This window comes from Hemicordylus capensis, chromosome 1, assembly GCF_027244095.1.
Source record: "Hemicordylus capensis ecotype Gifberg chromosome 1, rHemCap1.1.pri, whole genome shotgun sequence".
Taxonomy (NCBI): domain Eukaryota; kingdom Metazoa; phylum Chordata; class Lepidosauria; order Squamata; family Cordylidae; genus Hemicordylus; species Hemicordylus capensis.
In genome coordinates this window covers 267,344,687-267,478,380 of record NC_069657.1, presented here as the reverse complement: position 1 = coordinate 267,478,380, position 133,694 = coordinate 267,344,687, and the positions used below count along the sequence as shown (strand labels likewise).

General features: G+C 43.9%; 1 protein-coding gene and 1 long non-coding RNA gene across 2 annotated transcripts; both read left to right on the top strand.

The window, feature by feature from the left end:
- The first annotated feature begins 30,150 nt into the window (after positions 1–30,150).
- Positions 30,151–82,007, top strand: FOXO1 (forkhead box O1). The gene is made up of 3 exons (XM_053285018.1): positions 30,151–31,412; positions 76,429–77,784; positions 79,296–82,007. The coding sequence occupies exons 1-2, from the start codon at positions 30,813–30,815 to the stop codon at positions 77,773–77,775; spliced, it is 1,947 nt and encodes a 648-aa protein (XP_053140993.1). The 5' UTR covers positions 30,151–30,812; the 3' UTR covers positions 77,776–77,784; positions 79,296–82,007.
- Positions 82,008–127,080: 45,073 nt separating this feature from the next.
- On the top strand, positions 127,081–131,468 carry LOC128330172 (uncharacterized). Its single transcript, XR_008309992.1, has 2 exons — positions 127,081–128,976; positions 129,045–131,468. It is a non-coding gene; the product is annotated as an uncharacterized LOC128330172 (long non-coding RNA).
- The last annotated feature ends 2,226 nt before the right edge of the window (positions 131,469–133,694 follow it).

The window sequence follows — 133,694 nt, the reverse complement described above, 5'->3', positions numbered from 1 at the left end:
GATTGTCCCCCGCACCCGGCGAGGTCATAAAGGGGACCGCCGTCCTCCACCGGCGGTGCAGACCAGGGGGTTACAGGGGGCAGAGGGACCACAACACCCCACCGATGCAAGAGGGAAACAGCGTTCCCTCTCAAGGCGCCTCGACCACAATAGGCAGCTGGGTTTCAATCAATCAACCTTTGGCTGCAAACAATGAGCATGCAAGAACCAGCAGCCCTTCAAGTGGCAGCCCTTCAGGTGGCATACCTTCCACACCGCATACAGTTTGAAGCTGTAAAGATAGGGAATAAAATAGCTGTAGGAAGATCACAGCAGCACGTGGAGGCAAGGGACAAGAAGGTGATACTCTTCCTCTTCCGTACCATGTGCAAAATTGAGGAAGTGAGTGACTTGATTGCAGTTGTTGGGGGGGGGTTGACTCCCAGTCAGGGACCGGCGCTCAACCCTTCGGGGACCGGCAGCGGTCCCCGGACCGGTGGTTGAGAAACTCTGCTCTAAAACATTCCATAGAGAGCTGCTGAAGCCTGCTGCGTGGATTTGCTGGTTGCCGGTTGCAGCCGTGTCAGGCGAACACAGACAGAATTTTGAGAATTATTGATTGTTTGTTACTCTTCCTAGGAATGAAGGCTTTCAGTTAGGCACCCCTGGAATGTTCTAACCAGGCCTCTCTTGAGTGTCACGGTCCTCCTTCATGCTGTGAATAAACAGAGATACATTCTGCAAGCTCTGTTGGTACAACAGTGTTTTCAGCCATCTGTTCAGGGGTGGCATAGCAAGGCTGGAGTGGGCCATGGGATGAAAAGTGAAGATAGACTCCTCCCCTCCCCTCCCCACCACACCACCCTCTTCAGAAAGGCATGAGGGGGAGTGCAAAGAGCAAGCTGCCACCTAGCCAGTGGGCCCCCTTGCCTCAGAGATGTTGGTTCCCCATGTTCCCATTATAGCTATGTCCCTGCCTCTATTGCAGTCCTGTAAGTCACATCCATGGATCTGGGGAGGGGTGAAAGCTAAAGTGCAGAGGAGAGGAGATGCTCATTTGGGAATCCACAGTGAAGGGTTGGATTTTAGGTAGGGGTGTGCAATTCAGATTTTTGGTGTTTCAATTCGGATTCGAATCGAAACACCCCCGATTCATTTTGTATCCGAATCTGGCCCTTCCGAATCACCCCCGATTCAATTCGGATCTGAATTAATCCGAATCCGAATCGATTTGGATTTTAAAAAATGGGTCCTGGGGCCAAAAGAGTGGGGTGTGGTGGTAGTGGGTGGAAGCTACCACCCCAATTGCAGAGTGATTGGCCAAAGGGCTGATTTTTGGTGGATTTTTGAAGTTTACACGTCTTTAAGGTTTTCTCCCATTAGGTATAATGGAGGGTGTATCGCTTAACGTCAGGGGGAAAGGGGTGGCCTAGAGAAGTGTGGGGTTGGTGGTAGTGCCAGGTAGGGGCAAGGAAGCTACCTGAATGTTTTCAAAGGATTTGGGCAGCGGGCAAATTTTTGGTGAATTGTTGAAGTTTATGCGTCTTTAAGGTTTTTCCTCATAAGGTATAATGGAGCTTTCAGCAGCGCCATAAGTGCACTTGTGGGGTGCTGGGGTGGCCCAGAGTGAGTGGTGGTGTAGTGCACATAGGGTGCCAACCACCCCCCATGGGTTTCTAACCCATGGGGTACAGGGTTCTGTTGTTTCTGAGGTGTTCTGAGTGGCCAGTGGCCTTTTGGCTGGGAAAGCATTCTCTACTAAAGTCATCTATGATAGCAAATGAGAGTGGATTCATGGTTTGTCATTGAAAATCTCATTTGCTATCATAGAATCCACACTCAGAACACCTCAGAAACAACAGAACCCTGTACGCCATGGGTTAGCAACCCATGGGGGTGGTTGGCACCCTATGTGCTCTACACCACCACTCTCTCTGGGCCACGCCAGCACCCACCAAGTGCAGTTATGGGGCTGCTGAAACCTCCATTACACCTTATGATCAAAAACCTTGAAGACCCCAAAACTTTAATTCACCAAAAATCAGCCCTTTGCCCAATCCCTCTGCAATTGGGATGGTAAACTCCACCCATTAGGTGCTACCACCGCACCCCACTCTTCTGCCCCTGGTCCCACGTTATGCCCCAAATATGCCACAAAGACACTAAAATTTCAAATATTCACCAAGAATCAGCCCTCTGCCCAATCCCTCTGCAATTGGGGTGGTAGCCTCCACCCATTAGGCCCTACCACCCCACCCCACTATTTTGCCCCTGGGACCCGAAATTCAAGTAGATGTCACATCAGACCTTTTTTCATTGAAGTCAATGGGAGGCAAAAAGTCGGGAAATTCAAATAGACGTCATTGCTCAAAATGGAGGGGGAAGAAGAAGGCATTTATTGGCCACGAAATGGAGGTCCGAAACAACAGATATTTCGGAGCCAAAACGGGGGTGATTTGTTTCGGCTCCGAAAAATTTTGGCGGGCTAGAAGGGTGATTCGGTTTGGATCCGAATCACCCGAAATTGCCTGTTTCGGGTACAGATCGTCCTGTACCCAAAACGTTTCGCACATCCCTAACTTTAGGTTCTCAGTGGCTGTGCCCAGGCTTTGGGACTTTCTACAGGGTGGCTTGGCTTGGCTTCATCTTTGCCCAGAAACATGGCAAGGCCACCCTTTTCTGACAAGGCCTTTGATATGGTGTAACCAACCTTGCAGGGGATCCTTCTTTACAGTCTGATCTGCTGTGATTCTCTGGACTCATGTTACATTTCTGTGGTTTTATTTCTTCTTCTCTGCTTTTAGAGTGTTTTGTTTTTAATTATGATGATTCATCCTATTTTTATATTTTGTTCTTCTTGTGAGCCACCTTGCATGCCTTTGTGAGGGGTAGGCAGGACTTTTAAAAAACAGTTTTAAAAGATAAGTTGAAACTAGTTTAGTCACAACGATTGGCTCTGGAATTAATTGTCTAAATCAGGCCTGCTCAACTTAGGCCCCCCAGCTGGTCTTGGACTACAACTCCCATAATCCCCAGCCACAGTGGCCAATAGCCAGCGATTATGGGAGTTGTAGGCCAATATCCACAGGAGGGCCAAAGCTTAGCAGCCTTGGTCAAAATCCACTGTGTATTTCTATTAACACCAGTTGTTAAAAACAGTTGAGAGCCAAGCAGATGGCTGTGCCTCACTGACCCCCTTTGGCCCTGCCCAGCTGCATGTAAGCAGGACTGGGTTGGAAGTGACACAGGGTCTGTGATGGCAAGATTCTGGCCTACCAGTGTAGTTCCAGGGCATCCTTAAGGCAGGCGTGGTGGCTGTTGGGGAGAGAAGGGACAAAGGAGCCACCAGTGACTATTTAGGGAGGCAGCAGGAGGAAAGTCTGAGGCTCTCTGGAGTGGCATAGGCTACAGCAGCTACAATAAAGCCAAAAGAGTGGAGTCTCCTTTCTTATGGCTCCCCCTTTTAGGAGGCAGGCTAAGGATCCTTTCCCAGCAAGAGACAACTCATGATAGGATCACTTTAGGGCTAAGGTTGTTGTTCAAAACCTATTGGAAACTGTGGGCCAGGAAGGTGCTATTCTACCCCTGCATGGGAGGATTGGGCTGGGGATAATGCCCTTTGAGCCCCTTCTTAAATGCAGTGACAGAACAAAACATTCTCCATTTGACTCTACTTAATCCCAGCCTTTTTAGCCTGCTTTCCAGTAGGGTTGTGAGATCACCCAGCATTCTGTGTGTGTGTGTCCGTGTGTTCCCCTCCCCCTATCAACTTAACACGCCTGGACCAATATAAACCAAATCGGATACAGTTGTAGGGACACCTCAGAGATGTAGTTTGTGATGGTGTCATGCACCCCAATCCAAGATGGCAGATGTGCAAATGTTTGAGGCGTAAGTGGGCTAACTTGTGAACCGCTTAACCAATTTGAATCAAATTTGCTACAGCTGTAGGGACACATAGGGATACCCAATGGTGTAGTTTGATGATGTCACCATCACCACCACTTTCCTCCCTCTGGTGCTCCATTTGTGAGTAAAAATTTCGAGGCGGCAGCGTTCCTCCCTTGTTGTCTGCCCAAATTACCGCCATGTGCAGCAACCATGCAGTCACTATGAGGTGCGTGGCGTGTGCGCGCACATCAGCACGTGCGCACATGTCGGCGCACGCATGCACGGCAGTTACTTCCGTAATTTGGGCAGACAACAAGGGGGCAGGGGCAGCAGGGAGAAATGCGGCCGCCTCAAAATTTGTGTTCACAAATGGAGTGCTGGAGGGGGGAAAGTAGCAGGAGAAGTACAACCCCCTGCCCTTAAAGTGACACTCCTCCCGGCATTGAACCTCCAGACCTGGCCACGCGCGAACCAGTTCTCAGGCCTCTAACATGGCCTGCGGACTGGTTCATGCACATTACTATGACACACAGGGACACCTCAATGGTGTAGTTTGATGATGTCATCCACCCTAATCTAAGATGGTGGACGCATGAGCATTTGAGGTGCAAGAGATCTAACTTGTGGACCTCGAAATGAATCAAATTTAGTCCAGTTGTAGAGACAGTGAAAGGAAAGTAGGCTGATAAGTTCTTTCTAGAACAACGTGGGGTGTGTGTGTGTGTGTGTTTTGGAAACAGTCCATCTGTGTCTGTATTGCATCAGGCTGCAAGTGCAGCTTCACATGTTTGAATGTTTCTTTACACCAAAAGATTATATTTAGAAATTGAGAGGTTGGGGAGAAGGGTTCTAGTAAAACCCACCTCCAACTTTACCCCCTCAGTGAGAACTTGACCTATATCATTGTGAGATAAAGTGCATCCTCTGGGCAAAGGTAGTTAATTAAGGTCTTGACTCAGAGCTATGGTTGCAGAGGCTTTAAGGGGAAGAAAATGTGGAAGAAAATGCCCATACAGAGTACAGCCTTCTGAAAAACTGACTGCCAGTGCTGAGATTGCAAAACCTGACTTCAGAAATTATGAACTCTGGGAATGAGTGTTGTGGCCACGGGAACCAGGAAACACTGATCGTTTGGCCTTCAAGTCAACAGATCAATAGGGAACTTATATTAAGAGAAGACGACCAAGGACCAGCATCTGAGTTAGGGAAGGCTGGCATCTCTGGAAATCGGTCAGCCCCTGTGAACTGACTACATCCGAGGGAAGTCCTTTTCATCAAGTCTGATGGCAGACTGGCTTGACTCCTCTAGGATGGGTGTTGATGTTAAATTACCTGTTGCATTGAGAGAAGGGGAATTTTGTGTGTGTGTGTGTGTGTGTGTGTGTGTGTGTGTGTGTGTGTGAGAGAGAGAGAGAGAGAGAGAGAGAGAGAGAGAGAGAGAAATATCACTGTTCTTTTTTTTTAAAGTACCCCTTAAGATTTGTTTCAACTATGTACTAGTTGTAATGGTGATTGTAACCAAATGTGGCCCTTTAAGTTAGGTGGAGATTTGTGGTTGTAAAGGTGATGTAGCATGCTTTGTAAGTGGGAAAAATGGTGTAACTCAAATTATAGAACCATTACTTGGTCCCCTCCTTGGCATGTATGGTTTGGATCCTGACTTGCACATGTAGAAGGGAGTTTAGTAAACTGAGTTTACACAAGGGGACTTTCTTGTCCCCTTCCCATTGTAGTCCTCTAGGTAGGGGTGTGCATAGACCGTGGTTCATGCAACAGTCTGAATTTGGACTGGTCTGTGGTCTGGAGGACTGGTTTGGCCAAACCTTTAACTGGACTGGCGGTTCGAGGTGGCCCCGGGAGTGGCAGTGAGGGGCACCTTTAACAGAACCTTTGGATAGAGTGGTATAGAAATGTAATAAATGAAGGAAAAAATAAATTGAATAAATGAATACATAAATTACAGAAGACAAGCCCTTCTGGATCAGGCCCAAGCCAATCTAGTCCAGCATCCTGTTTCACACACTGGCCCACCAGATGCCTCTGAGAAACCCACAGGCAAGAGGTATGTATATGCCCTCTCTCCTGCTGTTGCTCCTTTGCAACTGGTATTTAGAAGTATCTTGCCCCTGAGGCTAGAGGTGGCCTATAGCCACCAGACTAGTAGCCATTGATAGACCTGTCCTCCATGAATATATCTAAACCTCTCTCAAATCCATCCAGGCTGTTGCCTGTCACCAAATCTTGTGGTAGAGAATTCCATAGGCTGATTATACGTTGTGTGGAAAAAGTATTTTCTTTTGTTGGTCCTAAACTTCTTGGCAATCAGTTTAATGGGATGACCTCTGGTTCTAGAGTTATGCAAGAGGGATAAAACGTTCTCTATCCACTTTCTCCATGCCATGCATGATTTTATAGATCTCTATCATGTCTCCCCTCAATCATCTTTTTAGCCTACTTCTAGCTTATGAGATCACCTGGCATTCTGTGTGTGTGTCCGTGTATCCCCCACCATAAATTTCACAATGCCTGGACCAATATGAACCAAATCGGGCACAGTTGTAGGGACACCTCAGCGGCATAGTTTGTGATGATGTCATCCACCCTGATCCAAGATGGCAGATGCATAAACTTTTGAGGTGCAAGTGGGCTAGCTTGTGAACCGCCTAACCAATTTGAACCAAATTTGCTACAGCTGTAGGGACACATAGGGATGCCCTAAAGGTGTGGTGTGTGGTGATGTCATCCACTCCAAGATGGTGGCCGTGTGAACACCTGAGGTGCATGAAAACTAATTTGTGGACTGTCTAACCAATTTAAACCAAATTGGGTACAGTTGCAGTGAGTGATACATACTGACACCTCAATGGCATAGCTTGTGATGTCAGTCACGCCAATTAAAGATGGCAGATGCATGAACTTTTGAGGAGCAAGTGGGCTAACCTGTGAACCACTTAACTGATTTGAACCAAACTTGCTGCAGCTAAGGACACATAGGGACACCCCAAGGGCATAGTTTGTGATGATGTAATCTACCCCAATCCAAGATGTCGGATGCATGAACGTTTGAGGCGCAAGTGGACTAAGTTGTGGACTATTTAACTGATTTGAACCAAATTAAGTACAGTTGTAGTGAGTGATACACAGGGACACATCAGTGGTGTAGTTTGTGATGATGCCATCCACCCTGATTCAAGATGGCAGAAGCATAAACTTTTGAAGTGCAAGTGAGCTAACTTGTGAACCGCTTAACCGATTTGAACCAAATTTGCTACAGCTGTAGGGACACATAGGGACACCTCAACAGTGAAGATTGTCATGATGTCATCCACCCCAATTCAAGATTGTGGACATGTCAACTTTTGAGGCACAAGTGTACTAACTTCTGGACAATCTAGCCAGTTCGAACCAAATTTGGAACAGCTGTAGTAAGTGACACACAGGGACACCTCAGTGGTGCAGTTTGTAATGATGACATCCACCCCTATCTAAGATGGCGTACACATGAATATTTGAGGTGCAAGAGATCTAACTTGTGGACCTCGATTTGCACCAAATTTAGTCCAGATGTAGAAACAGTTAAAGGAAAGTAGACTGATTAGTTCTTACTATAACAACTTGTTTCTAAATTAAATAGCCCCAAGTGCTGTAGCCTTGACTCATAAGAAAGGTGCTCTAGGCCCCAGATTTCTTGGTTGCTCTCTTCTGCACCTTTTCCAGTTCTACGAAGTCCTCCTTCAGTTATGGTGATCAGAACTGCACACAGTACTCCAAATGTGGCCACACCATAGTTTTGTATAAGGGCATTATAATATTAACAGTCTTATTTTCAATCCCCTTCCTAATGATTCCAAGCATAGAACTGGCCTTTTTCACAGCTCCTGCACATTGAGTCTACGCGTTCAACAAGCTGTCGTCCATGACCCCAAGATCCTTCTTCTGGTCAGTCACTGACAGCTCAGACCCCATCAGCACATATGTGAAGTAGGGTGTTTTTGTTTTTTGTTTTGCCCCATATGCATTGACCCTTGTTAACACTGAACCGCATTTGCCATCTTGTTGCCCACTCCCCCAGTTTGGAGAGATCCTTTTGGAGCTCCTTGAAATCTCTTTTGGATTTCACTACCCTAAATAGCTCAGTGTCATCTGCAAATTTGGCCACCTTGCTGCTTACCCCCACTTCTAGGTCATTTATGAACACTGGTCCCAGTACGGATCCTTGGGGGACCCTACTTCTTACTTCCCTCCATTTAGATAACTGTTTATTCCTACCCTTCCTGTCCAATTACCAATCCACACATGAGCCTGTCCCCTTTCCCCATGACTGCTATGTTTTCTCAAGAGTCTTTGATGAGAAACTTTGTCAAAAGCTTTTTGAAAGCTCAGGTATACTATGTCAACTGGATCACCTTGATCCACACGCTTACTGACACTCTTAAATAACTCCAATAGGTTAGTGTGGCGAGATTTACTTTGCACAAGCCATGCTGGTTGTCCCTCAGCAGCACTTGTTTTTCTATATGCTTAACAATTTTATCTTTGATAGGGCTCTCCATCAATTTGCCTGCAACAGACATTAAAAGGACTGCCTGTAATTTCCCGAATCCACCCTATATCCCTTTTTGAAAATTGGTGTCACACTGGCTACTTTCCAGTCTTCCAGTACAGAGCCTGATTGTAGGGATAAATTATATATAGATATTTATTGCAAGGAGCTTGGCAAGCCCACATTTAAGTTCTTTAAGGGCAAATCAATCCAGAATTTCCACTTAAGGCATGAATGACTAGGCTCAAATATCATACTTGGGACATATTATGCGAAAACCCAGCTCCCTTGAAAAGTCCATAATGCTAGAAAAAGTTGAAGGAAAGAGAACGACAACCAGCAGCAAGGTGGATGGACTTGATTACGACAGCAATGAATGTGCCACTGAGAGACCTTAAAGGCCAAGTTGAAGACAGGTCATCCTGGAGAGAATCTATCTACGTAGTCTAAGAGCCGACACCAGCTTGACAGCACTTAATCAGTCAAGGACTGTTGGGTGGATGCCATCTGGTTCTGGCAATTTGTTTGTCTTTAATTTTTCCAGACAGTTTAGAATGTCATCTCTTGTCATCTCTGACTCAGTTCTTTAGCTTCTGTCCCCGAGAAGCTTGGTTCAGGCACAGGTATATGCTCAGTATCCTCTGTTGTGAAGACAGATGCAGAGAACTCATTTAGCTTCTCTGCAATCTAAATATTTTCCTTAATCCCTTTCACTCCCTCATCAAATGGTCCAACTGCCTCCCTGGCAGGTTTCCTGCTTCTGATGTATATAAAGTAGTTTTTGTTGTTCCTCTTGTTGCTTTTAGCTAAATGTTCTTCAAACTCTCTTTTTTCCTCTCTTATTGTCACCTTGCATTTCTTTTGCCAGAGTTTGTGTTCCCTTCTGTTCTCTTCATTTGGGCAGGCCTTCCAAATTCTGAAGGAAGTCTTCTTCCCCTTTAACTTCCTTTACTTTACTTGTTAGCCATGCTGGCATCCTCCTGTTCTGGACATGGTGGTACCTTTCTTCCTTTTTTGGTATACATTTTAACTGGGCTTCTATTATTTTGGTCAGAGGTGCTCTTTCCCCTGGACTTGGGGGCTTTGATCCATGGCCTCACAGCCCCCTCTGTCTGGGGGCCCCCTTCCAAATCCTGTCTGGGGGGGCTCCAAATCACCCACCCAGCCCGCCCAGCATGCCTGCTGTCATCTCCTCTCAGCTCTCTGTGTTGCATCCGGGGCCAGATGGGACTGAGCATTAGTCAGCCAAGTTTCATGCTCTTGCTTCCCCACCCCGAAGCAGCGCACCTGCTCTGCACTAGAGAGAGCCTGGCAGCTGCTGTCAAGAGAAGCAGCACTGTGAGGCATGGCTGTAACATGGAAGGTCCAGTTTGGGCTGCTGCCTCTCCCAGGCAAGGGGCACCTGGAGAGGATGACTCTGCAGCAAAGGAGAGTACTAACATTCCCTCCAAAGGGCCCTGCTGAGATTCCCCTTCCCTGCTGTCCCGCATGGCAGGAAAGTGCAATGCCCACCCACTCCCCCCGCCCTCCTGTGCAGGCTGAGGATGGTGCAACAGCAGGAGGACCGCAAGCAGTGTCACCCCCGTGTTTGGGTTTCCGCCATTCCTTGCTTACTGAGGCACATCAAGGCAAGGGCGGGGGCTGGAAGCCGATGAGTATGGCACCCGCCAAAAGCCAGTCTTTCCAACTCAGACCAGGTAGGAGGCTTACGTTACATCTTAGCCTCCATAGTTATCCACAAACACAGGGCAGCAAAAGGCTGACAAGACAGGGCGGGGGTGGGGGGAGAAGGCAACCAACCGTAGCTACTACTAGATCTATTTCAAGTTGGGGAAGGAGCTGACTGACGCCTTGGATAAACAATATAAACGCTGTTCTTCAGTCTCTGGCCAGCCTCCAACTGGGGTGTGTGTGTGTGTGTGTGTGTGTGTGTTTGTTTGTTTGTTTGTTTGGGGGTGGTGGTGGTGTAACAAATAGCTTCAAGGAACCAAGAATCAAACTCCACTCCCACAGGCAGAGGCAGCCAAAAAGAAAGAGCACTGCACACACCCTCTGCCTGCCCTGACCCTGCTGCCTCCTCAGACCTAATGGAAAGTATGTGATTTCCTTTTTGAGATTTCCCCCTTTGAATATTTATGAATGGCTTGCTATAGGTCTTTGATATTGGGCACAAATGTAGGGCAGGATGCAAGGGCTCTGAATATGTAATTAACAGTGGATTGGATAATCTGTTGCTTTTTAATATATATATATATATATTTAATTTAAAAAAGAACATAGGAACCTGCCATATATTGAGTGAGACAATTGCTTCATATCTCACTCATCATTGTCTACACAGACTGGCAGCGGCTTCTCCAAGGCTGCAGGCAGGAATCTCTCTCAGCCCTATCTTGGAGATGCCAGAGAGGGAACTTGGAACCTAGATGCTCTTCCCAGAGTGGCTCCATCCCGAGGGGAATATCTTTCAGTGTGCTCACACTTCTAGTCTCCCATTCAAATGCAACCAGGGCAGACCCTGCTTAGCTAAGGGGACACATCATGCTTGCTACCACAAGACCAGCTCTCTTCCTCAAGGAAGTCTTATAACTGGCTTGTTTCATGGCAGCAAAATTACGTAGGTGCACCACTGATTGTGGTTTAAAATAAACTCCATGCATTCTGGAGTGAAGTGATGCTCCTGATTTCCCCCTCTATTTTCTTTACACTAAACTCCTCATTTTAGAAAAGTTTCCTCTTCTGTAATTCAAAGTGTCTGTGTTAGACTTCATTGGAGATTCTCTCCTTGCATGTATGCTGAATCTGATGATCACACTATGGTCACTATTCTCTAAAGGTTCCACAACACTGACATCATGCACCTGGTCCTGTACACCACTCAGGATTACATCGAAGGTTGCCTTCTCTCTGGTTGGTTCCATGACCAGTTGTTCTAAGGCACAGTCATTCAGCGTGTCTAGAAATGTGGCCTCTTAGTCATTACCTGATTATGAATTTACCCAGTCTATGTGTGGGTAATTGAGGTCATCATTATAACAGCTCTGTTTCTCTTTGATGCCTCTCTGATTTATTTCTGAAACTCCCAGTCAATGTCAGCGTTTTGATCAGGAGGGCAATAGTGCGTCCCTAGTTGCACATTTCCTTTCAGGCCTCATATTTTCACCCACAGAGTTTATGTGGAGGACTCCGGACTTCACAAATCTAACTTGTGAGATTCTTGCCCTTCTTTAACATAAAGTGCTTCTCCGCCCCCAATTTGCCCCTCCCTGTCCTTTCTATAGAGCAGGGCTGCTCAGCTTCGGCCCTGCTGCAGATGTTGGCCTACAGTCCCCATAATCCCAGGCTATTGGTAACTGTGGTTGGGGATTATGGGAATTGTAGGCCAAAAATAGCTGGGGGGCAGGGCTAAGTTGAGCAGGCCTGCTATAGAGATAAGACCCAGGAATAACCACGTCCCGCTGGTTCAAACTGTTGCACCATGTTTCCATTATGCCCACTATATCTGTGTTCATTAGCAACCAAGCACTGCAGTAGGGATGTGCTTGAATAATTTGTGCACTCCCTAGGGCGGCGTGGGCAGGGGTGCCATTAAGCAAGCAGGGAAGGTGCTCATTACCTGCTTGACCCCTCCCTGCTGCTTCCCTCCCACCAGAGCTCTGTTTTGAAAAAGAAATAGAACACTGGCGAACACCGACGTTCGAACAGAGGAAAACTAAGAGGAAAGGAAGAGAACTGATTCACTACAGGAAGTACCTGAGGAGTCAAGGCAGGGGTCATAGAGGCAAGCAGAGCCAGGTAAGGAGACCCTCACTAACTACTTCTACTCCCAATGCCCCTAGGGGTCATTAGGATAGTTGGTGCAAAAGGTCGAAGCACTGGAACTCCATATCCAACAGTTGGTGCTGACATGCACCATGACTTCTGACTTCTCCTCAGCACTGCCTAACAGCCTATCTAGATGCTGTGTGACGTCTGCAACCTTTGCACCAGCAGGCAAGTCACAGTGTGGTCTACTTGCGGGTCACATACCCATATCTCTCTATCCCTAATGATCAAATCGCCAACTAACTAGGAGGTCCCCACCACCCGGAGGAATATCCCCTGAGTGAGAGGATATGGGCTCATCATCCATGGAAGGGGTCCTTTTAAAGGAGGCATTTCCCTCTTCCTCAGACTGATGTCCTCCTTCCCCGAGATCTTCATTCTCCCTGACAGCAGAGGAGCCCTCAGCCTGGTGGTGGGATGGCTCTATCACGCTCCTGAAGATCTCATCCACATACCTCTCTGACTCTCTGAGCTTCTCCAGATCCGCCACCTTGGTTTCGAGGGAACTAACCTGTTCCCCAAGAGCTAGGAGCTACTTGCACCGAGCACACACCCACAATTTCTGGCATCAAGCAAATAGTAATACATACAACACACTGTGCAATACACTGGGCAGCGCCCCCTCCCCTGCTGGTTTTCTGTCTTCATAACTGGTTTTGTCGGCTATTTAGAGTATTTGGAGATTATTTGTTTTAAAGTTAGTCCTCAGTTGTAGTTGTCAGCTATTCAACAGTTTAAACTTTCTTTCCTGAGAATATGAAAGAGGGAGTAGTACTTACCTTCTCTTCCCACTGGGCTCCTTGTGATCAAGGGGCCTCCTTTTGAGCTCCCACGCACACTTCTTCACAAAACTCCAATGATCCTGTTTGCTAATCCCTGTTCACTAAGTTCCCTGGTTGTTGCCTCTTATAGAGAGTAGGCTTCAAACTGAACAGGAATGTGGCTGAGTAGGTATGTGACCCCTCCCACCAGGTATGACTCACATTATATCCCTATCTGGCTCCTCCCACCGTCTCTCACCAGGCAAGAAAAAGAAACAAAAATGAAAGCCACACAGCCCCCAAACAAGCCCCAGACATACACACACACACACACACACACACACACACACACACACACGGAATTCTCCCCCTAAAGAGAAACCAGCCCCTCAAAATCTTCCCCTCCTGTTTGGTTTCAAGAAAAATGTGTGTGTGTTTTGGTAGAAAAGCTTGCTTACCTTCTCAGGTCTGCTGCTCCCCCTCCAGAGTAGCTTCAAACTGCACTGAACTCACAGCTAAAAATAAAACAATTGTATCCTGGCTCTAATTTGCTCCATGGGTGTAATTAAGTGGTCTGATGCAGATTTTAATTAGCTTGGTTGGTAGGTTAACCTCCATAGTCATGACAAAGTTTAGACTGCATCATCCAAATGCTTCAGAGGAAAGACTATTTGGCTCAAGCTCTAAAGGAAAGAAAGGGTTGGTGGCACATGTATTCTGAAAAAACGAAGTATCAGAACTGTGACATTATGTCACGATGACAGTTTACCCATCTTCACAAGGTCAAGAATGGTGCTGGGGCTAGTTTCCCATGTGCTGAACTGTTGTCCTTATATAAGAGAGATACTGCATCATCTCTATATAGAATTCTCTTAGACATACCCATCACTAATCCCATGTGTGGCAGCTCTCATGAGAGTTCACGAGTGAGGGAAGGGGAGAGGAAAGCGATGGCAGTGGAGAACATAAGGCCAACAGACAGGTCAGTGAACGGGTGAGAAAAAGCATTGGAGGGTGAAAGAGGGAAGAGGAGGGGGGAGGGCTGAGAATGAAGGAGGGGGACCAAGAACGAGGGAGAACTAGAGGCACAGATGCTCTGTGCCCAGGCCAGCTAGTTCTTCAGTATTCTTTCAGCTTCCTACTGTATTGGATTAGCAGCTTCCAAAGATGTTCCTTAAGAAGCAACAATCCATTGTGGTTCCTCTGGTGCAAACAATAGGCACATGTGAACACGCCCTGCATTCATAACTGTCTTTTGAAAATAAGTTGGTTCTATTGCTTGTCTGTTAACATTTAGACTGCCAGATATAAAGCCACTAACTTTTGATATTAGTCAGGTTTGCTTTGGAGCGTGGGGTGGGGGTGGGGGACCCAAGGTGTTAGTTTCTCTTTGCATTTGTGTGTCAAAGTGCTAATTGCTTATGTAACCATTTTATCATATCAGACCTTTAAATAGTGGCTCAGAATTTCTGTGAAGAATGGCTGCCTGTACCATTAAAAAACTGATGCGTTGGTTAGAAAAGCTGCTAATGCAGCAAGTGTCTGTGAAATCTACTTGTGTAACAACCCACAAGAAAGAGATCTTGCTGCATACGATAGTACATAAGCTTAAGCTAAGGAGCCATACATAAGAATATTTCTATCTTTGGATGCATTTAGTTGACAAATGAAATAGGTTCTTTACAATATATAAGAATTGTCATGATACCCTAATATAAAGGATGTGTTGGAAAGATGTTCAATTTCTCAGTGCAACAGACACAAAAACAATGAACGTTGTTGGAAATAAATGAATGTTAGTAGTATTTTTGTATGATTGTTTTACCTCAATTAGGAACAATTATTTTCCGAATTGTTTATCCTCAATTCGGAAGAATTATTTTCAAGTAACAGTTGTCAAAGCCCCCCCCCCCCGATTTCACCTGCATTGCTCTGGCATCTATAAAGATAACATAGGGTTTGGGCTGGCCTTAGTACTAATAATCTTTTGCAAGTGGAGTGGAATGTTAATTCTGATCAGTGACTTTGGATCCTATGGTATGCTATTGTTAAATGAATGGTCTTATGGGGATGGAAAATACATCACACACAAAGGAATAGGCAGAAGAACTGTTAAATCTTGCTGTTAAAGAAAAGAGTATACAACAGACAGATGGGAAGTAAGAAAAACAGTCGTCATCTCTTGCCAACAGCGGTTTTCCCAACTGCAGTTTTGAGTATCCATGACTGAGAAATCGTGACAGGTCTCACCAGCCGCAACCCGAGTATCTGCGGTTTGCTGAGATTTTATTTTTTTATTTTTTGCAATTTGGGGGTTCGGTTGATTTATGGGGGTTTGGGGTGATTTGGAGGGGTTTGGGTGACATTGGGTGGTTTGGGGTTATTTCTGGAGGTCCCCCTTCACACCTCTTGCTGACTATTGGTGATTTAAAGGTATTCTGGGTGATTTATTTTGGCCATTTCCCCCCTGTATTTTTCAGTCTTTCCCCAACCACATTTCCCCTAACCCCGCTTCCAATGCATTTCCATTTCTCACCAACCACGAGTTCGCCAACTGCAAAGTTTTTCCAGAACAGAACCCTCGTGGTTGGCAAGGGATGACTGTATTTGAATAAAATCAATTTGTTTTTGGACGTTTTGAAAATTAGTTGTTAAACTCTTTCCCTGCTTTCCTTTCATTTTGATTTGTCTTGGCCTTGTGTCTGTCTTCTCATGTCTGCACTTAGTAGGTGTCATAAGGGTTTGTGGGTTCTTGTTTTTTTAAGATAATGAGGAGGATGGGAGAGATTATTTTATAAATGCAGGGAAGGGTAGGATTGGTTGCTTAAGGTACATCTCTTAACTTATCATTGTAAAAAGGTACATGGGGGTTACACAAGACTCCTGGGTATACTGGCTGGTTCTGTAGCATGATGTGGATAACACAGGCATTCTAGGGATGAGGGGAAAGGAAGGAGAGAGCAGGAAAGGAGCAGGCAAGAGCCAAGACTGTTGAGCTTTTTCAAAAGAATAAATGCAAATCCAATGAAACTTAGTTGTTATATGTAACTATTTTTTTTCTGAAGCAAAGTAAAACATCAAATATTACGTTGCATCGGTTTAGATGTTGAGTTTGGGGTGATTTAAAAAAACACACACCGGAGTTAAAATGTCTGTCTGTCTGTCTGTCTGTCTGTCTCTCTCTTTTTTAATAAGACAAGGAAATTTATGGTATCTCACAGACACTTGCCCCATGAGCTCTCTACATGGATACCTTAAGACAAACAGCTTCTTAACTTCAATTTGCAATTAATTCAGATTTACTTACTGTATGAGGTATCTCTAAACTACAATGTTCTGAACCTAACCTAACACGGCTGCTTTCTCCTTGCCTGCAAATATGCTCCTGGCTGGGGGATCTTCTGGAAAGCAAGGGATGTGGTGCAGGACTGCAGCAAGTTGGAGGAATGAAACTGGGAGACTTTCCCCTCCTGTTTTGCAAACAGAAATGCTATCCACTCAGACAATGGCACCTTTGAGACCAAGTCACAGTTAATAAGAAAATAATATGAAAAAAAATAAACTCCCCTTGGTGTGGTTCAGTAGATGGGACTTTCCTCTGCAAGGCCTTTTTTCAGTTCTAGTTTGAAAGTTCAGTTGAACTCATCAGGTAGTCTTGGACACGTCATTGTCTCTGGTCTAATTTCTCTATCTGTTAAGTCAATTCCAATGAACTTAGGCATATCTAACTCTGAGTAAGACCAGGCTGGGTGAGAGATAAGAAAACCTTATCTGAGCAATGTATGCAGGATAGTCTGTAATTTAAAAAAGAAAAAATTCCTGGTGATTCTTAAGCACAATCAAGGGTACCTTCCTACCAATAAAAGCTATGCACCAAGTTAAAAAAAAGAAAAGAAAAGGGTTGGTAAAGATGATGCTTTGTCTCTTACAGGTGAAACTCGGAAAATTAGAATATCGTGCAAAAGTCCATTAATTTCAGTAATGCAAGTTAAAAGGTGAAACTGATATATGAGACAGACGCATTACATGCAAAGCGAGATAAGTCAAGCCTTAATTTGTTATAATTGTGATGATCATGGCGTACAGCTCATGAAAACCCCAAATCCACAATCTCAGAAAATTAGAATATTACCTGGAACCAAGAAGACAAGGATTGAAGAATAGAACAATATCGGACCTCTGAAAAGTATAAGCATGCATATGTATTCAGTACTTGGTTTGGGCCCCTTTTGCAGCAATTACTGCCTCAATGTGGCGTGGCATGGATGCTATCAGCCTGTGGCACTGATGAGGTATTATGGAAGACCAGGATGCTTCATTAGCGGCCTTCAGCAATTCTGCATTGTTTGGTCTCATGTCTCTCATCCTTCTCTTGGCAATGCCCCATAGATTTTCTATGGGGTCAGGTCAGGCGAGTTTGCTGGCCAATCAAGCACAGTACACTGTATACTTTTCAGAGGTCCGATATTGTTCTATTCTTCAATCCTTGTCTTATTGGTTCCATGTAATATTCTAATTTTCTTGAGATTGTGGATTTGGGGTTTTCACGAGCTGTACGCCATGATCATCACAATTATAACAAATTAAGGCTTGACTTATCTCGCTTTGCATGTAATGCGTCTGTCTCATATATCAGTTTCACCTTTTAATTTGCATTACTGAAATTAATGGACTTTTGCACGATATTCTAATTTTCTGAGTTTCACCTGTATACAGTACATTTGTGTGTCTAGGGCAGGGACACCAAATAGATTCTGGGGGAACTACTCTTTGAAGCTGGGAGAACCGTTCCCTTCTGCAGATAAGTCTGATCAGCTGGAGAAGCAGGCAGCTATCTGTCTGGTAAAGTGGGTCCAGAATAGATGACTTTAGTAGAGAATGCTTTCTTAGAACTACACTAGCACCAGACCAATAAGTGTGTGTAAGTTCAGATCAAGTCTAGATAATGAAGTGTAATTATAAATACCGCAGGGGGCAAACAGCATTTGGAAGCCAGGGCTTCTCAAAAGAGATTTTTTCCTCTTAAAAAACAACAACCACTTATCGGTCAGGTATTGAATACCAGTCACTACAGCAGGTGTGAAAGAGTGAGTCTGAATGGAAGGGTAGGGGGAAGGGTAGATGACCCAAGCTAAGTTGCTGTGAGGGAAATAAAGGTGAAGACCGAGGGGAGAGAAGGAGAAAGGAGTAGCGATGATAACTCTCCTGCTCTGTCAAGAGCGATGACAGCTCAAAAGGGGAGGGGTGGGTGCTTCTGGGTGGCACCTTCATCCAAGGGGGTTTAATAGCCTCTGGATGTCTGATGGGCACTAGCTGCAAAGCAGGGAATGGCTTGTGCCAACAAACCAAGATGGAAAATTGAGAGGGAACAAGCAACAGCAGGTGCTGAGCAGGGAGTCCAGGACAGTTGTGGTCTGAGTGCCGGTCGGCAAGCCCATGTCTGGAGGCACACGGAGCTCAGGGGGTCCAGGTAAATTACAGGGGTCAAAACAAAAGCAACAAAGGGTAATGGGACTAACTAAAGGAACGGAGAACTTCCAGGATAAGAAAAGGTAGGAGAGACTTCTGAATATGGGCTTCCTCTAAGTGGCGCAGCGGGGAAATGCTTGACTAACAAGCAGAAGGTTGCCGGTTCGAATCCCTCGTCTCATCACACTGTAACAAAAGGCAGGGAATTCTTTTGAAGAGGGGTTTCCTGAGTAACACATCCTGGAGATATGTGTGTCAATCCTCTATAGTGACCCCTGCTAACTGGGCAAAGAGGCACCTTTTAACGTGGTGATTCTCTTCATTTAGCAGGGGGAGAGTAACTGGCCCTGTCCACCCCCAGCACAGGACCTCCAGTGACTGTTGCTGGTGTCTATCTTACGTTTTGTTTTCTAATGTGAACTCTTTGGGGACAGGGATCCATCTTATTTATTTATTTATCTGTGTAAACCGCCCTGAGCCATTTTTGGAAGGGTGGTATAGAAATTGAAATAATAATAATAATAATTAATAAATATAGTGAAGATCATGGGCACTGTGGGGGCAAACAGAACGACTTAAAGAGGAACACAAAATATTATTATTTCTTGTTTACACAGTCAGACAGGTGTTATTGACTGGTTTGTTTTATCCAGACATCGAGTCCTTCCCAAGGACCTGGGATGGCTGAATTTTATTGTCAATGTTGTTGTTGTTATAGATATCGTCGCAGAATATAGGCTGTTCCCAGTAAAGTTGCTTTTTGTAATTGGCTGATGGTGATTTCTGTGGCCTCTATGGTGTTGAGGTGCTCTTCAAGGTCTTTGGGAACTGCACCCAGGGCACCAATTACCACTGGGATTATTTTGGTCTTTTTCTGCCACAGCCTTTCCATTTCAATTTGTAGATCTTTGTATTTGGTGATTTTTTTCTATTTCTTTTTCTTCTATTCTGCTATCCCCTGGTATCGCTATGTTGATTATTTTAACTTGTTTTTCTTTCTTCTCGACTACAGTTATATCTGGTGTATTGTGTGGCAGATGTTTGTCTGTTTGTAGTCAGAAGTCCCATAATATTTTCACATCTTCATTTTCGACAACTTTTTCAATTTTATGGTCCCACCAATTTTTGGCTACAGGTAGCTTGTATTTTTTTGCAGATGTTCCAGTGTATCATCCCTGCTACCTTGTCATGCCTTTGTTTGTAGTCAGTCTGTGCGATCTTTTTACAACAGAACCCCTGCTAACTGGGCAAAGAGGCACCTTTTACCATGGTGATTCTCTTTATTTAGCAGGGGGAGAGTAACTGGCCCTATCCAACCCCAGCACAGTACTTCCAGTGACTGTTGCTGGTGCGTGTCTTATGTTTCTTTTTAGAATGTGAGCCCTTTGGGGACAGGGAGCCATCTTATTTGTTTTATTTCTCTTTGTAAACTGCCCTGAGCCATTTTTGGAAGGGCGGTATAGAAATCGAATTAATAATAACAACAACCGCTGATTAGGTGGTCCACTGTTTTATCTGCTTCTTTACAAAGGCGGCACTTGCTGTTTGTGGTTGATTTTTCGAATTTTGCTCTTATTGCATTTGTTCTTAGTGCCTGTTCTTGTGCAGCCAGTATTAAACCCTCTGTTTCTTTCTTCAGGTTGCCATTCTTAAGCCATTGCCAGGTCTTGCTGATGTCTGATTTTCTACTTATATTGTGCAAATATTGACCATGCAGTGGCTTATTTCTCCATTTTTCTGCTCGGTTCTTGACTTGTTCTTTCTTGTAGGCCTGCTTTCTTTCATTGGTGTTGAATAGTTTTGCGTTATTGACCATTTTAAGTTCATCTTCTTCATTGTCCCTTATATATTCTTCAAGGCCTTTTTTCTCCTCCTCTACTGTTTGATAGACTTGCAGCATTCCTCTTCCACCTGAGCTGCGAGGGAGGTATAGCCTATCGACATCACTGCGGGGGTGCAGAGCATGATTGATGGTCATGATTTTTCTGGTCTTACGATCTAGCGTCTCTAGCTCTGCCTGGGTCCAGTCTATTATTCCTGCAGTGTATCTGATAACAGGTATAGCCCAGGTGTTTATGGCTTGTATGGTGTTCCTGCCATTGAGTTTGGACTTGAGGATTTTTCTAACTCTCCTGATGTATTCACTTCCAATTTTTCTTTTAACTTCAGTGTGTGCGATGTTATCAGCCTGGAGAATGCCCAAGTATTTGTAATGTTCTTTTTCTTCCAGGTTCTTGATCTTGCTTCCATAGGGTAGTTCTGTTTTTGTTATTTTCACTCTGTTCATTATTAATGCAGCACACTTGTCTAGTCCAAACTCCATTGCTATATCGCTACTGAATATACGGACAGTGTTTAGCAGTGATTCAATTTCTGACTGGGTCTTTCCATACAACTTCAGATCATCCATGTACAGCAGATGGTTGATTTGACTTGATGTTTTAGATGTTTGGTATCCGAGGCCTGTTTTGTTTAGTATTTGTGAAAGTGGGGTCATGGCGATTACAAACAACAGAGGGGAGAGTGAGTCCCCTTGGAAAATGCCTCTTCTAATGCTAACCTGTCCAAGTGTCTTGCCATTGATTGTTAACTATGTACTCCACATGGTCATTGCTTTTTAAAATAAATATCTGAATGTTTTTGCTGACACCAGTTGTTTCTAAACATTTTAGTATCCATGTGTGAGGCAATGAATCGAAGGCTTTCTTGTAGTCAATCCATGCAACGCTTAGATTTGCTTTTCTTCTCTTGCAATTTTCTAAAATCATTTTGTCAATCAGCAGCTGGTCTTTTGTGCCTCTGGTGTTCGGGCAATTTCCTTTCTGTTCAAATGGATGCTGTTTGCTAGTTAATAAGTGTTGCATCACTTCATCTGCTATTATTCCAGTTAATAATTTGAACATGGTTGGCAGGCAGGTTATTGGTCTATAATTACTTGGAACTGCACCTTTTAGCAATAGCAATAGCAATAGCACTTACATTTATATACCGCTCTATAGCCGGAGCTCTCTAAGCGGTTTACAATGATTTAGCATATTGCCCCCAACATTCTGGGTACTCATTTTACCGACCTCGGAAGGATGGAAGGCTGAGTCAACCTTGAGCCCCTGGTCAGGATCGAACTTATAACCTTCTGGTTACAGGGCAGCAGTTTTACCACTGCGCCACTAGGGGCTCATTTGCAAAAGACCCTTTTGCTGGGTCTTTCATTATTAGATGAGTTTTCCCAGTTGTTAGCCATTGTTCAATATCACCTCCTTGCAGCATGTGATTGAACTGTTTTGATAGTTGTTTATGAAGGCTTGTTAGGTTTTTAAGCCAAAAGCCATGCAGTTCATCATCGCCTAGCGCAGTCCAATTTTTAATTTTCTTTGCTCTTTCACTTATTAATTCTGGTGTTGTTATTAGATCTTGCATTTGTTGGTTACATTTTCTGACCTCTTTCATCCAGCCTGCTTTTTTATTATAATCTATTGGGTTGTCCCATAATTTCTCCCAGAATTGCACTGTTTCTTCTTTATTTGGTGTTTCTACGTTTCTTGCAGTTTCTCCTTCTATGCTTTGGTAGAAACGTCTCTGATTTGACTGGAATTGGAGATTCTGCCTGTGTTGTGTGATTCTGGCTTCGTATCTGCTAATCTTCTTTGACACTGCTGTTATTTGCTGCTTTATTATTTCCAGGACTTCTCTAATTTTTCTTGAATCTAGGTGGTATTTTTGGATCAGATACTGTTTGATGTTTTCATTCTTCAGCTTCTTGTCTTTCATATCTTTCAGTTTACTAGCATCTGATCTGAGCCTGGAGATTTTATTTTCTAATCTAATCTTCCATTTAGGTGATGTACTACTTTCTTTTTTTACAGGTCCATTGATCTTATAGCCGAACTCTTGTGTTGTTATTGTTGCTGCACTGTACATTAGTTGGTTTGTTTCTTGCAAATTATTGGTTGTTATTTCTGCAAGTGCAGCATTGACATCTTTTAATGTCTGAGTAAGTTGTTTTTTGGCAACTGTTTTTAGAGCTGGAAGTCGAACCCTGGTGGTTGTTTGGTTCATGTGCTCAGTTATTTTTTGCTTTAGTTCTTGTTGCCTTTCTGTTAAATTGCATTCGGGTTTTTGAGGTGAAGGCAAAGGGGAGGTTGCCTGGTTTTGATTTTGAAACAGTTCAGCAAAAGTGGCATCCTCTATTTCCAACACCTTCTCCATCTGCACCTGAGCAACTTCTTCAGTTGGTGGTAATTCTTCTTCCATATCTTGAGCCTGTATTGCTCTTTGCCGTTCTTCCAGCTCAACTCCTGTGAATATTTTATTTCTTATTATGTATCTTCTCTGGTCTGCTAGCCTTTGTTCTGTTATTTCTGTATCTGGAGGCTTCTCTTTCCAAATTTGGTACATTCTTTTAAAATAACCTCTTCTAGTTGGACTAGACTTGTAATAGCAGATCATTATTTCCTTGTTGGCATTTTTTGTATATTTTTTTCGGTTAAGCGACGTTTCTTCCAGTAACCTTGCAGTCTCCAGTCCTGGTTGCTCAACTGAAGATCCTGAGTCCTGTAGCCCACTTGCCACCAGATGTCCAGGGACTCCAGCACCTGGCGTGGTCCTTGTTGACCCGGGCGACGACCGATCCGGTATAGATTTATTAAAGTTAAGTCTCACCATATTGTTGATGGGAGAGGCACTCTTTGTCTGGCTCCTCTGGTGAGACCTGTCCAGTATGGTTGGACCTCTGGCATAGCCAGAGCCTTCATCAGAGCACACAAGCCCCACAACCACGCCAAGGTAGTGCCTCACTGGGGGATGATGATGATGATGATGATTTTGATTTCTATACCACCCTTCCAAAAATGGCTCAGGGCGGTTTACACAGAGAAATAACAAACAAATAAGATGGAACCCTGTTCCCAAAGGGCTCACATTCTAAAAAGAAGCATAAGATAGACACCAGCAATAGTCACTGGAAGTACTGTGCTGGGGCTGGATAGGGCCAGTTACTCTCCCCCTGCTAAATAAAGAGAATCACCATGGTAAAAGGTGCCTCTTTGCCCAGTTAGCAGGGCTTTTGCCCAGTTAGCTCCAAAATAGATGGAGCTTGGTGTATGCCAATACAAAAGGTGGCAAGGATTGCATTAGGGTGAGGTCAGGTGGTCTGTTCAGACCCTCCTTTGTCCCAGGGCCTTTACTTGCTTGGCTGGCATTGTTCCTTCCTTCATTAGAGATGTAAGATCACTGGGGGGGTTTCCCCACTTTTCTGGGCTGTAGCTTCAAGGTACAAGGTTCCATCTACGTAACAGTCTGACTTACTCAGAATGGAGGCTCAGATGATCCATGACAGGGTGTGTGTGATGTGGTAAAACATTTCTAATCGTTAGTCACCAGGAAGTTATTGTTTATCACATTTATATTCCACTCTTCCTCCAAGAAGCCCAGAGCAGTGTACCTGGTTACATTTATCCTCGCCAACAATCTTGTGACAAACCTTGTGAGGTGGTAGGTTAGGCTGAGAGATATGTGAATGACCCAGGGTCACCCAGTGAGTTTCATGGTTGAACATGGATTTGAACTCGGTTTCCCCCAGTCTTAGTCCAACACTCGAACCACTCCACCATGCTTACTCTTTTATATATAAAAATATGTAAATGTGAGTGTGTGAGAGTGTGTGTGAAAATACATTTACCATAAATTTTTACATCTTTATTGTATAACTGTTTTAAATTATGTTGTTACCAGTTGTGATCCATTAAGACATACATGCATATGATATAATTAAAACATGATCTTATGAATGCATTTGTTTCTATGCTGTAGAAAACAGGAAGAAAACATCAGTTAAGAAAATCAAGAAAGCGTGGTAAAATATATTAAATGACCACAGCAAATTACTTCTTATGAAATTGGAAAAAAAGTTCTTCAGACAAAAAAAGGGCATAGTCTAGGGTAACTTTCAATGTACTGTTTTTAGTTTGAATAAAGATTAAAATTATTTAATATGCAAATACTATCATGCACAGCTAGTTCTTTTTTCTTTTAGTATGTCCCAACAGAAAAAATAATAAATGTCATTTGAAATGGGGTATGTGGGGGTAATACTATAATGGTTAACCTTAAAATCAAAACAGCAACATGACACTCTGGAAAATACATACGCTATTCATGCTGTGTTTATTCTCAGGTACATTGGCCTTTGCATATGGGTGGACCACATGATGTAACCAAATCTGAAACCTGATAAACTCTTACCTCTTGTGATTACTCATGTCATTTTTAAAACAGATGAATTAGGTTTTCTAAATATGCTTTATTTTTATTTATTTTTGAAAAGCCATATTGCTTTTTGATCAGAAGATACCCAAAGTGGTAGTGATAAGTGGAAAACAATGTGCTCAAATTATTATTTAAACAGGATTTCCAGAAAGGTGTTTTGATGCTGTGTGTGTCCAGATGGCAATGGCTTACAGCATAGCTGACTTGATTGGTGGGGTGAGGAACCTGTGACAAATAAAAAAGTATAATGAACCTTTGCAGCAAGATTGTTAAGCTCTCCAATGTTTTTTAATCCAAAGCTATGAATAAAGTATGCATTTGCTAGTGAAATGTATTATTTAATGAGTTCAATGTTGTATGCTAAGAATGATCATGGACAGTGGACACTGAAGAGATAAAAATTATGTGCAACTGGTCAGATAAGTCATGTGACTGATGTTAAGTCATGTTACTGAAGTCATGTTGCTCAAACAATTCTGCCCTTAAATGTTTATTTTACCAGCGCAAAATCTATCTAAGGTGCCAATGAAGGCCAGCTAGGGATTAAGATGGCAAATGCTGCCACCAATGTATACACCAGATTCCTTAGACCTCAGCATCCTGAAGACTGTAATTACTACTATTGCTACAAATATATAAATACTACAACATTTCAACAAATGTTCTCAAAGCAGTTTACATAGAAAAATAATAATTTGGCATGTAGTTTTCTGCATATTATTGCACGTAGACTTAAATCAGTTCAGGAAATGACTTTATTAGAAAACTGACCACATAAAATATCACAGTGTAGCGAGAACAAAGGTAACATGACAAAGAACTATATACAAACAAAATTCCTGCTATAGTGTAGCACAGAGAATGACTTGCGTGACTCAATATCCATTCCATATAAGAGCTCATATACTGCAAAAAGGTTTCCAGTTCTGATAATAAATTACACATTGTCCTTTACCTATGCATAGATGGATGTAGTCCATTAATGCTGCTATTCACGTATGGTACAACAATTTCCGCAACTAACTGTCAAAGGGTGGAGGATTAGTGTTTTGCTATTTAGAAGCGATAAGATTTTAGCTGTTGTCGAATATTCTGTACAAGGTTTCAAACTAGGGGTATCCGTGGACTGTTTTTGGAGTGACCTGCTGCTCTACAAACCAGTTCGGTCAAACTGGCTCAAGCAGCTATAATGTTGCTTGTAAAGGAGATAAAGCTAAATGCTTAGGGTGTCCGGTGAGGGTTAGTGCTAAACTGGCTTGTACAGGAGATATCTCACTTTCTCCCTGGGATCACTGCCTTTCTCCTCTCTCCTTTGGTGTTTTGGGGGGCAAATTATTATTCAGGCATATCAACAGTGATTTGGCTGTTGCAAGAAGTGGGAGGCCATTTGGGTGAACTGGTTCAGTTCAGGCAGTTTCAAGCATAGCAAGCTTGTTTTTCAGCTCACTGCCTTCCTGCTATGTGCTTGTGGAGGAGAGGAGGAAATGTGGCCCCCTACCCCACAATGGCACTCCTAGTACACTGTGCTGCTTCCTGAGAATGGACCTTGGCTCTGAACTCTTGACAAATCTAATTACAAACTGCACAGTGATTTTAATATAGCTGGATTGCACTCTCCTTTGGCTTCATGACCTGACAACATATCAGTTTCTCTGCAGTGCTGAGTTCACCCCTATTACATTTTGACTCAGCTCTGATTATGCAGCATTGCAATACAAACCATAGCCTTGTAGGCCAAATCAAAAGCTGGGCTTGGGATAGCTTGAGGCCACAGCATTAGTCATATGAGTCAAGCTTCCTGTCTGTTACTAGCTACAAGGGTGGGAACAATTGTCTCTAGAGAGGAGAGTGCATACTCCACAGGTGGGGTGGAAGGACGTTGCAGTACATTTCTGCACACTTGTCTCTTCTGATATTGCTCAAAACAGAATGACATTGGAGTGGACATCGTTCTCCAGTTTGAAGAAACCTTTTGCAGGCCGGTCTGAACTTGAGTGATGAAATTTCTACCAGCATTCTAATATCTGGTAATGCCTCTAGAACTCAAGGCTGCACAGAGAATGCCATTTCAAATTTCTGGTGACCATTTCAGAATTATTTTTAGAATCTGAACCAAAAAAAAGAAGTATATTTTACATGTATCTGTTGTGAATTTTGTCTACATAGGAAGCTGCTGGCTATTGGTCCATTCAGCTCAGTACTGTCTACTCTGACTGGCAGTGGTTCTCCAAAGTTTCAGGCAGGAGTCTCTCCCAGTCTCACCTAGAGATACCAGGGGCTGAACCTGGGACCTTCTGCATGCAAAGCAGATTCTCTGCTGCTGAGCTATGACCCTGTCCCTGCCAAAGGAGAGCCTCTGCACTATTTGGCTTAGAGGAAGCAGCAGTCATAGGATGCTGCCTTCTACTGAGTCAGACCATTGGTCTACCTAGGTCAGTATTATTTGCACTGGCTGGTAGCAGCTCTCCAAACAGGGGTCTTTCTCAACCAGACCTAGAGATGCCAAAGATTGAACTACCAGTCAAATCAGCACAGGGGGAAGAGCAATCATCATGCATAACCATCAACAGCTGCTGCAGATCCCAGGAATAAAAAGGACTACTGGTGTGGCATACATCCTATTTGTCTTCAGGGTTTGCAGTTCTTATATCTGGGAAATGATATCTGGAAGTGCCCTTAGATAGCAGCACCAGATGGGCAACATCTGAAGCCAAACTGCTGGCAAATTTGGCTTGTGGACACAGTACAAAATGAACTCAGATTTACAGTTAGATTCATACAGTTCTGAAGCAAATTCAAAGGGATTTGCCCATTGGGAATGGGGCCATAGTTTAGTGGTAGAGCTTGTGTGTTTTTATTTAAAGTATTTCTATACTGCCCAAAACTTGTGTGTCTTTTGCATGCAGAAGTTTCAATCTCTGGTATCTCCAGGTAGGGCTGGGAATGACTCCTGCCTGCAGCCTTGGAGAAGCTGCTGCCAGTCAGCGTAGACAATACTGAGCTAGATGGATCAATGGTCTGACTTGGTACAGGGCAGCTTCCTATGTTCCTTCAAAAAGCAGCTCACTTCTCCTGACTTCTTACTGACTCATGTAAAAGAAGAGAAGATACCAGAGCTGGAAGAGGGAAAGTCCATTTTGCAATATTTTCATCAAGATGAGAGAATTCCCATCTCCCCATCCATCCCTGCCCCATGAGAATAGGCAGATATTGGAGAGTAGAAATCCCATTCCTGCCACACCCCCAGGAGGACTGGTGGTCAGCCCTCTTGCCCACATTCTTTTCCATGCACAGAACATAAGAACAGCCCTGCTGGATCAGGCTCAAGGTCTCTCTAGTCCAGCATTGTGTGCCTATGAGAGGCCCACAGGCAAGAGGTGATGGCATATCCTCTCTCCTGCTGTTGCTCCCCTGCAACTGGTATTGAGAGGCTTCTTGCCTCTGAGGCTGGAGGTGGCCTATAGCCATCAAAAGACAGGCTGGGCAGGGGTGAAGCTGGATAATGCCAAAGTTCACAAAATAATCTTATAAACTGGCTCTCATGTGCATTCCATGCCTGATTAGATGATTCACACTTTGAAACCTGAGAGCTGTGATAGAGCTCACTTATATTTCTTATGCAGAACATCTGTTTATTTTGGTACCTGACTACCTGCTGTACTCTGGCTTGAATAATAACCTTCTGAATCCACAGAAGAGTAGTACTTCTCCACAAGGCAAACGGTTCATTGTTCAAACCAGTAGGGTAACATCCTGTACTGAGTTCATATTGGAATACTTATCAGCTAATGGTAAATAGGTTCAGGCAAAGAATGCCCTTCCTCCATTTTATCCTTTCCTTACAAAAATGGGAGACAAATAGGTACTTGGAAATGCAGAGAAGTAGAAAGAGAGTATAAAGCTAGCATTGTATGCGTGTGTTTCATTAATTGCTTACAGACAACATTCATTATTTTGTTAAACTGCACACTGTCCATCAGCATGCCTGCATTTGCTACAGCTAGGGGTCTTCATGATTGGTGAGGCTCTCTGTGATAGTAATCACTTATCTTTGCTGAGAAAAAAATGGGGGCTGAAGTGACCCTTTCCTGCTCCCCCCAAACAGCTCCCTTCACAAGAGTTATACATGCATGCTGCTGTCCTTTGTTGATGGGAAATCTCTCTGGCAGAGGACAGCATGCAGAGGACAGCATGCAGGTACAAGTGGCACATGGTGGGCAGGTGAGATGGTGCTGGCTGAACAACAGGAACTTAGAAGCCATTGGGTAGTAGCCTTGTGACTCAGGAACAACCTGCCTTTAGATAAGAAAAAGGAAAGGAACCCATCCATCTCTGTATCTTTTCTGTATGAACTAAAAACACTGTTAATATTATTATTTGGGTTGTCTTTTATGTGATTTGGTAGTCTTGGGGGGTCATTTTATAGAGATCCAAGCTCATTCAAGAGAGCCAGTGTGGTGTAGTGGTTAGAGTGCCGGACTAGGACTGGGGAGACATGAGTTCAAATCCCCATTCAGCCATGAGACTTGCTGGGTGACTCTGGGCCAGTCACTTCTCTCTCAGCCTAACCTACTTCACAGGGTTGTTGTGAAAAAGAAACTCAAGTATGTAGTACACCGCTCTGGGCTCCTTGGAGGAAGAGCGGGATATAAATGTAATAATAATTAATAATAATAATATAGTTAATTTATTTTATTTTACTGGGTTAAATATTGTACGTCACTATGAATGCTGGATAGCATCCAGTATAAAAATTGTGTGAGAGGAATGCTTCGACTTGCACAGCACTAGGAGAAAGGGTTTTCAGCAATCTTTCTTTCCTTCTGCAAGTGAAAAAGCCAAAGAATCTTGTGGCACTTAACAATCACATTTATTATAGTAGAAACACTCATATATAGTCAACTTCATCAAATGCATGAAGCATAATCTTCATTTAGCAAGTGTGTGTGTACCTACACACACAGTTATGTGGGGGGAGAAAATAGGGTAGTCAAACATCTAGGATTCATGGAGCCTTGTTGTCTTGAGAGAAGCTTAAAAGTATACATGGTGATAATTAGCAATCATGTTACTGTTAATTATCACCATGCTTACCTTGTATGCTTTTAAGCCACACACAGACACACCCCTCTGAATACTGAAGTCTCTACACTTCATACACCTGACGAAGTGGACAGTCCACAAATGCTCTTGAGCGCGAATTCGTTTACATCTTCCAGGTGCCAGAACTTGGAGCCTGCAAGCAGAGCCTAGATTTGCAGTGTGACATCCTCTCCCAGTACTCGCAGAGAGGCTTTCCGCTACACCCTCGTCCTCCACCCGCACATCCTGCCTGCCGAAGAGTCGCTCGCCTCTCCTCCACCGCAACCACACCCTAACCCCCACCACGGCCTCTCTCACACACGTACATTAACGCACGCACGCACGTACAGTACACCTTTCCCCCATAAAATGCGCGGCAAAGTCTTCCTGGCGGCAGGCGCTCTTCGGAGAAGGCCTTAGTAAGAGAAGGCAGACCCCACCGCTGCAAGGAATGGGAGGCGCACTTGTTGGCACTGGGCCGCCCCTCAGGGGCCCAGAGAAGTTTTGGGGTGGCGGCGATGTGGCTACGGCGGCCTCTCCGCCCCCGTGGAAGCGAACAGAAAGAAGAGGAGGGTCGCGGCAGAACGCCTCTTTCGACGGGGGAAGCGAGACCAGACAGAGCCGCTCGCTCCTCGCCTGTCTTGAGCCAAGCTCCGCCTCGGAGGAGCACCCCAGGGGGCGTTTCGGGACGTCCATTGGGCAGCCTGCCCAAGCTCGGCCCTCAGCCCCTGGCAAAGGGGCGGCCCCAGAGCGGGGAGCTGAGCCAACCACCGCGAGCGAAGGAAGCTGCTCTGCGCTCGCCCGCCTGCCCGTCAGTGAGGGAAGCAGCCAGCCAGCGAGAGACCGAGCCAGAGAAGGCGCGAGGCGACTAGCGCACAGCTTCGCCGGCTGGCGCTCCCCAGGAGGCCGCTCCTCCCCCGCCAGAGAAGAGGCAGCCTCCTGCTCGCCCGCCCGCTCTTTCTCCCCGGCCGGACTCCCCCTTCGCCGCCGCAGCCACCATGGCCGAAGCGCCTCACCCCGTGGAGACCGACCCCGATTTCCAGCCTCTCCCCCGTCCTCGCTCCTGCACTTGGCCCCTGCCCCGGCCGGAGCTCGCCGCGTCCAGCCCGGGACAGACGCCCACCCCGACCCCGGCGAGGGCCGCCTCCCCGTCCCGCTGTGGGCCAGTCGCGAGCCTCTGCGCTTCCTCGCCCGGCGGGGACCTGTTGAGCTTGCTGGAGGTTGGCGGCGGCGGCGGCGGCGGCGGCAGCGAGGGTTTCGAGACGGCGGGCGGCTCTGCGGCTGCAGCGGGGGACCTCGGGGCAGCAGGCGGCTGCCTGTGCGGAGACTTCCCGTGCCTCCAGCACTCCTCGCCGCCGCCGCCGCAGCAGGCAGCGGCGGCGGCGGGGCCCTCCCTGGCCTCTGTGGGGGGCCCCCGCAAGAGCAGCTCGTCCCGCCGCAACGCTTGGGGCAACTTGTCATACGCCGACCTCATCACGAAGGCCATCGAGAGCGCCCCGGAGAAGCGGCTCACCCTCTCCCAGATCTACGAGTGGATGGTCAAAAGTGTGCCCTACTTCAAGGACAAGGGGGATAGCAACAGCTCCGCCGGGTGGAAGGTCAGTGGGTAGGGTGGGGTGGGGTGGGGTGGGGTTGGGGCCAGTTGCACTCCCAACACTTGCAAAGTTGGTTTGGGCATGCAGCGAAAGTGGAGGGACTGGGCCGCCAGCGGTGCCTCTCTCTTAAGGATCTGCGTTGATAGAGTAAGGCCAGCAAAGGGAAGAGGATGGAGGGAGAAAGCACAGAACTGTTACAGCTTATTTCCCTCGTGTCTCTCCCCCCCCCTCACCTGGTGGTGGTAGTTGCCGGCTGGTCGGTTTGCATTACCTTTTCCCTCACTCTGTGCCACTTGCATTACTGACGCTAGGGCATGCCAGCGGGGAGGGAGTTAGGTGGAGTTTGGAAATACAGGAAATCTGGATGATAACAACAACCGCTTCGTGGGGATCATGACTGAACGTTTAAAAACATGGGAGACTGCTAGGCAATTCTAGCTTTAAGCAGAGGGTAGGTCCCCAGATACTTCTGTCCCTTCCTGCCTTTGTCAAAGTTTGCTGGGGCTGGATGTGTAGCTCGTCACACAGCTGGCTGCAAATACCAGCTGTGTCATTTCCTCTGGCAGATTTGAGAGGCCCTGAAAGTGAGGGTGAATCAGCCCGACCTAGGCTAGTTGTGGGGTAGCTCAGGGGAGGGAGTTGCTTACATCGTTAGGCTGAGATGTAGATGCTAAACTGAATGTGTTACAGGTCCAAATCAAAGCGTACACTTGATACTGATCTGATGCTTTGTTATATTGCCCTCTCACAATCTAGTTCCAAGATAAGCACGTGCTTCACTTCACTGTAAGAAAAGAGCACACAACCTCGGTTGTTTGCCCGCAGAAATTTGTTACAGAGCATATTGCTGCCTGCCAGTGGATGCTGAGGAGTTTTTACACAAGCTAGGTTTAAAAGACAACCCACTAGAAACATGCATACTGTATTTCTCAAAAATGAAAGCTTTCTCTCAGAAAGGAAATAGTTGCCACACACCCATTTTCCCATGCTGTAACTGTGTACAAACTATGTAGGTCATGTGGGGTCCAGTAAGTGTGCAGGACTGGCAGTTTCTCAGGAAAAACTAGCCTTGGACAGGGTGCAGATAGTTGCTAGTCTTTCGTTTATTGGCAAAATGGGGAGTAGAGAACAAAATTATGATTGGCAATAGATGCCCAAAGATATGGTTTGGTTATTGCAAATTAATGTAAACAAGACAAAAAGAGCTGAACCAGTATGCCAAGGGTAAGCAACGGGTGGTTCCTGGATCATATCTAGCCAGTGTTGTGTTGCGACCTTTTTATTTGCCAGCCGCAGAGGAGAAAGAGTATGGATGAGCTGCTTCTATGGCAATGAGATCTGCAGCAGACCATTTTGGGAGGAAGAAAGGGAGCTTTGGCCCTTCTGCACCCTTCTCTTTCTAATGACCAAGTGCTTATTACTTGAATATGCCCAATCAGAAAATAGTGCAAATTAGTGTAATATTTTAGCAATTTGTCAGCTAAGCAAACCAAGAAGAGGGGACCCTTCCAATCTCAGAAATCTAGTTAGTGTTGGTTAAACTTCATTTCATACAATTCCTTATTTCTTGGGTGGGCTGGCTAGATTGTAGCTCAGTAACAGAATTTAGCAAGTACAATGAATAGTGCCAAATGTCATTTTCAGTGAGAGAAGCTCACTTGACCTAGTTCATGGGCATTTTAAGAGTTGATGTAAATGTTCAAACAAATTTATACAGATTGGCAGATGTTGTGTTGAGTACGTAAACTGCAAATATCACTTCTGCCAGTCTTTTCTCTGTGGCCCTATATCTTAATATATTAATCTGTGTTTACAGTTGTGTCTTGAATATGTGACTAAAATTGGGCTAACTCTGCACGTGTGTGTGTGTGCGCGCGCGTGTGTGCGCTCTCTCTAGATAGAAAAATATTAAAATAGAAAGTGTTAATGCTTTTTACTGGAACTAATTGGTTATTCCCAGGATAGTTTAAAAAACAGGTTTTTGCTTTGGTAAATACTATGCCAACCTTGATCACTGGATGGCATGTTATTTGCAGTGCTTCATGCTGCTGGTAGACTGCATCTAATTAGGCATAGGTAATTGTCATGCACCTGGCTGATGCCAAGCTGGACTTGGACGTATTCTACAAAATTCTTTTTCTGTAATTTTCACTCTTGAATGGCAAATCAAGATGACAAATCCAAATATTATACTCATTTAGAAATAAAGATATACTGTAATACTGAACTCTAAATTGTGGCTTTCTTGCACAAATATTTCTCAGCTTTTGAAACTTTATTTTAATAAAAGTTGAGAATCTTAAAGAGACACTGAAGCTTTGAAGGCTAAAATACCTTGGGGAGTCACTCTCACTGTAAGTAGGCCACTGGAATGAAGTAATAGGTTTACATGAACTCTGTCTACTCTAATATCTAATTCTTATGGTGTACAGGGTGATGATAACCAGTAGCAAAAGTTCTGCTCTGAGACCTGTAAAGATTTTCAGCTGAGTGCAGATTTCCTTAGCGTAGTTTATTATAGTTCTTAAAAATTGAATTTTTAATACTATGCAGTGGTATACAGTATCAGATCTGAAGTTGTCATTAGGCCTGTTTAAGTATGTTGTACTCACATTCAGGTGTCTGTACACATGTACGTGTTTGAATGTCTGTACCTGTGTTCATTTTAAACATGAATCTTGGTACAGGTCCCTCAAATGCATGGTACCTAAAGGAAATGTATTGTACCTGTGTTCAACATAACGTGAATAATTGTACCTGTGTGCACTATATAACATATAGATTGTATGAGTGTTGAACATGAAGTGTGAATAAGGCTATTAAGATGCTTCCATATGTTAAGTTGTATTGAGGCAGATCATTTTTGCTTTATTAGTTGATTTTGTCATGCTTTTTGGATAAAAACATTAGACAGAAGTGCTACAGTTTATGTGGAGCTGACTTAGGCTGCAGTCCTAACCATATTTACCTGAGAGTAAATCCTATTTAATTCAGTAATGCAACTTGATTCCAAATGGACAGAGATAGGATTTTGTTGTTGGAAACTGTTCTGTTGCATCACCTGTTGCAGGCAGTTTTATTATAGTATAGATCTTGTTATCAGTTTAGTTTGTCTGATTCTACTTAGTTTTTTTTAAAAAAACAACTGGACATTTAATGGCAGGTGCCTTCACAGCCATCTGTGCAGTAACACTGCCAGCATATGACCTACATATTTGTTATATAAGGATACTCAAGAAATCAACATTTTCAGATCAAACTATTATTTTAGACCTGCTATTCTAAAGAAGGGTGGAGGAGGGAGCAGGAAGAAAGGCTTGGTTATATACATCATTGGGAGATGCCCAATGAAGGCAACAGTGTCTCGTGTTAATTCAAAGACCAACACGTTGTATTATTGTGGCATAAGCTTTTGTGGGCCAGAGACCATTTCATGCATCTTATGAACTGATGCACGAACCATGTACGATACTTGATGCAAGAATTTGTTCCAAGAGAACTGTCTGCTTTTCTTGTCAGTCTGCTCATAAAATATCTACACAGCAATTGAATCTTGCAGTAGTGTGGAAAGTAATGTGTTTGAAGTCGGCATGTGTCTTTAAATTTCCATGCTAATCTGTAACTATGGTAACATGACTTACTGTATCTAGTCTAGAGGCAAACTAACACTTACTGTAAATTCTGGGAAGAACCTAAAGAACTTTGCACTTTGGCTTTGGACTGCCGTACAACCTGTGTGCACAACTTTCACTGATACTCTAATCTTAATTTCTTTAGCCTGAACTCAGGTTAAGGTCTGAGAGCAACTACCTTCATCCATCATAGTCAACCTGTGTTGGAAGTGTTTGCTTGCTATAGCAGTGTCCCATGAGGAAGAAGGGATTTTGGTCAGAATTAGTGTTTTGACTGCACAGTGGTCATTTAGTGCACATGTGCCAATACAGGTTTCAGTGTAACCTGGGTACATATTTTAGCATTTGTGGAAAACTACTCACTCTTTCTTGCAGCAGTTATGTGAGTTGTGTTTAAGGAAATCCTAACAATCTAGTTTTACTTGTTCTCTGGACTGAAAGAATGAAGCCGGCTTCAGTTTCCTACAATAGGGGTACCAGTATATGAATGTGAATTTTAGGTGTTCTCAGACTGGATGTAGATGAGGAGGTTGCACAAGAAAAGTGCAGTTACTCTTTGGTTTTGAGGGCTCCCAATACTGTTACTTAAACAAGTGCTTCTGTTGCCTGGTTATATCCATTTTCCTAGCACTCCAAGCACGATCTTTCATTGCTAGAAAAATGTGATTCTTCTCCAAGAGAAGGTGCACATAGATGTGAGGATTGTGATTGGATAGTGCTTGTGACGTTGCTGATAACTAGTTCTAATCTTCTCCCTGCCCTGTGCCAACGCTGTGTGTTTGTGTGCATATGTTTGTGTTTTTAACAGAGGCAAATGTGAATTGAGAAACTCATCCTTCCCCTCTTTGTAGATCTCCCTGTATGCCAGTGGCATGGCCATAAAAATGAACTAGACTGACTATTCCTTTGTCTGCAGCCTGGATTTCCTGGTTATTTTTGATGCCCTGGTTTTCTCTGAGTGGAAAAAATGATTGTTCCTCATAGACAATGTAGAAATCCAGGACTTGGCAGTGATTTGGCAGCATTGTTGTGTCCCCTTCCTCCTGTTCTTCCTAAACTAGAATCAAACCAAGGCGTTCATACTCTTTCACACTCAGGCCATCTTATGTGGGGGAGATGTGATTTCTTTGTGGAGGAGGTGCTAGGTTTTTTGTTTTTTTGTTTTTAAATTGTTCTGCAAACACTTGTGTGCTAATGAAAGAAGAAATAAATTGCCCAATATTACTATCCCCATATTGTATGTGAGAGTGGCTTACAACAGTCGAGCAATGTAGTCGGTGATCTGTATTTCCATATTGCCCTGGGGGGAGGGGAGCGAGATAGTAGTTGACAATAGTCCTGTAATGTAGTCCAGTCCTCTTAGCTCTGTTGGCAGGGGCTCAGTTTACAATCATCTTAAATTATGACTCCCACATTTTAGATGGGGCTGAATAACGGCTTTAACAACTGTTACCTGCCAACTTATTTATTATTTCTCTATGTAAACCGCTTTGGGAACTTCTGTCGAAAAGTGGTATATAAATATTTGTTGTTGTTCTATAACAGTGAAATAGATAATCACAGATGCAGGTCTCCACTGCAGGACTACACAGTCTGCACATGTTATCGATGCGTGTATGATAGAATATACAGATATTTCAAGTGAATTCATTTTGCTAGTTGTGTAGGGGACTAAATCACCAAAAATCAATATTTAGTCATGTTGAAAATAGAACAGCAAGAGTTGTCAAGCAAAACATAGCTCTGCCTGCAGTAAAGGTAAATTTTGTGAAATTGTCACCACCATTGCCCCATCAAGCCTCGCACAAACCCAAAGCTGAACTGAGTCCAGATACGTTGTACTCCATATTTCTATGTCCAGAGAATGAGGGTATACTCAGTGGTGAGCAAAAATTATAGTTGGCTACCAAGGCCAGGCCAAATTTGGTGACCCTGTCTTCCCTTATCCATTTCAAAGTGGTGGTGGGATATTGTGATGTCGCAGCTAGCAAAAACTCTCTTTGTGTATGCACATGTGTGCATCCGCATCTTAAGAGCAGCAGCTCAGTTTGAGGTAGTGTGTCTCAAGAATTCTGATAGTGAATTGCTTTAGTCCTGAACAAATATCTGCGCAGAGCAAGTTTTTAGGATGTGTACACTAATTTGCAATGTCTAACATATAGAGGTTCTAGAAAAATAAAACAGAGTACTTGGGAAGTTCAGAGTGTCTTATTCATATTTATAAACAAAATGGAATCATGTAGCCTTTAAACAGGTGGAAAATCGGAAAGATTAGAAGAATGAATGCTTTATTAAATAGCCAGCTTTTTTCCAAATATGAAAGTTAATCCAGAAATTGGCTTGCAGAATGTGCAGCACCAGATTGTATCACTTTTTCTTTGTGATACTTAGAAATATTTATTTCTGATTTCATAAATATTAATAGCATATATTAGTTTCTTCCTTTTAACTTTTTCTGTTTTTATAATTTCTCTATGATGATCTGATATATTACATCCTTTTGCCAAAATGCATTAAAACCAAAGGGCGTTGAAAAATGGGAACATACCTCGCAGAAGATCACCCGAACCATTTTAAACCATATTCTTTGCTCTCTAGTTGAGAGGAAAATCTTTTTAAGAAAATTGCTAAGTCTCCTTTGAAAGTCATGTCTGAGGGTGCTGAATGACATGAATGTGACTTTGATACTGGTCCACTGCTGTACAGCTTGAATAGCTGCAGTGTTAGTGGTAGCTTATGTAATGGGCAAAACTGAAGTTGACACGAATGAAGGACCCTAAATGGGGACATCTTAGTCTAGAGAAATAATCAGGTGGCCAGACATGAAATTCTTCCCTGCTACTTTCTTGCCAAGATTATCCTCCAACTTGCTGGTTTTTGTTTTGTTTTTGTTGAACCATTTTATCAAGCCAAACATTAGAAAAAGTCTTGATTCAAGGCATGGTACTTTCTGCTTCCCTTTGTGGTTCTAGATATTATTACTGTGACTCTAGCCATTGGCCACTCCATGTTCTTGTGTGCTGTCCTTTTAGGCAGTGGACCTTTTGGGGCCCAAGGTCACTCGTTAATCTGACTCTCAGGGATGGGGGTGGGGTGGTTGCAATGAGAGGATCTTGTATGTAGGCACACCTTCCTGAACTTCTGGTAGGAACATTTGAACTCCCCTGGGACAGAGGTAAATAGTAGTGGTTGCTGTGGTGATGAACTGCATTATCCTCCAGGCAGTGATCTAATCAATTCCAGTTGTTGATGGTCTTGTTCTGTATGACATCTTTCTGTGTTGGCCCCAGGTATTCTTGCTGAGCGATTCAGCTGGTGAACATTTGTTTTTTTAGTTAGACATGTGTTTAATATTGAAGAAGTTGTGAGTGACACCTGGTAAGTAATAGCACCAAATAATGGTTTTAGGAGGCAGATTTATTTGTTGCTCATTTTAAAGCACAGCTAACAAGTATACAATACAGCCTGCAAAAAACAAACTACATCAGCTTGCAAGTGACTTCCCTTGCAACAGATTTATCTTTGCTGAAGGATCAGGATAACTTGAGGTAGTTGTTAGGAAGGTTGTTTAAAAAGTGAGTTAAAGTATGTTTGAGGAAGGCCTGATGGATTTTCCTGGTGGCTCGGTTATTGTCTTGATTTAAGAAAATGACTAGCTATTCATTGACACAACCAATATCAAGGTGTGTGTGGCCTTGTATATCTTTAGTGTGATCTTATAGCTAGGCATTTCTGGGTTCAGTTTAAAGTGCTAGCTTTGGCCTTTAAAGCCCTAGATCTTGTGGGCCCAGTTGACCTCAAGGACCACCGGCTGCCATATGAAACTGCCAAGGCCTTGAGATTAACCTTACCCATGGGCCCACCTCTGTGGGTGTTCTGGTTAACAGGGAACTGGGGGAGGGCCTTCTCAGTGGTGGTTTTGTGACCCTAGAACTCCCTCCCTAGGGAAACTCTCACACCTCCTTTCTCCACTTTAAATGGAAGCTGAAAACTTCTTTAAAACTGTATTTTATTCAGCTGCATTTGCTTGGCATTTATATATCTGTTTAAATGTTTGAAGCTGATTTTCTTTTGAGTTGGAATTTTGGGCACATGTCTTCTGCCTGAAAGCTAAGGGGAGAGAGGGCAGGAAAATCCTAAACAATTCTTCTGTCTTATTAGGGAACAGGAAAACTCTATTGCTCTGTCTTATTTCTGGCAGGCTAAATTTGTTAATGGCCTTTGTGTTTCTAAGTATTTATGTTGTGATAATAGTATAATGCAGATGAAGAACAGTGTTAAATTTGTTCCTTGTTGGCTGTTTCAGGTTAGTGAAGCTGGATATAAATGAAGCTAAATGAGATTTCTGTTCTGGATTGGTCTTGGTGGATGTCATAAGCCATGCCCCACTTGTTTTGCCATGTTCTTGAGGCTTCTTGCTAGGTTTGTGTGGGTGCCTGTGTAAGTATGTGGTCTTCCTCTTGCAGTGTTGCATAGGGTAACTGAGAGAAGCTATGTGCTTTGCATACTAGTCTGCTGGAAGCTTTTTTGTGCATGCAGATTGAGTCAAGGACCATCCACATCTTTGTCATATTTAATTTGCTTGCTTGCTCCAGATTTGTCTGTCATAGTGTGTGAGTCAGAGCAGTGCTTTCTTGTCTGCACTGACTTCACATTTAGCCTGTTATGCCACCTTTGCCAGTATCTAAAGTCTATGTAATGTACATTACAGTAAAAACCTCTTGGGGCATGTACTTGCCCACACCCATTCCACTGATCCAGATTCTTCCTCCTCCTGCCTCCCACAGCTGCTGTAGGGATGCTGTCTTGTGTGTTCTAGTTATTAAACTAGCTGGAGGACCAGTACTGTAGTCATTGCTGTGTGTATGCGTGCTCTCTCCTGGCTTTAGAAATTGGTTGAGTGAAAGTGTCCGTGTGCTTGCTGAGCACTCCAAAACTGTGTCTGAACAGAGTCTGTTTCCTTGCCTGTTGGTTCCTCGTCTTCCCCCACTGCTTCAGCAAATGGTTTCACGGGTATATGTGCCATTTGTGCAGTTAAGAGATTCACTGGATGAACTGAAATAGTCTGTGTGATGAAAAGTGGCTAGTATAAAAGTTGCTGGCTGACATCCTGACTAACAAAGTGTGCATGTAAGGAAGCTCTACGAAGATGTGCTGGAAGCCTGCTTGCAGCTTCCCCAGTTCTTCCTTCATGGCTCCAGCCTCCTCAGAAATATGTCCTGATGTGTTTCTCATCCTGTAGGATGCTTTTAGAAGTTGCAGTGCAACAGCACACACACACGGGATGACTGGGGCAGTTGTGTGTGGGCCACCAGACGTCCCTGCAGAGCTTACATGTGTGCAGTGGGACTTACTTACTCACTCTTAGGATGTCGGCTACTAATCTGCAAGTAGGTGGCATTGCTGCTTGTAAATGTGCAATTCTGAATAAATACTAATATTCTCTATTTTTAAGATGAGCTATCTGGGAGGATGAAATGGACCAAATGATGCAAAGTCCCCCACAAACCAACCATTTACCTTGTAAGAGTTCAGAATGGGGTACACTTTTGATAGGTATATCTAAAGGAGTAGATGACCAAATGCAAGCTATAAGCAATATAAACAAAACTGAACCTTGTTAATTTTGTAGTGAAGATGTGATCTAATGTAGCTTCTGTCAAATGGTGTACTGGTAATGTGGGTATTAACACGTTTGTCTTTGTTGATGAGCTTATCACCTGGCACGTAATGGGTGGCAAGGAGTATAACAAAAGAGCTGAATATTCCTTAATGGCTCCAGCCAGGGAGTCCCTGACTTCCATCGACTTAGTAGAGGCGTATCTTCATGTGCCCATACATCCGAATACATGGAAGTTCTTCAGATTCAGTTACAACCAGTACCACTACCAGTACAGAGCATTACCCTTTGGTCTCTCATCAGCACCAAGAGTATTCACAAAGTTGATGGTGGCCCTAATCGCTAACATTCAGCTCCAGAGCATTTATGACTGTCCTTATTTAGACGATCTCCTTCTCTGTTCGTCCTTACGAGAGCAGTCTGTCAGAGATGTCCACAAGGCGCTGAGAATTATTCAGGAACATAGCTTCGTAATCAACCAAGAGAAAAATCACCAGTGCCCTTCACAAGAGCTCCAGTACTTGGGTGCCCTTTTCAATACTCGGGAGGCATCTGTATCTCTCCCCCTGGAGCGCAACCAGTAGATACACCTGCGATTGATGCCCCTTCTTTGTAGATGCATGGCAGACCTGATGCTGCTTTCCCGAGTTCTGGGCTCAATGATAGCCTGCATGCTGGCCGTTCCTTGGGCTTGCTGGCTCTCAAGAGTTCTTGTGTGGCATATTCTCCCCTTCCAGGAGGAAATCATGGAAAAGAGACATGTAAAGGTGCCCCTACCACTCAAGGTTTGCCTCTCATTCCGTTGGTGGCTGTCCCCAGCCCTGACAGAGGGCGTTCCACTTGAGATTCTAGACAAGGTGGTAGTGACCACAGATGAGAGCCTGACATGTTGGGGAGCCCACTGTCAAGGACAATATGCACAGGGCAGATGGGAGGAGGAAGACCTCTAACACAACATCAGTTGGCTTGAGCTGAAGGCAGTCAGGCTCACCTTTCTGCAGTTTCAGGATCTCACGCCCTGATCCGCACCGACAGTGTCATCACCAAGGTGCATATCAACAACCGGGGGGCACGAAGTTGCATGCGCTAATGAAGGAATCAGACCTTCTATTTACTTGGGCGGAGAATAGTCTTCAGTCGATTCAGGAAGAGCATCTCAGCGGATTGGCGAATTTGCAAGCAGACTGGCTGACCATCGATCTGTTGGAGTGGGCAATACGTCCAGATGTGTTTGAAGAAATTTCTTGGGTCTGGGGGACTCCTATTCTGGATCTGTTCGCGGCTGTCAACAAGCAGCTTCCATGCCATTACGTCAGGTTCCTGTGTCCCAGGAACAGAAGCAGAGGAGATAGACGCTCATGTCTCTGTGGCTGTGTGGTCTTCTATATGCCTTCCCTCCAGTCCCGATCATCCACAAGGTGATAAGGAAGTTCATCGTAGAAAGAGTGGAACTTGTTCTGGTTGCGACATTCCAGCCACGTCGGCCTTGGCTCTCTGACCTGATGTTCTCTGTTCAACCTCCTTGGCAGCTTCCTCTTTGCAAAGACCTCTTGTCTCAGGGCCCACTCTTACATCTGGACCCAGCGTGGCTCCAGTTACACACCTGGCGATTGAGCACAAACATCTAGCGAGGAGCAGCTATTCGTGCACAGTCCAAAACATTATCTTGGCATCCAGAAGACTGTCAACTATAAGGATCTACCAGATGAAATGGGCTGCCTTTTCATGTTGGGATTGCAGAAAACACATCAGGCCTTCGTTGGCAGGAGTTCCAGAGGTCTTGGCATTCCTTCAGTTGGTTCTGGAGTTAGGCCTGCGGCCTAGCACACTGAGGCATCAGACTTCAGCCTTTGCTTTGGTGCTAGACATTTCAGTTCGGCGATTTCTGAGAGGAGCATCTAATCTGGCTCCACCTTCAGCTCATAGATTTCCTTCTTGGGACCTTAATAAAGTTTTGAATACCCTTACATGTTCCACCTTTGAACCACTCAAAGAGGTTCCCCTAAATTACTTTCCTTTAAAGTTCTGTTTTTGGTGGCCATAACTTCGGCTAGACAGGTGTCAGAGCTGGCTGCTCTCTTGGTCCATTAAGAATTAAGCTTGGTTCAGCTGGACTCAGTTATTTTAAAGTTAGACCCTGCCTTTGTCCCTAAAGTGAATTCTGTTTTTTCACAGAGTTCAAGAAGTTGTTCTTCCCTCTTTTTGTCCATCCCCTGTTCACCCAAGGGAAAAGCTTTGGCATACCTTGGATGTTCACAGGACCATACACATTTACCTTAAATGTACCAAGCCATTTAGAAAGTCTGATTCCTTTTTCATTTCCTTTTAGTCCTCATCTTTAGGAACCAAGGCTAATAAGACAACCCTGGCTAGGTGGATCCAAGTGTCCATTGCCTTGGCGTATGACTGTTTGCACTTTATTACTCCTGGGGGAATTAGTGCTTCTACAGCAGCAGCCTTTTCAGCTCATGCTCCTCTCACTGAAATCTGTAAGACGGCTACCTAGAGTTCTGTATCTCCCTTCATAAGGCATTACAAGATTCCTTCTTTCCATTCAGACCAGGCGGCCATGGCCCACACTATGCTGTGGCAGTTGGTCTAGATCAGAGATTCTCAATGTTGGGTACCCAGATGTTATTGGACTTCAACTCCCATAATATCCAACCGAAGGCCACTGGGGTTGGGCATTATGGGAGTTGAAGTCCAATAACATCTGGGGACCCAACGTTGAGAATCCCTGGTCTAGATCATCCATCCCGGAGGTCATCCGGCTCACCCGCGGATGGTAAAAGATTTCTGCCAGTTTGGCTGGAAGTTTTTGGTCAGGCTCCCAGGGTACCTAGTTGAGTTTTGACCATTGCCTGTTACCTATTATCTTTGTTTCTTCTCGTTCTTGACTGTTTACTTCTCTAGTCTTATCTTCTCGATCGTCCCAGAACTGGGGCTTAAGGGATAGCTGTATGACATGTGACTAGCCTGACAAAGTTTTATTGGCCCTGTCTCAGAGCATGTGATGGATATTAACCCATTGTGAGGATGACCTTCCTATAGCTGAAAAAGAATCGTTCACGGTAAGGCCAGCCTTTCTTTCTCCCTATTTAGGGAAGTGGAAGCGCCTAATACTGTTCAATTAAAATAAATTGAGTTTGCTTAATTGATTTAGATACTGTGTTAACTCAATAATGTCATCCCAGAATACTTCATCAGTGTAATTAATTTGTACCACAGGTGTAATTAACAAATGTAGAGCACTCCATCATTCATTTTGCTTCTTTACAAAGGAGTTAAATAGTTTCAAAAGGCTGTCACTGATGTGCTTCAAAACTGAGATTTAATTACTGTCAACACGATCCTGTAGGTAGCTGAGAGTACAGAATGCTGGAAAAGCAAGTCCCAGTAGGATTGGAATGAAGCACAAGCAGATGTCGCAAGGAGGCTGAAACAGAAAATGGGAAGCAGGGCCACCTAAGCACCACAATCATTGTAAAGAAGTCTGATTTAAGAGAGCAACAAGGAGAAAGGTGGACAAGAAAATGGGGAGGAAAACAGGCAGGGAGGCCTGAGGATAGATGTGCAGGCTGACAGATCTCCCAAAAAGGAGACTGAGGAGCCACACAAAGGTGGAATCTTCTGTTGTCCAGACTCGGGCCTAAGCTGGAAATACTGAGCTAGAATCAAACTCGGGCCTGAGCTGGACATTCACTTATAGCCAAGCCAGATCAGGAAAGATCCCTTTCCCCTCCACTTGGTGGCTTACCACATGGGGCACCAATTTGCAAACCAAAGTGCTTGGTTTGAGTGGTGGCTGATCCTGACAACTGCCCAGAAAATTAGTAGATGTGATTTCCAAGTCACAGAGAGTGTGTTCCATGCAGTTGCTGTTTCCTGCTCAGTACAGAGGAGAGAAGTACTCATTGTTCTGTGCTTGTTCGTTCCATATATTCACTGGTAAAAGGATACTCATGCTTTTCCTGTTGAGGAAATAAGAAGGAAAAATGGGAGTACAGATTAGGGAGATGAATATGCCTGCCTGTCTGACACCTGCTTTTGTCGTAAAAGGGATCTGTCTCAGTAATCTAGCAAAAGTACACTTAGAGCTATTCATATTTCTAAAAAGAAATCTTCTGGGTTGGGGAGGAGATCCTAGACTACAGGAGCATACTACATTTAGGAAGTGTGTGCTTATATTTCCTGAATTTGGTGAACAATTAATATTAATTTCAAGAACAATTAATATTACTTGTATTGAAAGAGATGGTCTCCAAATGGGTCATCATCTGTATAGGACACTTTTAATGAAGCAGATGTATTGTTTCAGTGTATTCAGTATCTGAAAATCATAGAGCATCTGTCTTCTGCTTGTACTGGACCCCTACAAGTGTCAGTGTAGGAGATTTGTAAAACTCTGGAGTGTGTGTATGCAGTGTCAAGATGATGCCTTCCATGCCATATAACTTCTGCTTTTCTGGGGCTCATATGTTTATGCAGTGAAAGCTCACATTTCCCCCTAAATATACATCCCTTTTAAAAAATGGTTTGATTGCAGTATTTCAAAACATAGAGCATTTTGTCAAAGTCTGGGGTAATAGAAGACAAGAGGAGTTACCAAGAAAAGGAGTGGAAAGCTATGCTTGAGGGAGATGCCTTGCTTCCACTGAAGGCTTCCTTACCATTTTTTCCTTCAGTAGATGCTGCTTACACATCTTCCGATATTTATCTGCAGCCATAAAAACTACTTGGTGGGGGGAGGGGGAGTCCCTAGAGTGACAATCTAGACAACTAGATTTTATTTATTTATTTATTTAGCACATTTTTATACCGCCCTAACCCAAGGTCTCAGGGCGGTTCACAACAAACAAATACTAAAAACAATTTAAGATCCCCAAGAAGCTCAGCTTTCCCTACCCATATGAGAAGTCAGCGGAGAGAAGATTGCTTAAAGCTATGGTACTCCTTTTTGTTTAACTAATAATCTTCTTATTCTGTTTAAACCGCTTTGCAAACTTCTTGTGAAAAGCAGTGTGTGTATATATGCTATAAAGTAGTAGTGAAGAGTAGACCTTCACGTTACATGTGAATGGGAGCACATGTTTAACATCTGGCTTGGCCTCTTAGAGGTTATAATGAAAGGCTGCATACAATTTTATTTATTTATTTAACATATTTTTATGCCGCCCAAAACTTGCGTCTCCGCAGTTCTGGCTGAAGAGGTTCAGCAAGCCCAGGAGAGGAGGCTGGGGCACAACCAGGAGGAGTGTGCTGGAGTGCCTACTGTTAGTACACAGTCTACCCCCAGCAGCAGCACTGATTCCCAGTCTTCTAGTAGCATGGTGTCCCTGACAGGGCCAAGGGAGCCGGTAGTTCTGCTTTAGCATTCCACCCAGTGACTCTCAGAGGGCTTCCTTGGTGCCTTGCCAGGGGTACATGAGGAACCCATGAAGTCCTGCAGCAGTGCTAAGCAGTGTGTTCTGCAGTACCTGCAGGAAATGGTGGCAGGCTGGGAGATGGAGCCAGTCCAGTTTGTGGCAATATGTCACCGAGTCTGGCTGGAGTTGGGCGACTGTTGCCCAACGGTTCATCTCATGCCCGAGAGGGTGTCCTCCATGGCTGGGGACGTGGTGACACCCCATTGCTCATGCTTGGATGCTGATTTGGTGGAGCAGCTGGTCTTCCTGAGTGTTAACCTTCCCCTGCTGGGCTATCCCACTCTGGCCATGGAGCGACACCCCCACCCACTGCAACACAACTGGCAGTTCGCCCCACCCCGACCAGCCCCCAAACCAGATGTGTCATAGTCAGCCCATTAGTGCTGCTGACACACACACGCACACCACCGCCATGGCCCATGATGAGATGGAATGGTGCCCTGACCCACGTGTCAGACTGTCAGCTATAGCCCAGTACTGAAAATGGGCCAAACCAGCCCTTTTTAGAAAGGGAGAAGGCCAGCGGAGGTAGGGGATGTGGCAGAGAGCTCCCTCCCCAAGGGCACGGCCACTGACTTGCCCCTGGCGGTGGGTGTTAAATGTAAAGAGTTGGGCCAGCCCTGTTTTGGTGGAGGTGGTACTGGGGCTGCTGGTTTTTTGCGGGGACCACCACCGCCTCCATCCTCAGTCTGGGGCTCAGAAGGTCCAGGAAGCGGAATGACTTCCTCTTGCTCCTCCTCAGTCTCCCACTGCCAAGGGGGCCTGGGGAGGATGGTGAGACTGATCGGGCTGGGCTTGCAGTTGTCGCAGGAAGAGCTTTTTCCTTGACAAGGGAGGACCTCCTCTCTAATTCTAGTTCAGCTGCCACCTGCGGCAGCTGCACTGCATGACCATCCTCCTCCAGAAAGCTGAGCCTGTGCACAGCCACAGCAGTGGGGACAACTCGGGGTGTAGGCCCCTTTTGCCATTGCCCACCACAATAAACACCACCCCTTCCTCTGACTGCCACTCTGTTCCTGGCTCTGTCTTGCACACTCCTGGACATCTTGTGGGTTTTAAAATTCAAGCCCTAACTCTGATTGGGGGTGGAGGAGAAGCACAACCTTTAAGGTGGGTATTTAAAAAAGGGCTGTGGGGTCAGGGATGATCTGTTTGCAGTGGGTGCCACATACAGTGCTATCTATAGCACTGTAGTGCTCACAGGGAAATTAAATTCCCTCCCAAATAAAGAAGCGGGCTTTATTTGGTGGCGGGGCTTACCTTCCTGCGCTTTCTGCTGGAGTATGGCCAGGTGCTGCTCTCAGAGGCACTCAGATTGAGCAGACACTGGGATTCAACAACTAGGCGTAGGAGAGAGGGGCGCCAGGCAGGCACTCCCCCAGCCCCAGAAAACAAAAAACGGGGAAAGAGAGAACCTGGCAGACTGGGCACCAGACAGGTCACAGAACACACCAGTCTATAAAAACAAAAAATGAAGTCCAATCCAGGCATGCATGCAGCAGCAAAGATACAGCTTGGGGCTACAAAAGAAAAAAAAAAGTCAGCACAGCACCACAGGTATTAAAGCCACTGGGGGTGGTTACAACAACAAGAAAAAAATAATCCACACTAACACCCAGTTAAAGCCAGTGGGGCTGCTGGTACAATTAAAAAAAAATTAGGAGGGGGGGAATCCATTGGTTGACACTGGTAAAAGTGGGGGAAAGAGTGGCACAGATAAGCCAGCAGGCACTCTGTGTCTCTCTCTCTCCACTGGGCCAAGCAGGCCTGCCCAGTCCACTACCACCAGTCTGCTCTCTGCTGCTGCTGTCTCTGATCCTTCCTCCTCTCCTGGTGTATCTTCTTCAAGAGAGGCACAATTTAAGGGCTTTTTCTGCCTTCCAGTCACTTTAAATAAATTTTGAAACTCTCTCCTTTTGGGTTCCCTCCCCCCCCCAGCCAATGGGAGCTCTGTTGCCCATGACAACGCTTGATTTGTATGATGATAAGCCAATCGAGAAGCAAGGAGATCACAAGCCAATCAGAAGCCAGTGTCAGAAAACCAATTAGCATGGGGAAAAACAGGCCTCCAAATTGGCTCTCAAAACATCAAAACGTTTCGAATAGAAATGGGATTGTTTTGTTTTGAGCTCGAAACAGGCCCTTTTATTTAGAGGGTGTTTTGTTTTGAGTTTGAGACACTAGAAATGGCTCTTTTCAATTTGAAACATTTTGCGCATCCCTAGCAAGTTCTAGATTCTATCAGATTCAAAGCCAGAAAGTACACCACCAATATGCAGCATATGGTTTTGGTCTGTGCTGTAAGATAACTTTGAAACACCATGCTGTGTCAATAAGTGCCAATAAGTTTGCACTCCATGAGCTGAAATAGTTTTTCAAACAAAAACATGTTCAGAACAGTAATTTTATGTATGTAATCTCTCCACCAAGCAGAAAGTTAATTGGTGGTTCACCAGTGGTGCGATGCAGTCTTTCTTTTGGTTCTGTTGTATAGCAGTATTGAATGTAACAGACTTGGGTTTTCTTTAAACAGTCTTTTGAAACTATTTATACTTAAAGTTATTCCTGTGAGGCTTGTCAGTTACCTGGGATAACTTTTGAGAAGTACATAACAAATTCCTCCATGGTTTCTTCTGGTTGTTAAAGGTTGTTAACTGTCATGCAAACAGAGTAACAGTACACCCTCTGACACACCACATGCGAATGATTACTGCCAAAGTAGGCATAATACTTTTACCAGGGTGAAAACTGGTATTTGTTATCCTAAATAATAAATAAATAAAATCCTAGTTTTGAAGACTACAAAAAGACTACAGAGGATTAAAACATAATTAAATGTAAACTAGTTTCTCTATGAGAGAAAATCCAGAGTTGGACCTCATCAGAACATCTCAAATACTGTTGGGGCTTGTGTGGGAGGAGCCATTCCCCAAGATAGTCGAGACCCAAGCCATTTAAGGCTTTAAAGGTAAGAATTGGCACTGTGCAAAGAGCCTGGAAAAAAACTGGTGGTTAGTGCAGATACTTCAAAGTAGATGATATATGAGAATCTGTCTGCACCTATTAACAGGTGAGCACATTCTATGCTTACCAGTGTTTCCAATTTGTCTTTAAAGGGAGGCCCACATAAATTAGCATACTGCACTCTATAAATTTAATCTCACTAATGGGAAAATGCCAAAATCAGGGCAGTATTCTTATTTTGAAGCATTAAGCAAGAATGGACATGCAGATGACCTGTCCAGATCGAAACAGCTATGTAACAGGGCTGCACAACTTCAGCCTTCCAGCTATTGACTACAACTTCCATCATCCCCTGTGTATTGGCCACTGTGGCTGAGGATGATTCCTCAGCCACAGTGTATTCCCACAGTGGCCGGAGGGCTGAAGTTGTGCAGCCCTGCTGTAACAGAACATCAGTTTTAAGGTAGTAGAGAGATCCAGGGCCTTCTCGGACAACTTTCTTTTCTTTTCTTTCTTTTTCCTAACGTATTCTTGTGTCATATGTATTTTGGTTTACAGTGTTTGTTTAGGGTATTTCTGTAACACTTTTCAAATAAAATTTCCCAAGATGAAAGGTGGCAGACAGGTTACAGCCCCAAGGAACTTACTGTTTCCACCCTTGGGAGATGGTAGAGGAAGGAGAGGCAAATGAAAGTGTGGTGAACAAGGTGGTGGGGGGATATGTCCGTTTTAGTTTCCCCTTGCAGGCATGCAGTGCTAGCACTGCTCCTTAGGTCCTCTAGTTCCCATGCTGTTGAGGAAGAGGGCTTGGAGTTTGGAAGACAGGGAGCTGAAGCACTGTGTTGCCAGTCCTACAGAGCAGTTCTGGAGCATGGGTAGCCGTACTCTGAACCTTAAGCCTCTTCCTCAATACCATGCATGCTATTGACCAGTACCCAAGGAGGTGCATGTGTGGCTAGTGCTGTGTGCTGCAGGGGCTTGAAGCCTGCATGTTCTGTTAGGCTGTCGGCCAAAGAATTTAAACACCTTACAATAGAACATAGAGACTCTGGTTACAGATGCTGGTTTGTGAACAAACCATCATTAAAAATGTAGGACACGTGTCCCCCCCCCCCCCCGAGTTCAGGGAACTGTTGCATTATCTGAGTTCAGGCAGCATGCAAAACTGTGGTCTATCTGTCTAGGCTAGAGAGAGCCAGCACGGTGTAGCGGTTAGAGTGCTGGACTAGGACCAGGGAGACCTGAGTTCAAATTCCCATGCATGCAGCCATAAAACTAGCTGGGTGACTCTGGGCCAGTCACTTCACTCTCAGCCTAACCTACTTACAGGGTTGTTGTGAAAGAGAAACTCAAGTATGTAGTACACCGCTCTGGGCTCCTTGGAGGAAGAGCGGGATATAAATGTAATAAATAAATAAATAAATAAATAAATAAATAATAAAAATAATATTTAAAACAGAGTGGAAGCTTATGGTCTCCTCTTCCATGGCAAGAAGGAAGAGAAGAGTGTGAGCCTGCATCTCTTCAGGGTTTGTTCCTGTGGTGGGAAATCATGTTTTCCCACTACGCCTTATGTGGGCCTTTGTGAAAATGCTGTATCCCCAAATTCCCCATCTCAAGGCCATCCAGCTGCTAAAGTACAACATCCACAATCCCTGGTTTTTGGCCATTGTGGCTGGGGATCGCTATAGTACAGCAGTGCAGCAATTATAGAGCCTCATGCTAGGAATGACACCCCCCCCCCACGTCGAACGTCAGACCAGAGGGAGTTGTTTTGGTCCCCAGTGGGGCCGCGCCTTTTAGGCAGGGAGAGCCGCCCCTGGTCTTGCTGCCAATGCATCGGGGTCAATCGATCTCCCTCCCCAAAAGGGCTGTGCGGCCCTGTTTATGAGGGAGATTGGCCCATGCTGCATTGGCAGTATGGCCGGAACAGCTCTCCCTGCCTTTAAGGCAAGGACAGTTGCTCCGGCCCATGCTGCCCAATGTACCGTGGGCCGATCTCCCTTCCAAACGGGGCTGCACGGCCCCATTTGGGAGGGAGACCATGCCCCCATGTCTGACATCAGATGTGGGGTGTGGCCAGCTGGGCCCCTGCGTCTGATGTCAGATGCAGGGGCGTGGCTGTGGCCGCACACAGGCCACTACCAGCCTCCCTACACTCCTGGGTATGATGCTGACCGGGGCTGCAAAGAGGTGTGCTGCAGCCCTGCACCAGCAATTTTGGGGAGAGCGCCGGTGGGGGGAAAGCAGTGGAGGAGGTAAGGGCACCCTCCCTGCCCTTTAAGGGGACCCCCCCCCCTCCCATTTTCCGGGAGTGCACAAACACGTTCGTGCACATCCCTACCTCAGGCTGGCCATCCCTGAACGAAAGCACCCAGTTCTTTTCCATTCACCATTCTCTGTTCTGGTAGAAGAGAATGTGGCTGAGCACAATTTAACCTCTCCTAGGATTTTCAATCCCTAGGAGAGCCTAGCTGCTTTAGTTTTCGCTGAAAAGCAGAACAGAAATAAGAGGTGCTTTTTCGAGAACTGTTGTTCCCGGCAGCAATAGCAGCAGTCCTCCTTCTGATCAGAGTGCTTCTTTCTACTGTAGTCGACTACAATTATAACCCTGCATCCCTCCTCTCTAGTGCTCTGAAGAGCCTGGGGTTGAAAGAATTGAGTTGCCCTTGAGGGGGAGCTGTAGGTGCCCAAAGCAAGAACCTTTTTAGCAACAGAAGCCCCCAAAGGGCCAAGCATTTCTGAAGATGGGTGGGGGAGAAGTTGCCCAGAAGTTTCCAAGTGGCACCGTACTGATATACTGGAACTGTGGTTCTTAAATCTCTCCCCCCCCCACCCCGGACCACTTGAAAATTGCTTGAGGTCTTCATGGGCTGCTTAATAAATCAAAGCACAAATATATTCCCCGAAGCGCACAACTCCTATTTACACAGCACAAGAGGGAAGCCTTAAATGCATTGAAGGGTGAAGCAGTGCCCCTTCAAGCTCCCTTGGCAACTTTCTGAGCATTCAGTATTTACACAGTTATGATGAGCCGCCCACCAGCCATGAAACTGAGGCTCTAAGAAAACCCTAAAATCTTTTACCTTATGAACTTGTTAGATATTAATGCCTTGCAGCTGCATCACAAGTTTATCATGGTATATTATGGAGTTAACCCAGTTAGAAAAAATATAGCTCATATGAGTTCTTTAATCATTGGTATGAAATGTTTTTCCTGGAAGGTGGTGGTAAGCATCTTCCCTCTGAAGACTTAACGTGTGTGTGTGTGTGTGTGTGTGTGTGTGTGTGCACGCGTGCAGGGGGAGAGACTGGTATTCATTTGGTGCTTAAATATGTGAATTTGGAGGACGCATATTATATTGTTTCTTACATATGCCTATCATAAGTTATTTCACAAGTGGCTCACCTTGTCTAGCCCTGGCAAACTATGTGTTGCCAAAATTGCTTCCGCTTTTTGTCAAGATTAGCTGGTCTATTTTTTCCTTTCTTTAATGTTTCCCTCTAAGTTCATTGAGCATGTTGGAAAACATACTCTTTCTTTCCCAGTGTTAATTGTAGTAAGGGGCTTTGTTTGAATCGGAGTAGCAAGGCACACTGATTTGGTTATTTTTACACTTTCCTGTAAAAACAGCATCTGTGAGTGCACCACAATGGGTTGTGATGTATTTCCTCTACCAGGATGGAAAATAAGCCATTTATTATTTCAGCTCTGACTTGCTGTGAACTTTCTGACCCTCAGGCCTTTTTAATCAAAATAATAAGGGACACTACAGCAGCTTGGGTGCCAAGCCAGGGGTTACCTGGTTTATTATAGCAAGCTACAAACAGGATGCTTCTGATTTTTGAAGGCTTGTTTGAACATCATACAAAATGTCTTAAACATTATATGAAATCTCTCATTGCAGATTTACTAAAAGTAATAGCAAACTGATATCATCTTTGATCTATATCAGTTGTAGAAAAAGTTCTTGGTGTAATATACTGAGATCGGTAAGGAGAATGGCATCAGACTGAGGGTGAGGATGTGTGTACATGGTAGGGGAGGAGCTTCTGAGCAAGATGTAAGGGTATAGCAATGGTCATCCTGCTGTTTTTAAGTAGGTAATGGGTTAAGTTAGACCACCTTGTCTTACTGTGTATTTCTATATATTTAATTCTCTTAGCTGGCATGAGCGCCCAGGATTTGGCAGCGGAACTCTCGTGACACGCTGCGAGAGTTCTGGCAGTAATAATGGAGGCGGCCTGGCTCGGCCGAGGGAGGAGGAGAAGGAAAAGAAAGCGGCGGCAGCGGCTGGCGGGCAGACGGATGGGGGTGGGGAGAAAAAAAGCAGTGGCGGTGAGCTGATGGGGGGGAGAAGAGTGGCAGGGGCGGGGGGCAGGGGGGAGAAGAGTGGCGGCAGGCGGGGGGTGGGGGGAGAAGAGTGGCAGCGGGCGGGAGCGGGGGGGAGAAGAGTGGCGGGGGCGGGGGGGAGACAAGAGTGGCGGGAGGTGGGGGGAGAGAAAGCTGGGGTGGACTAGAGGCGCAGATGGTCTGCGCCTGGTTCAACTAGTTAAGTATTACAGCTCTTATGAATTGTTTTGTAGTACAAAGTTGCATTTTTTAAAAACTTCATTTACATTTTTTATTGTTAAAAGATTTTGGGCAGGATCCAGATTAAATTAGCCATGATGACTAAATCCCATTGAAATGAATAGGATTTCAGTTAATCTTGACTAACTTGTCTCTTTTCCTTCTGCTCATCAAGTATATAGGATGAGCTTGGGAGCAAAGCCTGCAATCAGATCTCAGTCTTTTCAAGCTGTGTCTGAGGAAACAGAGCAGGATTTCTTATTAATTCAAACAGAAGGTAACTCCGGTGATCATCCCAGTATCCCTTGGGAAAATCTGCCAGAATCCCAGATTGGTTCTCATGTTCTGTCCACATTTTAGTGGAGTAATTACTGACTGCCTTCTAAAATTAACCTTAAGTTCTAGCCAAAGAAAGCTCAGGTTTGTCTGTTTCTCGTGAAGTGTTCACTTAATCTCCTTCAGAGTGGCTGCCACCTCCCACCATGGAGGTTGTGGACAAGCAACAAGCAAAAGACTGGTTCTCAGGAAGGAGCATCTCTACTCAACTTGTATTCTGTAGACATAGATTTGTGTTAAACAATTGTGTCCCTTTGCTGCACTAGTAAGTGAACAATATTAGGTTTGACATATCACTACCTCATGATCTAACCTCCCACATGCATCTGTTATGAAGACAGTACAGTAATTCACTCTGAGCCTCTAGGATGGAATGAGACAAAAGAGAATTTAAGCCTACATTTCCTCTTGTATTCCTGTAAGCAGGACACTAAAGGAAATGTGTTTCCTTGGAACGCTAAGATCAGCTCCTGTAATAGAGGATTGGAAGCTGGCAGAAGAGATGCTGCATAGATTTGAGGGGGGGGGGGAAGTACAAGCAACTTGCACTTTCCTCCACTTTATAAAATGACGGGAATCCTGCCATTAGTGAGTTCCATAAGCTTCAGAGGTCCTCTGGAGCTCCCAGATTTCATTGAGTATGAAATCCCAGTCCCCTCTTATGCAGCAGAGTTTTGCCACTTTTCCTGTGTAATGTACAAATTGTTTTAACATTTTCCTGCTTAGCTTTGGCAGTGCTGCAGGCTTAGATGCTCGCAGACCATTCACTCAGACTGGCATTCCCTCAGTTGAAACCTAACTTTGTTGTGTTCTGTGCCTCCATCACTCTTAACTGTGAGTTACAGAATGGTTAAGATGGTTATAATATGGGCTAGTTATAACATGGACAAGTCACAGGGGAAAGCCTTTCTGTGGGATTGCATCTGTTTACAACAGGGGAGAGATCCTTGTAATTTGACTCCTATCCAGAAAAGCTTTTTCAAAAAGCTCTTCTCATCCAGCACAAGGAAGGATAATAATTGATTTTAATGTTTCATTTAAGCAGGGATTTTGCAGCCCTGTAATTACAAGAAGAATTCCTAATTCTAGTAAGTTTTCGTTGAATGTCCAATAACATATGAGTCTTCGTAGGGAAAGTATTTCCTGTGAGCAAGGAAGAAGTGTGTTTCTCTAAGCTTTTAATTACAGAGTACCATGTAGACCTTGACCAATCTGATATAAACTTTATTTTTAAACATTTATTTACTTGTTTAAAATATTTCTATCCTGCCCCTCCATCATTTTGCTGCTCAGGGCAGCTTACAATAAAAACACAAGACTTAAAACAAACCAATAGGATAAAATGGCAGATAGGACTAAAACTGATAGATTAAAACTGGAAACTCAGTTAAACCCAATTTAAAAATGCTTCTGTAAAAGGGAAGGTTTTCAGGTTCTTCTTAAAACTAATCAAGGAGGGAGGATGATGAGCCACCTTTGGGAGAGCATTCCACAGTCGGGAGACCACTACTGAGAAGACTCTCTCCCTGGTCTCAACCAACTGAATCTTCACCAGTTGCAAGGCTGGTGATGAGGAATCTGATGACCCTGGCAGATTTGTCTGGGCAACTGCCATCTGATGGGTAGGCTGTAAAAATCTGCACTTTGAACCTTGCCTGGAAGCAAACTGGCAGCCAGTAAAACTGGTGCAGGATTCATATACGCAGGAGTGTAGCTAATGACCCCCTCAGTGTGCAGCCCTTGCATGGTGGTGCATGCACAGAGGTGTGTGCACAAACCCCACTCACCCTTCACATGTGCTGCCAGGATGCCTCATGCTTGCCATTCTGCACCTCTCAGGCGTTCCACTGGTCTGCCTCCACCACTGCTTGTCAGCTCTTCCTCCTTCCAGCTTCTGGGCCCAAAGCAGGAAGAGGTGGCTGGGAGGACTGGCAGCGAACAGAGGAGGTGCAAGATGGCAAGGGCATGTGTGCATGGAGGCAGGCGGATGTGCACGAAGTGAACTGGGAGTGAGCCAGCATGGCTTCCGCAAAGGTAAAGTTGGAGTTCTTTGAGAGTGTCAACAAGTGTGTGGATCAAGGTGATCCAGTTGACATCATATACCTGGACTTCCAAAAGGCTTTTGACAAAGTTCCTCATCAAAGACTCCTGAGGAAACTTAGCAACCATGGGGAAAGGGGACAAGTACATGTGTGGATTGCTAACTGGCTGAAAGACAGGAAACAGAGGGTAGGGATAAATGGAGAGTTTTCCCAATGGAGGGAAGTTAGAAGTGGGGTCCCCCAGGGATCTGTACTGGGACCGGTGCTTTTTAATTTATTCATGAATGATCTAGAAGCAGGGGTAAGCAGCGAGGTGGCCAAATTTGCAGATGACACCAAACTCTTTTGGGTAGTGAAATCCAGAAAGGATTGTGAGGAGCTCCAAAAGGATCTCTCTAGACTGGGGGAGTGGGCGACAAAATGGCAAATGCGGTTCAACGTTAGCAAGTGTAAGGTGATGCACATTGGGACGAAAAACCCCAACTTCAAGTATATGCTGATGGGATCTGAGCTGTCGGTAACTGACCAGGAGAGGGATCTTGGGGTTGTGGTGGACAGCTCATTGAAAGTGTTGACTCAATGTGCAGCAGCAGTGAAAAAGGCCAATTCCGTGCTAGGGATCATTAGGAAGGGGATTGAAAATAAAACTGCTAATGTTATAATGCCCTTATACAAAACTATGGTGCGACCACACTTGGAGTACTGCATACAATTCTGGTCACCACATCTTAAAAAGGACACTGTAGAACTGGAAAAGGTGCAGAAGAGGGCAACCAAGATGATCAGGGGCCTAGAGCACCTTTCTTATGAGGCAAGACTACAATACCTGTGGCTTTTTAGTTTAGAAAAAAGACGACTGTGAGGAGACATGATAGAGGTCTATAAAATCATGCATGGTGTGGAGAAAGTGGAGAGAGAGAACTCTTAACTTAGGTTTCCTCACTGGCAGGAAACCTCCCACTTTCTCCCTTTACTTGCCACTTTAAGAGCTGCCTGAGAGTTCCTGGCAGGCTCTTAGAGCGGTGAGTGAAGGGATTGGAGTCTTGACTTGGCCCCAGAGAGGAAACCTTATGTGCTCTGCAACAGCAGATGGCTTAATGGCTGCAGGGGCAGTGGAGAGGAGGGAGGGAGGAGGAGGAGGTATGACGGAGGCAGCAGTGGCAGCAAGGAGGACCTGTGGAGGCCAGACAGGGGAGGCAGTGGTGGCCCCTGTTCCCTCTAAGGTGTGTGCATGTGCGTGCGCTCACAAGTTTTTTGTTGTCCACTCAGTTAGTTTTAGATCCCACTCGGGTCGAATCACAAAGGCCCCATTCTGAATGCACATGCTGCCTTGATACTGCCGCCCAGAACAAAACTCATTCAGCACAGAGATGAGAAAAGTTAGAGGGATCGCTGGTGGTGGCTCCTGGGGGTGTAGCAGCCTGTGTTCATAGGACAGACACTAACACTGGCAGCTGCATCCCTGGGCATACTTGCAGAGTGATTAGCACCCATACGCTTCCTTGCAGTAGCATTTAATGAGGTTGGTGTGGATAGATCAAAGTTAACTGCCTAGAATAAAGGAAAAGATTAAGGCAGGAACCAGCAGTGGCCTTCCTGGCCATGGAAATAAGGGGTAGAGGAGGTCTCTCCATGACTGCTCTTCTAATGTAATAAGATTGGAAAGTGGGGCCCAGTCTGACTGACACGACTGCCCTTTGATGTGGTGTTCACATCTCTGGGTTTACTCAACTATACTACAAGATGCTCTCTTACTTCTACTTTAGGCATTGTTTGGATACAATTGTGGAGTAATAAAGAAGTATGTTGTCTTCCAGCTGTTATACATCCATTCAGATGGCACAAAACAGAGGATCTTTAGATGCAGCTTCAGGGAATGGGACTGGTTGGGGATGGTGGATGGGACTTGAGTCAATCACAACCTTTTTTAGGGGCACCAGCTATAACTGATGCAGCTTGCTTAGAGACAGGCACCCAAGCTTGAATATAAATTGATAACTAGACTGATCTATTGACACTAAATTGATCTATTAATAAGAACGGTAGGGAGAAAAGTCAACAATTGAAAGGAGGAACAATCAACTCTATAATAGTCGTGTTAGAGTGGTGGAAAAAAGATCTAATCTTTTTTTTGGGGGGGGGGTGTTACCCCCAGCAGTAATCACTTTGGATGTTGTAGCAATTTTTCTGTATTAATTGCCATATTTACATACATCCAGTTAGATATAGTGCTATTGATTTTGAGTGTATCGGCCTTTAGTTGCATTTCTTCTCAAGCAGATATTCTATCTTTCTTTCAAGTGACTTTACGCCCTCCCCGCCCTCCGACTCCAGGTCACTTTACTTTTCTCTCACTTGATGTATTCTTCCATCTGGTATGGAATCAATTGAATTCATTTTAATGGGTTCTGCGCCTGCGCGGAAGCCTCTCGGTGTCGAATTTTCACAGCTCCTTTTTGGTGCCTGCGCCCCGCCCCACTTGACCACATGGCTGTTTAAGGCAGGAGGAAGCGCAGGCAGCTCAGTTCCTTTGTGACCACTGTAGGAATCACTCTCTTTCTGCAGCTCCTTCGTGCTAGTTTCCTTGGCTACTTTCTCTTTCTAATCTACTGGTTTTGACTTGGACTGTTTTTTGGACTATTCTTTGCTACCGAGTTTGGATTGTCTGCTCTTCATTCTGACCTGGATTGTGACTCTTTCTGCTTCTGTAATCTCCTTTGGCTTGGCGAAAGATCGGAATGATTTTCTGGCTAACTGACCTTGGATAGTGAGTACCATGGATGCCCCTACGGGAAAAAAGAACTTTAAACGCTGCACTGAGTGCAAAGCGAAACTGCCCTCACAAGATCACCACAACTTATGTTTGCTGTGTCTGGGCGAGGCCCATAAAACTTCGGCCTGTAAGATTTGTCAATCGTTTTCTAAGCAAACTAGAAGAAATCGCAAGCTCTGTTTAAGGGCCATTCTATATGACGATGTGTTAGCAGCGCCTTCCTCCATGAAATCTCCCCAGGCTCATGGCTCGAAGGACCTGGGTGTGTCCCAATCTAAAACTTCGACGCCCCCTGTGAAGGTCCCTAAGCCCTCAAAGAGGCCGGGCAAAAAGATGGCAGTCACTAGCGTTCCTGCCAAAAAGGCACGACTTTTGGACCTCATTGGAGTTGACACCTTCTCTGGGAGCTGCATAGGATGTCGTCTTTATATCCGCATCGAAAGCACCGCCTCCCGAAGGTTTGGCTTCGACACCATCGATTCCAACAACTTCGTTGTGTTCAGTCTCGACAGTTCCGCCACGAGCAGCCTCCTCGACATCGAGCGATCCGGCAAAAGATACTTTGATCATACAAGGGTTCTACTATGGGACAGGCGCTGTCCAGACAGCATCTATCTCACTGGCTAGTGGAAACCATTCGCCTTACGTACTCAGTACAGGGAGTACCGGCACCAAAGTCTATCAAAGCACATTCCACAAGAGCATATGGCGCTTCTGCAGCTTTGCTGTCTGGGGTGTCCTTCCCGGATATTTGCAAGGCTGCTACTTGGTCATCTGAAGAACCTTTTGTAAAACACTACGCTATCGACCTATGGTCTGCTGCTGAGGCGAACTTTGGGAGAGGTGTCCTTAAAAGGGTGTTACAATCATGCACTGCTCCCTCCTCCTTTTGGAGCTAACACCCATTCTAATGGATTCAACGGATCCCGTACCAGATAAACAGGCTACTCACCTGTAACTGATGATCTGGTAGAGATCCGTTGATATCCATTAGCCCCTCCCGAACCTCCCCTCTGCAGTGCACCATAGGCCTATACTGTGCTACTTACCATCTCTACGACTGCTTCGGCAGTCTCCAAGGAACTGTGTGCTTCCAATATTTGGTTGTGTGGAAGCAAAGTAGGAGCAAAACCTAGGTAGCTTAAAACCTATCTTTTCCTCCTACTATTCTTCCACACATTCACCTCTGCCCAGGTTTTCCTCTCACCTTGCTTCCACACAACCAAAAATTTGGAGCACACACATCTCCCAAACCCAAGTAGAACACAGCTTTTGATTGTGTGAATGACCTCATGACCTAACTTCTCCTTATGGCTATGTACTTAATTACAGACTCCTAAGGAAACGTTAAACCAACATTCAAGTTTTCTATTTGTTATATTCATATCTCACCTTTATTCCATCACGAAATTCAAAGTGGCCTTCAGTCATCGATCTAGGCACTGAGCTAGACCTGCTTAGCTTCAGTGAGATGACTGTACAGGTTGAGTATCCCTAATCCGGACATCTGAAATCCGGAATGCTCCAAAATCTGGAAACCACTGCAGCGTGCGCCTGCAGCACCGCTCATTGCGGCTTAGTTTTCATTACATTTACAGCTACCTGTAGTTATCATAAATTCAATACTTATTCGTTTTTATACTTTAAATAAAACCTAAAAAAATAAAATACTGTGTACAGCAACCGTTTGTGTTTAGACTTGGATCCCATGCCCGAGATACCTCATTACAATTTGAATAGTTTGTGATTTTGTAAACTTTTTTGAAATTTTTGAATTTTCTTATCAATGCTATTAATTGTTATTGATTGTTAATCTGGTCTGTGACTGCAATAAACATACAATCAATCAATCAATCTCATTACAAATATGCGAATATTCCAAAATCCGGAACACTTATGGTCCCAGGCGGTTCGGATAAGAGATACTCAACCTGTACCATGTGCCCCAAACAGTGGCATGCTGTTCTAGGGTTTGTCTGCTAGTCAGAATTGTACATGGGGATGCTACATGTGTGTAGGGTGAAGGCTTGCTGTTCACTATGCTGCTGCTCTATATGGCTCTGTCCCTTGTTGTGTAAGGTGCATTCAGCAAGGCATGTCCCATATATTGGTCTCCTTATGCTCTGTTTATGCATTAGCCCACCCATAATTGAGCTTCAGCTTCTTGCCCTCAATCACCTGCCTTCTCACCCTAGACCACTTTTCAGATAGTCTGTACAGTATCGGTGGGGCCACTTCCTCCCTGAGACAGGCAGGCTGAGGGTGACTGGATGCCATAGTTTTGGGATAGGCAAGAAAGCATTCCACTCAGAAAGGAAAGGCATTCCGTACACGTGCAGATGATCTTTGTTCTTATCCTCCCCTCCCCCCCACTTTTTTTTTTTTGGAAATTCCCCCTTTGGAGGAATTTTGCACATATGCAGAGGTCCTTGGTGCCAGAATATTTTGAAAACAAATGTGCAACACTATGCAGGTCACAAGCATGCAAAGAAAATCATCATGCAGAAAAAGGGGTGCACTGTTTTACTCATTTGAAGGCGTGTGCGTGCGCACACACATAAACATGCCCACATGCACATTTTCTGTTGTAAGGAAACGGTTAGGCTGCCACAGCCTATAAGAGTTATAAGCTGAAAGAACAGCCAAGAAAGAGATAAGTGGATGAAAAGTAAATTCAAATAATCAATTGATATAACTTATAGAAGAAGTTTAAAGAATTTAAAAAGTAGTATATAAAATATGTGGTTAGCTTTTATAGGGAAAATACCATCTTTCACAAGAATATCAGCCTCTTATTTGCTTTTAACTGCAAGAGTTATATACATGGTTGACTGAGTAAGGTGAACGTTAGTTTTTTGATGTGTAACAGGAAGCAGATGGATGCTCATAATGGCCTGTTTAAAGGGTGAATGAGTTTGGGACACCTGCTTTCCTAATTTTAAACCTATTTTGTACATATTGCCACAGATTTCATTTTGTTGCCTTAATACTGCAAGAAGTATGGGTGGGTGGGTGTGAGAGAGAGGCAGGTTTGCTTTGAGGGTTATCGACATTTATCTGGAACTGACACTATTAAGAAGCAAACGTTTGCAGTAGAATTAGTAGAAGCAAAAACTCAAAACAGGAGGCAGGGCTCCCTCAAAAGGTGGAAACAATTATTAGTGGCTGTGCTAACTACTACTTGACCCTTCTACAGTCAGAACTGCATGACCTTCCTGAGCACAGGCTGCCATCAAAAAAGCTCAGTCTGTGCTGGAGTGTGTTGTGTGGGCTCTGCATGGGTAAGGCTAGAAGAGTAACAGGAGAGAGGGCATGCCCTCAACTCCTGCCTGTAGGCTTCCAGCAGCATCTGGTGGGCCACTGTGTGAAACAGGACACTGGATTAGATGGGCCTTCTTGGGCCTGATCCAGCAGGGCTGTTCTTATGAAGAGAGTGACATCATTCACACAATCAAAAACTGTGTTCTACCCAGGTTTGGGAGCTGTGATTGCTCCAAATCTTCGGTTGTATGGAAGCAAGGTAGGAGGAAAACCTGGGTAGAAGTGATTGTGTGGAAGCAAGGTAGGAGGAAAAGCTTCCCAGGTTTTCCTCCTACCTTGCTTCCATACAATCACTTCTACCCAGGTTTTCCTCCTACCCTGCTCAAGCATGAATTGCCCCCTTCGTTAAGCAGGGTCTGCCCTAGTTGCAGTTGAATGGGAGACTACATGTGGGCACTGTAAGATATTTCCCTCGAGGCGGGGGGATGGGGTCACTCTATGAAGAGCCACTTGCATGCTTGCATGCAGAAGATTCCAAGTTCCCTCCTTGGCTTCTCCGAGATAGGGCTGAGAAAGAATCCTGCCTGCAACTTTGGAGAAGCTGCTGCCAGTCTGTGTAGACAATACTGAGCAAGATGGACCAATGGTCTGACTCGCTCTATGGCAGCTTCTTATGTTGCACACAACCCAAAACTGGGAGACTACACAGCTCCCAAACCTGTGTGGAAAATAGTTTTTGATTGTGTGTGTGTGTGTGTGACCGGAGTACAGTATATATTTGTCAGTAAATCTGTGCAATATAGGAGATAGTGCCCTACCCTAAAGATGGTTCATCTATGCTGTGTCTCAGCAGAAATCATTCTCTGGTCTGTGCAGATTTTTGCTGGGATCTTAAAGTATAATGTGAAGCATTCTTAAAGCAAATGGCAGCTCTCCTTCAGTTTGCCTTTACTTCACTTGCCTGTGGACAAGAGCAACTTCTGGCTGGCAAAGTCTATGTGCATCTGTGGTGGAAGATTCAAAAAAGTTTAATCATGACTTGGAACATAAGACAGAGGCGTAGAACCTTGTATCCTAGCTTACAAACAAAAATGCTTCTTGTAATGCAAGCCAGCTTCTTACTTTTATTATTTGATCACTTTGCACTTTTTGTTCACTGTACTCTTCTCTCGTTTAAAAGGTGCAAAACATCTGAAATACTAGTTTGACCATGCAGTTGTGCAAGAGAAGCATTGCTCTAGCTAGCATGTGGGTGAATGGGGGACCTTTTCCGCCCTTACTTGCCTTGTGGCAGAGCTGATGAGGAATCTGCAGGGGAAATTGTTTTTATCCCTTGCTGGTTCCATGTTGTTTTCAGTGATGCAATTGCTCTTCCATGTTTACAGGCTGGACTGTTCCTGTAGGTGTGGCCCAATTATTGATGATGAGAAGGAGCTATAATTGGGATGGTTGAGAAGATCCAACAATGTTTCTATTAGGAGTTACCTCACTTGCTCTGACTGTTGCTGATGTATTTAAGATTGCAGCACTTTCTTCTCTTTGTGGGCTGGTTCCCAGTCCATGAGAGCCACCTAATGGCGCAGTGGGAAAGTGACTTGACTAGCAAGCCAGAGGTTGCTGGTTCGAATCCCTGCTGGTATGTTTCTATATCGGGCAGCAGCGATATAGGAAGATGCTGAAAGGCATCACTTCATACTGTGCGAGAGATGGCAATGGTAAACCCATCCTGTATTCTACCAAAGACAACTACAGGGATATGGGGTCGCCAGGAGTCGACACCAACTCGATGACACACTTTCCCTTTTCCCAGTCCATGAGAGCAGAGAAAAAAGAGCTGCTACTACTGCCAGCAAGGGTGAAACAAATGCTTTGTTTTGCTGTCCCTGGTAGCAATAGCAGGACAAAGCCATCCCCCCCCCCCTTACCCCAACAACTGCCGTACTGGAAGCTTAGCCATGAATAACTTCAGAACCTTGATTTCCACGCATTCTCTTAAAACTGTAAGCCCCCGTTTTACAAGATGGTAAAGGTCAAATCCATCAACCAGTGTCTTCATATTCAGCTTCACACTGGAGAATAGAATTGGTAAGACTTTCTAAGACTATGCATAATTGCTAATCACAAGTTCACAAATTATTTTTGTGAACTACTTCTCTTATGTCCTGTGATAGCTTTGCATTTTCCAAGCTTTGATTGTACACTCTCACATGGCACTTCAAGGAGTATAAAGCAGCTTTTTTGTTTGTTTGTTTGTTTAACTATTCCTTGTAGATATTTCTGCCACTGCTAATGATTCTCAGTGCCATTTATGGAGTTCAAAAGACTCAATATATGCATTAAAAATAGTGGTTGATAGACCTACATTGGTAAGGACAGTGACTGATATTCTATTGCAGTGAGGAGGATACAGTGTGAACTTTGTCCTTTCAGTAGGAGGCTGCTCTTAAAGCAACTGGAGTCGTGCCCTCGGGGACATATTTTCAGAAGTCCCTTCTGGAAGTAAAGACGACTGTCTGAAATCACTCCCTCCACACATAGGTGCAGCAGCAGTGGGGACGTTCTCCGCAGCTTGGACGTGTTGTCCTGGTGCATCCACACTGACTTAGGAAGTCAGCCAGTATTTATTCCTAGGCTTGAAGCTGCTGGAGGCTGTGAGTGAACTACTAGCAAGAGAATACTCTCATATTCTTTACCATTCCTAGATAATCTGAATCTGGTGGCTGCTGAATAGGGCATTGAACTGTCTTGGCCTTTAGTTTAACATAGTAAGGTTGAAGGAGTTAGTGTGAACATTAATATAGGTCAGAATTTGCAAAGAGATGTTTTCATTCCTGTTTTTGAATAGATAAATTGGCTTCTTAGCCAAATGGCACAGCTTAGTACACAGGTGGATTGATTTCAGTCTTGCATTTTTCACCTAATGGAAATTCTAGTAGAGAAAAATTATCTACTGATTTGTGTTTGAGATGGAAAGCTCAGTGTTAAGTGATACTGATGATCTCTTAACACAGATTAGTCAAGCCTTAACTGTTAAGAGATCTCCAGTATGAACTCTTGTATACTTGAGGTCAACTTAGTTTCTGTACTAGAATCCCAGCAAGCACTAATGGATTGAGATCTACCTTCCCGCCACCCTTGCCCCAATATAAAAGCATTAATATTGTTTGTTTCCTTTTGGCTGCTTAAAGCAACTTGGAAAGAAGCTGTGACTGAGTAGACAATAATGTGAAGGAACAAAAACTTATTGAAAAAGGAAAAAGTGCCTGCCAAATACTTTTAAAAAATACAAACAAGAAGTTAGAACACTGGAGACGCACTTTAAACAAACAAACAAAAACCCATGAAGATGGTAATGAATTTATAAATGTTCTTCAAATGTTAAAGTACTGAAAAAAGATTATTTTTCATAATAATCATAATATTGATAAGATATTTTACCAGCAGTGGTAAAAGCAGTCCTGTGCACAGTGCCACCAACAGACATAAACTACTGATTCTAAATAGAATGTGTTAGCCTTGTGTGCTGCCTCAAAAAATTCCTACAGACAACTTACATGCATCCCCCCGCCCCATTTCTATTGTTTGCATATAATTTCAACCAGCTTGTTTCTGTGCTACTGCAGGAAACCTTGCCTTTAAATCTTTCTGGCCTTCAAAGGCTGCCCTGAGCTCTTTGGGGGATGGGTGGGATACAAATGTAGCACACACTTGTCCAACAAGTGTGCTTGTCCTTCTCATTGTTGTGTCCCTGGTGCGTTTCCCTCCTCTGTGTCTGTAGTGTGCTACTGGAATTTTTGAGGAAAACTCTTCCTGTAGGGGGAAGGGGGTTCCTGAGTGGGGAGAGAGTAAATGGATGCTTGGCCAGTTCCACTTCCAGTGTCACTTCCTGCACGTCTTGCCAATTCGAGTGTGCCTCCATTGAAAACAATAGAGGTTCTTGGCGCATGGCCCATCTGAATGGACTGTTGCATTCCTGTTTTATGATTCTAAGGTTGCAGGAAATGCTAAATAGGAACAAAGCCTGAGCTAGAGTAGGTTTAAGAAGTTTTATTTGTTAACCTCAAAAGGATATGGCTTTTAAAAAGTGACCTTTTCGAAGTGTTTACGTAGCCTAGGATGACAGTCAAATCTCAGCTCTGTGTAACAACTGGCTCCCTCCACTGTTGATCCTTAAATATCTGCAATCCTAGTATGATGCTCGGTGTACATACAAATATTATTTAAAAATGTAGAGTAAGCTTGTGTGTTCAGTGCACAAGCTGTTGCAGTTAACAGTTGTAGAGAGCTTGTTGCATAGTACTCCTCTACTCGCTGAATTAGCTTCCCATTACTTTCCAGGTACAACTTTTAAGGTGCTGTGCCTGACCTATGACTAGGGATGTGCACAGAACTGTGGCAGGGAGGCTCGAAGGTGGTGGGGGTGCTGCTTTAAGAGCAGGGGAGGGTGCACTTTCTCCTCCCATCGCTTTCTCCTGCCAGTGTCCGTTTTCGTAAAAGCTCATCAGGGCAGCAGCATACCTCCCTGCCACCCCTATATAACCGGAAGTCCAGATATAACCAGAAGTCCCCGATGCGCCTATGTGCGGGCACGATGTGCGTGTGCCTGTGCTAGCGCGTGCAGGCGTGTCGGGGACTTCTGGTTATATTCGGGCAACGAGACGGCAGGGAGGTATGCTGCTGCCCTGATGAGCTTTTACGAAAATGGACGCCAGCGGGTGAAATGTGGTGGGAGGGGTAGGTGCACCCTCCCCTTCTCTTAAAGTGAGACATCCCCTGCTGGCAGAACCGCTGGTTCTTCGAATCAGTTCGGAGGCCCATAAAGGGCCTCCGAACCGGTTCCGTGCACATCCCTACCTTTGACAACTTGGATCTTACACAGAGACTGGAGATTTGCCATTGCAAAAGAGAAAAGGCAATTGCTAAAATCAGTTGACAGCAAATACCCTGTTTCCCCGAAAGTAAGACCTAGCAGTAATTTCTGATGTACCGCTGATTGCCCTAGTGCATTTTTTGGGGCTAAAATTAATATAAGACACTGTCTTATTTTCGGGGAAACACGGTACCATCTGTATACCAAGTTTCTCAATCCTAAATACCTTCTAGAAGTGTCATAAGTCTTTCCTCTGGATGGCTTTTAGGCAAAGTAGAATCATTTTGATTTCCATGTACCAGTACATAACATGGTGTTTTGGGGGGTTTGCTCCTTAAATAATTGACATTCCCAGAACTGTCTGTAATCTGGGAAAATAGGGAAAGTCTTTGGAAGGGATAGTATAGAAACTGGAATACAACAGCTTCCTTGTTCTCTATAATCTCCGTAATTTCATCTTTAGCAGACTTCTGCAAAAGTGTGGTATTTTTCATTGTTCATTTTCCAGGAATGACATTCCTTTGTGGCAGTAACTTTGCAATGGGAACTGCTTATATATGGAGCCCATAGCCTCTCCTTCTAATTTTCCCATGTTAAATAGTATTTTGACTGGCAGAAGGAAGGGAAGCCATAGTACTTCTCTCATTGTTGCATTGGGGCCCCTAAAAGGGAGTGAAACAATCTCTAAAAAGCTCAGCAGATGGCATTATCAGAACTGGCTATAATTTGGGAAAATAGGAAATCATAGCCACCTTGCTGCAACCAGTGTACCTCTTACTAATGCAGCATGTTAGATGTGGAAAGTTTTGAACAGGAGTTACCATATAAATGATGTTCCACTGAAGTGCAAATTATTGTGTGTCTTTTAAAGGTAAAGTTGTGCCCTCGAGTCAGTGTCGACTCTCGTGACCACAGAGCCATGTGGCTTTCCTTGGTAGAATACAGGAGGGGTTTACCATTGCCTCCTCCCGCTGAGTGTGAGATGATGCCTTTCTGCACCTTCCTATATCACTGCTGCCTGATATAGGTGTTTCCCATATTCTGGGAAACATACCAATGGGGATTTGAACCAGCAACCTCTTGCCCGCCAGGCATTTCCCCGCTGTGCCAGTAGCCAACAGTAAAAATCTTAAATTCTCTAGTTAAAGCACAAGGATGGGACAGTTGGAACACCACAGTGGAGAAAAACGCAACACACAGTGTGTTGCTGTAATCCACTTTTTGCAGCTAAGACATGTAAGTTTGTAGGCCAAGATGAGCAAAAGCATTCCTGGCCACAATGGCCATCAGAGAGTCCAGAAGGAAAATCAGTTCCAGGAGCACTCCCAAACTGCAAACCTGACTCTTCAAAGGGAGCTCAGCCCCATCCCAAACAGGCTGATTCTTTGTCATTGGACCAAGAGATTACTTCTGTTGTCTAGTTTAAGTTTCAGTATATTGGCCTACAACCAGTTCATTGCTGTTCTTGGACACTGATTCAGAACTTCTTTAGCCTCCCTGGCGGGTTGTATTCTGAACTGGAAGGGTTTTTTTTTAATACACATCTAGCCTGAAGATGATTTTGGAAAACTTGAAAGCCTGCTCATTACTTTGTGATGTTTTTTTGCTTATAACAAAAAAAAAAATGTTGCTTAAAGTGACTATTCTGTTTGTACAAAATCTAAATTATCTAGGTTTTTTTTAAAAAAAACAAGTCCTTTTGGGTGGACTGTGCTCCATGTGCAGATGCCTGTGGAGGCATGTTTGTCATGCATATCGGGACAGGGCCTTTTCTGTTATTGCCTCCAGATTGTGGAACTCCCTTCCAGATGAGATCTATACTGCTCCTTCATTCTTGGTCTGCAATTGTAAAGGGTGCCCTATTTTCCTAGCCCTTTGGTCAATAAGGGTGTGTTTGGCCAGTAACTATCATTTTAGATTAGTTTTTTATGGACTTTTTAAAAAATGGATTAACATATTGTTTTTAATATGTTTAATTTTAGTGTGGTTGTGTTTTTAGATTTTGTACATCACCTTGCGAGTCCCATATTGAAGGGTGGAATAAAAGTATAAGAAATAAATTGGGTGTTTATGAGGCCTGAAACTTCAAATACTGTGCCTTCCTACTAACATGTGATGTTTCCCCTTAATCTGCTGCTATCTACTTCTCTCATTGAAAGAATAAAAACTTTTAAAGTCTTGAGAGAAACTTCCAGTTGATGCAGCAACTTGTTCTTTAACTTGTTCCAGTTCTATGTTCAGTTGCACTCAGTATATTCAAGGCAGAAGTAATTGCTTGTTAATGATACTTTCCTAATTAACCTGAAGTCAAACTATTCTATCTTTACATGTTGTAAATATTCCTCCCTAGCTAATTAACTGTAATCTATCTTATACACCATTCTGGTCAGACCTGCAGAGCTTGGTTACTGGTCTGGAAATGCCCACAGAGGCACAGCAAGCTTGACCACAACACAGTCGGTGATGCAGCTGGGTCACTGATCCCTGAAGGCTCTCTTCTCCTTCACGGTGCGACTCTGCTACTCTTCACACCACTGACACAGCGATGCCGGTACTGGTTTCAGAGGACTAGACCCGAAAGAGAGACCTTCAGATTTCTGCCTTTTTGTCGTCAGATTTCAGCTCAAGATTGCTTGCTGATAAAAGCGCTGTTGCTTCTGCTGGGTGGTCCCCCCTCCCCCCCCTCCTCCTTTGGCCGATCTGTCCTGACTGATGGATGACTTCCCCCTCTGTAGGCAAAAGCTGATCTTCTATGCTGCGCTCTGGTCAGACTTCACCAGTGTACTCTCTGGTTGCTCAGGGCTGATCCATTGGCTTTTTAAACTTGGGCCATTATGTGTGGCCAGAAGGGAAATTAATTGGTCAATTATCTTAACAGCGCTCTTGTCCAGTCACCCAGCATGACTTTTCATACTTCCAATTTGAATAATTGTAAAGGTCTATCTAAGATAGCATCTCTAGCCAGATGACTTCTTGATAATGAAGCAATCACACACACCCCACCCTCCCTTACATAACCAAGCTGACAGGTTGCCCCTCCTTCACAATACTGCTCCAACAGTATAACCGTTTCTGTGAGGCTTTAATGTTCCTAAACCAGTTGACATCCTATTGCTCTGCCAATTACATTTTACTCAGGATTACCCTTTTACCACATGGAATACTCAATAGTCATTGACATATCATTCTTAACAAAATTTAACCCCTTCCAGGCCAGACCAGTAGTAGTTGGTCACTCTACAGCGGTTGGTGGTCGTGTTTTGTTAAATATCTGATGCTCCCAGGGGCGTAGCTAGGGAAGAGGGGGCCTGTGTTCATCCCTCTCTCTGGCGGCCCCTCAGATTGAGGGAGACAATGGAGAAAATAGGAAGGAATGGAGCTGGAGGGCCTTCAGGAGCTGGGGGCCCGTGTTCTTTGAACCCTTTTGTTCAATTATAGCTATGCCCTTGGATGCTCCAGTTTATCTTTTCAGGCCAGACCAGTTTATATTGATTTAATTTCAGTTCAACTTTCCATATTTTCTCAAGCAGATAATAAAAAATGGGAGAAGATTCCACGCAGTCTTTGATGTACATCCTCTACACACTGCTAAAGAACTGTGTAGGGCAGTATGGTGTTGGGCCTTCCTGATTCAGCCTGAGCAGGTTCTAAAAATTAACTGAGCAGACATTAAAAAACCCGTTCGTGTTTGCACACATGCACACACGACATGCACATGCCTTAGAGGGAACACTAGTTACCAGTATGCTGATTACACCCAAATCTTTCTCCATGACATCCTTTCTAGGGATGTGCATGAACTGAGGTGGTGTTGACCATGCAAATGGCACCTATGCAGGCACAGACACCCTGTGCATGCTGACACTGTGCTTGGGTTCTGGGTTCTTGGGACAAGCACCACCAGGTCTCTTTTTTAAAAGATCCCGCTCACCACTCCCCTTCACACGGTGCCAAACCAGGGCACAGACCTTGGTTCGTGCACATCCCTAATCCTCTCTGTGATTTCTCAGATTGAGGCAGTGACCAGGAGTGCTTTTTATCCCTGTAGGCTGATACTCCAACTGTTTCCATTTCCAGAAGAGAGCAACTTCTACGCTAGACTACTGCAATACACTCTCTGTAGAACTACCTTTGTATCTAATCAGGAAATGTCAGTTAGTGCTCTCTGGGACAACCCAAAGAGGCCATATTACATAGGAAGTTGCCCATGGTATGGGTTCTTAATGATGGCTAGCACAAGCCATGGTGTTTTGCATTATGTCTGAACCCAGGCAGTGAGTCTTGATGCCTAACTGCACTCTTCTTTATGGCCTCTAAGCAGGCATATTGGATCTGCACCTGTCCACAGTGATCTCTGGGCCATTCTAGTGCTTTAGCCAGGGAACTGGTGCTTGCTCCCTCTCTCTAGAAAGTGGGACAAGGTGAGCTGCAACTCTAGCCAGGTTTTTCCTCTCTGATTTGGTTGGTGTTTGAAACAACATTTCCCTTTTCTATTTCTTCAGTGCTCATGTGCATCTTGCCCTGACTGCCCAAATGCCTGTGGCCCAATAGTCTTCCTTTCAAAAGTGCCCTGCTTGTACTTGCAAGCATAGATGGCCATGACTGCTTCCTCCTCCTGCCTGGGAGAGGAGCACAAAGTAGAGTTATTCCCTGTTGCCCGAAGTTCATCGTGCAGACAAGGTCTCACAAATGTGCTGTTGTAAAGCAGTAAGCCTTCACGAGAGATCATAGAAATGCTGTTGCGTCCTATGTCAGCTGTAGCTAAACATTACAAAGCGATGTAAATTGGCAGCCAAATTTTTAAGGCAATGTGTAGTTTGGCCAAACATTATTTATTGGACCGTAAGGCTGAGGTTTCACCCTCCTTGATGTGTCACTGTTCTGCCCACTGAGCCGCATAGGGGGCTGTTTAGTGTCAAGATAAATGCACTGAAATGTGATCTTCCTTCTTGGCTTCAACCAAATGTTCTTTGCCATGCTTGAAGGAAGGTCTCAGAGTAATCCTTACAATTTACGACTTTGTGTCTGATGTAATGGATAATTTGAGGATGTTATGCAGTATTAGTGTGGTTGTCCTGTAACTGTGTATGGAACAGGTTTCTCCCTCAGCTGTCAGAAGTTTGTGATAATTGGTCAGATTTCTTAAATAGTTTTTACTAGACAATTAAAATAAGTGGATTAACCATCAATGCCTGTAAGGCTGAACTAAAACCCAAAATACAGTGGGTTTAAAAAAAAAAAGCTATATGTTAATTTCCATAATCGGATAGATATGCTTTATTTTGGTCTTTGACCAGCATAAAGTACAACAGATTTAGATAGTGTTTAAATGTGTTAACATTCAGCAGCAAATTAAAAGTTGAACTAAAACGTATAACATTGAAGCATAGTTCATAACTGCATAAACTATGGCAGTATACCAACGCCTTAACCTATCCCCAAATAATGTGCTATATATAATAAAAGTATAGCTGGGCAGTCAACTCACAGTGTATTTTATATGCTGCAGTACAGCAGCTAGCAACACTATAGGTAATGAAGGGGTCATTCAGAGAGCAATAGAGAGACCTAATCCACACTGTTGATGTATGGGTTCATATTCTATAAATAACATTAATTATGTATATCAGACTAGTTTATATGCACCTAATCTGTATGCTTTTTTCTGAATCAGTTCTTGTATCTTTTCAGAAGTTATTTGAGAAGCAGGTAAATATTTGGGGCACATTGGTTAATAGATAGTTTGACTGGAAACCTGAAGAATGGATGGGGAAATAACAGCTTTTGAACCTTGAAGGAATGTGAAAATGTGCACCCATGCAGAAATGTTCCTAGGCTGCTCCTTAACAAAGTTTAGAGTCAAAAATAGCAACTGCAAACTAGTTTTATGAATGAAGTTACAGTCAACAGTTGAAAATGATTGGTCAACAGAACTGGAGACATTGAGCTGCTTTTGATACTTGTATACTCTTTGAAGAGAAATTCTCGTTTATTTTCAGATGTAGAAATTGAGCATTTCCAGTGTGTAGGTAGCTCTTTCTAGGCATGGACTAGTTTATAGTGACTGCCTGCAAACCTGTAACTACATTGTTTGCTCAGCTGCCAAGTTCCACTGCTTGAAACAGGACTATTATCGGATCATGTCTGCATTTGGCAAAGCTTTGTAGACACAACATCATTAACAGCGCTACATATTTTTGCAATATTTACTCCTCTTCCACACTTTTTTCCAAGGCAGTAAATCATAGTTTCTTTAATCTTCTCCTGGCTGAGTGAAAAACAGGAATTTATGTAGCAGGCACTCTGATGCAAACCTTTTCCTGTTTGGAACTTTTGTTGTTGTTGGCAGAGTGTGGAGATAGCTTAGCTATCCAAGAGTGAGTGACCTTGAATGTCCTTTATACAAGACTACTTGATTGTAACTTTCTGATGACTAAGGAAGTTTGTAGCTTGTATAAAATACTAAACACTTCCATGTGTAGAAAGACTGAAAGTTAGTTCTGTTCAGGGGTGAGAGAAAGAGAACGAACGAGCACGCTTGTTTCCATTATAAACATTAAACTTTTTAAACCTGGGGCAAGATAATCCTATGACATTTACAAAACAACATTTTAAAGCATTACTACTGCTTTGTTTTTAGTAAACAGGTGTCGGAGATCTGCTTGCTTATGCAGTTTTTCAGGTGGAATAGTATTCACCTTTATTCTGAATACGCAGCCAGGATGATACCACATTTCTTTGGGGTTTTCCAAGCCACATAGTATTTCCAGAATGAATATTCTTAACAAACATATTTTGTATTTTACACAACGTCAAACTGAGGGAGTTTGTAGCATCATGCTCTGTCAGAAAAGTGGCATCGGTGATTTTAGTAGTAGAATTTAAAGAGTTCATGAAATAAGATACATAAGTTTGGGGCATTATATAAATGTGCTTAATACCTTTTTATTTTGACCAGCTTTGTTTACAATGGGATATTCAAGTTGCACCGAACTTCCCTTCCGGCTAGTTGCAAAGTAAAAACACACCCCCTCGTTCTCAATAAACTATGAAAGCCTGATGTCTAGACTTCCCACCACCTAAAAAGTTAGGAACATCCAGCCCTCTTCCTCCTGTGTACCTTGAGCTGCTTTGACTTAGTACCCAGTGTCCTTTCTAAACTACAAACCATGTTTTGCTGATAGAATATTGTAGAGTAATGCACCTCTCACTTTGCCTTCCCGCTCTCTCTGTTGAGTGTTCCCAGACACTTGTTTTTATCCCCAAGTACTTTTTTTAAAAAAAACTTTCTGCGGGATCCTTAGGGCCTCTCTCTTTGTGCAGATTCTGTGAACTCCCTCTTGTGAATGTGTGGTTGCTGAGTATGCAGCACTACTGCAAGAGTTGGCAACAGTGGGTGAGAAAGAGCTGGGTAGGTATCTGCCCAGCTAAAGGAAACTCATGCTGGATGAATGTACATGAGCAGTGCTTTCTACATGCACAATTAATTATGGGAGCAACTTGCATCAGGAAGCATGTTGAAAACTCAAGCTGGGGAGGAGTCAGTAAAGGGTTGCAGCATCACATAGGATCCTCTATTGCCCATGGTTTGCAGCAGTTTGTACTCCTTTCTTGACCACATGGCTTGAGATAGAAATACACTGTCACTTTGGGGCACACCTTGGATGCCTACCTACTTGTTTGAGAGCTGGCTTGCAGCTGGTTCCTGTGACAGAATGCCATGAGTGACTTCTAGCTCAGTGTACCCTCACCCCCAAGTTTGTATTTGCCTGGTCTACTCTCTGAGTGGCTTGCCTTTCACTAGGTTCTAGTGTCATAGCTGCCTAGCTTGGAAGTTGTTATTGGATGAACTTCTTGCTCGGAACTGGGCCTGGCCCTTTGCCTTAGCATCCACTGTAGGCCCTTTCCTTAATTTATGCAGGGTTCTTCATCAAGAGAGTTGTGGGAATCTGTGTCCACAAATGAGTTAAGGTACTTTTTGGACTTGGATGCAAGTGTCCTACAGCTGCCTTGCTATCATGCCAGTGATTTCTTGCATGTTGCTAGGGGTGGACTTAATATTCTTGCCCGTGTTCACCATTCTTGCTCTCCTCTTCCTTTCTTGTGCACTGAGGTTTTCATTGGCTTTGTGTCTCACACTGCCTTGCATTTCTCTTGAGGTCCTGTGTGGTTGCATACTTATGACGGGCCTTGACAAATTTCCTTTGCTTCTAGGAACCAGCCCCAAAATTTGGGAGCTGAGCAGTGGATACTTGTCAGAATTACCAGTGACAGACATTATGGAAGTTGGGTGGGTGGGTGTTTATCCCCTTTACAAGTAACATACTAAGGGCTGCCTGGGACAAATCTAGGCATCATGGCTCCCTGGTGTCTGGAATTTGTCAAGCCCTGACTTATATAACAGAGATATATTATTTTTATTTATTCAATTTCTATACCTCCCTTCCAAAAATGACTCAAGGCGGTTTACAAAGAGAAACAATAAATAGATGGATCCCTGTCCCCAAAGGGCTCACAATCTAAAAAGAAACATAAGACAGACACCAGCTACAGTCACTGGAGGTACTGTGCTGGGGGTGGATAGGGCCAGTTACTCTCCCCCTGCTAAATAAAGAGAATCACCACATTAAAAGGTGCCTCTTTGCCAAGTTAGCGGGGTTAATATATAATCTCTTGATTTTTTTTGTCTCCTGCTCAGTTCTGTGGCAAGTTTGGTGCTATTCAGCTACCAGGCATGTTTGACCATTCATTCATTCATTCATTCATTCATTCATTCATTTGATTTTGATTTCTATTTGATTTCTATTTGGTGCATTTAATTTATATACCACGCTTCAATAAAGATTATTGGAGCAGTTCACAAGAAATTATATTGTTTAGTCCCCCATAGCCTACTGTGACTAAGCCGAAGCATGATCTTCCCCTGGTTACCTCCATTCCCCTCCCTCTCTTGACTCCCTTGTGTCTGTTTCTAGACTGTGATCCCCACGGGGAGGGATCTTTCTTCTGTTATAAAGCAATATGTTCAAGAATGGTGTACAACACAAATAATGAAAGCGAGGTGGCTTTGGGATTGGTTTTCAAGACCTTTAAGAACAATACAGCACAGAAAAATATACAACACCCCTTCTATCTTGAATTTCATTTGGGTGTCATGAAATATTGTAATGATAAAGAATAAATAATGTTTAAAGTTTTATATTAAACAAAACTAGTTAGGAATATCCACAAATAAACTGTAATAGGCATCCATCCCTAGGATATGCAGAAACAGCCATATTTACATAGGATAGCATTTTAAATCTGGAAACTGACCAAAATACAGTAGGGGTAATGAAATCTCTTCTCATTTTAATAAAAGCAAAGCAAGGAGGTGTGTGTGTGTGTATGCATGTGGTATTGTGGGGCTGAATGTAATATTGCATTGGAAAATGGGATTTTAAAATAAGGTTATTGTACACTTGAAGATAAAAGACTGGAATAAAGAGACTGAACACTTTTCTTACTCCTTTTCTTTTTCAGAATTCAATCCGCCATAATCTCTCATTGCACAGCAAGTTTATTAGAGTGCAGAATGAAGGAACAGGAAAAAGCTCTTGGTGGATGCTCAACCCAGAAGGAGGCAAAAGTGGCAAGTCTCCCAGGAGAAGGGCTGCATCCATGGACAACCCCAGCAAGTTTGCAAAAAGCAGAGGTAGAGCTGCAAAGAAAAAAGCTGCTCTTCAGGCAGGTCAAGATGGAAATGGCGACAGTCCAAGCACACAGTTCTCAAAATGGCCTGCAAGTCCCAGCTCTCACAGTAATGATGACTTTGATAATAATTGGAGTACTTTTAGGCCTAGAACCAGTTCTAATGCTAGTACAATTAGTGGGAGACTTTCTCCAATCCTGCCAGAACAAGATGACCTTGGAGAAGGGGATGTACACTCCATGGTCTATCCTTCACCAGCAGCCAAAATGACTTCCACTTTGCCCAGCCTTTCTGAGATGAGCAGTTCAGAAAACATGGAGAACCTCTTGGATAACCTCAATCTTTTATCCCCAAACACATCCTTGGCTGGATCAACCCAGTCTCCACCCACTACCATGATGCAGCAACCACCTGGTTATTCATATGCTTCATCTAACACAAGTATAAGTTCACCAAATGCAGACTACAGGAAATACAGTTATGCTCAGGCTAGCATGAACTCCTTGTCCCAGATACCTATGCAAAATATTCAAGACAGCAAATTGAGCTATGGACCCCACAACCAATATAACTGCTCTGTAGGACTTCTGAAAGAATTGCTTACTTCTGACTCACCTCCACACAATGATATCTTGGCATCTGTAGAAACTCATGTTTCCCAGCCCAGTGGCCGAGTGCTGGGACAAAATGTGTTAATGGCCTCTAACTCAACAATGTCGCCATATGGGAACCAACAATCCCATAACAAAATCATTACCCCCAGTGCCCACTCGCACCAAGGACATATCCAACCACCATCAGTGGTTAACAGCCATACCTTATCTCTCACACTTAGCACTGTATCTCATGCTTCAAGTTTAAATCGTTCGTCCACAGCAAAAACCTCAATACAAGTGCCTATGAGCAACCCAATGCAAATGAACAGCATAAATCCTTACACCACTGTGAACAGCTGTAATGGTTATGGAAGAGTGGGGATTGTTTCTTTTCATCAGGAGAAACTCCCTAGTGACTTAGATGATATGTTTATTGAACGATTAGACTGTGATATGGAGTCAATAATTCGTAATGACCTCATGGATGGGGAAACATTAGATTTTAACTTTGACAGTGTGTTGCCTAACCAAAGTTTGTCTCATGGTGTTAAGACGACAACACACAACTGGGTGTCAGGATAAGACCAGAAGGTTAGTTTCCCATGTTTGTTTGTTTTTTAAATATATATGTGTTTACATGGCTATTGATTCCTGACCCCAAAAGGATGCTTCTATGCCTTTAGTGGTTATGTGGCAGGACAAAATTCAGCAAGTACGGCTTCTTCCATTGTAATATTTCACTAAGGGAGAAGCTAAACATACCAGATCCTTGACACAAGTGCCTGACAAATCCAGGTGTTGACAATGTTAAAAGAAGAGGCAAGTTCCCATTTAAAGGAACTTTAATAAAGGAAGGAAGCTATTGCACACCAAAGAGTGTAAGCAAATACCATTGCATATTTTGTTTGTGTTGCTAGGGGGCAAGGTCTGGAACGGAAGGCTTGAACAGATGCTTTGCTAAAGAAGTAGTGTTTGAGGAGAGATTAACAGATGAAAATACTGGTTCATGAGAGAGGTTCTGTTAGCAACCTCCAGACATAAGGAGTACAATAGAAGATTCATGCAAGTTAATTGGAACAGGAAACTTGAGTAGCAGTAGAATTGTGAAGGCAAAGGTCTTTTGCAGCAATATAGAATATATGCTAAATATAAGGGTGATGCATGATGATAAAATATTTGAAGTTTGTAATGAGGAAATGGATAAACAGGAAGGGTTTTTACGTGGTCACTTTTGACTACTGGTAATTAACATCTTGATTCCTTTACTTAAAGATAACTCAGTTTAATGGACAAGGTTTCCCGTCCCCAAAATTCTATATACTTTTATGTTTTGATGACTAAAAATACCTTCATGTCTTGCTCTTCATACTCAACGTTTTAAAATTAATAAATTAGATGACGTAACTTAGGTATACCATAATTTAAGCATTGGCTGCTTAGCATCTTGTATTAAACCTACCTTTTAAAATTGTCCTGGGTATGAGCTGCAATCCGTGAGGCTAGTCGTCACCACCATGTTAAAGGACGCAATTTTTCAAAGGGCATCAGATTGCCATCAAATGAATCAACTTAAATTTTTATTACAACTTAATGAGGACATTTCAAAATGTGTGAACTACTGTTGGGTGGTATTTGTGTCAGCAGTCTCAATTAAGGATTGTGATACTGATGTGGCAGATGTTGCTACATAAATGCAATTGGTATACCTTAGTATAACAAGTAAAATGTGGACAAGCTTTAGTTATTTAATTACGAAAGCCAGAAAGTTTTTTAATTATGAAAGCCAACATGCTCAAATCTGAAACATGCATTGGTTATCATACAGGAAGTAAAAGTTTGTAGTCACAGAGTGATTAGTCATGTAATAAACTAGTCCGCTTTTCTAGGTTAGTCCTGGGAAAGACTGAAAATTTTCATTCAGTATGTATTTGCCAATATTATATCTTTGACTCACATTGGTAAAAATAGTGCTGCTTAAAGAAAATAAATCTTTTGTTCTTGGCTTCCTTGTACTTAGGTTATGCATATAATGACATCCATCATGTACTCTGGAAATATGTGTTTGCTTTCTATCATGATGTGTTTTCTTTCTGTTATCCTAGGCTACAGTTTAAAGTACTTCAGACATCTCTGACTGCAGGAACTAAGCAAGGGAGTCCAAAGATGTCCTTCAACCTCTTGTGTCTTCTTTATAATGTGTTCCCCCACCCCCCTTGTCAAACTTGACAGCAGATAGATTTTTCCTGTATTGGATGTTTGCCACATACATGCAGGTTATTTGCTGCTGTAGGTAAATAATGTGCCATTGGAAATGTCTTTATTTAGAAGTGCCAAACTCACTACAAAGTCCTTGAAAAGCAGCAAATACTTATGCATCATGTTATATGTTGGCTGTGTATAGAAGCAAAATGGTTTTTTTAGGAAAATACTAGATCTGAGAAAATCATACAGTGGTCATTTTAAACCTTCAGTCGTGTCTGATCCACTTTATCTTTTGATCTTCTTAACCCTTGGAGAACTGTGGACAGCTGGATTAATTGCCTTGTGTGTGTTAAAATTGTTCTACATTTCATATAAGAACATGTCATTGAATATGATCTAACCAAAGTTTCAGACTTCCACATGAGAAAACAGATTGACAGCTTTGTCAGCCATGTTTTTAGATTATGTAGATTTATTGTGGGGCTGACATCCAGACTGACTAATTTTATTAATCAACTTGAACTTTTGTAATAGGCAAATAGCTATTTTTCTTACATCTCTACTTTGTAATACAAGCTACTTAAAAATATTTTGCAGAATCCAAAATATCTAGCAACATGCATAAAATTTTGTATACAGTATTTTAATTAGGCTAAGGAGAGAGAAGTTTATATTAGCACCATTAAAGATTTCTAAAGAGGAGGCACATGTACTTCTAAATGTAAAATCTCCGAGAGAGTTTTCTGGCACAAGGGTGATCTGTCTGTTTATACATACAGATAACTTCAATTCCTATATTCAGTTATTTGTATGTTTAGTGCTTCATCCTTGCAATTATTCCATGGAAATTAGGGCAGGAACTTCTCTGTTTAAGACCATTATCATTAGTAATCTATTGTAGGGTTGTCATTTCTTCTCTCACTGTCTCCTATTTAGTTCAAAACCTAGAACCTGCTTTATATTATATTAAAAGAGCATTATTTTGCAGGGACAAGCAGTAGAGCCTAATTGTATAAATAACAATGGTTGGTGTTAATAACTTACTCCTTCAATGTCTTACATCGCTAGGGCTCTTCTTGAACATCTCTCTCTCTCGGAGACTTTTATAAGAGCAGACTTTTAACATGTAGGTAAATAAATAATTTGCTCCTTAGCATGCGAATTTCATTGAGCATCTTCATACTTGGATGTGTTTAAAAGAGAAAGTGACAAATTATCTGTCATGGGTGGCTTAAGGTACTGCCAAAGGCAGGGCATAGCCCCTGAGATACCTTCTAAAATGTCAGGAGTTACCTTTTGGCTGGGTAACACATCCTTGTTGTCCTGTCTCTATTACTTCTCCAACTAGCTTCTGATTGTCCAGTGACTTCCCTTCCCTTCAAACCATTTAGTATGGGGTGGGAAGAGGAAGAAGAAAAGAGGTGTAGCTTCTGTGGCCAACAGGATGTGATTGAAGACCCTATGCTCGATTGCATTTTCATACAGTGTATCCAAGTGTTCAGGTAGGTTTTTCTTACTGCTGGCATATCAATGGGAACAGAAAAGGTCCTCTAAATATATTAGACACTTGCACAGTGTTCTAATAACTTCTCCATGTAATCCTGGGAAACTGAACATTTAATGAAGGATGGTATTGTAAAACAAAAAGATGATAAAAAATGCTTTTTGCATAGCTCTTAATTTCTGCAGTACATAGTTTTAAAAAAAAGAGTATTGTAAATGATGGCTTTATGAAATGTGCAGATTTTTACCAAACAGCCTTGTTTATGTCTGTGTTTCTTCCCCTCTGTTGGTCTGTACCCTTGTGAGAAGTGTATTCTACAATAGAACTGTACCAGTACTTAAATGTATTGTTTCTACTGTATAAATAGCTGCATTAATGAGACTTCTGCTTTGATAAACTGAGAAGTTGCACAAAATAGTAAACAAATGTTGAATGCTGACAATTTAACAGAACATCCCTAAAGAACAGAAAAGATTAAAGTGGACCAGTTCTTTAATGGTCTTAAGTTTGCACTTGTTCAAAAACTGAATGGGTGTTATGATGAACTTTTTATTTTATTGATTTTAAGTTCATATTTTGAATTTTTCAGGCTTTTTAATTTATAACTAATTTTTTAAATGGTTTTTTGTATCTTTAATAAGTGTATTGCGGTTCATGCAAACAAAGAAATGTAACTCTGCATTCAAACTAGATTTCATGGGGTATTCCCACCTCGCCATCCCACCCCATACTACCTTAGCAGCACTATTGCCAGACTGACATGCAAATATTTTGCATTTCATTTGTGTGTGTTGTAAGAATATGTTTCACTGCTGTACACTGCAGAATATTATTTGGATATTTGTAGGAAAGTGCCTGAGTCTTTCAAAATATAAAATAATCCTTTGTATAAAGCCATAAATGTATATACATTGCTTTAATGGTGTTGTCTTTGATATGATTTGTATGCTGATAAAAGATTCTCTTTGTTACCAGTTGTAATCGTTTATATATATTTGTGTAAAGGGCTTTGAAATCTTTTAACTGATCTGTGCAGTAATCCTGTGAGGTAGGCTATTATTACTGGAAAGGTGACAAATATGTTATAAATAAATATTTCAATTTTGTATATGGGAGCCTAAGACTTTAGTGACCTGGCAACCAAAGACTATCCAGTAGGGCTATGCAAATATTCAGCATCAGTACCTAATTATCTGCACATTGTGGCCAGTGTTCCCTCTAAGGCTTACGAGGTTTTTAAAAATGTCTGCTCAGTTAATTTTAGATCCTGCTCAGTTCGAATCAGGAAAGCCCCACTCTGAATGCACTTGCATACACATGGGCCTTGATACTACTGCCCAGGACAAAACTCATTCTGTATAGAGATGGAAAAAATTAGAGGGACCAATGATTGCTGCAGCTCCCAGTGCTTAACTCTGTGCAGAGTCTTCCTGGATGCAGCACTGAGGGCTATTGTGGGGAGCTCCCATGTTGTCTTGGAAGACACGTGGGGGAGTACAGGGAAATGCGTTTCCTAGCACTTTCCCCATGGAGCTCTATGGAGAAAGCACTGTAAAGGGCTACACTTCCCACGGCTCCCCACAGGCTTTGCCTTGTGCCTTCCAAGATGTCACTGGGGCAATTAACGTGTTCCAAGATGTCATTTGACTCCCTTTAACAGTTCTCCCTCATGCTGTGCACAGGACCATTCTGTATGGAGGCAAGCACTGGGGTCTGTTGCCTCCCTACAGAACTGGGGGTGATGTATTGATCCTTGGCCTTTGAAGCTAAATCTTTGCACAGCCCTACTGTCTGCTAAATCAATGGCTGAGCCTAGATTTCAGTCCAGATCTCCTGGTTCAAAATCCATCACCATATTCATTGAACCACACTTGGGATTACTTATGTCCTATTTTCTCCTTTGTTCCTCAGTACTCCATTCCTTCCCTCTCTGTGTGATGCTTGCTACCCTAAAGCAACGAACTAGAAATCCATAGGATTCCTAACGTACAACAGCAATACAATCATGCTACTGTGAGTTTAGACACAGTTGTGTGGAGTTTTGGATTTCTCATGCATTCTGCATAATATCATGTTGGGGCCAGCAGATATGAGCATGCACATCTTCCCTCCCCAGAACATCCTTCCTTAATCACATGAGGGCATTTCATCCAAAACACCCCTCTACACATGGTCCAACTACTACTTTGAATAGTAGCTCCTTTCATAGCACTTGTGTGTTAATCCCAGCCAAACTGACAACGATCTCTTAGCGAAAAAATTAGATTGTATTTTCTGACAGACCATTTTGTTCCCTGAGCAGCTGTTCAAGAACATGCCTTGACATAACATTAGCTCAACCAATTTGTGTCAGGGACTTGAGAGCCACAAGTACAGAGCAACATAGATTTCTTGAGGAGTGGGTGGCAATGAGGTTGCCTACAACAAACTGCTGCACATATATTGTGCAGGGAAAATGCATTGTCTCAAAAGGCCTTGCATCTCATGAGACTGACACAGTTAGGTTTTGCAGAGCATGCGTTGCTTCTTCCTGCCCCAAGGAAGAACTCCAGAAGCAGGGAAAGTTAGGCTTTCATACTGCACTGCTTCAGCAAAAGGTCACTGAATGTACAAGTGGGCAACTAACAGGATTTCCCAAATTCAGGTGCTCTGTCGTATACATGTCTATATTTTAAAATAGGTTGTGTAGATGTCTGAGATTGATTCCATTGACTGTCACATTTTTGAATAGCCTTTGGGATTGATCTCCTTTTAGTATTGCCCTTTTTGCTTTTTTGCCTGGCAAACCAAGCTTTTGTACCTTCTAAACAAGAGTTAAGTTTTCAGGTATATTAAAAATGCATCAGTTTTTCCATGTCATACTATCAAAATCCAGCTTGACTCAAACCCCACCATTGTTTTCTAGAGTAATTGCAGTCAATACAAGTGCAATACATTAATCAGTTATAGAGTCACATCTAGATTCATCATCTAGAAAGGGGATGATCTGATCCTGATGATGGTGGAAGCCTTAATTATTTTGGAACATTGTCAAGTGTTGAACAGACGAAAGTCCATAACTGATTATCTGATCTTGGCTATAACCATGTAAAGCTAATTGAGGCCATGTCATCCTGGGAATTTCCACTTCACAATTAAGAATGCAAATTTCAGGTAACAGCCATGTCAATAAAATAGAGAAGCCCTGAGTGCAGAAGCTGCAATAATTTGTGTGTAAGGAGTATGTGTACACTTTCCCTCACCCTCTGCGGAAGACAGTAAGTACCTAAACATCAACCTCCCTTCATGACATCTACACTGGGGAAGAATTGGCTTAATCTTCTTCCTTATTTTTACATATTATATATTACCTAGTTGATATTTTCCAAAAGAGAGCATTACCAAGGTTGTCCTCATTACTGAATCAACAAATAGGAGTACCACAAATAGGTCTAGGAAGTATTTAACTGTTGCACTGGAAATGGTAATTCAGTTGAAAATTAGTTTGGGATCAAAACAGCACATTCAGTGCCTCTCATTACTATTAGCTTTCACTAGGAATTGGATTATTCTACAACCAGCAGGTTTGGTATTGCACTTTAAATTTGTGGAATAAAAATATCCAGAATAAAGACACTTGTAGCAATGTGTTGATTTGTGTGCTTTGAACACTTTTTTTTTTTTTTTGGTTCATCTTAATGCCATGGCTTCTCTCCATTCCCCAATGCAATCTAAAATGACACAGGTAACACAAATGATAGTTTTCATGGCATTAAGTACATATTGGGGCTGGGACCAAATCCCATTTGGGATTGATGTCAAAGTTTAACTGTGGGAGGGAAAATAGAACAGCTGTAGTGGGGTGACTGGTGGAGAAATATCAGGGGTCCCAGAAAAGTTTCATGCTTGAACCCCTGTCCATACAATATTTTTTCCTCCCACCATGCATGGTGGTGTGGAATCACACTCAACATGATTTTCTTTTAAGGTGATTTGGTGATGGGCTGGTTCACATCTTTATTGCCACATCTGGAGTTGGCAAGGCCTTTTTATTTGGGTTAAAGTGGCACACTGGTCTGAATTGCATGTGTTGATTAGTTGGTTGATAAGTTTATGGCCCTTACTTTGAGGCAAAGGGTTGGACTAGATTATCTTAGTCCTAATTCTAATTGCTGTGACTTCCTGGTGGCACTGTGAAGGGTGCATTGCCACTTAGGCTGATGGTTTAAATCAATCTTTGTTATGGTCAATGACCAGCATACTCAACAATAACAATAATTTAACTATAGTTAAATTAACTCTAAGCGGAATCACAATAGCTACAACATAACTAAGATGAATTTACCAACTCTTTTTAAATTCAATTGTATTAAACCATGACACAAAATAATCATTTATGAAAAAAACAAGCATCACTAGCAATAACATCCCTTTTTACAAATACACAAACTCCATTTTCTACTTAATTACACAAGTGTCTTATTTAACAGTCTTTCCAGATATTAATATAGTTGGAAAATGGGGAATGAGCAACATTTCCCTGATTTGTAAATAAAATAAAATCAGACCATATGGTTAAAAAAAAGCATTGGAATTAGCTTGACCTGATCGAAGATGAATAGTGAGAGTCAGTTTTTTTGATATGGCTATGTGCCACACATGCTGGTACCAAATGACAAGATCATAACTTTGTTTTTCTGGTGTTGTGCAATGGGCAATCTGGGGGCTGTTAACATGAATACTCTTAGATGACAGCTCTGAATTGACCCCGAAAATATATTTAATAATGCCAACTCTGGTCTCAGATCTAACCTCTGCTGTGTAATTTTGCTCATCTCTAAGAAAGCCTCTGTCCAAAAACAAAGAACACTAGGACAGGACCACCATAAGTGAAAATATGTTCCCTTAGATCTGCAACCATTCCAACAAAGGGGGGAAATGCTCTTATTCATATAAGCAAATCTGGAAGGAGTCATATACCACCTATGGAAAAGTTTAGTAAAGTTCTCTTTAACATGGGCTGAGGTTGAAGCCACCGGCTTCAATTTCCATATCCTGTTCCATTCCAGATCACTAATAAAGGTAAAGTTGTGCTGTCAAATTGGTGTCGACTCCTGGTGACCATAGAGCCCTGTGTTTTTTCTTTGGTAGAATACAGGAGGGATTTACCATTGCCATCTCCTGCGCAGTATGAGGTGATGCCTTTCAGCATCTTCCTATATTGCTGCTGCCCAATATAGGTGTTTCCCATAGTCTGGGAAATATACCAGTGGGGATTTGAACCAGCAACCTCTTGTTCCCTAGGCAAGTTACTTCCCCACTACACCATTAGGTGGCTTAGATTGCTAATAGTCTGCTGTCAATCATTTCCCCAGCTCAACTTAAGGCCAATTAAAGGTTTATTTATTTAATTTATTATAATATACAATTTAGAAATAAGACTGAAGTTTCTAATATTCATATTTCAAACTTAGCTTTCTGTTAGCTTGCTTTATTGTATCTGGGTGAGAAATAAAAGACTTAAACTGAAGGAAATTCAGCCAGGAATAATGCATACTCATGAACCTCTCCCATACGGGATCTAAATCAATTGGTTTATCCAAATAGTGGAGGTCTTTTAATTTAGTCACATAGTGTCCAATAGCAAGAAGGTATATAAAAACCAGGAAATTTAGGATGACTGCAAATTTGTATAGGGGGGGGATATGATAGAGCAAAAATCATACCATTTTCCCCAGGTCTTAAGTGTAACAATTAAAAAATGGATTTTCAACAGTTTTGAATCTTTTAGGAAAGTCTGGCATTAAAAGCAGGTTATTGAGATCACCAAAGAATTGTTCTGGAACCTCCATCATAGCCCAGAGTTTAGCCTCTGGATCTGCTATTAGCCAAAGAATGTTATGAAGGTGTGAAGCTTCATAATAGGCAACTAAATTTGGGACTCCAATACCACCCTGGAGTGTTTCTGTGTATAACACATCATTACAAAACCTCATTTCCCCCCCAGCATGAATAAAAACATTTAAAACTTTTTGCCATCTACCCAGTGTAGACTTAAACAATTTAATTGGCAAAACCTGCATTAGAAACAGTGGTCTTGGAAGTAAATGCATCTTTGTAGCGGCTATCTGACCCATCAAGGACAAACGAATGCCTTCCCAATTTTTAATTTTTTTTTTATAAGGCCAATAATTGGAGAGCAGTTCAGTCTCTTAAGCCGTAATAGATTTTTAGATATACAAACACCCAAATATCGACTAGCTCCTTGATACTGCTGCCCAGAACAAAATTCATTCTGCACACATATGGAAAAAATTAGAACACGGGTGGACATCCTTGCTTTGGGCCCCCTCATTATATTAAAGGGTGTGGAGTCTCAATAATTAACTCAAACTGTTGCAAAATGTTTGCAATAAAGGTGTTTAATAATATTAGTAAATCCTGTACCCATTTGTAAATACTCTACTAATTTAATTAAGTAAGTCCATTGCGGCTGATCAAAGGCTTTAAATCTATCAAAAGTAAGGAAAGCCAGTGGTGTCTCCCTTCTTTTACGGTAATGTAAACAGTTCAATATATGCCGAATTGGATCCACAATCTGACACCCTTTAACAAAAACAGTCTGATCAGCGTTTATATATTGCGCTATAAAAGTATTTAACTTTCTCGCCAGACAGGCAGTAAATATCTTAAGATCTTGATTGAGCATGTCAGTAGGTCGGTATGATTCCACTAGCCCTTTATCTTTATTAGCTTTTGGAATCAATACTAACCTGGAAGATCTCCATGAGTCAGGAATTGAGTGGCCTTCCAATATGGAATTAAAAAGGACCGTAAGTCTGGGAATCAAAATATCCCCAAACCTCTTATATAGCAAAGCTGTAAAACAGTCGGGACTGGGGATTTATTATTTTTAATCCCTCAATTACTTCCTGCAGCTCCTATATCGTAAACAGTATATTTAGAGAATCTCTATGACCATCAAGCAAGGGAGTAATTCTTATATTATTTAGTTATTGAGCGATATTTCCAGTATCTGAAGTATCTGAGCTATACAGAATAAAATTTAGCAAAGGAATTGCAGATCTCATTAGAGTTGGTGACTCTGGTGCCAGTAGCATCTTTAATAGAGTGTATCAAGTTTTGTTTTGCCTTTTCCCTTAATCTATCTGCTAGAAGCTTGGAGCTTTTACTTCCATGTTTGTACAATTTCTGATTAGTGTAAGCCATTGCTGTAGCTACTTTCTGGCATTCCATAGCCTCCAGCTGGAATAAATAGTGCACTTCTAGTGTATAGCTGATGCTGATTTCTGGGCACTTTGCAAAACATAATCCAAATGGGCACTCTGCCCACCAGAGGCTTGAAAAGCTATGCCCTAATATTTAAAGATTTTAACTTGTTTAATTTCATGGCTGTTCAACTGCCAAGTACGAATTGTATGATACTTAGCAAAGGTAAGGATCTTAGTGTAATTAATCTCTAAATCTTCCTTGTTACAAAATGAAGCAAGAGAGCATAATGTGCATCTGTCTATGGTGGGATTCTTTAGTTTGCACCACAACTTGACTCTATATATTAAGTCAAATGCAAATCTAAAATCAATAAATTCAGCATACAATGCAATACCAGGTTTATCTGTATGCTTTTCAACCAGATGCTGCAGGATAAGGGCTTGGTCTAATAGGGAGCAGCCAGATCTAAAGCCGGCCTGTTCCTCTGCCAAGATGTGTTCGGACTCAAGCCAATCCAAGAATTTTCCATTTAAGTGTTTAGCATACAACTTACTGATTATACTCAAAAGGCTGATGGGATGATAACTGGCAAGAATATCCCTTTTGCCCTTATTTATAGATAGAGATAGATAGATAGATAGAGAGAGAGAGAGAGAGAGAGAGAGATTATTTTGACTATGCCATAACTGGCAAGAATATCCCTTTTGCCCAAATAGATAGACAGACAGACAGACAGATAGATAGATAGGGATTATTTTGACTATGCCCCCAGTTCCTTGGAACCAGTGCCGTGCGGTCTATAAAGGTAAAAAGAGAAGCCAAAACTGGAGTCCACTATTCCAGATATAACTTCAACTGCTAAATAAAATCATTGCCTGGGGGTTTAAGTTGTTTAATCAAGGCCTCAATTTCTATACACATTGCCGGTGCCCACTGGCGGAGCATACCAGCATCAAGATCCACATCAGTATTGGGCAACCTTTCCTGTTTATATAATGAACAAAAATGCTGCTCCTATACTCCCATACCCATGCAGGGATAGGGGATTTTAAACAGGGAGTACTATTAGGCGAGAGCGGAGCAATAAGTCACCAGAACAAGTATGAGTTCTTCATTGGGACGGTGATATCAATCAATGCCAAGAAGCTCTGATGGCCTCCCTTTTTAAAAATGGCAGCAACTTATAAGCATAAGCAAAAGCAAAAATATTGCTTTTCCAGCACTAAGATCCTGAACAGGTTATAACAATTGGTTTTCTTTGTACAATTTGAAATACCCAAATAACTTTCTTTGCCTCTTGGCAGTCAGAATCAAAGCAAGGGCAAGAAGTAGTAGTCTCACTGTTAGAATTAGAAGTTTCTGAAGTGGTTAACACTAGTTGAAGCAACTGAATAAGTTTCGTGGTGTAATTTTCCAAAATAGAATTATCTAATCCATCACCAGCAATTGTGGAATGAATCACCCTCCGACTAGGTCTGATGATAATGTTTTAGCAATCAGATCTTTCTGTTGAGAAGACCACTTTAAATGGGCTGGAAGTAACTCATCATCCGAGGCTGATGGTTTCAGTATCCTGCAGATGGGACAGGTAATTGGCTTTCCCAAAATATCTTCTCTCCCAGCAGCCTCTTGAAAATAGTATATACTTGATATCTTGATGTCCTCAGAGGAGAGGGGAATCTGGCCCCAACTCTTTCCTGGACTCAGCCTATCCTGGTAAGGTCTTCTCATGTCTCCCAAGCTCAGCAGTTATTTACCTGGAGCACTGCAGCTTTTTCTTCAAGAGTATATAGCAATAGCAATAGCAATAGCACTTACATTTATATACCGCTCTATAGCCAGAGCTCTCTAAGCGGTTTACAATGATTTAGCATATTGCCCCCAACATTCTGGGTACTCATTTTACCGACCTCGGAAGGATGGAAGGCTGAGTCAACCTTGAGCCCCTGGTCAGGATCGAACTTGTAACCTTCTGGTTACAGGGCGGCAGTTTTACCACTGCGCCATCAGGGGCTCTTGCACCACCAGGGGCTCTTAGCATGCCATTCTGCAAAATAATGGGGGATACCACCGTTCATGCCTATTCAATATACACACTCACAAGAGGACCCTCTCCTCAGGAATCTTGTGCAGAGCAGACCATGCACATATATCAAACAAGGCTTGCATAAGGGCATTACCTGGAAGATTCTTCCAATTAACAGGAAAGTAATGTGGCAGCTGCTGATGTCAATAAGGGGCTGAAGGGTCTGCTGAGCACCTAACCTCCCCAGTTGGATGAGAACAGTTTCCTGTGGCAGCTTTGGACAGGATGTGGATCTCTTTTCTTGCTGTAGATGTTCTTGTTCAAGGACTCGCCATTGAGCACCTGCTACTGCTAGTATCTTCCATCATAATCGGGTAGTAATCAGGACCACCTGAATTCAGCATGTTCCACATCATTTGCTAGAGATGTCTGTAATTAATTTCTGCCTGATGCATCTTTACAAGGCAGAGGGACACCCTAACTTCAAGTTTCCATGCTTTTTAATAGCCCATTCAAAAAGAACAATCACTTTCATTCTCATTTTAAAATCTTTGGATTATTAACTTTCTTCTATGTGTTGGTGAGACTGCTTGAGGATTTCCCCACATTATTTTCTTGTGTGGCCTTGAACAAGTCTTTCCCCTCATCTCAGCCTCTGTTTTCATCTTTCAATAGAATTAACAATAAGTTAATTCATTTGTGTATGAATTGAAGGATTTTTTTTTATAGTGTACTAAAAGATTTTCTTCGCAGCCCCATTCTGTCTTGGACAACTTTCTTTATGTCCCTTTCTTGTCTATAAATGTTAATGGCTTGGATCTTGCAGTGCTTTGCGCACATGCAAGAGACTATGTCACATGTACATGTAGACTGCCTCCATTCAATGTGTGACGCGGGCAGGGTGTGAGGTACAAGGCTCTTCTGTCATGCATTTGTAGGGTTTTTTATTTTGTGGATTCATAATAAGGTCCAGCCTGGATGATGGCTTGTTGTCTGGAGGACAGTATGGCTACTTTCCCTATGGATTCATTCAAGTAAAGTTACATGTTTCCTTGATATTCTGGCTACTTCTATGAAAAACTACTGTTAGAAAATAACTTCTTCCTTAGGCAAGCATTATTTGTAATTGGAAAGCTAGTTGGAAGTGGGACGGTAAAGGTGAGGGTTGGTGGGCAGGCATGAGACTGCTTGGTAGTGCTAAAGCCTCTCACTTGCTCTGTGGGTGCCTGTGCATGCTTCATTCTCCACTGATCCTCCAGTAGCTTTTTCTTTAGGATCGAACCACCTATTATGTTAAACCTATAATGCTGGTGTGCTCCCCCCCCTTAGCTAAATAGCAGCTGGATCAGGTCCCCTCTGGATTGGGACCAAAGCACTGTGCACTAGGGATGTGCAAATCGATTCGGATACAAATCGATTTGTACCCGAATCTAGCTGATTCGGGTGATTCGGAGACAAAATGAATCACCCCTGTGGTCCATTGGCTAGATTCGGGTACAAATCGAATCGCGGCTGATTCGATTTGAATCGATTTGGGTTTCGGATCTGTCCTATTAATTTCCCCAGATTCCCAGCTTTCATTTTTAAAAAAAGCTAAGCTCTAGCCCTTATAGAAGTGGAGTTATGGAGCAAAATGTGTGGTCACTATTTTTCAAGTGTTCGGATTCTTTGAGTATAATAACTTTCACTCAATGAATCCTTATGAGGATTCATTACACACCTTCATTTCTTCTGTTCATTTTGACTGTCTTTTAGACAATGCCAGTTGTCAACTGCCATGTGCCAACTACACCCCACTCCCACCCGCAAGGCAGTGAGGTACTACTCAGTTTAAGTTAAGTGCCTAATGGGTAGAGGCTACCACCCAAATTGCAGAGAGATTGGGCAAAGGGCTGGTTTTTGCTGAATTGTTGAAGTTTTCCATAGCAAATCATGTAGGTTTCAGCAGCCCCATAACTGCACTTGGGGGGTGCTGGGGTGGCCCAGAGTGAGTGCTGGTGTAGTGAACAGAGGGTGCCAGCCACCCCCATGGGTTTCTAGCCCATGGGGTTCAGGGTTCTGTTGTTTCTGAGGTGTTCTGAGTGTAGATTCTCTGGTAGCAAATGAGATTTTCAATACAAACCATGAATCCACTCTCATTTGCTACCATAGAATCTACACTCAGACCACCTCAGAAACAACAGAACCCTGTACCCCATGGGTTAGCAACCCCATGGGAGTGGCTGGCACCCTATGTGCACTACACCACCACTCATTCTGGGCCATCCCAGCGCCCTCCAAGTGCACTTATGGGGCTGCTGAAACCTCCATTATACCTTATAGGGAAAAACCTTAAAGATGAGTAAACTTCAACTATTCACCAAAAACCAGCCCTTTGCCCAATCCCTCTGCAATTTGGGTGGTAGCCTCCACCCATTAGGCACTACCACCTCACCACACCCTTCCACCCCAGATCCCACTTTATGCCCCAAATCTTCCTCAAAGACACTTAACCTTCAACTATTCACCAAAAACTAGCTCTTTGCCCAATCCCTCTGCAATTAGAGAGCCAGTGTGGTGTAGTGGATAGAGTGCTGGACTAGGACCAGGGAGACCCAAGTTCAAATCCCCATTCAGCCATGAAACTAGCTGGGTGACTCTAGGCCAGTCACTTCTCTCTCAGCCTAACCTACTTCACAGGGTTGTTGTGAAAGAGAAACTCAAGTATGTAGTACACCGCTCTGGGCTCCTTGGAGGAAGAGTGGGATATAAATGTAATAATAATAATAATAATAATAATAATAAAAGAAAAGAGGCCTTGAAGAATATATAAAGGACAGTGAAGAAGATGCACTTAAAATGGTCAAGAACGAGAAATTATTCAACACCAATGAAACAAAGCAGGCCTACAAGAAAGAACAAGTCAAGAACCGAGCAGAAAAATGGAGAAATAAGCCCCTGCAGGGTCAATATTTGCACAATATAAGTGGAAAATCAGACATCACAATGGCTTAAGAATGGCAACTTGAAGAAAGAAACAGAGGGTTTAATACTGGCTGCACAAGAACAGGCACCAAGAACAAATGCAATAAGAGCAAAAGTCGAAAAATCCACCACAAACAGCAAGTGCCGCCTTTGTAAAGAAGCAGATGAAACCGTGGACCACCTAATCAGCTGTTGTAAAAAGATCGCACAGACTGACTACAAACAAAGGCATGACAAAGTAGCAGGGATGATACACTGGTACATCTGCCAAAAATACAAGCTACCTGTAGCCAAGAATTGGTGGGACCATAAAATTGAAAAAGTTGTTGAAAATGAAGATCTAAAAATATTATGGGACTTCCGACTACAAACAGACAAACATCTGCCACACAATACACCAGATATAACTGTAGTTGAGAAGAAAGAAAAACAAGTCAAAATAATCGACATAGCAATACCAGGGGATAGCAGAATAGAAGAAAAAGAAATAGAAAAAAAATCACCAAATGCAAAGATTTACAAATTGAAATTGAAAGGCTGTGGCAGAAGAAGACCCAAATAATCCCAGTGGTAATTGGCGCCCTGGGTGCAGTTCCAAAAGACCTTGAAGAGCACCTCAACACCATAGGGGCCACAGAAATCACCATCAGCCAATTACAAAAAGCAGCTTTACTGGGAACAGCCTATATTCTGCGACGATATCTATAACAACTGACAATAAAATTCAGCCATCCCAGGTCCTTGGGAAGGACTCGATGTCTGAATAAAACAAACCAGTCAATAACACCTGTCTGACTGTGTAAACAAGCAGTAATAATAATAATAATAATAATAAATAAAATAATTTGGGTGGTAGCCTCCACCCATTAGGCACTACCACCTCACCACACTCTTCCGCCCCAGATCCCACTTTATGCCCCAAATCTGCCTCAAAGACACTAAACCTTCAACAATTCACCAAAAATCAGCCCTTTGTCCAATTCCTCTGCAATTTGGGTGGTAGCCTCCACCCATTAGGCACTTAACTTAAACTGAGTAGTACCTCACTGCCTTGTGGGTGGGAGTGGGGTGTAGTTGGCACATGGCACTGTCTAACAACTGGCACTGTCTAAAAGATAGTCAAAATGAATAGAAGAAATGAAGGTGTGTAATGAATCCTCATAAGGATTCATTGAGTGAAAGTTATTATACACCAAAGAATCCGAACACTTAAAAATAGTGATCACACATTTTGCTCCATAACTCCACTTCTATAAGCTTAGCTTTTTTAAAAAAAATGGAAGCTGGGAATCTGGGGAAATTAATAGGACAGATCCAAAACCCGAATCGTTTCGATTCAGATCAGCCGCGATTTGGATCCGAATCGAATTTGGGGTGATTCGGATTGGTCAGATTCGGATCCAAATCGAATCAGGGCTGTTTCGATTCGGTTACAAATCGAAACACAGAAAATCCGAATTGCACACCCCTACTGTGCAGGGGTATTAACCCTTTCTCCTCTCCATGGTCCTGAACTAGATTTCCCCTCAAGACTGTTTGGGAGCTCTGGGAGTTTCCCTTTGGAGGCAAGTTGCAGTTGCAGCAGTAGGGGCCAATTGGGACTGTGGCAGAGGCAAGCTCCCCTCCCCCATTCTGTGGTTCTGATCCACTGAGGGCCTGATCCATCTGCTATATACTGGAGAAAATGCATGTGCGTATGAAAACACATGTATACAGGTGAGTTGCAGACAATGAAGCAGGCTGGTAGATGGCTTGATTGTCAGCGGAAAACTGAGAATGAATGTGTCCAAACACAGGCTAGAGCCCATATTAGGGTCTACTTATGTCGGTGATGTCAGTGAAGAAATCTGACTTTTCTGCCACCATCGCATCAGCTCAGTGTCGTCCAGCAGAGCTTTTTCTAGTGGTTTGGGGCCTCCTAGGTGAGGACCCCAAAGACCATCAAACTGAACCCTCGGCAGCCTGCTGTGCCTAATTCGGGTTATTTTGCAGATAAAATCGCTCGTATCCATTCTGACTTGGATGCTAAGATTTTTGTGGCACCAGAACTGGATGTTGCCAATGCATCATCTGGTCTTGTTATATTGGATAGTTTTCAGGCTGTGTTGCCTGAGGAGGTGCAGGCTGCTTGGAAGGCTGAGGCTTACCATGTGCATCCTTGACCCTTGCCCTTCATGGTTGGTGAAAGCTTCCAGGGAAGGACTGGGTCCATGGGTGGCAGGGTGGTGAATGCTTCTCTAGAGCAGGGGGTGGTCCTCCCTTGCTTGAATGAGACAGTCATTAGGCCCCTCCTAAAAAAGTCCTCATTGGACCCAGATGAACTTAAATAGATTTCAACCAGTTTTAAACCTCCCTTTCTTGGGCAAGGTGATGGAGAGCGTTGTGGCGTCTCAGCTCCAGGCAGTCCTGGATGAATCTGATTACTTAGATCCTTTCCAGTCTGGCTTCCCACCTAGATATGGGATGGAAACCACCTTGATCGCCCTGGTGGATGACCTATGCCAGGAGATAGATAGAGGGAGTGTGACTCTGTTGATCCTCCTGGACCTCTCAATGGCTTTTGATACCATCAACCAAGGTATCCTTTTGGGATGTCTCTCCGGGTTGGGACTTGGGGGCACCGTTATACAGTGGCTCCACTCCTACCTGGAGAGCTGTTCTCAGAAGGTGGTGCTGGGGGATGCCTGTTCCACCCCTTGGTCTTTGGCCTATGGGGTGCCACAAGGATCTATTCTATCCCCCATGCTATTAAACATTTACAGTACATGAAACCCCTGGGAGAGGTCATCCATGGGTGTGGGCTGCAGTGCCATCATTATGACCATGACACCCAGCTCTACCTATCTTTTAAGTCAGCAGACATCAGGGAGGCAGTGGATGCTCTGAACCGGGGCTTGGAGGCTGTTCTGGACTGGATGGAGGCAAACAGGCTGAAACTTAATCCAGATAAGATGCAAGTGCTCTGGGTTGGTAGAACTGATCATCCAAGTAATGAGGTAAATCTGGTCTTGGACGGGACCACGCTCCCTCTGAAAAACAAAGTCTGCCATTTGGGGGTGCTTCTGGATCCTGGGAGGCACAGGTGGCAGTGGTGTAAGTGCCTTTTACCAACTACGGCTGGTATGCCAGCTGCAACCATACTTGGAGAAGTCAGACCTGACCTCTGTCACTCATGCATTGGTAACTAGGGATGTGCACGGAACCGGCGGGGGCCAGTTCGACGACGGGGGTGGCGGCTTTAAGGGCGGGGGAGAATGTACTACCCCCCCCCCGCCAGATTTCCCCCACCAGCACACGATTCCCTAAAAGCCCGTCAGGGAACCTCCCTGCCACCCCGTTCCAACATTGTCCGGATGTAGGTGGAAGTAGTAGCTGCGACTGCACAAGCACATTGTGCACATGCACCCGATGTGCATGAGTGTGAGTGTGACATGTGCTCAATGCACAGAGTTGCAGCAACTACTTCTGCTTACATCTGGACAATATCAGAAAGGGGCAGCAGGAAGGTATGCTGCTGCCCTAATGGGCTTTTAGGGAATTGTGCACTGGCAGGGGGGATGCCGTGGTGGGGGTGGGGGTAAGTGGATCCTCCCTCACCCTTAAGGCCACCACCCCCACCATCGAACCTTTAAGCCGGCCAGGGTTTGGACTGGATCAGAGGCCAGTAAAAGGGCCTCCAAACCGGTTTGTGCACATCTATATTGGTAACATCCAGATTAGACTACTGCGATGCGCTCTACGTGGAGCTGCCCTTGGAAGACTGTTCTGAAGCTTCAGCTGTCCAGAATGCAAGGATGCTCGTAGGTGCAATTGCTTCATGAGTATCACACCCAACCTGCGGCAGCTTCATTGGTTACCAGTCCACTTCCAGGCTAGATTCAAGTGCTGGCCTTGACTTTTAACACTCTATGCGGTTTAGGACCGGGGTATCTATCGGACCGCATTCGCCCATATGAACCTGCTAGGGTCCTCCACTCATCATCTCAGGCCCTGCTCATGGCCCCAGCACTAACAGAGATCTGGCTTGCCGGGATCAGAGACAGGGCGTTTTTGGTTGTGGCCCCTCGGCTCTGGAATGCCCTCCCTGAAGAGCTTCGCCATGCTCCCTCGCTCAGTGTTTTAAAAAAGCTAAAAATGCATCTTTTAAAAGAGGCTTTTCAATGTTCCATCTTTGGTTATATCTGGTAGGTTATTTAGTTTTTAGTTTTTATAACTCTCAATTTTTAGCTTTTAAAATAATTTCAAATTTGAAACTTGATACTGATTGTGTTTTTAGCCTGACTTTTAACTTGTTTACTTAATTTGGTTAAATTTATTACTTTTATTTTACATTGTATCTATTTTATTGTTGTGATTCGCCCCGAGCAGTAGTGTACGGGAGGGGTGGGGTAGAAATATTTTAAATAAATAAATAAATGTGCTTGCCGTAACATTTTGTATGCTTCTTTGAAAGAAAACAAGATACTGCAGTGAGCATGTGCCTCGTTTCCATGGCAAATGTGTTCAGCAAATTTTCACTTTCCATTCAGCCATTTATTAGCAACCACAAGGCTGAGCCAGGAGAAGTTTTATTTCTAACAAATATTTCCCACTGAAGCTAGTTTAACTCTGCTCAATGGATCTTAAGTTATTATTGCATCTAGACTTAAAGCTGCAAAACTAAGGATGTTTTCCTGGGAGTAAACCCCATTGGACTTTCTTCTAAGTAAACATTCGTAGGATTCTGCTGCTTTCCAGTGGAAAGAGGGCAGGTGGGAACAATGTTCTGAATCCAGGATTAGAAGAAAAACAGGCAGATGTATCGTGTCATTTAGAACGATGCATACGCAAAAGGATGATGAGGTGATGCTAGTTTTCTTGCAGCTGAAAAGCTTTACGGATAGTACCATGTCAACAACCCCCTGATGTCGTCTCAAGCAAGTGTTTTCATGAGGTTAAAAGGAACAACTTCACCATCCTCATCTAGTTCTCTCTCTGCTGGAAAAGAAGAGCTGTTTACAGAGCTGGGTAATTCCTATGTCATGTATTTCTTTAACAGACCTTATGACTGTTGAAATCTACAGAACAGAAGCAAAGAAACCAGTGTTATGGCAGATGGATCATACACATTCATTGTGTATGATCTGTCGCTCCAATTGAAGTGTTCAGCACTATCCCTCTTTGGTAGCATTTTTTTTTTTTTTTTGGTTTGGATCCAAGTTCAGGGATAAAATGGCTTCCAAAGGAACTACACACTCTTACTTCTGCCAGGCAACTCTTAATCGATCAATTTATTGCAGTCAATAGATCAGAACAGAATACAAGCGGTTGTGGCAACAGCACAAGATACATCAATCAACATAAAACCAAACCAACAGTACAATTACATATGTACAGAGCATCAGGCTGCTCTTTGGATCAGTTAATTTACTGATGAACCTGATGTTCTTATGCTGCATTAGCAGCCCAAGATTTGCCTGCTCTGGCTACTCTTGGCTCTGCTGCTCTGATGTTCTGGAGATCCATGGTTCTTACAACTGCTGATCTTTGCGGATAAATCTTTTATTCTAGACTCCAAGGTTCATGGGCAAACCTTTTCTAAATCAAATAGCAAGAGCCCCCCACAGTTTCTAACCTCTTAAAAGGTTTGTTTTCAAATACACTTATTCGTAGTGTTCCTTAAATTAATACCCATTTCGGTCTCTATTTTCTGTTCATTATGTTACTTAGGAATAACCTTAGTAAACCTTAAATAAAAGCCTTTGCTGTGTAATGAAGAAGACGGAAGCACAATAGTGGCATGAGAGAAGATCACCGGGCATTGTAGGGGACCAACTGATGATGTACCTGACTCAGACCCCTTTCCCTAATTAGTCAGGACTCCATCAGTTCCTGAGAGGCACATAATAGGCAATGTGTTTCTTCATATTTAGAAGGAAAAGAGCTAAGCATGGAGAAAACTCAAGCAGCATAGAGAGAGGGAGGGGGAAAGCGGTGGATTCTGGGGGAGGAAGAGAGAACTAGAGTGAGGGAGAAGGCCCCCTAGCATCAGACTGCAGAGGTGCTTTTACCCCTGGACTTCAGGGTCGAAGTTCAGGGCCTCCACAGCCCCTGTGGGCCCCCAAATCCTCTTTAGTCTGTCCTGGGTGGTGTGGTCGCCTAGCAGAGTGTGATGATGCTTAATTGGGGGGGGGCCTCTAAAGGCCTTTAGGGGCAGGCTCCAAAATTACCTACGTGCACCTTTGTCAGACGAGCCAGCAACCACAAATGTGTCTTTAAAACGATGGGGAAATCCTCTGCCAGTCACATTAGTACGTCCAATATTCAGCCTGTCACAAAGTTTTGCTATGAATAAAATTTTCTTGCTGGTCTCTTTGAAGGCCTCAGCCAAAGAGCTGTTGGGCATTGGCCTTTGGAGCATGCAGAGCAGTGCTGCCTTGGGATGCCAGTGGGTAGCCAATTCTGAAACCTGAGTTCAAATCCCCATTCAGCCATGAAACTCACTGGGTGACTCTGGGCTAGAAACATATCTCTCAGCCTAACCTACCTCACAGGGTTGTTGTGAGGATAAACACAACCATGTACACTGCTCTGGGCTCCTTGGAGGAAGAGTGGGATAGAAACGTAAAAATAGATAAAATAAAATAAAATTGCAGCTACTCAGGCAGACACAATGGCCCCATTGAATCCTTTCCTGTGGAGATGTGCCAGACAGATCTGCAGCCGGGTTGGATAAATGGTTGCCAGTGTCCTTCAGGGTAGGTGGAGCTCAGGTTGACCAGGCTTCTTTCTTTTTCCGGCCAATTTAAAAGCCAAGATTCTCAGAGGTAAAATTCCTGCAACAGAGACCACTTTTCACCCAGAATTCTGCACATGCAGACCTGCAGAAGGCAAACAACCTCAACTATTAAGATTTCCATGCCAGAGACTCTAGCAAATGCTACTGTGCTTTTGGCATTAAACAATACTGGAATCAATTCTTTCTTTCTTTCTTTTTCTTTCTTTCTTTCTTTCTTTCTTTCTTTCCTGCTCCTACTGCTGGAGCAATCTCATTTAAACTTTTGTGGGGAGATGTTTTGCATTTAATCCAATAACATGCCTAGTGTGGCTGAGCAACGTAGACAGTCTCAAGCAACCACAGTCAAACAGGTTGTTGATTTGGGAGAGCAGGACTGGCCTATGACCAATCTCCAAAATATGTGACTCCTGCAGACACTTTTTCTTCTTTGATCTATTTTTGACTCCATATTTTCATAGGAGTTGGATAAAATGTCCTGAGGGAGGTTATGTTTTTCTTACAATTTTTAAAATATCTTTTCTCTGTGTGTGATCGCATTTTCAACACTTAATTACATTTGCTATCCATGGGCACTCTGTAGTTTAAAGGAATGGTTAATTATGCTATTAATGTGAATGACCTAAGCAAAACAAGTTCATTTCAGCTTGTTTGGCCTACTGTAGCCCCATTCAGCCTTTTTTTAAACAGCAAAATTTAGTCCAGTTCAGACGTGTGTGTGTGTGTGTTGTTTTTTAATGGTGCTCAAAGTTACAGTGCCGAAAGCAGGTAGGACGTCCCGCCCCGGAACTGTCACTCACCCCTTCTTTCCAGCTACTCACAGTTACAGCAGGTGGAGGCTTTACAAACAGGTCTGTTACCCAAATCTCCTCCAGAAGAGAGTGTGTGCGTTCACACACCAGCCAAACTTAACCCGAAGTCCATTCAAGATCCTTGGAAGCACTCCACACACAAATCAGGCTTTGTCTTCAAAATTCTAGCTTATCTCGACTTATTTCTGGCTTATTAAAATGCTGGTTTTAAGAGAGTTTATCTGAAAATGTCGGAGCAAATAGGGAGAGGCACTGACGTACAATCATTTTGTTCCAATCCAAGGAGCACTCTCTTGCTCTCACTCTCCCCATTGGCTAGAAGGAGGCACGCAATGTGAACTGTTTCCAAAAGAAAACTTGAGAGCAGAGGGGAGGGGTGGCTTCCCGCAGATGCCGCAGGTGTGATTCGAAGTGGCCTTGCTCAATATTTACCCGCAGCATGAAGCCACATGCGAATAACTCCCTGGGGACTCACAGCAAAGGGACTCACTGTAACCATAAGGGCAGGCATTTCTCTGATCCACAGTCTGGAGAGATCCAGGCTGCCGATCACAGAAGTGCCTGCCTTTCCTCACGGTGACAGTGGGTTCCTCTTCAGACCACCACTGCTGTAACTTTGAGTGGCTGCAAAGGCGGGGGGGGGGGTGAGTGACAGCACCAGGGCAGGACTTCCTATCCTACCTGCTTTTAGCACTGTAGCTGTGAGCGCCATTAAAAAACAACATCATCATCATCATCATCATCAACAACAACAACACCACACACACACACACACACACACACACACACCCCTACCTGAACGGGGCTAAAGTTTTGTTCCTATGCTGTTTAGTTGTTCGGCAAATCTACTCTGAGTTGTCAAAGGTCATTTGAACCAACAGCAAAAAAATGAATGCGAAGGCATTACAGTTTATATCTTCACTACCTTATTATTAACTTAGCCTAGTTTCCCACAAACAGAAGATGAGGCAAACCTTCTGGGTTGTACCAGAGAACTAGGCTCAAATTCCATTAATTCCTTTAGAAACAGTAGCATTTATGGCATGTCTTGGAGACGTATGCCCTGTCCCACCCCGTGAGCAAGTGACCATGAGGGCTGCAAGGTAGCACTACAGACACCTCTATGGGACAAGTTGCTCTGAGAGCAGTCAGCTCTTAAACATTTCTGAGCTCAGGCTACCTCTTCTGGACTCTGCCTCATTGCCTGGGAGTTATTGCTTCATGCTGCGAGGTAAATGTTGAGTGAAGCCACTTTGGATTACACTCGTGGCATTGAGGGAAGCAGCCCCTCCCCTCTGCTCTTGGGTTTGCTTTTGATGCAAGTTCACATAGTGTTTTCATTCTAGCCAATGGTGTGTATGTTGGGGGGGGATTATTAAAGAGCTACATCTGCATTTGTCAAAAGAGTGTCCCTCTTATCATGCTAATGATTGAACCTCCCGCTGTTTGTCCCAGTGTTTTCAGAAAAAGTAACTTAAAACCAGCATTTAAAAAACCCAGAAATATCTGGAGATAAGCTAGAATTCGCAAGACAAAGCTCAACTTGTGCATGGAGTAGGTCCAAGGATCTCGAAGGGACTTCAGGGTAAGTTTGGCTGGTGTGTGAACACACACACTCTCTCCCAAAGGAGATTCAGGGTAGAAGCCCTGTCTGTAAAGCCTCCTGGAGAGTGGAAACCTTAAAGGGGCACCCTTCTGGCCAGTAGTCTGACATTCCTCTTGTAGTGTTTAGAAGGGCAGTTAATGTTTTTGTTGGAGTTTAACTTGGTAGTGTATGAGGATAATCTAGGCCAGAGTTTGCAGAGAATCCAGAGAAGACTAACTAGGCCTCTGCAGCCCGACTTGTGTGAATCCAAATAAAAACTGCCTCTTCAAACTCTTCTTTTTGTATTGTCTTCAGACAACAAGAAAAGCTTTATCTCCCAATCATCTTCCTCTCTGCTTGTTGCCAGCTAGCTGTGCTGTGCAGATATCAGGAGGGGCAATGGTGTGGGAAACGTGCCAGAGGTTTGAGTTTGTGATAGTCCGAAAGCGTGAAGCAGGGGTGGAGCCACCATTATGCAGACGGGTCCAAAGAACCCAGCTGCCACTCCCTGTGGCTCCGTTTGTGAAATGTTTCAGCCAGCACTGGATTCCCAGCCTGGCTGGAAATGCGTCTCTCTGCTTTTCAAGGCAGGGAAAGGTGCTCCCAGCTATGCTGGAAACCCAGCACTGGCTGAAGCGCCTTGTGAATGGGGCTGCACAGCCCTGTTTCCACATATGGCCATGACCTCTGTGTTTGACGTCAGATGCAGGGGGTACCTAGGCGCTGCCAGTGGCAAGTTGCACCCATGACCACCAACTTCCTATGTGCCTGGCACGAAGCTGCAGTTTCATCACCCAACCGCAGCTCCATTTTGGCTCCCAAACCTGAATTTGAACCCTCAGTTTATAGTGGGTTCCGCTGCTGAAACCTGAGGTTGGAAGGCGGCATTGTGTTGTCCAAATTCTGCCACTGCTATAATCAGAGGTTTGTGCACAAGCTCCTCCCACGACCACCGAGAAGTCAGCTCAGAGCGGCCCAGAAATGTGTCAGTTCTAGGGTGGCTGCGTTTCTTGCTGACCACCTCTTGGAGCTCCAGCCCCACCCAATGCTGTCTCCTTACTCCTCCTGCCACTGCTTGGCAACATGGATGCTGTGTTCCTGCATTTAAAGGGACAGAACATCATTGCAGAAAGTACGTTTCAGATTAAAGTAGGAGAATAGACAGACATGCAAGGAGCCTTTTCATCAACCTAACACCCAATCTAGCCCCATTCCTGGGGCTCCCAGGAACATTATCAATGGAGTTTAGTTTCTTTGTTGTAAAGGTACAGGGGGAGGGGGGAAACCACACGGAGGGACATGCCTGAGAATCCTGGGGGAAGACACCGGTTGCTGGACCAGAGAAGGGCCAGGGGGCTAGTTGTCTGGTACTCCAGGAACAGACCTTATTGACTTCCTAGGAGGGGATATCCTGGGGTTTAGTCCATTGTAACCAAGGGTGCCACTAGGCTAGCAGACTTGGGCAAAGCAGTGAGAAAGACCCAACACATTCTCATCCTCATCCCGGTTTGCAGGCCATGGGGTGGTGGTGGTTAGCATTCGCTAACTGGAGGTAACCAGGAGTTAAAAACTCTCCAGCCCACATGCGTGTCTCTGTGGCTCATGAGAGAGTGGCCCGCTCTGGAGCAGGATCCAGCTTTGTCATGTAAGAAGAATATCTGGTGTGATTTAATCCTGCTCTAGATGGAAGGCTCTTCTCATGAGGTATGGCTGATAACAAGAATACTTACACCCAGGGGAAGGGGCTGGCCCCCCTTCCCCTACCAACTGGTACAAATAAGAGACCAAAGTTACCAAAAACCAAAGGGGCAAATCCTAAGTAATCTTCACCTATTCCTTGAGGTCCCATTCTATCCATCCATAAGCACTCATACAAGAGATAGGGACAGGGGGAGAAAAATAGTAAAAATCCCCAGAGACATGGCAGGGGGGTGGGGTGAGGGGGCAATGCATATCCTGAAACATCTGCTGGAGAATGGGCTAGTGCTGATGGCCATTGTTGGTAATGAACTCATTCTGCACACATAGGGAACCAAAGTAGAAGGAATGCTTGTACAGTCTATCTTTAACCAGTAACAGTGGCAAGGATGGAGGCCAATCCTCTCTTCCCAGGGGAGGGAAGAAGGGTGCCACAAGACCCTTCCTCCCCAACTGTGGGAGACAGTGGTGGGGCAAATGGTGTGAGGAAAGGGTTAAAATGTCTTTGCCCTGCGGAGGGCAGGCCAACAATGCCAAAAAGGCACAATCACACTGAGCACACCCCCTCTAATTTCATGGCCAATGGTTACAGCTTCTCTAGCATGCGGACGCCTTGCCCACAGTCTGGCGATGTGAGCAGGGTGGAGCTTGCCATATTGCAGCCGGGGCAGACTAGGCAGAGGGAGGGGCTCCTCAGCCCAGGAGCCAGAGGTGGTCCAACTGCAGTTAGTCAGTTGTCTGCAGCAGGATTCTCGGCTTCACAGATTAACCACCGCTTCGTCTACCCGAGGTTTGATGCTATGTCAGAATGGGGCCACAGTCTTAACCATGTTTGATATTTTGATGTATAACATTCACACAGGCGCTTAACCTACACTTCATAGAACTTATATTTCTTTACCATTAAAGAAACTTCAACTCCATGCAGCTTTTGCTGCACCCACAAAGTGCATCGCTGTCTTTCCCCAAATCTTATCTTACAGCTCAGGCAACTGAATAGCAGCTGTTGCCTTTTAATCAGTTTAATCTACTGCAGCTGGCACCAGGTCTCAATGGTGTCTCCGGAATTTTAGATTGCTCAGCTGATGTCTGTCCTTCCATAGCTAGCTGTGTCTCTTTGGCCTTGCCTCTTTTCTTCTTCTTCTTTAGGAGCCTTTCCTCAGGTCTTCAGGTAACCCCTTCATGTGTGCAAATCACCTCTAAGCATTTGAGGATTACCCCCCCCCGCCCAATTTGCTGAATTCTCCCTGCCAGAACTAAAAATCTATATCTCACCCCCCACCCCCGCCACACACATAAGTGAGGAGCTGCTCTTCAAGTTTCCCTCTGTCTGTACTCCTCAACCCCTTGTTTTCAAAGCACACCCTAAAACCTTTCCCCTCCAGTTTTCACCCCGGCTTCCCATTGGCTGGTGTTAATGTCAGGTCCTTGTCCACTCCTTTGTCCTTCCCCTTCCAGGAGTTCAAGGACCTGGCAACCATCCATCATGCTTTGGTAGTCTGCAGAAGGACTGGGTGCTGTGATGCACTTTATCCAGGGTTGCCCTTGAGAGCCTGTTCAGAATCTCTAGCGAGTGCTGAATGCAGCCCATCCACTATCAGAAGTAGACCAGTAGGCACACAGAAGAAGGTCTGTGCTCTGTTTGCTGCTTTGTCTACCTCTTAGGAACATTGGGCATAGGAAGCTGCCTTATACTGAGTCAGACCCTTGGACCATCTAGCTCAGTATTATCTACACGGACTGGCAGCGGCTTCCCCATGGTTGCAGGCAGGAGTCTCTCCCAGCCCTATTTTGGAGATGCCAGGGAGGAAACTTGGAACCTTCTGCATGCAAGCAGACAGGTGCTTTTCCCAGAGTGGCCCCATCCCTTAAGGGGTATCTTACAGTGCTCACATGTCGTCTCCCATTCAAAAGTAAACCAGGGTGGATCCTGCTTAGCAAAGGGGACAATTTATGCTTCTTTGCCTATAGGCATAATTTAAGGGGTGACTGGTTATTACTTAGACCTACTGAGGTTAAGGCCAATGTGGAGCTGATGCTTTGTCATATGTGTTGACAAAGTGCAGCCACCACAGAGGTTGGAAGCTAAAGTAGAAGTCTGGTGCCAGGAGTGGTAGTGATTAGGCCTAATGCCAGTTTTCTGCTAAAAATCAGCCCTACCAGCTGCTCAGTGCACTGCAAGGGAAAAGGTGTGGATCCATGGTCCCCTGCTAACTGAGCAAAGAGGCATCTTTTAAAAGTGGCGATTCCAGAGGAGAGCTGGTCTTGTGGTAGCAAGCATGACTTGTCCCCATAGCTAAGCAGGGTCTGCCCTGGTTGCATATGAATGGGAGACTTGATGTGTGAGCACAGCAAGATATTCCCCTGAGGGGATGAAGCCACTCTGGGAAGAGCATCTTGGCTCCAAGTTCCTTCCCTGGCATCTCCAAGATAGGCCTGAGAGAGATTCCTGCCTGCAACTTTGGAGAAGTCACTGCCAGTCTGTGAAGACAATACTGAGCTAGATAGACCAATGGTCTGACTCAGTATATGGCAGTTTCCTATGTTTCCTATGTTTCCTCTTTATTGAGCAGGGGGAGAGCAATGGCCCTATCCAACCCCAGCACAGCAGCCCTCCAGTGGTTGTTGCTGGTGTCTAGCTTAAGTTAAATATGTGCCATATTTGTAGTCATAGTCATATTATTTTCCCTTATTAGGGTGAAAAGCATGGGGGAATGTTTAGGATTCTATTTTGCTTTGGTTGCATTTTACAACACACACACACACACACACACACACACACACACACACACTACTGAGCATCATGTATAACCTGGCCTTCAGCATCCCTGAGGTAGCACTTTCTCCCATATAATGTTCCTTGCCTGTTAAAATTCTCAAGAGAGGCCCTGCTTTGAGTATCTTCTTCCTTTGAGATAAAATCTCTTAGGGCACAGAGTAAGACATTCTCATTTGCGGTGCCCCAGTTATATAATTCACTTCCTATCTGGTCAGGGCCAGTGTTGTGGGGCTGGCATTGTCGGGCAGCTGTTGAGGGCCCAAGGTCCTCAGAAGGGCCCCCTGCTGATCCCTGGGAGGACCATCTCTGTGCCCATAGCCTTTGCTTGATGGTAGTGGGGTGACTCCTTTGGGGCCCACCCAGGTAGGAGGAGGGGGCCCATGAAGGGCAGTTTGCTGAAGACCCCCTGAAACCTGGAAAAGCTGGTCTTGGTGCCCCACCATACTTTTAAGTAGGGTGAGGAAGATTTGTTGCTTCAGGAACGTTTATTATTTGATCTGAGTTTGGTTTTTGTGCTGGTTTTGAATGCTTTGGGTTTGTAGTTTGTTTTTATTCTATAGTGCTATTTTAGGATCTGCTCACCAGTTTGAAAGCTTCCTTTTGCAAGGAATTGCATTTAAAAAATGGAGATAAATCATTGCTGTTTAATGATACCATCTTCCAGTCTTAATTTTGCTTTTTTAAACTTTTTTTTAAGCTTTGGTTTTAGGGTTTTTATTTTATTTTAAATTGGTTTAATTATGTTAATGTTTTAATTGGTTTTATATTGTGAACCGCCCAGGTACTTTTTTAATAGGGTGGTATATAATTGTATTAAACAAACAAACAAACAAACAGTCTACCCTCTACTTACCCCAACAACACCCTTCCCCATTTAGTGTAGCTTATAAATTCTCTGGACAGTGACTATGGGCCGGTTCATATGAACCTCAGACTGCCACCACTCCTACATGTGATAAGGTTGGGGCCTACGTCACTCAAGGACATGCTGATGCATTTTCAGCATGTCCCTTAGTTATGTGTGCAAGGGGTAATAATCCGATCGCCCCTCTGAACGTGCTGCAAAACACTTATCACTTTTCACGCGAATAAAGGACATGCCAAGAATGCATCAGCAGGTCCTTAAGTGACGTACGGGTGGGCATATTCACACCGAGGCCCCAGCTTTATCGAATTCAGGATTGCTGGTGGTGGGCTGAGTTTCATTTGAACCGGCCCTGTGTCATCTCTGCATTCCATGCAGTCTCAAAAGCACATGATGATGTGCACGCAATTAGATGTTTTCCTGTGAAGGGAGAGCTGGGTTTGAAGCCCTTCTGTTTTGCAAATTGGAGATCATGCAATCGCACAGCTGTGTACAGCTGCCCCTTCAGTGAACATGTGTCCTAATTTATGGAAGTCGTTTTTCCTAGAATATGACAGCTAAAAATAGCAGCAGTAACCCAGGCTTAAAGGCAACTCCCATTACGAATTTGTACATCATGGAGCTACTAATTTATTATTTTAGGTGAGTAAGGGTTCCAGAATTGTGGTCACCTAGTCTGTATTGCTGAATAAATGCTGAGTCATAAAAACCGTCATAGAATTGTGCTATTTTTCTATTATATTCTTTCAACACATCCAAACAAGTACTCATTCTTTCGGCAATAGGTGGTAATGGTCCAGTTCAGACATATCAACAAAATATAGACTGTTGCTATGGGCATGAGGCATAGCAAGCCTTGGGCGTGTGTGTTTCCCTTCCTTGGCATGTGAGAGGAGGAAACTGGAAGCTTCCATTTGCAGTCTGCGGCAAACTGTAGTTTGTTCACAAACCAAATTATCAAACCAGAAGCCTGGTTTGTGAACAAACAGTGTTCCTGTGCAGGCATTATGTCTACTTTGTATGGTATTCTCATGGTGGGGGGAAATGGGACCATGCCAGCTAACCATGCCCCTATAGTGACCTTAGCCACACTCTTGGCCTTCTGCACATTCAATGCTTGTCTGCAGAGCCAAGTGCTGGCCATGGAGAGCGATTCTCCTCATATTCTAGAACCTTAGCTGTCCAGAGAAGGTCTACCTGTATTTAGTGCTTGCCTCTGCAGACAGAGGACTAGTTTGGATGATATTTGTTCCACTGGCCCAGTGGAGTAACAAGCTCTGAAGGAGCCTGTATGCAAGAATTGAATGTGGGCCCTACTGGATAAGAGTTCTAAAAACTGTTTGTGTTTTTTAAAAAGTTTTTAAAAATTCATTTAATATCAACGGATGAACTGGTCTCCTTGAACACCCACACATTTAATGCTATTATCATGTTGGAACTCCATGTGAAATTTCAGAGCATTCTGCCTAACAATTTGGGAGTTATTAATGTTTTTAAATTTCCCATTGATACCTAGGGGAAATGGTGAAAGTTGGAAATTTAGGCTCGGCGTTCCCATTTTCATTGCACATGTTTGCTCAGTTTTACCTGCCCCTGCACTGACCCCACCACACATGATAAAGATGTCCATTCACACATCCTTCTGCCCTCAGGGGTGCCTTTCCCTAACTGTGTGGGGAAGCTAGTATTTGGGCCACATGTAAAGTAGTCGTAAAATATTAGTAAACAATGGGCCATGTGCAGAGGAATAATTCTTTGGGCCATGTGCAGAGGAATAATTCTGGAGGAATCCCCTATATGACTAGGGAGTGGCACCCCTGTGCACCAGGAAGGGGGAAGCACATGCATGCTTATGTGTGCACACATCCTTATTGCATGTGGTGGTGGGGCTGGTGGACAAAATATTTTCTCTGAATCAGCCCAAACTCTGAATGTGTGGGGGGCTGAGGTGTGTGGCTAGGCAGCATGGAGAAATGGCTAGCTGTCATACTTCCACCTTCCCATCATGGGTACCTGCAAGTAGCAGGCGTAATGCCTGCATAAGACTTATGATTTGTTGCACACTGCAGACAGACATTTCTAATGTCTTCCTTTTGTGTACAAAGGATGGGGGAGCATGTCCCCTGCTAACTGAGCAAAGAGGCACCTTTTAAAAGTAGTGATTCTCTTTATTTAGCAGGGGGAGAGCAACTGGCCCTATCCGTCCCCAGCACAGCATCTCCCCAGTGGCTGTTGTTGGTGCCTATCTTATCTTTCTTTTTGGACTGTGAGCCCTTTGGGGACAGGGAGCCATTTTATTTATATCTGTGTAAACCGCTTTGGGAACTTTTGTTGAAAAGCAGAATATTTGTCATATTCGTATTAGTTGTTATGTGAGCTTAGCGTTTGCCATGGCTCAGGCACATAACAGCAAACCTTGGTTTGTTGACCTGTCCTCACAGCCAATATTTTAAAGGCTATGAATTCTAGATAGGCTTGTAGTATAATGCTTGTTTGAAAAATATATAACAAACACTTGAAGATGAAGTAGACAGATCTTGTCTACATAATCTCAGTCTAAAAGCATAACACTCAGAATTGTCCTCTTCTGTAGAAGTCAGTCCAAGTGTATTCCCTTCAATACCCAACTTGTTTGGTGGCAACTTGGGACGGGGCCTTCTCTGTGGCTGCCCTGGGGCTTTGGAGTGTGCTCCCTGCTGAAATAAGAGCATCTCCTTCTCTGTGGTTGCTTTTAGGAGGACCCTGAAGATGTACCTGTTTTCCCAGGCTTTTAATTGAAACTTTAATGTGTTTCTGTTCATTTAGATTTTTATCTGTTTTATGAATTTGAACTGTTTTATATTGTTTTTATATTATGTTTTAACTTGTACACTGCCTGGAGATTTCTATATCAGGCAGTATAGAAATATGACAAATAAATAAATAATAAATACATGTGTTCTGAAACAAGGAAGCAATGAAAGAGAAGCTGGTATCCGTCATGCTTGAAAATGAAAATGCTGTGGTTTCTTTTATCATGTAAACATCTTGAGGCAAGTGAGCACGGTCTCAAAGGATCCCCCTGCCACTAGGGCTTAATTTTCCAAATATGCCACCAGCTGTGGCTTGCTCTCCACTATATGCAAGCTGCTGAGAGGCAAGTCATGTCCATCTTTAATTGTGAGAAGCAAAACTGAATGCATTGGCCTCAGTTCAGTATGAGTTAGTTATACTTGAAGTCCAGAGGACTATTTAGTTGCAACCACTTCACCTGTCGCCCATTAATTTAATTTGAGTTAATTAAGGAAACAGGTACAATTTCTTTGGATTGGAACCCTTGCTCTTAATGCAGGGGCATAGCAAGGTTGGAGTGGGCCCAGAGACAAGATTTTAAAATGCCCCCCCCCCAAAGTCCAGGGCCTCCGCACACCCCAGGCCCCCAAGGATTTAAGTCTGATATTCCAAAATAAGTATGCTGCCTGCAAATACATTTCACTGAATACACACATGCACACTTCACAATATATAGTGATATACATTGAGTACTATACATTTGTATTACTTTTAATGCCTAGAACACACTAGAAAGATGAATTATTAAAATGGGCCCCTCGCTGCAGATTAGCAAAGGAGACTTTCAACCATGCAGGGTGAACCTATGTTTGTTTTCCCAGAATTCTGAACAAATTCAGTCAAGTTTGATTGCAGGAGGTTTTTCACAGGAGGCTTTTAAAGCCCTTTAAGACACATCTCCTCTGGAATGGAGGTGCTGCATTCACATGTTGGCCAGATTTACCCTGAAGTCCCTGCAAGTTATTGGGGAGCAGTTCACACACAAGAAAAATAAAATAAAAGCACCACACATGCTTCACAGTTCTCACTCAGACCTTCTGGGTTGCAAAACAACTTGAACATAAGTGCATTTATAAATGAATGAATGAATAAATAAAATTAATAAAATACTGTTCCAGAAGTTTTTGCAATTTTCTGCCATGAAACAAGCCACTTTTAGGACTTTTTAGATAGTTTTTTTTAAGTCAGCAAATTTTCCAGGCTGTTTCAAAATAAATATTCAGAGACTTCTTGGTCCCTCCCCCCCCCATATCCAAGCCCTATGGCAAGCAGATCCCTATATATATGGGGGGGGGGCGGGAAAGGTAACCACAAAAAGGAGTTCACACTCTACCTGGCAAATGCTGGTCTGGGTTAAGCAGGGCAGCAAAGGGTCTTCTGCTGCAGAGAACACTCTGGCTGCCTCCTCCTTCCTGGCTGGCTTGGGCCCTACTCGAGTTCAGGCTTCACTGCGGCCTACACGGAGGCCTCCCTGGAAGCCCCGCCCACTCGCCCATCAGCTGAGAGGCGGGAGAAAAGGAGCTCTTGGCAGCTTGCCTGCTGCTTCGATTGCAGCCAGCAGAACAAGCAGGAGAGACGGCGAAGAGGGCAAGTGGCTGAGGGGCCTTGGGGCTGGGCAGGGGGCAATGGGGAGTCACATGAGGTGCCCCTCCAGGCAGTGGGGCCCCCAGACAACTGTCTCCCCTTGCCCTATCATTGTTAAGCGCCTGTCTTAATGAGGCCTTGCCATTACTTAGTTAACTGATACTACTGAGTGTTGGATATAGCCCTCCTCACAGAACAGTTTAAAACAGCTATTCGCTTTTCTGTCACATTATCTCATGCTGTGTTTGTTCTTCAGTAGTCCTTAAATCCTACTGCCTATTAGGAGCATGCTATTGCCTGCTTTATCTATCCATTTATCTAAGGTTCATCTTTCCTATATGATACACTTTGCACGGATTCTTTTTTAAATCATCTTGTTTACAACCTAAAAATGAGGTCATTTTGAATATGAAACCTATCTTCTAGAGTGTTTGCAATTCCTCTGAGGCTTGTACATACCCCAATTTGATAAATATACTCTTAGTCTTTCATCCAATTAATTAATGAAGATGTTGAATGGCACTAGGCCCAGGACTATGAAATACCATTTTATGCCTCTTCAGTCTTTCATTGCTTTTTAGTAAGAAATGAACTTGACTTGCTTTGGCCTGATTTGTTAACAAATCCATGCTAGTAGTATTCAACCCACGTCCCTCCGGTTGTTTAAAAAGTGCTTCTTATTTGCTGTAAGAATCTGCTAGGTATGAAAACCAGTCAACTGGACTAGAGTTCTGTTTCTTCCTTCTCTTCTTATCAATATTCCTGAATGTGGAACAGGTGGACCTTTTTGCAGATAAACCTTAAAATGAGGGGAATCACCACGGAGACAGTCCTTTCATGAGGCAAGCTGAGGTGGTTGCCTCAGATGGCAAATGCTTGGGCTGCCAGCAGGCAGCGAGACAGATTGGAGCATCACTTCGGGACTTCTCTAACCCTTGTAAACTTGCGAGGAGTCGCTCTCCTCATGTGCCTGACAAAGGTTGCAAGAAGCACAAGAGAAAAAGAGAAGGCTGCTGGCAACCCTCCCCACCCCCATCTTTCAAAGCTTGTAAGAGTTGGTTTTGAAAGTGGGCGGCCCCCTACCAGGGACATGAGGGCATGAGGCAAGGAAGTATTGGGTGCCTTTCCTCCAGCCTCATCTTACTGTGCAAGAGATTAACATCCCCAACCCAACATGTTTGGGTGTATCTCCCTGCCTCCCTGCTATGTTATATGAGTTTATGAGCAATCTTGAGAGCCCATATTGAATTATTTGGGGGAGATATCTATCTATCTATCTATCTATCTATCTATCTATCTATCTATCTATCTATCTATCTATCTCACTGACAATATAAGGCACTCATTGTTATCACTGTGGTGTGGGAAGAGGCCTTAGAATCCATGTGGTTCTTATTGATTTTTGCTGTGTGGCGCATCACATATCATGTTATTCATTTGCCTGCTTGCCCCCTCCATACCATGTTCCCTTCTCTTCTCTAGCCCTCTGATCCTTTAGATCCTTTTGCTGCAGCAAAAAGCAAGTAGTATGTGGCGCTCCTTCTAAGAAGGGAGCTTAGAATGAATAATTACATCCAATGAGTTGGGGAAGAATCTCATTTGCTCCTGCTATAGCTGTGTGTCCCCTTATAACTTGAGTGATGTTTCAAATAAGGGTGTGTACAGAACAGTTCAACTGTGAACCGATCTGCCATGAACCGGGCTAGTTCAAGCAGTAGGGATGTGCCAAACTGCAATTCGAGCATCCGAATTATGGGCACATCTTTTTTAAAGCAAGGGCTTACACAGACCCTTTAAAGCAGAGGAGAGCAGGTCCATACCTGCTCTTCCTCCGATGGCCGCTATTGCCGTAATCCCGGCACTTTCCCCCAGCTATGTTCGCATGCTGGCGGGTTGTCTCTCAGCTGCCCCTGCACAATGGCAGCATGCACATGGCCTCTGTGCATGCTTGGAGGACATGTGCGTGCTGTCATCGCACAAGGGCAGCTGAGAGATGCCCCACCAGCACGCAGGCATAGTTGGGGGGAGTGCTGGGATTACGGCAATGGCAGCATGTGGGCAAAGCTGGGGAGAGCGCCGGGATTACAGCAATGGCGACCATCAGAGGAGGAGGAGGGGCAGGTATGGACCTGCTCTCCTCCGCTTTAAAGGGGCTGTGTAAACCCTCATTTTTAAAGGGACGAGTCCACAATTTGGATGCCTGAAATTGAATCACATTTTGGCACATCCCTATCAAGCAGTTTGATCATGAACTGCTTTAAATAATTTTGAACCGGTTCGGTGACTCAGTCAGCCGAGTTGGTGGGTTTGACCAAACTGTGTTGGGCACCTGCAGTTTGGTCTGAATTCAGTTTGGATTTGGACTGAACCGCTGCAACTGGTCCGTATATACCCCTAGTTTCAAGTGGGATTCACGCTCATTAAAGGAACAAGCAGGAGTGTGTGTGTGTGTGTGTGTATAGATAGATAGATAGTCTTTTATTGGATAAGTCAGCTTCAGCATCCATCTGAGTCCATCCTGTGCCTACTCCATGCTGTAATAACAAACACTTCCTAGTAGCTGTTCCCTCTATCTAAACCTTCCCCCTGTGTTGCTGTGTTATTGTTCCTAACTGCTGCCCCACTTCTTCTACTTAGTTCCACAAAAATTGATACAAGCGGGGCGGAGGGTGGGACAGGGACATGGAAGCTTGGGAGAGCTACTCTTCATCCTTGCTTAGGTGTGTTTTCCTCTCCTACCCCTTGATCCAAGAGTTACACTCTAAGCAGCTTCTTTTTTTGATCTCCCGTTCCCTTCTGAATCAGCTCCTGTTCCTAATTTCTACAGGAATGAGCCCCCAACAAGTTGCATTGGAGCTGGTCCATTGCAGTCCATGGAATTTGGAAATCCTAGTGCCAAATGTACAGTCAGAGCACATTTCACAACTGCATTTCTCCTTTTGTACCTCACTTCTAATGTGTATGCAACTGAATGAGGAAACTACATTTTAGAAATAGAAAAACTGTGCTGCTTTTGGTGTGATTGGTCTTGAATCACAGTCACTGCCCTGATGGCCTCAGATTATCAAAATTCCTTTAGAACAGGACACAGCTTTCCTGGTTTTACTGTAATCACCTCGCAGTGGCAAAGGAGGTCAGACTCACGGAGCAACAAGGAAATATGTTTAGATTTGTCATCAATGCTAGATATGGAAATGCTGGGCAGGAGGAGTTCCTTAACAGTGTCGTGTTAGCTGGGAAATGAGATCTCACTACCACAGCTAACCTAGGGTTGCCAACATTGTGTTTGCCCAAATCAAGATACAAGTCTGGGGGGGACGGGGAGTCTTTTGGGTGGGGGCAGGACTTGGACCTGCCCAGGTGGCAAGGGTACACACTGACCGGTGCTGGGGATGGCGGTGAGAGCTCCGCGTCCCGCCTGTCAAACCATGACAGGAGGTGGGCCATGGTGGGTGGGTGAGCGCGCTGGAAGGTGGGAGCAGGGAGCAGGCAGGCAGACTCTGCAGCGGAACTCCTCCCTTAACCCAGCCTTGCTCCCAAATGAGGGAGAGCAGCTGTTTTCAGGCCTCTCACGGCCATCCTCGCTGCACAGCGGCATCTTTAAAGGGGGGGGGGAGAAGTAAAAAAGTGGGAGAAATTGAGTCCTGAAAGGGACAAGAATTCCCCCCCCCCAAAAAAATATGGGCAACCCGCACGATGTGGGAAAGTTGGCAACCCTAAGCTAACCTCTGATCAATGGCTCAGATTTTCTGTTTCTCAACCCTGTGCCTGAATATCGCATCCATATACTTTCAGCCAAGTCTGTGATTATTCAGGAACGTTCAGGCAGCTGCAGTTTCCCTCAACCTATCCCCAGGGCCTGTTTCAGAAGGAGCTCGGCCACGTGCCTGCATGGGGTGTCTTAGTGGCGCACCCATCGCTGGTGTGTGTGTGGCTAGAATAGGCTTGACCCCCGCTAAATTTTTCTCTGACCTTCCCTAGAGCTTTTACAAACATGTTTTAAACTGCTATACTACAGTGTTTTACAGCTGGGGATAATGGGAGTTGTAGTTCATCAGTATGTGGAGAGCCACATGTTGCTTATCCTTGTAATAATGGAGAGCTACTAAGGTGGAAAACCTGCCCCACCCTCCTTTTTTGGCAGCACCCCTCCCCCAACCTTTAAGCTCTTTATGGACCTGCTTAGGGGCAGTTTACTTCAGTGGCAGGATAGGTCCATTACATTGTTCTTAAATATGTGGCCCACCAGCACAGCCACTGCCTTCCTACCCAGGTAAGGCCTTACAGAGGTTAGGGAGAGACTTATCTGGCTGGTGGGGCAGCAGTGCTTGGAGCACATCACAGCAGCTATATTGGTGGGTGCCTTTTCCCCCTTTCCTTTTTTAACAACAAGGCAACATGCCTACAGCCTATGCCAAGGGGAGCACTGCATTGTTTCAAAAGATGGTGCCCACCAGCACTACCCCTGCAAAGTGCCCCAGGTCACTGCCACCACTGCCCTGCCACTGCCAGGTAAAGCAGGGTGACTTTCAAGGGACCTCCCCCATTCATGAATGGGTTTCTTTCAGGGGTTTCCTGCATCATTAGGGAAAGAAGCCCATTCGTGGATGGGGAAGGCACCTTGAACAAGAAGGTGAGAGAACAATTCTCTCAGCCAAGCAAGTCATTCTGTCTTCTCCCTCTTCCTACCCTCCCCACCCATGAATGGGGGCTTTCCTCAGAGGCCTCTGTGTTGTTGCCGAATGCAGATTAGCCTCTGGAAAAAGTTCCTTTGCAGATCTTTGTTGGGGGCGAGCAGGGAGAGGAGAGGACTGTGATTGAGCTGAGAAAGTTATGACACTACTGTGGGCACTGAGTATGTGGACTTTGGGTCAGCCATGGGCCTTTTGAGGACAGTGTGATTAGTACCAAACTGGGCCACCCCCGATGTTTCCCCTTCCTGTCCTCATTCCTCCAGTTTTCTTCCTTGGAAAATTCTACCACTATAATAAGTCACCAGAACAATTAAGGCAATCAAGAAATGTGGCTAGCAAAATACAATATTTTTGCCTTTAAAATAGTTGTTGGCAGATTGTCATATTATATTATATTATATTATATTATATTATATTATATTATATTATATTATATTATATTATATTATATTTGATTGATTTATACTCCATCTGACTCCAAAGGCTCTAGGTGAAAAAGAAACACAACAAAAACAAAATAAAACAAACTCTTAAAAGAAGTTAAAACATTCAAAATCATATTAGTGAGAAAGTCACAGAAAATATTATTCTCAAATGCAGTTTTCTTCAAATTCTGCCTTGTGTGGCTCTCAGAACCAGGATTAGCATGAAGAAACATTAAGCTATTACTACAGATATCAGATATAAGCTATTACCTCAGATATCAATTAAAAACTAACAAATCATCAGGGCCAGATGGCATCCATCCAAGAGTCCTTAAAGAACTCAAATGTGAAATTGCTGACCTCTTCGCAAAAATATATAACTTATCCCTACAATCAGGCTCTGTACTGGAGGACTGGAAAGCAGCAAATGTAACACTGATTTTCAAAAAGAGATCCGGGGCAATCTGGGAAATTACAGGCCGGTTAGCTTAATGTCTGTTCCAGGCAAATTGATGGAAAGCATCCTAAAGGATGAAAGTGTTAAGCACATAGAAGAACAGGCCCCACTGTGGGAGAACCAGCATGGCTTCTGCAAAGGTAAATCTTGCCTCACTAACCTTTTGGAGTTCTTTGAGAGTGGCAACAAGTGTGTGGATCAAGGTGATCCGGTTGACATAGTATACTTGGACTTCCAAAAAGCTTTCAACAAAGACCCTTATTAAAGACTCTTGAAAAAAAATTAACAGTCATTGATAGGGGGACAAGTACATGTGTGGAATGGTAACTGGTTGAAGGACAGGAAACAGAGGGTAGGGATAAATGGAGAGTTTTCACAATGGAGGGAAGTTAGAAGTGGGGTCCCCCAGGGATCTGTACTGGGACCGGTGCTTTTTAATTTATTCATGAATGATCTAGAAGCAGGGGTAAGCAGCGAGGTGGCCACATTTGCAGATGACACTAAATTATTTAGGGTAGTGAAACCAAAAACAGATTGTTAGGAGCTCCAAAAGGATCTTTCCAAACTGGGTGAGTGGGCAACAAAATGGCAAATGCAGTTCAGTGTTGGCAAGTGTAAAGGGATGTATATTGGGATGAAAAACCCCAACTTCACATATATGCTCATTGGATCTGAGCTGTCGGTGACGGACCAGGAAAGGGATCTTGGGATCATGGTGGACAGCTCATTGAAAGTGTTGACTCAATGTGCGGCAGCTGTGAAAAAAGTCAATCCCATGCCGGGGATCATTAGAAAGGGGACTGAAAATAAAACTGCTAGTATTATAATGCCCTTATACAAAACTATGGTGCAACCACACCCGGAGTACTGCGTACAATTTTGGTCACCACATCTTAAAAAGGACATTGTTGAACTGGAGAAGGTACAGAAGAGGGCAACCAAGATGATCAGGGGCCTAGAGCACCTTTCTTATGAGGCAAGACTACAACACCTGGGGCTTTTTAGTTTAGAAAAAAGACGACTGCGGGGAGACATGATAGAGGTCTATAAAATCATGCATGGTGTGGAGAAAGTAGACAGAGAGAAATTCTTCTCCCTCTCACACAACATTAGAACCAGGGGTCACTCCATGAAATTGATTGCCAGGAGGTCTAGGACCAACAAACGGAAGTACTTTTTCACACAACGCGTGATCCACTTGTGGAACTCTCTGCCACAGGATGTGGTGACAGCCAACAACTTGGATGTCTTTTATAGGGGTTTGGATAAGGGTGCGGGTGTTCTTTGGCCCTTTCCAGACCCTCCCCCATCTCAGTGGCCATTTTGGAGGCCACTGCACATGCGCAATGGGCCCCTGCATGGCCGGATCATGACCCAGGCCACTTATATTTGTTCATTCCTTTATACATACCCATGTGATTAGAAAGTGGACACACCAAGAGCACATCCACCATGACGTCTTCTGCAGACATTCCAGTATCCTCCTGGCATATCCTTTTATCTCATAGGTGGTGGATTCAGGGGTGTAGCTATAATTGAGAAAATGGGTTCAAAGAACCTGGGACCTCCAGTTCCTGAGGTCCCCCCAGCTCCAACCCTCCCTATTTACTTCATTATCTTCCTCACTCCGAGGGGCTGCTGGGGAGAGGGGCGTGGGCCCCCTCTCCCCTAGTGACACCCCTGGGTGGTGGATTATACCTTGCTGGGTCAGACCCAGGCCCATCTTGTTCATTGTTCTGCTTCCAAAGCAAGCAGCCTGGAACCTTAATCAGAAGGAGAAAATGCGGCTGTTCTCACACGCAGGCAAAACTGGGCTAATGAAGTCAAGCCTGGTCTTGCGTGTGCGTGAGAGCCGCCAGGATCCCGGCCAGTTCCAGTGGCAAACCCGCCAAGCCAGGCACCCTCTTAAACAGGGTTAAGGGAACTAGTGCTCCTTTAGCCCAGTTTATTTAATCGTCTACCAGCCCCGGCTGCTTGCGGGGCTCCTGGCCAGCGTCAGGAGAATCCCCATAATGCACCATGCACACTGGCTGACGACCCGCTGCGCTGCCTGACGAGGCAGCTGCACGTCTGGGCGAGCGAACTTCGCACCCAGACCAACAGAGAGGATCAACTGCGGGGGAGGTAAGCTTTTTGAGGTTTCCCCCCCTGCCCCCTCAAGCTCTTTTTCACAGAGCGTGAGAAAGGGCTCAGTGTCTCTCTGCTCACCCATTCTGTGCCACTCACCGTGTTTTAAACCTTTTCTCATGTCTTTCTTTTGAGCTGGGCTACATGTTACCCTACTCAGTGGAAAGCTTGCTTGGCTCTGCTTATAGAGAGCAATGAAGGGTCCCTCCTCAAGAAGCCTCTACAAGCAAGGAAGGTTGCACTTATTATTCTGTAGAAAATATCTTGCTAAATGCATGAGTGACATGCCAATACATGTAACTTATATAGTGTTACGGTACATATTGGCTGCATGCCAATAAGTTTCTGGGCAAAACCCAAAGTGCTGGTTATTACCTATAAAGCCCTGAATGGCTTGGGTCCAAAGCCGTGTTCCCTCTAACAAGGAGTGTTCCCTCTAACAAGGATTCCCAGATGTTGTTGACTACAACTGCCATAATCCCCAAGCAAAAGCCATTGCAGCTGGGGATTCTGGGAGTTGTAGTCAACATCTGGGAATCCCTGTTAAAGGGAACACTGGTCCAAGATATTAAATAGAACTCCTTTTTAATGAACCTTGTTGCCCATTAAGATCATCGAGGGAGGCCCGGTTGTGGTTGTCACCGGCTTGGTTGGTGGCAACTCAAAAGTGGGCCTTTTTAAGCGTTTCTCTGGGACTTTGGAATAAGCTTCCTAATTAAATTAGAGCTTCCTCTTCTCTGGATGTTTTTAAGAAGGACCTTAAAACATACCTGTTTAGTCAGGCTTTAGTTTTAAAGTTTTAGAGTTTTTATCCATATTTTACTGTTTTAATTGTGTTTTTAGATTGTGAAATATCCAGGGCTTATGCATGGAGTGGTATTAAAATGTGTCAAATAAACAAATAAATGTATGAGGGTAACCGTACAGTGATGCATATGTCTCCATGACAGGATAGTACAATAAGTTTGCATAAGAATCCACTCCTAGGAGCTTTGCTTTCACATACAAGTGTCTGAGTCTAAACATTTTCCTAGGCCTGTCATATGAGAGGTCCAAGTCTTGTGCCAGCAAGTCCAGAAACAACTCATCTTAGGAACTATCAAGTAAGTAAAAGGTAGCACTGATTCTCTGCTTGATTCTTTGGTTTGTTTTTCTGTCTGAATGCACATCTTGCAAATTTTAGTTGTATAGGATGTGCAGGGATGGAAGGTAATTTGACACTACTGTATACGGCATGGAAAAACACACTGTATTTCCTGTATAACCAGTCTGCTCTCGTGGATCTAGTTAAATGCTGACGCACCAACTGAGGTATGTAGGTCAGGATCATAGCTGAATATTAAAGATTATAGCATTTCATTTATAAATATCACAAACAGTGGGCCCACACTGTTTCAGATTCTCTTCTGCACCTTTAATTTAAAGGGACTCTGGGCAGGAACATGCATTTATGGGAGTGGTGCCATCCTGTCCCACATTTACTTCCTGGTAGAAACACTGGGATGTCTACTCCACTAGCAAAAAGTTTCCCATGCCAGATCTTCATTTGTCCTTGATTCAATTCTGCCTAATTAGGATTCATTATTTGGTTATGTTTTTCTCATTTCTTTCTGTGACCAGCTTTTACTGTGGCTGACTTCATTTATACTCAGGTGCTTAAGTTCTGATTTACAGTCTGATGCTAAGCATGTTTACTCAAAAGTAAGTCCTACTGATTGCAGTGAGATGTACGTCCAAGCATGCATGCTTGGGATCAAAGCCCAAGTATCAAATTTATGTTGCAGTCATGGGTTGATGACAGTAAGAGGGCTGCTGACTTGTGAAGTTTGGATGAAGCCCAAGAGACATAAGGCAAACAAGAAGGCATGACAAACTCTGTGCAGAAGAAAGCCATGTCCCGAATCAGACAAAACTCTCTGCTTATGTATCTTACAAAACAATCAAACACATGCAGACATACTTGTTTTGCATTAGCATGTTCAACTTGTTGAGGGTTGTAATTTTTATCCCCCAGCAGTAATCAGTAAGCAGAGCACTAAGGATGGCACCCACTCCAGTTACAGAGTAGTTTGCAGAGTTTAGTAGTTGCAGCTATTTAGAGAAGGCACATGGAGATTCTTGTAGAACTAAATACTAAGTATACTCACTACCTCTTCGCCCAATGCCCCTAGTGGTCATTAGAATAGTCGATGCAAAAGGTCTGATGCACTGGAAGTCCATCTCCAACACAACTGGTATGCTTTATTTCAATTCCTGTGTTTGGATTTTGGTAGGATTTGGCATATTTGGGGCTAAGAATAGAGAGAAGATGATATATCAGTTAATGAGAGGAAAGAAGAAGTTCGTGCATGGGACACTTGCCTGGGAGAGCAAAAAATAAATTGTGTTTTGAAAAGTATCTCTGCAGCAATGAGGGCTAGAATCTTGCAGCCCCATGTAAAACACATTGAGGCTATTCCCACAATCACTGGAAAGTGGGGTAAGGGAGCTTAGCCTGCTTTCCAGGAATCGTGGAAACCACAGGGTTCGCAAGCAAGCCCAGTGCTCCCAAGGCGAGTAGCCCGCCTAATTCCCCCTCCCCTAAGATGAGGTTCACAGAGTGAGCGCTCTGTTCACTCCTTGTTTTGCTTGTGTGTTGCCGTGGGGCGCAAGCAGCCTCCCGGGCTTGGGGCATCTTGGAACAGCTGGGGGCCACACAGCCCCTGATCCCCGCAGCCTCTGCCGGCTCCATGACGGAGCCGGCAGCCGTGTGAGCGGCCGATCCAGCCTCCCAGCTACGAGCATCTACAGATCGTGAGAAGAGCTCCACAAACTGTTGCCATCAGAAGTGGTGTTGTTTATTCAGACCTCTTGGTGACAAACAGTGCTAGGTAATCTGGTAGTAATAAACAAAACTTTTTAAAATGTATTTTTTTGCACAGCAGTGCTGTGGTTAGGACCTTAAAGGCCCTGGGCCCACAGCCCTGCTTCTGATAATTAAATTCAATCATCTCTCCCCACCCTCGGAATAATTAATTACATATGTTTTTAAAAGTTTGTAATATTCTAATACAGCATTTCTAAAAGTGGAGGCAGCAGAGTGGTACGTGACGCTAGAAGCTCTTGCTCATGCTCTTTGCAGGTGTCTCCACCACTGTACTTCCTTTCTAGAAGAGGGAGATGAAATTGAGGCCCGCGCCCAATGGACCACCCACTAATGACACCCCTGCTGTACAGAGTGGATCCCATATTTAGGTACAAAAGCATATTATGGCTAGAACTCTAGTCATTGCTTTCTGTGATATCTTCTTCCATGAAAGGAAATGGAATTGCTGTATCACATTGTATTTGTTACAAAATAAGGCAGATAAAACTTGAAGGAGAGGGCATCTTCCAGGTGGGATAAGGAAAGACACAAACATTGGCAGGACCCCTGTCTGGATTCTGAATCTAGAATACCTGTTAAAACAGCTGTCTTCTCATTTCTTTTTCCGACACTGAAGATGAGTGGGCAGCTACACACACACACACAGACACACTTGCTTCTCTCTCCAGCCCTGCACCCCAGTGCAGTGCTGAGGTGCTGACTGCCACTGTATTAACCAGCATCTTGCAATACTTTTGTTTCTAGCAGCACTGTTGCTGCTCAGTGCTGATTTCCACTAGCACGATCCCAGTCACATGCCATGCACCATATTTTTTACCTGAAAACTGCTGGGAATTCTCTCTGGTAAGAGAAACCCTTTTTCATTATAGCAGTGTGCACAGAGGCACAACACAGCAGAATTTAGTTAGGCATGTGTGTATGCTGAGAGTAAAGTAACTTGGAGCCAGTTCATAGTTTCAAATCAATATAAGTAGTATTTATTAGAGAACTCCATTCTAGATAGGAAAGTGAGGAGATAGAATCTCTAATCTATCTATCTAGCTGGATGCAGATGGATTCTGCATCTCTGCACACATGGTGCAGGGGAGAGGAGCTTGCCATGTTGCAAGGTAGAAGGAAGGGAAGAAAAGGAAAAAGGAAGGAAGTGGCTGGAAGGAAGGGAGTCCCTAAGATTAGCAATCTACATATCAAAGAGATAGTGTCAGAGCAGTAGAGAAGGGATGACCAATGTCCTGACCCTCTAGCCCTCTGACTCACTAGTCTGTCCTCCTATGTCATTGAGACAAGCGACAGCGCATAGTCCTCCACTTCCAACAAAAACAAGACAACTCTAGATTTAAGACAAGCCCCTTACAAAACAGAGGTTAAATACAGCTTATGTCCTTATTTACCCCAAAGGAACTGAATTTAAGATTATCCCCCTGGTTTTTAACATGAAAGAACCTGAAAAAAACTAGTCTTGGATTCAAGTAAATAGAGTATAGTGATTTCCTTTAAAGCCCTGAACAGTATAGGCCCTGGGTATCTTAAGGACCACCTCCCATATGAACTAGGGATGTGCACAAACTGGTCCGGAGGCCATTGTAGAGGCATGCAAACTGCTTTGAATGTGGCGCAGTTTGAAGGTTCGGTGCCGGGGTGTGTGGTTCCTTAAGGGCGGAGGGGTGCACTGACCCCCCTGCCACTTTCCCCCCGCCGGCGCTCCTTTTTAAAAAAACTTCTTGGGGTGGCAGTGTACCTCCCTGCCGTCCCTGCCCCCATTTTCAGCCGGAAGTGGCCGGAAGTACCATGCGCATGTGTGCACATCGGATGTGTGGGTGCGGGTGGGCGACGTGCGCACACGGACGCATTACTTCCGGCCAATTCCTGCCAAAAAAACTGGAGGGGGGGGTTTTCTATGCCACTCTGCATTCCGTGACTGATTTTTAACTATCCTGTTGGTATTGCATGTTTCTTTTTATGGGCCAACATCCAGATTAATCCTCTCCCAAAACACAAGGGTTTTCTACTGTGGGTGTGGGTATGTGCATGGACGATTTTAGGCAAGCTACCTTTCCCTCTGCATCCTCTTGTGTCTTCCAAAACTATGTCCCTGAGGGTTGGTGGACCCTCAGAGTGATAGTTTTGGGAGGCATAGGTGACTGTGCAGGGGGAAGGGGAGATCACAGAAAATCACCCCTTGAGCAAAAGAAAACCCTGATGTGTCAGTGGAGGGTTAGTCTGGATGTCAGCCACCATTATTATGGTTATATTTCCTACAAGTATTTTTCAGCCCATTAAATTAACGGGCGCTAGTCGCCGCCCTCAACCTCCGCCTCCTCCCACCCGGGCCCACCACCTCCTTCGGCCGGGGCCATCGCCATCCGGGGCCGTCAGCAGCCTCCCCGGCCGGGCCAGTCCCCCCGCCACCGCAGGCCTCCCACCTCAGGCCCCCTGCCACCTCAGGCCTCCCTTAGCCTCCCCGCGGCCAGTCCAGTTCCGCGGCCGCCGCCTCCGGCCTTCCCGCGGCAGCCACCGCTGGCAGCGGGCCCAGTCTCCCTGCCGCGGCCACTCGGGCATAGCGTGCGCTCTGGCCAAGGCCGTGGCTCCGCCGCCGCCTCGGCCGGCTTCCCCCGCCGTCTCCTCCCCCATGCCCAGCTTCGGCGGCAGCCGGGCTGGTCCTGCCACTGCCACCTCTGCCCTTCCCACTCCCCGCGTCTCCTGCTCCCGGACCAGGAGCCAACATGGCCGCCCGTGTTCCTACGGCCGTATCTTTCTCGGACGTTCTGGGCATGCGCTCCACGCATGCCCAGAACAGCCGAGAAAGACACGGGCAGGGACACGGGCGGACACTTTAGCTCTTTATTATAGAGGATAATTACTGTTTCAGTGAGTTATATTGTATTTAGAAAAAGCAATATAAACATTTATTTATTATTATTATTATTATTATTATTATTAATAGTAGTAGTAGTAGTAGTAGTAGTAGCAGCACATGTTCCTCTCATGACATCACAATAATGAAGCAATGAGATGCTAATTGGTGTTTTGAGAGCCATCTGAAACCAAACTGAAACTATATGAGGGACTTCTGAAGGCTGGAGCTTTAATTAAATCTTTATTAAATTATTTAATTAAATATTATTTAATATTATTTAATTATTATTTAAATTATTTGATTAAATCTTAATTAAATATTAATTAATTAAAATTTAATTTAATTTAATTCTTCCCATTTCTGATATTTGTTCACCCAGGCTTTTAATTAAATACCATTTAAAAAGTTTTAACATTGTTTTAATATATTGTTTTGAGATTTTAAATTGTTGTAATGTTTTAATCTTTTGCTGTCATTTATTTTAACCAATGTTTTAATTTCTTTGTTGACATTTATCTCTTTTAATTTATGTTTTAACTCTTCTGTTTTTGTTGTAAACCGCCCAGAGACATATAAATGCCCAGAGATGTTGGTGGTATAAAAATATGTTAAAATTAATTAATACAGCTGCATACAAGACTGATTGAAATGAATGTGCCTACAAAGGCCAGCAGAAACCTCAATGTTGGGAAAAGATAATTAAAATGATAAAAGGAACCAATTGTGTTTCTGAATATGGTATTAATACAGACATGCAAATAACAACATCCCAAATTGTTCTGAATGATGTTTGCAATATGAAGGATCAGTTTTCATTTATATAAAACATACATTTAATGGAGAGAATGTACAATTAATGAGTATATGCTAATATAATATAATAACGCTTCTCAAATGCAAGTACTGAGATCAGAGGATTATTTTTCCATTCTTTTACTTGCTGATCATGCATACAAGATGGTAGTTGATACATTAACATTTAATTAAACTAATGTATTAAAAGAAATTAAAATTAAAATGAATAAATGGACACTAAAGAGCATGTTCTTGTGTAAGTGCCAGAGCTGGCTCTAGGTCTGAGGAGGTTCCTGGCAAGGGGATTTCTAGTAGCCTCACCCCGCCTTCCCCTTCCTATGGTAGCAATCATAGGTTGGATTGCCACCATGGGAACAACAGTGTTCTAGCTGCCAGCTGCCACCTGCTATGTGTTCGAAGTGAAGGACTATGCACTGACTCTTGTCTCAATGACATAGGAGGACAGACTAGTGAGTCAAAGGGCTAGAGAATCAAGATTGGTCATCTCTTCTCTTACTGCTCTGACACTATCCCTTTGATATGTAGATTGCTAATCTCAGGGACTTCTTTCCTTCCTGCCTGCCACTTCCTCTTCCCTTCTTCTTCCCTTCCTTCTACCTTGCAACATGCAAGCTCCTCTCCCCTGCACCATGTGTGCAGAGATGCAGAATCCATCTGCATCCAGCTAGATAGATAGATTAGAGATTCTATCTCCTCACTTTCCTATCTAGAATGGAGTTCTCTAATAAATACTACTTATATTGATTTAAAACTATGAACTGGCTCCAAGTTACTTTACTCTCAGCATACACACATGCCTAACTAAATTCCGCTGTGTTGTGCCTCTGTGCACTCTGCTATAATGAAAAAGGGTTTCTCTTACCAGAGAGAATTCCCAACAGGTTATGGGAGCCCAGTATTTTGAGCTGCGTGTACTGCAACTAAAGAGTTAAGTCTGTTCCAGGAGATCCAGTGAGATCTAGCCCTGGACAATTTGAATTGCTAATCTACAGCAGCTGCCCTTTTACGGAGCTCAGTGAGGATGGCTACTTATCTAGAGGGAAAGCTCAGGCTGACTATCCTGAACCTAGACAATTACTTGGAATGGAAAACTTGACTGAGGCTTGCATTATAAGCTGAAGGACTACAGAAAGTCACTGAAGAAGTTGCCTGCTCAGATGGAAGTTCAGCTGCTGAGAAAACTGCTAAAGAGGAGTGGCAACTCAAAGATACATAAGCTCAAGCTTGGATCGCTGCTTCTGTGAGTAAAAATTATCTTTCTACCATATGTGATCTTGACTTGAGACTTCAAAGGAAATGCTAAGCAAGCTAGATTCCTTGCATATGAAAATGGGGTGGGCATACACCTTTAACGTGAGAAAGAAAATGCAGAATCTCCAATATAAAGACGGAGGCTGTTTTGCAACGCATGTGGGATTGCTGCAAGGTTTTTTAAAAAAGTTATAGCTGCAAAGGAGGAATTTACAGAGAATCAGAAGCTGGAAGTCCTGTTCCTAAGCATGCCCCCCCAGCTATAGCAATATAATCGGCCAATTGGAAACCCACACCACTCTAAACTTTGAGAGAGCAGTGGAAACTATCTCTGCTGAAGCAAGCAGAGGACAAGTTTTGAATTCTTGATATGAAGGTGAATTGGCAAATAACTTTGCTCTTAAGGCAACAATTGGCCATTCCAGAGGAAACCCAAGGTGGGGAGGGAATGCTGCAAGAGGAAACCGCATGCCCCCCCCCATATTTGCATACAAAGAGGTCTGGCTTCGTTGCCAAGGGAACTCAATCCAGAGAGAGAGGTCACATGACCGCCAGCAGGGAGACTGCTCCTGAAATGAGGCCAACTGGGACTAATGACTTTAGATGTTTTCTGTGTAACCAATTTGGCCACAAGGTGGCGAACTGTCCCAAGAATCAGACAAGGAAAGCTGACTTTACAGAAAGAGATTTAAAGGACTTTAAGAGTGGTGATTCAAATAAGAATTTCAGTGTTTGCCTGATGCAAGGCGATGAAAAATTTATTCTGGACACTAGTTCCATGGTTCATATCTCAAATCATTTAGATTTCCATACTGAACTGTTTGATATTCCTGAAGAGATTGTTCATTTGGCCAATAATACTACAATTAAAGCAAAGAAGAAAGGTGAAGGAATTTTGTATTGCAAGTTACTAGATGGATCGATTAAACAATTTTTTGTGAAGGATGTTTTGTATATCCCTGACTTCTCAAGCTCCTTGCTTTCAATATCCAAGCTAGAGAAACAAGGCTGTGAACTGTATATTAGAAATGGACAATGTGTTGTTACCCAAAATGGAGAAGTTTGCCTTGTAGGCTCTGAATGCAAAGGCCTATACAGTGTGCAGGAGCAACCTGTGTCAAAGATAAGACAGAGAAGGACCAGCCTGGTCCAAACCTGAAGCATACCACCCCAATGAAGTGAACCTTGCTCAGTCATGCCTGCATGAAAACTGCTTGCAACTGTGGCATAGATGCCTGGGACACAGTTGCTATGAGACAATCCAGAACATGAAGGAAAGGGGATTAGCTGATGGCATTGATTTTGTACCATGTGACATTGTGACTAACTGTGTTTGTTGTCTTGAGTCCAAAGCAGTTATCAAGCCATTTCCTAAGCAGAGTGAAAGGAAGACCAGAAGACCCCTGGAGCTGATCCACAGCAATATATTTGGACCACTGCCAGTGACCATAGGTAATAACAAATATTTTCTAACATTCATCAATGATTATTCATGATACACAGTTGTCTTTCTACTAAAGGAGAAATCGCAGATGCCCGAGAAACTCCAGGACTATGTGGGAATGGCAAGCAACAAATTTGAGCAGAAGCCAAAGGTACTACGCACAGACAATGGAGGAGAATAGATGTCCAGTGCCACACATCAGTTCCTGAGAGAACATGGAATAGTGCATCAAACCACGGTAGCTTACAACCCATCGCAGAATGAAGTGTCAGAGAACAGAACTCTACTGGACATGGTAAGATGCATGCTTGCTGATGCATATCTCCCACAGAAACTCTGGGGAGAAGGCATCATGACTGCCACATACATACAAAACAGAATACACACAAAGGCTGTAGGAACAATACCATATGAACTTTGGCATGGTCATAAGCCACCCATGACGCATTTGTGTGTCTTTGGAAGCACGGCTTATTTATACATCCCAGAGGAAAAAAGGACTAAGTTAGGGGCTAGGGCCACAAAAGGGATTTTTGTAGGCTACTCAGCACAATCCAAAGGCTACAGAATTCTGGATCCTGACACCAACAAGATAACCATAAGCAGATTGGTGTATTTTGATGAGAATGAAAGAGCTACATCTTCAGAGGGGGCCTACACCGAAGCAAGCAACCAGACCAAACACCCTGACGACCGGATTATGCTTCCTGATCTCAGCGGAATTGAGGAGGAGGAGACAGCAGATCCAGATCCAACCACGCTAGACACAGAGACCCCCAGCGATCCACCAGACACACTGAGATAATGGAAGGGACCAAAGAGGGTGAGGTTAGGTGCTCAACACGCTCAACCAGAGGTGTTCCAGCCCCGAGACTGTCCTACCTCGCAAGAACGGCGGAACAACCAGAACCCTCATCATGGGAGGAAATATCCCAGCTGCCACAACCAGAAGCCCAGCAGTGGGAACAAGCTGCAATTGAAGCGCTTGAGGCTCTACAGAAAAACAAAACCTGGACTCTTACTAAGTTACCTCAAGGGAGGAAAGTTATAGGCTGCAAATGGGTTTTCAAACTCAAACATGATGCTGATGGTGAGATTCAGTGCTACAAAGCCAGATTAGTAGCGAAAGGATATTCATAGAAATATGGAGAAGACTGATGAAACATTTGCACCAGTAGTCAAACACACCACAGTAAGGACTCTGTTAAGTATTGCTGCTAGCAAAGGAATGCATGTTGAACACCTAGATGTGAAAACTGCATTCTTGTATGGTGAACTAGAAGAGGACATTTACATGCAACAACCACCAGGTTTCTTAGAGAAAGGCAAAGAAGATCTTGTATTCAAAATGCAAAAGAGCATTTATGGTTTAAAACAGGCTGCCAGAGCATGGAACACAAAACTAAATGATATGCTGCTTCAAGCAAACTTCAAAAGAAGTGAAGCTGATCCCTGCCTGTACACGAAATTCAGAGATGGCAAATGGACTTACTGTACATTTTGGCGTATGTTGATGATTTGATTCTTGCCAATGAGAATCCAGATGACAGCAAGGAAATAATGCATCATCTGAACAGAGATGTGGAAGTCATACAACTTGGCAACTTAGCACACTACTTGGGCATTCAAGTACAAAGAGAGAAAGATGGAAGTTTCCTCATCAACCAAGAACAGAAAATTAAAAACCTGATAAACCTGGTCAGACTGGAAGATGCGAATCCTACACCAATGCCAATGGAAGTGAACTACATAAAGCAAGAAGATCAAACTGAGCCACTATCTGACAACCACAGATATCGTGAAGCATTGGGAAAGCTTCTATACATTAGTACACTCACTAGGCCAGATATTAGTACAGCAGTTAGCTTACTTTGCAGAAAGACTGCATCACCAACGGTCAAGGACTGGAATGCAATTAAGAGACTTGTTAAGTATCTAAAGGGTACTGCACACTTTAAGCTCAAGGTACCAGCTAACAGTCAACCAAAACTAGAGGCATACGTAGATGCAGACTGGGGTGGAGACCTAACATAAAGGAAATCCACCAGCGGTCATATAATTTTCTATGGAGATGGAGCCATAAGCTGGTCAAGCACCAAGCAAGACATAGTAGCATCATCAACCACTGAAGCGGAATATGTATCAGCTGTACAGGGCTGTCATGAGATACAATGGCTGTGTCAACTACTGAAAGATCTAGGTACAGATGTACCACAGCCCATACCATTGTATGAAGACAACCAAAGCTGCATTCAACTCTCCAAACAGGAAGATGTAAAGAGGCGTACCAAGCATATTGATGTGAAGTACCATGTAGTGAGAAATCTGCAAAAGAATGGACTAATCAAGCTGATCTACTGCCCAACAAATGAAAGGCTTGCAGATCTACTCACTAAGCCACTACCAAGATCCTGCTTTAAAAAGCTGAGATTCTATCTCTTCACTTTCCTATCAAGAATGAAGTTCTCTAATAAATACTACTTATATTGATTTGAAACTATGAACTGGCTCCAAGTTACTTTACTCTCAACATACACGCATGCCTAATTAAATTCCGCTGTGTTCTGCCTCTGCGCACTCTGCTATAATGAAAAAGGGTTTCTCTTAACCAGAGAGAATTCCCAATGCTATGGTCCCCCCCCCCACACACACACTATGTCACACATATCATCACAATGCTACATGAGAAAACAAGAAAGAAAAAACCCACATTCATCACCACAGGGAGGAGAGGGGCCGATTCATCTGTGGCTGCGAGTTGCCGATTGGACCCAATCTTCCCTAGAGGGCCAGACCAGTCATTTGCAGTGGCCATCCAGGGGCCCTCAGAAGCTGCCCAAGGGTGCCTTGTGCTGGCACTGGATTGGTATGTGCCCTATGGATAGTTAAAGGATGTCAAAGGATCAATTGCTGGTCATTCTTTCAGTGCAGTTGCATATATGGTGTGGCAATTCCAATCTATTTTTTTATTATCTTGTTTACACAGTCAGACAGGTGTTATTGACTGGTTTGTTTTATCCAGACATCGAGTCCTTCCCAAGGACCTGGGATGCCAGAATTTTATCGTCAATACTGTTGGTTATTATAGATATCGTCGCAAAATATAGGCTGTTCCCAGTAAAGCTGCTTTTTGTAATTGGCTGATGGTGATTTCTGTGGCCCCTATGGTGTTGAGGTGCTCTTCAAGGTCTTTTGGAACTGCACCCAGGGCGCCAATTACCACTGGGATTATTTTGGTCTTTGGGGACTACACCAAGGGCACCAATTCCCACTGGGATTATTTGGGTCTTCTTCTGCCACAGCTTTTCAATTTCAATTTGTAGATCTTTGTATTTGGTGATTTTTTCTATTTCTTTTTCTTCTATTCTGCTATCCCCTGGTATTGCTATGTCGATTTTTTTGACTTGTTTTTCTTTCTTCTCGACTACAGTTATATCTGGTGTATTGTGTGGCAGATGTTTGTCTGTTTGTAGTCGGAAGTCCCACAATATTTTTACATCTTCATTTTCTTCAACTTTTTCAATTTTATGGTCCCACCAATTCTTGGCTACAGGTAGCTTGTATTTTTTGCAGATGTTCCTGTGCATCATCCCTGCTACCTTGTCATGCCTTTGTTTGTAGTTAGTCTGTGCGATAATGATGATGATGATGATGATGATGATGATGATGATGATGATGATTTTGCATTTATATCCCGCTCTTCCTCCAAGGAGCTCAGAGCGGTGTACTACATACTTAGGTTTCTCCTCACAACAACCCTGTGAAGTAGGTTAGGCTGAGAGAGAAGTGACTGGCCCAGAGTCACCCAGCTAGTTTCATGGCTGAATGGGGATTTGAACTATAAGTACAGAAATAGGGTGTGTGTTTATTTTCTGGGCTGAATTCCAATTAAAAGAGCATCTTTAATATTTGACCTTATAAATTACAGGCATGTGAGGTGACAATGTGTCAGATCTTGACTCTTTACATGTATTGGGAAAGTAGTGACTCCTGTGATTCTTGCATCCTTTGGCCTTTTTGTTCTAAATTAGTCATAAGCCTATGGAAAACACACCACTTGAGTTTCTCTTGAGACTCAGCGGGTTAATCCTGTGGGCAAACTGCAGGTGCTTTACTCTGCAACAACGCAAGCCTGTACATGCAAATGTCAGTGCACTGTTATTGCTTCTATCTCATATCAGGTAACTCATTTTTAACAAGGTTGCTATTACTATAATTGCTTATTATATCCTCTTTCCCTATTATAATCTTAAGTGATTTAACAATACACTCTGCTGACACATGCTGTAAGGCAACAAAATAACTGTTCTCCTTCTAAAGCTCTTGGGAGGCTGTCGGTTTTAATGTTCAGATACAATTCTGAACTTAGGGCCAGCCCGACCAGGAAGCAGGCTGAAGCAGGCCACTTCAGGTGACAGATTGTGGGCTAATTTTTCAGGGGCATCACAGCAACACACCTAGAACCCTGCCCTTCCTTCTAGCTCTAGGGAACATCATGCTGCTTTCCCACATCCTTTTCATCTCCTTTTAGGAAACGGGGGAGATTTGAGAGAAGGAAGAAACTGGAGTGTGATTTTAATAGGAGAAAAAGAGGGGGTGCGGTTTCACTTCAGGCAGCAAAGTGTCATCAATGCTGGCATTAACTGAACTTTCTGCAGAAACATGCCAGCAACCCAGCTGGATCTTGTAAGAGGGTATCTGTAGGGTAGGAACAAGGCAGGGAGAG

Bases quoted from the DNA above. Each gene is read 5' to 3' on its own strand.
- FOXO1 (XM_053285018.1), top strand. From the start codon at position 30,813: ATGGCCGAAGCGCCTCACCCCGTGGAGACCGACCCCGATTTCCAGCCT. The intron at 31,413-76,428 runs GTCAGTGGGTAG...TTTCTTTTTCAG, and splicing joins ACAGCTCCGCCGGGTGGAAG to AATTCAATCCGCCATAATCT.